Below are 144,179 nucleotides of genomic sequence, written 5' to 3'. Positions count from 1 at the left end.
TACATTTTTGGCTGTTTTATCGGCTTGTTTTCATGAAGGTCTTGTGGGTGAGGGCAGGTCTCATTTTAGAAGTATGAAAGAGGATTTTGGTGTGGAACAAATGATGGAGCATTATGGTTGTATGATTGATCTGCTCAGCCGTGCTGACTTAATTGATGAAGCCATGGAACTAATTAGGACCATGCCATTGACTCCAGACCAGACCATTTGGAGGGCATTGCTTCGTGCCTTTCAAGTTCGTGAAAATGTCCATATGGTTGAACTTGTGATTCAGAAACTCGTTGAACTAGAACCACAGCATGGAGATAACTTTTTCCTACTGTCAAATCTATATATCCAACAGCAAAGATGGTCAGAAGTTGAGGTAGTGAGGGAAATGATGAAGGATAGAGGTATCCGGAATCTTCCTGGCTACAGTTCAGTTGTTATCAACAGTGAAATTTATGAATTCATTGCATCATATGATATTAAACCTGGACTTGAGGAGATATACAAAGTTTTGGCATGTATGGCCGAGAATCTGAGACTATCAAGTTGTGTTACTGATAGTGACATGTTGTAGCATGATCTTGTTGAAGTGAACATCTTGTAAATCAGCTATTACCTAATATTAAACTTCAAAAGATATTGGCCAAAGTTAACATATTTCTGTTCTCTGGGATAGGCTGGAGCTTGGTAATTGGTATCTCACCTGAAAGCCGAAGCCAAGAAGACTTAAATGACTCAGGCTAACCTCTCATGAAAATTTTCAAATTTATTGTCAGAGTGCTCTGATAATGCGTGAAACCCTTCAATGAAAAATGCTAACTGAGGTAACAATGTCACTATGACTATGTCTTATTTATTTGTGGACTGCTGGTCCAAGTTTTCTTCTGAACAGGTAACTGTGTGTCACAAACTGATGACTTAAGTAATTTATATACTTGTTTAAGAGGCTATTTAAAACTTTCTATAATATACTATATACCAATTGCGTTAAATGGATGTAGGAAGCTGCTGCATAAAATTCAATGGAGCAGCACTTCAGATTAAATTCACATTTTACCGAGATGGATAACAAAAACTATCTGGAATATGATTTGACAAATTCAATGAACTCATATTGGAGTTCATCCTCTTCCAAAGCTTTTGCAGCAAGGTTAGTGGGATTTGTAATCCCTTGCTCCTTCTCTTTGATTACTGTTTTTGAAGTACTTTTTCCTTGGTGGAACTTTCAATTTTGTTGTAGTTTTTTTTTTTTACTATATATTCATATGTTTCCACATCTGTGGCAGACCTGCTGATTATTATGTGGGAAAATAGTGCTGTACAAAAAAGGAGAAAAAGAACTCTAAATGGTCATCTATGGTGACAAATTAGCTGTATTCTGACCAACTATGCCTAAAATTGTCAAAATAATAACCTTTTTATCTTTTTGGTAAAAGTAAGTCTATTCTTTTTTGCTCAATATAATTTCAGTTTTACTAACCAAAATGAAAAATATAAAACCTTGATTTCCCCACTATCCTTCCTACTAAAGTTATTACAATTATGACATCTGCTGGCATGTAGTTCAGTTCTTATTTTGGAAAGTGCTGTTGCTATGCATGATAGGTTTACAACCAAGTTGAGAATCGTTTTCAGCATGGTGACTGTTGCACCTATGGCTGAGACTGAGAGGACCCTTTTCAATTTCCGGGTGTTGGAATCATTTTTAAGTCATCATGAGGCTGTGTTTTGGGGAGCATATATGCTGAATCTGAACGAGTATGTACATTTCATGTCACTGCTTAAAGTAATTAAACAAATAATCTGAATATATCCCTGACAGTTAAGCAACTAATAGGGGCGAAATATGGAGAGCCTTAAGCCTTGATCCAAATCTGACTAAGATTTGCAAGGGTAAGGCTATTTCACCCCCTGTTAGTTACTTAACTAGCTAGGTAAATGTACTTTTTCATATTTAAAATGGAAAACACTCGTGTCTTGTTGGTACAGCCTTTTGAAGGCTATCCCGACATGGCATAATTTTGCCTATATCTCTACTAAAAAACATTCAAAAAACTGCATACAGGGCAGTACTTTGTGCGACCACTATCATTAATACACAAAAAGGAAAATATGTCAACCTCAAATCTTTCACTGGAACATTGGAATGTTGTTCTATGTAAATGTTACTGCATATTACTTTGACATTGATTTGTTGAGCTGGCTGAAGCAGAGTATTGCTTTATACTTCAAATGTATGTGCTCCAAGTTGAGTGAAATGAGGACTTTGACGAGCTACTTGAAGCAGGTCAAAATCATCATAAACATCACGATACACCTCCAAATTAGCCTCCGCATTCATCAGAGCTGATACACATAGCTCTTTCCTCCATTCTTCCAGGCGTGGAAATCCTACTTTATCCGCATACAGGTCACAGTACTGCAGGAAAAGGCATAATTAAAGGTTACTGACAGCAGAAAAACTAATGGACCAACTTCTTGTGGTACTTGCATTGAACACTGAAGAATCTGTAAAAGTGTTGCAATTTAATTTATTTGACGGTCCTGTAAAAGAAAAATTACTTCAATAACATGTTCATTTACCTCAAAGTTGGCAATATCATGAGTGTTGTGCTTTGGGATAGCAGCAGCTTCCCTGGACTGATAGAACTCTTGGATTTCCTTCATCATTTCTTCCCAAGATGGCAATGTTTTTTTCCCTGAGAGCAGCTGAGCAATCCATTTTGCTTGTGACTCGAAGAAAGGGAAGCCTATGATCTGTTAATTTAATCAATGAAAGCCATCATGATATAGAAATATGTTGTCACACTAGCCGATTATAATTATTTTCTACGACAGAGTGTGGTATGTATAAAGCCAAATGATTTGTTAATTTATGTCATTACAGGAGATCTGAAGATGTTATTATACCTTCCTAGGTATTCCAACGAACGAAAGAGAAGGAGCAAGCGAAGGAGGGAACGTATGCTCGTATAAAGGTCCAACACGATCATCATCCACCTTAATGATTCCTTTGGTGTCAAGAAATGGAAATGTATATGAATACCTACAGTAAACAGTAAGTCTCTTCATGGTTAATCTTAATCATCAATCATGTTTCTTTATTAGGAAAAGAAAAGTTGTAGTAGTTGCATGAAATTATGGGTAAACTTCTCTTTTGCTTACAACTGTGCATAACTTTCCTACTTTCTTAAGGCATCATTTTCATAACAACATTCTGAAATTTTGAAGAACTGTATATTATTATTTGCAATACTTCCTGCTTAAGAAACTTGCATGTCACCAACTCACCATGATCCAAAAAGGTTGGTCCCATTATGTTGTTATTATGATGATTTACAATACTATTGTTGGAATAACTTATAATACAAGATGCATGCTTACATAGAGTGCTCAATCTTTGACTTCCCGTACCAATTAGGTAATCATCAAGCCTTTGCACACTTTTGAGACAAGGATGGCACCTTGAGGAGCCTAAAGCTAGTAACACATACACTCGGGTGTTTGGTATACTCGGGTGACTATACTTAATCCAATTTTTTATTATCTTTGTTTGTGTTACTAGTAAGTTAAGTCTCTAAATTACTCGCCGTTGTCTAGCTTGACTAGCTGTATAATGATTGATGTACTATTACTCATTAAGAAATTTATTTAAAATTTTAAATTGATATCTTCTGGTCTATATGTTTAAAAATCTAAATTAATAGTGACTCAAAGCAAAAGCACTGTAGGGAGAAAAGGAAGAAATCAACAATATATTGCAAAAAAATAAAATATATTAATCCCTTGCTAATGTACTAAAAATAAAAATCATAATAATTCATGCCTTAAAAAAAGGATAACAAATTATGGAATAGATGTATTACCCGGTGCAATATATGATAGTATCGGCAGTGACACAAGAACCATCCACAAACAACACTCTTCCATCTTCTTCAAGACAGTCAATCTGCAGTATAATTTACCAAAAGTTTAAACGTTATGTTTTAATTTAGATTGGTGGTTGAGACTTGAGACTGGGTCGGAATCTGATCGTTTATATTTTAAGGTTATTAGTTCATTAACTATTAGATTTACCAAAAGTTTAAACGTTATGTTTTAATTTAGATTGATGGTTGAGACCTGAGACTAGGACGGAATATGGTCGTCTATATTTTAAGGTCATTAGTTCATTAATTATTAGATGTGTGAAACGTGGATGTAATTAAAATATGTAATTTGAATCAATATGTTGATATGTATTTTATTTTTCAATGGCGTGGCATGGAAAACAAATCAACTTATTATTTTTTGTGTCTGTGTGATATATTCTTTTTACAATTTTACCTTTGGGCAAAGATGCAGGTTTTTATGGTTTGCAAATACTTTGGAGAATCCTTCAGAGATTGGGGATTTGGCACTGAGATAGATTTCCTTTGCTACTCCAACCAACTCCATTGATAGTTCTTGTCCACTCATTGAACTTCCTACAATCACCACTACCTGCAACATGTGTAGATAATTAGTACTTAGTTTTGTGATTCGTAATTCGTATAAAATATTACGCATCAATTGACTTAGAATTGACTATCTTGAGGAAAATTAATAGTCAAAGTCTGCTTCAAAACTCTTAAATGTGATGTTTCGAGATCTACAATGCTGGAAATGGTATTAGTTTTGAGAGAAGACTATCCTAACTTTTTGTTTATGGTGTATCATTCCTTTTATTTAAAAAAATGATGGAACTGATATGGATGTAGTTACCTCATCGCGAAATGGATCTGGTACCCGATAAATATGACTATGCATTTGTCTTCCTTTCCAAGAGTTCATACCTTCAAAAGAATGCATGCAAAAGAGAAGCAACAAAAACATAATGAGTAATGAAAGTGAGTTATTTACTAGAATTGTCTTCCTGCATGCTTAACGTATACTTCTATTTGGTATGTACTTTTAACCCTTTTTTTTAAGCCATGTGTTATTATGGGAAACAAATGAATGAAGTGTATGATCAAAGTATACCTTTAATTATAGGCAACCTTGGATGAGAATAGTGACCACTAGCTACAACCACCGCGTCAAACACTTCTTCCACCAATTTTTCACTCTTTTTCTCCTTGGATTTCACCATCCATTTCAACTCCTTGGCAACCTCTGCGAACTCGGCCATACCGACATACTCAACCCTAGTGTTAAACCTTATCATGCCTCTCAACCCAAAATATTCACAAAAATCATTTAGGTACAACAAAACTTCCCTATGGCTAGGAAATCTCCTCATGTCCCTCCCTTTCTTCTCTACGAACGGGAAATCGGTATACCCCATGATCTCCCTAGGAGATGCTAACCTTAAGGATTCATACATACTACTATGAACCTTAAGGAACTTATTTGCTTTTCCTAAGGGATCTTCTCCCTCAATTTTAGGCTCATAGAGCCATTGCCCTCCTATGTCATGGTTTTGCTCAATGACTACCACATTGTGGCCTTCTTTCATGAGCTCCCGTGCTGCCACGAGGCCGGATGGCCCGGCTCCGATGACACATACACTCTTGGATTGGTAACTTTCTACAACCATTGTGGCTTAACTTGCTAGTTTTGGTTTGGTGAAGAAAGGATGTTTAATCTCAAAGTGATGGAAAATGAATTTGGTGAATATTGTTGTTGGAAATGGGTTTATATTAAGTTGCGGATCCACATTGACCGAAGTGGGTCCACATACACCCACTTAGCCCAAATAAATAATAATAATAATAATAATAATAATAATAATAATAATAATAATAAAAAAAAAAAAAAAAAAAAAAAAGAGTAAGAAAGAAAAAAAAAATACTTTGAAAAATAAAAAAAAATGTTTATAAATTATAATATTCTGACTAGTAGTAATAAAAAAAGAACAAGCCACTAATTATAAATTATAAGATCTTATGTTTGACACAAGATGCCAACAAAATTTAATGTTAATCCTAGGTAATTACATCTAACTGTGATAATAGAAAAAATTAATATCCAACTCCTTTCTCTCTTAAGTATACTGCAGTATATATGATTTTCTTTTTTATTTTTCTATTTTTATAATAATTTGATTTGTTTAGACTTTTAGACTTCTAAATTCTAAAATATCCCTATTCTAAACACAAGTTACTTATTGCCACAAGCCCACAATCATTTCAATTTCTCATTTTCTTTTAGGTATCCATGCAAGATTTGGTAATGTAGCTTCTAATTCTAACACTAATTGCTTTTCAAATAAGTTATGCCATACTTTATGTTTTATTCTCTCTCTATTCCTATTAAATATTTATTGTTTATGAGATGAACAAAATGTTTAAAAAAAAAAAAGAGTTGAACAAAAAAGAACAGAGAAAATAGTATGTCGTATAAAATAAAAAGGCGTACAAAAAATGTAACATGTGGTGTGCCCTGGTGGTAGATGTTGATCTAAAGCAATAACATTGTAACATAGTCAACTGTTGGAATTCTTTATATGTTGGTGGTGGTTTGAATTAGTTTTCCCAAGCCCTAAACAATACATTTTCCTTTTATTTACTCCGTACCATGGTTAACTAATAGAATTCTCATTAATGTTATCTTGTACAAAAACTACAAATAAAAAGTTGTTTACAGTACAAGATTTCTAAAATTTGTTTGCTACTCCGCACTAAATGTAAGTGGGGCAACTAACGAGTGCTTATTCGCCTTCAAATTTCATTCGAGAATGAAATTTATAGAGTTTAGAACTCCATGATGGACTCATAGACTATGTGTTGAATTTCTTATGATGAGTGAAATAAATTTTGTTAAACAAGGAAAGTGACAAGTAATTTAATTTGCAAAATGTGAAAAAGGATTGACAGTGGATAAATTAGGACTAGGGGCCTGTTCTCATTGACTGAACTCAGCTGAATTGAACTGAACTGAATATTTTATAAGGGAAGGAAATTAGGATGAGCTGAACTAAACTGAGCTGAACTGAACTAAACTGAAATTCAACGTAAGAGAACAGGGCCTAAGTTTAGGTTTTAGAAGAAGTTGAGGGTGATTAGAGAGGTTAGATAACCTTGAGAGATGTTTGAGATTATATTCCTTCTTGTTTCATTCAAATCATGAATATAATAAGTTGAATACCTTCTAGATGTATTCAAATCATAAGTATAATAAGTTGAATACCTCTCTATGGGTTTGTTTGGGCGTGTGGGTTCTGCAACAACACGCAAGGTTTTTCTTTTTGTCTTTGTGTGTTTAGCTAGGTGAGTTTGGTTGTTTTTAGTTACTTGTTTTAGTTTTCTTAGGTTGTAATTTGCTCTTTATTTATGAAGTTCTCATTGTCAAAAAGAAAAAAAAAATTTACACTTATGATGTGAACCATGCGATAACAATAATTGACTAATTAATTATTTTGAGTGCGTGTTTAATGCACATTATGAAATAGATAGCTCGTCATTATCTTGTATGAAATTGACAAATACATCTTCATTTATCACACGATATAATTGCTTTTGATGACAATAATGTTACAAAAGAAGAGGAAAAACAGTAGAGCTATTGGTTGATTTTCCCTGAATTTATGACTTTATGAAACTGCTATATATTTTTTCTCGAAAAATAATCTTTAATTCACTTGTCAATTTAAACATGTGTCGAAGTTGAGAAAGGGAAATTTTGATGACACATTAAAGTAATTTGAACTAAGGTAATTAATAGATATGATACATATTTAGAAAAATTATTGATTTTAATAATCCCATCTTTGGTCGATTCGCTGTTAATAATCCCACCTTTAGATTATTATTGAATAATTCCATCTTTATAGGGGATTTTCTTCTATAGTCCCTTATGAGTTATGACCGGATACATTGAGTAAACTTTTTTTTTTTAATTTGAGTGACACATGTCACTAAGTAATTGGTAAAAGAAAAAAAAAATTTCTTGTCCCTGAAAAGACTACTTGTATCATAACAATATTTAAATGGAAATAACCATGGAGACCATTTTGCACACACACAAAAACACCTCTAACTTGACAATCTATAGACAACTTTTACTACAAAAACACCTTTATATCACATTTAGAATCCATTTGACCTCATGTTTGAAGTCCATAAAATGGCCCAACAACAATGTTTGTAACATTTTCTAATTGCAATTAAATACTAATTATTGGCTTTATTGCCTCACATTGAAGAATGTATATCAAAAAGGCATCTATGGCTTAAGCCCAAGCACCATTGTGTCTTTGCTTTCACAAAAAAAAAAAAAAAAAAAAAAAAAAAAAAAAAAAAAAAAAAAAAAAAAAATTTGAGTCTCGCTATGTCATACTTACATGTTTAAGTCAAGCTTAACTTATTTAAGCAAATATTGTCGTGTAAGGACATATCATCCTTTATTTTATCATTTTTCCAAACACATGTTACTATTCCCAAATCTCAAGCCAAAAGAATACTAAATAACCATAGTCCATACCTGTTAGTATCATAACATATCTACATAACTCATATGGTATCGTGTCACCCCATACCGTATCTAACCTGTTGGATTAAAGAGAGTAAAAACCAAGTTTTTTGGAGGTTGATTAGTTTGCTTCACAAGGAGGTTGTGACCTACAATGTTTGCCCACAAGTGGGTTGTGGAGTAGACTTTTATGGCTATGACTACTTTATAAGAAAAAATCAGACTACTCCACAAATAGGTTGTGGCCAACAACGATTGCCTACAAGTGAGTTGTGGGGCAGACTTTTCATGTCTACATACATTCAGCTTTTGGCATTCTTCCTTTATCTCTTGGATTCTCTTGTAACCCCTCATTAAATTGGATGTTTATTGTGATTTAATCATCCTTTGATGTCTAGATTCATCCTCTTGTTCTTCATCTTTCATTATATATTTTCATGATGAAAATAATGAAAAAACACAATCATCAAACACATAATGCTAAACACATTCCTTTTTTGGGCATAAGTTTATGACTTCAACCTCTCATCCATAAGTGCCTTTGTATGAGAGTGGTGTGTTAACCTTAGGGAACGTGTCAGCGAATACAATTGAGCACTACGATTGCGCCAGAATTTCGTTTTCAAGTCAGTGAAATTGCTTCACCACGACACACCGTACTCTTTCCATTATTATAAGATCAACTTTTCGATCATATTGCTTATTTTTATTGTAGCCTTGAAAACACCTTATTTACAATATTACCTAGGAAAATTTCACATTTGCTACCAGGAAAAGCACCCTATTTCACATTTGCTACCCCTTTAATTTTTTATTTTATATTACTAACACCTAAATCAGATTTTTTTAAAAATCCACTTAACGGAATCCGTTAAGGTTCCGTTAAATGGGGCCCAATATTTAATTAAATAATAATTTAATTAATTTTTTTTTTTTTAAAAAAAAAACTTAAAAATAAAAAACCTCAGCCATCCCGAACCACCAAACAGCCACCTTCGCCGGCGCCCGAAAGATCCCCTGAGGCCGGCGAACTCCTAGACCACCACCACCGTGACCCCTAAACCCGGCAACTACCCATACCACCACCACGACACCACCCTAACCCCCAAACCCAGACCACCACCACTGAAATCCCTATACCCAGAACACCACCACCACAAACCACACCTCCTTTGTCTCACCACCACGCACAACACCACCGCGGTAGCAGTAAATTGCGGCAGTAGCAAATCGAGGCAGCAACAAATCGCGGCAGCAGCGGCCAAACGCGACCAACCACCGTCACCAAACGCGTCCATTCGCGGCAGCAGCAACGACAATTGCAGCTAATCGCAACTACCACCCTAAAACAGTGAGAAATCAGAGGAAAGAGAGAGTTGTGGGGTCGTCTACGGCGGTTTAAGGGTGGCAATTGCGGCCAATCGCAACCAACACCACCCTAAAAACGAAACCCTAAAATATGTCGCGGCGGAAAAGAGTTGCTGCTGGTGGAGTTCGTGGCGAAAAGGGGTTGCTGGTGGAAGGAGTTCGCGGCGGAAAGGAGCTGCTGGTGGAGTTCGCGGCGGAAAGGGGCTGCTGGTGGAGGGAGTTCGCGTCTGCCGTGGGCTGCTGGTGGGGTTTGAGGCTGCCGTGAGCTTCTTTGGGCGCCGGCGTTGAAGGGAAATGGAGGTTGGATGGTGGTCATGAGGGTGGTTGAAGATGGAGTGGTGGCGATGAGGTGGTTGGGCTCCTCTAACGGAAATAGTAACGGCGTCACACAAAAGGTAGTGATATTTAAAATTTTGGTGTTTGTGTGGTAGTAATATAAAATAAAAAATTAAAAGGGTAGCAAATGTGAAATAGGGTGCTTTTCCTGGTAGCAAATGTGAAATTTTCCTATTACCTATCACCTATTTAACGTTTATGTTGTATCGTATCGTGTCGTGCCGTGCCTGTTTCGGACCATGCCATCCTTACCCGATGTGTGATGAAAAGTGTGGTTTGAAAACTATAGCTAATTAAGAGCATGCGGCGATGACTACGACTGTTCATGTGATCAGCTGATCCTTACACTTGGACCCCCTTCTACCTCTACCAAAAGATCTTCTCTTCTTCTCACTATTACCCTCATTTCCATGATTCACAACAATCATCCAAGATTGCAATTCCAGATTTTATCCAGGTAATTTCATCCTCAATCTTATGTTTTTATCCCTTTTCCATGAATTTTCTTCATTATAGATCCCATTTTCCGCCATTTTTATCATCTTGGGTTGAATATAGGAGCTTATCTTTTCTGGGTTTTGTTTTTTTTGGGGGAAAATCTGATTAAGCAATGATGATGGTGTTGTTTTTGTTGACTTTATTGATGTTTGTTTCGATTTTGTTGGGTTTTTTACCCTAATTTTTTAGGTTATATTTTGATTGAATTGGTATTCCAATTGGCATGGAATCATTGATATTCAAATTAAATGTTGTTTATAGTGTTAAATCTTTTGAATTTCTGAATTTAGGGGTATTTGATTTCGACACTACTAAGGATTCAACTGCGGCATGTAGAAAATGCTTCAAATTTTCGTGTAAATTGAAATTTTCAGGAGTTATACTCGTCATTGAAGCTCTTCTTTGTCAACTAGGAAATATAACATCATGAATAATGTTCAAATTGTGATTGGAAAAGTAAATATGTATTGCATCTTGCTTGTCATGTTTGCTGCTTATGTTAAAATGATATCCTGCAATGTGAGTTATAGATGTTGAAGTTTTCATTTGTCCTAGACCGGGCAATTACTAATTTACTATCACGGTTTCGTGATTCTCCTACATTCTAGCAAATCGCATACAAGGTTCCTCACTCTAATTCTCAATATTTCAACATCCCAAAATTTTGGGGATGCAACTTTGAATACCAAATAACAAACCTGTTCAGCATCGCCGTGTTAGTAAATAGTATGGAATGAACCAAATTCCTTGTGAGAAATGTATTGAATATTGTACTACATTTACAATCCTGAATTAGGTAATTGTGGTTACTTTGCAACTTTGTCAAACAAACCCCAAGATTGAGTGTGTTCAGACTTGTACACACTAGTTAAAGCCTGGACTAAAAAGATAGGAGAAGCCCTTACTGGGGATCAATGAGCCTTTGCTGTTCTTGTTATTCTCAGTAAGTAAATCTACTATGGTTTCTAAGTCAGCTGCATTTCTTGTTCCCTGTGTTTCCCCGAAGAGACTACTTGTTCGAAACATGATCATATTACATGCGTAAAATTACTAAAAGTTCTTGAAGGCTGAATAGTGTTTAGTGTTGAACAAGCAAATCCCAGTGGAGCCTTGTAGGATGTACCTTATGTTACTACTAAATAATGTCAAATTTCTGTTTCTTTATTTATTAATGAGTGAAACACTCATCAGTCATCATACACATATCTACCTAAAAAAAATACTGGAATCTTGTGAATATGCGCATTATAGTAGATATGTATATAGCACCATTGTTTACCATTTCGCAAAGTTAGGGTTGGAGGAAAGGAAATTTACTTCTTTTCTTTAGTTGTTTTATCGATCCATGGGCTCCTGGGTCATGTGTTTTGCAAGCAATGATGAAGTTTTTCTATCGATGTGGCACCATCTAGTAACATTCTTCTTGCAGTAATGTGTCTGAAGTTGCAACTATTTCACCTCATCATCTTTATGACCTCAATTTTTCTTAACTACAATCGTGTATATTGTGTGAGCTTAGTCTCAATGGACATTATTGAAATTGAGATTGAGAGTGCAAGCTGTTCTAATGAACCAGCAATCCAAACCAAGTGAAGAGCACTTGAAGGATCCCTTTTCAAAGTTTGTTGATTTTGTAGGAACCTAGATACAAGTGGGGATTCTTTATACTTTATCACCCTCGTGAGGTGATCTTAGTTCTTTTTTTGAAGACAAGGTGATCTTAGTTCTTTGCTTTTCTTTATCCTTGAAGATTTTGCATACTTTACTAGAATAAATCAAGAGTTTTCTTGGTGCTTGATTTGTCACCTAAGTGCATCACTTGGAATGAATTTTTAATTATTTATTTTTCTTTATTTAAGTGGAAGTCAATGGTAATTTAGTTCACTTAGCCACTTGGGCCACGTTTACTAGCAACAATGAACTTTTGCTCTCGAAGTAGCAGCATCCTAATAATATTCTTCTTGCTTTGATGTGTTTGAAGTAGCAAGTATCTCTCATTACCATCTTTGTAAATGTTTCCACCTCAGTTTTCTTGACTACAACTGTGTATATATAGTTGGAAATCAATGGTACTTCAATTCACCTTCCAAAGGGCATATAATATATCAAAATGATTTAGCACAGTATAGGAAACAGAATTTTGTCCGGCCACGATTGGTCCAGGCCGCTAAATTGTGAAGAATTTGGATCTAGGATTTGTTTGAAAATATCTAACTGTACTTTGTCTATATTGCTTGACCTGGCATTCCCCATATTATTTTCCACACCTTTTTGCAACTTGATTTTGTTGTTAACATTGTGCTCTAAGTCCGTGCATCCAATAAAGACTTATATGTCACTTAGATTTGGAGGAATCCTGTAAGAATGTATCCAGAGCTGGGTGAGGATGAGACCCTTGCATATATTACTGCTTTCCATAAGAAATAGTCACTAGGCTCTCACTAGGGGGAGAGATAGGGAAGGAGAGTAGATATGACAAGCTGTAGCTTCTTAGAGTAAGCTGTGAGAGAATGATATGACCTGGAGTTTTTCAATATAAGAGAACATATTGGTCTTTTGATAGCTATGTTTCACGAGTCATGACACTTGATGAAATTGAAAGATAGGCTTGATATGTGATTTCCTGACTGTTTATTTCCTTCTACCCTTTCATGTCCCTTTGATCAGTTACGTACGCTCTACATTCAGAAAGGGGCTTATTTTTCTTGATTGATAGGAATTTATAGAGAATGGACTTGAGTGGGTCCAACGAGTGGGGGAAGGGTAAAAAGGGGAAAGAATTTACCTTATATAGTAAAGTAGGAAGACTAGGAAGTAGGAACAGATGAATACGAACTTAGGAGTGATGTTGCATGGTTGATATATATTTGCCCTGCACATCTGGCCTATGTAAAATCTTATGAATTATTAGAATATTTAAAGTTTTTAACTGATACTGTTGAAGTTTATCTTTTGTTTGTTAGATTCTGATTCTGTGGGTTTCATTGCGCTCACAATAATTTGCTAGTTCACTTTTAGATGTTTAAATTGTAAAGTTGATGACTTAATTGAATAATTCCATGAAGTACCTGAGCGTAATGCAGTTTGTATATTTAACCTGAACAAGAGTTGATATAGCTATTGCAACTTTTATTTAAAAGATTTCCATTCTTTTCAGAGTTTCAGATCAAGCTTTTGAATACTGATGCTGATGACTTGGTGATACCTTTTGGAATAGGAGTCAATGAAAATTTCTTATGGCCAATCAAAAAGAAAGATAAAGTCAGCTTAAACACTGTTGACTAAGTTACAATGTGGAGCTGTAATTCAAGCACCATTGCAGGCTGTGTCAAGTTGAAGGATGATCTTTCAAATTCAAATACAGAATGCTCAGATGACGATGCATCCTTTGATACCAACCGAGAAGAAGGCTTGGAGTGTCCGATATGCTGGGAGTCCTTCAATCTCGTTGAAAATGTCCCTTATGTGTTATGGTGTGGTCACACTCTGTGCAAGCACTGTGTCCTTGGACTCCCATGGGCTGCTCTGAAATTTCCCACTCTTCCTATCCAGCTTCCATTCTTCATCTCCTGTCCATGGTGCAATTTTCTCTCTCCTCGGATGATATACAAAGGTGCTCTTAGATATCCTCGGAAAAATTACTTCATCCTCTGGATGGTTGAGAGTATGAATGGGGATAGGACAAGGTCTAGTGCATCTGGCCATGGGGAATTTCGGCAACCAGGTTCTTTAAATGGAAGTGCTGGTTTGTCCACCCATTCCCATTCTAGATCCCATCGGGAAATTCAACAATCACCAGAGGGGGCAGAGCTTAATCACAACAGCATTAGCTTTTTACGTCAGTATTTCAACAGAGAGAGACTCAGCATGTCACTTCGTAAGTCCTTGGCATTTATAGTTCACTTGACCGCTAAATTTCCCCTTGTGGTACTATTCCTTCTTGTCACCCTTTATGCAATACCTGCAAGTGCCGCCATTTTGGCTTTGTATCTTCTCATCACTATTCTATTTGCCTTCCCATCTTTCCTTGTACTCTACTTTGCATACCCCAGTTTGGATTGGTTGGTCAGAGAAATTCTCACCTGAGAGTAAGTGCTCTCTTTTTCTTCGCATTCTATACCTGCGAACAATAGAACTTGCCTTTTCTGCAAGTCATAAATTTGCCGACCACCCCTTTTTTCAAAGTGTCCATGAAGTTTACCTGCCTTTCTGCTGTAGAATGTTAATGAAATGTTCTGCGCTGAAAACCTGTCTACTTGAATTTTGCGCTGTGGTTTGAGGTTTGGTAGCTGCAAACCAAAGTGAGCCGGCCTAGCACCGGTAGAACCTTTGTGTAGCATTATGATGTATAGGTATATGTTCAAGTTGCTACTAAATCAGCCAACATGTCCTGCTCTCATCTCTATCTCAACTGTATTGCTGTTGGCCTTGTCTATTTTGTAATATAAACTATGATGAATATTCAATTTTCAGTCAATTGATCAACTCATCTAAATTTAGCTCCTGTAGAACTGTCGTAACTCATAACCTAGCTAAATTTAGCTATATGCTTCTGTTTGAGGAACTGATCTCAGAGATTGGAGTGAACAATATCCAATCTCAGGATTTTATACTCTATTCTGTACTTATCAGAAATTGCTCTGAGATTGGACTGAATAAACCAATCACTGGGAGTGTTTATTCACTGCTTGCTTTTGTTTTTCGGTGATATACCCGTATTTAGAAGGTCTATAGGATTGGGTTTCAGATGCATACACTTGATGTCGAAGAGAATCTGTTGACTACCCTGTCATATGAACTGTTAATGTCAATGCATGCCTTTCATGAGCCAGGACAACTACTCTGGTATCCACAAATGTCCATGATCTGTTAACGTCATGGCTATTACAACCACCAAGTCATTGACTCGTTGGCCATCAATCTGCGAATACATTCAGATGCTTTATGCTGCAGAATAATGCAGAAGTGACCCAAAATAAAGGTAGGGAGGACATGGCGAGATGACATCAAAATTTGACCCTCCTGTTTGAGTGGGAGGGCTACTTATGTTTGTGTTACTGCGGTTGGGTTTTCTTTTCATTAAGGCTGGCTGTCTGCAGGTGGACTTGCTTTGGATGTCATTTATTAGCTGGGGTCTCAAACAAATTATGTCAATTTTCAATTAGGACTGTTCTTGAAATGAAATCCACAAGTAGGCTTTATGTAGACTAAGGGCCTGTTCTCTTACGTTAAAATTCAATTCAGTTCAGTTCAGTTCAGCTGAGTTCAGTTCAGCTCAGTTCAGTTCAACTGAGTTCAGTTCAGTTCAGCTCAGCTCAATTCAGTTCAGTTCAGTTCAGCTTCTAATTTCCTTCTCTTATAAAATATTCAATTCATTTCAGTTCAGTTCAGTGTAGCTGAGTTCAATTCAGTTCAGTTCAGTTCAGCTGAGTTCAGTCAATGAGAACAGGCCCTAGTATTTTTTTTCCGAACGTATTTTTTGTTATTTTTGCCATACCAATTACCAAAGGTTTATTTAAAAACAACATTAAAAAGTACAGTATCATTTTATGACGTTTTTATTTACGAAGTATTTACTTGGTATGGTGTAGAGGAAGCCCAACATTTTGGTAAATAAATCATTAACTTTATCCAGTTATCAGGACCCGCTTTTATGAAAAAAGTTATTAATTTATTTACCAAAATGTCATGTGATAAACAATAATTGTGTATGTTAGAGATAAAGTTGTATTTACCTACCTATGATTTTTGTTTGAAGCTCTTAGCTTCCACCTATCATCCATTCATCCATCTGATCACTATTCATTAGGCATGCGGTCCAATGGCCTATGCAGGCTCCCCATTTTAATTATGGCCAAGTTGTTTGCTAGCTTAGCCCAACATACTTTTTGAGGAGAACTTACCCTAATTAAGTCACATTTTTCTTCAAAGAATTACAAAGTAATAAAAGTATTTAATTATCTTGTTTCAAAAAAAAAAAAGTATTTAATTATATATGGGAAAAAAAAAAGAACTTGTTTACCATAAACTTAAGCACGAATCAAAATAACCATTTATTGAAGGTTGGGTTATCTTCATGGGTGGCAATTAAGTCAATTTGAATCAAGTTTAAATTAGATCACATCTAGTTTTGTGTTGGTTTAATTCCATTGTCTTATGACTATAATTAATTCATATAAGACACACTATGTGTCAAGTGGGTTGGAACTTTGAGTTAAATCAACATTATTTTATATCTAAATCAATAACTATAAATTTTCAAGCTGAGTTTGAGTTCAGATCTAATAATCGAATATTTTAAAATTGTTACATCATTTTTCCATCAATTAAAATTTCTTTTGACAGTTGAAAATTGTCATTCAAATATAAATACGTGATTCGCTATTACATATAAATATAGTGATCACTATTACATATGGTAAAAGAAAAACGCTTAAAAACTTATATAAAAAAAAAAAAAAAAAAAATCAAAATCAAAATCAAATGATGATCAACCATTGAAAATTTTATAGTTAATCATGAAAAGGTCATATCAAACTCAACCTCAACTCTTACCACATGAAAATCATGAGTGAATACACATTTCAACTAGACCATTCTAGATTTCCACCTTCTCTCATTTTCCCCCTCCAAAAAACACATCATTACTTCATTACCCTTTTTGCCAACCCCTTTTGCTTTAATTAGAGATTGTAATAAAGATAATTAACACCTATTAACAAAGCATTAATAGATTAGATAAGCTTTATTATTATTCAATAAAAGTTTAATTTTTTTTTTTAAAAAAAAACACAAAGAATGCCTTAAAACTAATTAAAAGGCACTAAATTGCACGGCCGTTACATTTGGCGCGGGACCCTTGAATTCTCTCTCCAACAAACGCGCTTTCTCCAAGTCATACCTGCTTTGCTTTGCTTTGCTGCTTCTCTTCTTCTCTTCATTCCTATTTTTCATTTCTTTTCATCATTTTACAACGCACCAAATTTGTAATTTCCTTTTCTTAAAATTGGTAAAACCCCTTAAAAATCCACTAATTAAATAAAAATTAATTAATTAATTATTAATCCTTGATTTTTCAGAAGAACATTCAAACCCTTTTGAATATTTCCTCCATTTTTCACCTTCTTCTGGGTTGGAGAAATTTTTTCTTCAAGGTACTTTTTTTAACCCTTTTATTTTCAGTAATTGTTTATTTTTTCTTGTACCCAATTCAGATTTTATTGTAATTTATTTTTAATTAAGTTTTTTTAATTGGGTTTGGTTGTTCATGTTTTGTTCATTTTGATTGTTGATCAAAAGTTGGTTTGTGTTTCCTGCTAATTATGGTTGTATCATAATGGGATTCATTTTTGTGATTAATTATATTTTCCTGAGATGGGTTCTTGTAATTTGTGATATTTTAGGCCACAATTGTATGCATAACTGGGTTTGATGTGGGTATTTTGTGTTGCGTAATCGGGTACGAGTCAGTTTTGCCGGGTCTACAAGTGATGTGTATCCTATCATCTAATTGGTGATTGAGCTATAATCGTATTTGAAATGGGTAATCTGGGTATTAATTTCGAATCCCAAACTACCCAATTTGGGGATATGCATTCTTGATTGGTATGAATTTTGATTATGATTCAGGAATAGCCAAATAGGGGTATTAGGATTTGATTTCTTATCCTATGTGTAATGTCTATCCCCTTTTTTATTGTTATTTAATAGTGATTTCATGTCAATAATAAAATTTCCCTCAATTGGTTGCATATAATTCTCTTATTACTGTAAGTACTACTGAATTGGATAACTACTTGGTAAAAGTAAAGTTTTATGCATTTTTTTGTTTAGTTTGTTTTTATAGTTTATCATTAAAAGTGCTTAAGTGATGAATGGTTGCTAATTGGAAGTCTTATATTCTTTTGTACTTAATAGATGATTGGTATGTATTAAAATGGCAGTCTTGTAGATTGTGTTAGATCAATTAGTTGCACTAGAGCCTGGTTTTACTCTCCATTGCTAAGTTATTAGACTTTTTCGTTTGTCAGAAAAATCAATGACATAGTGGAATTTTCTCTTGGAGTTCGGGGAAGAGGATACTGAAGGATTCTTTAGGAATAGTGCTCTTTTTTAATGTCCGGTACTTGAAAGGTCTTGTTTTATTTTGGGTGTATTGCTTGTTGAGGTTTTATCATTTTTTTTCAGTGTAGTGGGCATACTTGACACTTGTGTTTTATTGAGTCAATCCCTACCTTTTCCTAGTTTACATGTAAATCTCTTTCCTAATGATTGACTAATTGAGGGTGGCAACACTGGCAAGGTTCAATTTATGGATGAGTAGAAAATGCATTCAAGGCCTCATTAAGTTTTTTGAGGTCTTACTTGTATTGGAAAAGGCATTTAGAGGAAGTGACTTCATTGATACATTGTAGAATTAAGGTTGTCAGTGGTAGTTTGATATTGAAGAGAGGAATTTTTTTTTAATGAGATCAGAGTGTTTGGGATACAATTTTATCCTATTCAACTGACTTTATCGAACACAATTTCCTTTTTTAGGCTTCTTTTCATCCTCAGATACTCAATCACAGCATAATAGAAAAGAGAGTTACGGAGTACTATTTAATGCACACTAACTGCTTTATCCGCTCTTTGCATCTTAGCATACTGTGTTGTTGGTGTTAGTCTTAGCTTACATCCCTTTAGAGCAAGAATAGGATCAAGCCTAGTAAGAAAAAACCATTTCCTCAATATATTGTAGATTCACAGCAAAATGTTTTGCAGCTCCAATAATTCCTTAGGCTAAATTCATGCCATCCTACCCTAATATGCGCAACAAGCATAAAACACAGCTAAAAATGAGGAATACAACATGCAGTGAAACCAAACTGCACCGAAACATAGCATACAAGAAAGGGAGTTTCTTTATATGAGACTCGCTGCACTCTAGCCCAGGGAAACTGTTTGCACGTGACATCACACTCTGCTTCTCTTCTTTTTGCCCTCTTTAATAATTGGAGGTAGAAGGAGATTCTGTAAGAAAAACAGTTGTGTTTATTTCATCTTTTTCGTCCCAACATTGTTGAGAAAATAAGATGGTGATCTGCATTGAGATGTAGCGTAAAACATTCATCTTTCTTGAAACGTTAGTAGCAACAGACCAGACACATTGTTTTCAGAGGAGCTTATTTCAATACCACCTGTTGGGAACAATTTCTAATAAACTAGCCTGAGGGGGCACTAGGAATAGTCTAGTATTATTAGGTTAATAGTCTTTAGTTTTAGTATAAATAGAGGGAGACGAAAAGGCAAAAGGCAAGCAGAATTTTAGAGTAAATTCTTAGGAGAGTTGTAACCTCAAGTCACTATTTGGAGAGTTGTGACCTCAAGTCACTATTTGGAGAATTGTGAGCTAAACTCACTTTATTGGTTGTGTAAACCATTGTTCTGTTAACTGAAGCCTCAATCTTTCTTCTCTATTTTCCTGTTCTATTGCTTTTCTCTGTTATTGGTTGTGCTTGGCTTGAATCTGTTACACAAATATGGATAAGTTTTTTGAATTTATGAAGGCCAATTTCATTGTAGGTTTTAAGAAGGGTAAAATGTACCTACCCTTAACTCTTTTTCTGGAAATGAGTGAAGGGAGGTTTTTTTTACCTCCACCTAACTCTTTTTCTTATGATTGTCTTCTAAAATTGTAATTTTGGTTGCTAATGAAACTGTTATTATTAGCTTCTGCTTCTCTCTTAGCTTGATAGGTAGGAATTATATGAAGATTAAACTGTTATACTGGCTCATAACATTTTTTGCAACGAGTTGCCAATATTTTGATGTTAACTCTGTTCTCTAAAATGTGAACATAGAGGGAGGGGGGGGGGGGGGGGGGGGGGGGGGGGGTAGCCTTCGAGGCGACATGTTTTGAAGTTATAGGGTCAACTATTGTATTAAGTTCTTGTAGTAATGTATATAGTGCTGTGTTCTGTCACTAAACAGTCCAAATTGCTGAAACCAAAATTTTGAAATTTTCTCATGTATGTATTACTGTTGGGTGTAGGTGTGGATGTTAATTTTGACTACCTACTGCACACTTGATTGGTTAATATTTTTAGTCTTTTATGAGTTTAACCATTTGGATCCTAATAACTTTGTCAATGCTTCAGAGTCGTGACTTTCATCTCCTTCTTTTTCCAATAAAGAATGGAGGAAAATGATGATAAGGCTTCACATGAAGATATGGAGCTGGAATTTGGTGATATAATGACGAATATTGAATCATTGGCCAAGGAAGTCAACGATAACAGCATTGACCAGGGGGAAATGAAATCTGGCGCTTTTGATGAGGAAGGAATAGATAACTTGGCTGATAGAACTACTGATGCTTCAATCAAAGAAGAAGATGAAAATTTGAGAGGCAATATTACAGAGGGAGTGCTTTCAAAGAAATCCCCAAGCGAAGATACTGATGTTTCTGTAGGTCAACTGAGAAAAAAGCCTGACTTAGTTATTGTTGGTCCAAATCATAAATTTATTGTCCGTTCCCGCTATCGTAGTGCTTCAATTGGTTCCTGCCATGATATGTGCAAATATGGCCATAAACATGAGTCTGAGAAGAAGACTAGCAGACTTATACATCGAACAAATAGAGAAGCCCAGCCCTTAAAGAAGACAACTAGTGTAGACTTGGAAAATTGTGTGCTAGAGAAAGTGGCCAAGGTGAAAGAACGGAAACGACGCACGTCTCTTTCAGGTCCTATACCAGAGAAAGCTGTTCTGATGCGTATGGAGGACAATAATTCTCCTAAGAAAGACAAAGATCAGTCCACAATGAAGCGTGTACAGAATGAAATTAAGCCATCTATGGCTTCCAGTCCTGGAACTTCAAGCAGAAGTAAGACTAACACTCAAGCTGTTAAGAAACCAGTGACTCAAAGCCCAAATTTGCAGAAAAGCTTGACCCAAAAGGTCAAAGAAATCAAGACATGGAAGGAAGAGGGCGGCTATAGCAAGGGTGAAAAGGAGGTCAAGACAAAAGAGCCATTGTGTAGCCCTTTAGAGACATCACTGAAGAAGAAAACTGGGTATAGCAAGGGTGAAAAGGAGATCAAAGAGAAGGAGCCAATGAGTAATTCTCCGAAGACACCTTTGAAGAAATCTCCAAGCATCAAAGCAAGACTGTACAGAAATCGCAAGAGTTCTTCTCGCTTCAAAAATCAGGTTAACCCTGAAGAAGTCAAAATTGATGGACATGATGATATTTCTGAGAATACATTTTGTATGATTAAAACAAATTCAGATATATCTCCTGGTGAAAATTCACGATGTACTCCTCGGACCAGCAAAACTCTAGGATCTAAAGATAGCAAAAAAGGAACTGGGTTCAGTCTGCTGTCTTCTTCATCTCGAGATTCTTCTCGGCATCAGGGTAGGGATCAGCAAGGTTCAGAGACTACAAAGAACAAACTGATTGTTATTAAAACAGAAGATGGTGGATCAAAATCTGTAACACCAAGAGAAAAATCAACTGTGAGTCGCAGGACGAAAAATTTAGATCATAAAAATACCAAACAGACTGACACATTACGAGAAGATGGTTGGTCAAAATCTAGCACTTCAAGAGCTAAATCAACTGTGGAACCTAAAGTGAAACCAATCAGGAAAGCGAAAAGTTCTGTTGAAGAGAAGGATACTTCAGCTTGGAAAGTGAAATTCAAGAGAGGTACTGTGGTTGCCCTTCAGACTGCAAACAGTGCTCCCAGGAAACTTCGGTTCAAGCGAGGGAAAATTTTGGGTGAGGACCAAAATGCCAAGGGTGAGATTAAAAAATTGAAGAACGAGAATGATATGGGCAATGAAACACAGGATGCTGAACCTGGACCAGAAAAAGTTCGTTTGAGACACCAAGAAGCATCAGAGAAAAAAGACGATGTAGATTTGAACAATGTGATTGAAGAGACTGCAAGCAAGCTTGTCAAGACAAGGAAAAGTAAGGTCAAAGCTTTGGTGGGTGCTTTTGAAACTGTGATGTCTCTTCGTGATCGCAAACGTTTGGTACAACCTAGTGCCTCCTGACATGCAAAAAAAATTGGTATGTATCATATAGCTTTCTTGTGTATAGTACTCCCTCCGTCCCTAAATTACATTCCTCCTTTCTATTTTTGGTATTCCAAAATTACATTCCTCCTTTCTATTTTTGGTAAGTTTTTTTTAGTAAATCAACTCTCTTTTTCTGTTTTATATTTAATGCTTTCTCACTCATACTTACCTAATCTCACTCATAATCTTTGTGCCAAATTACAATGAATATGATTGGTTAAAAATTTTCAATTAGGAGCATGTGATTGGTCCTTTTTTTTTTGCAAAGGATTGATGACATGTCATGAGTAATAACTAATATATCTTTGTACTTCTCATTGCATTATCTAATCATTGTTATTTGTCTTATTCTTCCCTCCTTAATTCCCGTGTAAATTTCCAAAGAGGAATGTAATTTAGGGACGGAGGGAGTAATAGCTTTAAAGTCAAGTGACATGGTGTGAAGATAGCCATTTGTGTTTTCCCTTTTTCCCCTATGTTCATTCATGGAGATGTTTGTACTCCGTATTTGTTTTGACATACAATGTCACTGTAATTTGAGGGAAATTTGGAATTTGTTCCTTGATTGATTTATACCAGTGCTCATTTTGGAGGCTATTTTTTTTTTTCCTGATGTATATTTTTTGGGGATTTACAATTATTTTTTTCAATTGCTATACTAAGTCATGTTTTGATTTTTTTTTTATTTATTTTTTTTTCTTTTTTTCCCTGTGTATTGGATTTTCTGGTTTCAACTACTTAAAACTAGAGAAAGTCCTGAGTACTGAATGCCAAAAGTTGTTGCAATAGTTAAATTAGTTATATATGTATCACATATGTTTGAACACAAAGGTGGGATGGATTGGTAGACTGGTAGTATTCTCAGGTTCTCACCTTCCAGACATAAGGTCGCAGCGTCTCAGGTCCGAGTGGGAACAAGTGAGACATGGGGCCTGTACTTGTACTGGGCTCTGTACCTGAGATAGGTGAGCCAGGCCTAATGATAGTTGTTCATTCAACATCAACAAGAAAATAACCCTTAGGCCTGTTTCAAGAATCAAAAGTTGAATTTTTTTTTTTTTCCTTAACCAATAAATCTTAATATTTGATTACCCAGATTGTAAAATGGAGCTAAAAATTTAGAAGACACACTGATAGAATCCATAAAATCTGCTAATTCTGACTGATATGTGCAGTAAATCTAAACTAGGGTAAGAAATGATCTGTACAAAATTGATATTAATTCTGGTATTCATTCAGAATTCACACATAATAAAACAAGAACTGGAAGCCCATGAAACATTATGTGAAAATGTGGCTGTCACACTATGATTACTGACACTGCAACTTCACCAACCACAGAAAATACTAAAGAGGCTATATATCTTTCCAACCTGTCAGATGTCAGGGATTGGTTCCATAGAGAGAGTTCTGGTGATCCAGCACACAATCATAGCCCACAATTTACTCATATATATTCACAAATTAAAACCTCCACCCTACATGATATGAAGAGAGACTGCGAGAGAGAATTTCGAAGCCGTGGGGCCCACGTCACAGGGGTTGAGTGAGTTGGGTGGGTTAATTTGCCCGTATAAGAAAAATGGAAAATTGTTTTGGGATTGAACAGTATGGAATACAAGACGATTATTTAAGGACAAAGGGAGTAATTTTTAGTAATCCTTGGCATTTCAAGGCGAATAGGTTGATTGTCGACCACTTGCGATTGACATGCAGGAGAGTTGGGACTGCATTGCTGTATTAGCCACTGAAATGTAGTCAGACTTGTAGGGAATTAGGAATAAATGTCTTAAACTGTTGTCGAAATTGGAATTTATAATAATGTAATTAAATTCTTATTATGACAATCTAGAAGAACAGAGAGTTGAGAGAGGTAGTTTGCTGGCTTTGATGATAGTAAGTATACACATACAACTGTTGTATTGACTAGATTTATGTCGGAGGGCCTCTTTGTCTTTGTCATATGGACCCGAGTTTCGTTTCTTCATTCACTTCAGGATAACCAGAATACTCTAGTTTATCTGAGGACAGATTTTAGTTTTTAAAGGTGTTTTTTTTTTTCACAAATAAGTTTGATAAGAGACAAGACTTAGTTCAAACTTATTCATTGCATACAGACTAGTTCCAAGCTCGGTATAAGAACGTGTAAAAAAAGTTAAGAAACAACGACATGTTACCTATATTAAAACCCGACAAAAGACCGTACCTAGTTACCCAATCCTAATATGATTGATCTGTTAGAATAAGATCTTAACCGAATAGGCCTGCAAGTTGTAGTGTATGTCTTACAACGAAGAGTCTGCAGTTCTGTACTATAATATTTGCTTGGATGCTTATGAAGTCTGGGTTTAGTGATTGATTTTGACCTTGTTGTAAATTTTCCATGGACCAAAAAAATATTTTTTTGCTAGGAATTTGGATTTGTAACCTTCTGTACTGCATGGAAAAATGTTGTTGATTAAGTAAAGATGATTAATCTGAATAAGAAGAGGCCAAAATTGTTTAGATTTATGTAGCCGTTTGGCGGGTTGTTTTATTTGTCAACCATCATCTTATCATGTAGCTGTCAGTGGTCCTTGTGTTACAACTCAGATTATCGTCGACTTTGATGCTTAGAACAAGACATCATCTCCTTAACTCCGTACATAAATTTGCCTGCTGCCTATAATCTTGGATAGTCTGATTTATCACATTCATAGAATTAATTTTCTTATGTGAAGCTTCCTACCACTATGAATTTTTCGCAATGGTCCCACGTATCATTAGCATATCAAAATTGTGGTGTGCATCTGCTGAGCTTAAATGTAACTGGTCCTGTCAATGCAATGTTTTGAGATTGGATTCTGCAGGATAAAAGTTTGTTTCTCTTTTCACAAAAGTAGAGCTTCTGGTTAAGCAGCCAGTCCATTTTTACTATATCTTGATGCTCAAACCACCTCTATCATATTCCAAACGAAGTCGAAAATAAAGTACTTCCTATGCCTTGACATGTATTCCAAGCCACACAAACAAATGGCTAAAAGTCGAACGAAAGAAAGTAGTTATGCTTTTCTTGAGGCAGTTATGATTACAATGTGGGCATAGAATTGGATCTTAGAACTTCTTTGGTTTAGTTTAAAGAATAATTAGGATAGACCTTGGCGTCTTGGCGACTCGTCCTGTGGTCCTGACCTCAGAATCATCCTAGCTAATTCACATTTAGAAAGATAATGCTGCTGACTTGAGCAAACTCCCCACTACACCAAGAGCTCCAACCCCTCCACCCATCCCACTTTTATTTTTAATAAGTAAAAGGAAGAATTTTGTTACTGAGTAATCATTGCTAAATAACATCCAAATTTCTGATTTGATTTATAAAAATAAGATAAATCAGTTATCTGACTAATGAGTGATCTTTTGATTTGTTCTTTCTTTTATATTGTATCTTTTTCCTGTGGATTTGTACTTTTGTTGGCTGTTGGTTTCTTTTCTGTCAACAAATTACAACAGCTTCAGTGAAATTGCAAGGATAATATTGCAAGTATCTTAAAAATCAATAGTATTTTTGTTTTTCTGTTAGCTGTAACTGTTGTCCTTCCGGTTTTTTTCATGTTGTCATGACCAAAATAGGAAAACTCGTGACAAAAGAGATGGGAATATTTGCCTGTGTTGAGAGAGGCAAGAAAACATGTACCTGAAATTGTATGTTAATATTGCTGAATGACAAACAACGGAGGAAAGTGTTTAACATAAAAAAATAGAAGCATGACAACGCGTCATGCCCTGTAGTAGACCTTCGTTGATCAATTTAGCATAGTCCATACTTGAATGCATTTGTAAAGCTTAAACTTTCTGAGGAATGTGTGCTTAATAATATGAACATGTCACATGTTGCATCTACATATACATATTTAAGATGAAGAAGATGAAAAATCTCATTGTAGAAGTACAGGGAAGTTGTAAATTCGTCTCTGAACAATGTTCCTTAACTACTCTTTTTTCTTGTATTGTATATCGTTCTGAATTCTGATGGTTATTTTGTATAAATGATACAAATATATGTTCTAAGATAGCTTGATATATGACAATTATAACACAAAAAAGAAAAAAGAAATTAACTTATAATCAACAACTAATGATCTATGCATTTACACTTTGCCAAAACTGCACTAAAGGGAGCTAAATAAACCTCTAGATCATAAACAATCGCCTCAACTCCGATGAATGTGATGATTGGACTGTAACTGACTGCTTGTTTGTTGTGACGATGTCTGTTGTTGCCTCTGTAAAGCTGCCATCCTGTTGTAGAGATCTATGTTCATAGACTGCATGTAAATTGTGATGAGGTTAGTTGCTGTTAAACAGAAGATAATAACAGAAAGATGTATCTCTTTCTTAAACAGTTAATTAATCAACAAAAAATCATGTTAAACATAATATAACTAAATTTTATGTTAAATGAGTAAATTTCAAACTGTCCCGGTTTGTTTGGGTTTGATTTTGGCTTTCTCTCAGTAACTTCAGCCTTCAGTTTAGGTATGGGGTTGAAGAAAATTTAAAAATAATAATAAATAAAAAAAAAAAAAAAAAAGTCTGCAACACTATGGTGTACTTGCCTGTGCCAGAAGTGTGCTGTAGGGATCTTGTAAAGGAGCTGAACTGCTGGTTCCAGGATCAGCAGGGTTTGCCTGCTGGGAAGATGCAGGAATCATCTGAGGGACGACAAAGGCAGGTGGTACAAATGCAGAGGTAGCAGTGCCAACTTGTGTAGGATGGATCATTGAGGGGATTGACTGAGGTGCTGGGTGGGCGGCGCCCATGCTAGTTGTGTCGAGCATGCCCATACCCATCCCTAGGCTGGCTCCCATTCCCACTCTCGCCAAGAGGGACATCTGATGAAAGTGTTGCTGCATCCCTAAAGGCATCATGATCTGGGGCATAAATCTTGCATTAGTCATCATCTGAACTTGTGCTTGAAGCTGCTTTAGGTACTCTATCACCTCATCCAACATTGATGCTTTATCTGTCTGTTGTATTTTAGAACTGAATTAGTACAAAGCTAAGATAATAAGATTATTTAATGCTGTTTTTTTAAGGATCACAAATTTGCTAATATTCTTACCTTGCTTGCATTTGGAACTAGCTTCTGCAGAGCTTTCATCTTTTGGTTGATACGATCTCTTCTTCGCTGTAATATTATGTTTTTGAGCAATTAGAATCACAGTCATATCAGGTATGTTACTTCTGCATTCACTTCATAAAAGATAACTACTTTTGTGCATATTCTAGAAAAAATATCATCTTATGCAATTGTTACTAAAATTGTTAGTAGGAAATTAAGATTTGGTTATCAATAAATTTACCCTTTCAGACTGATTATGAACAGCAGCTGCCCTTCCTTTTCTTGTTGTGTATGATCGACCTGTTTCTCCCTTTGTGTCTCGCTCTTCCTCTTGGTTTTCCTGTTACAAGTGTTTAATAGATCAATCTTGTGGCCTAGCCAAAAACTCGAGGAATTCTACAGAATTTCAGACTTCAATCTTCTGTTTCTAAAAGGTATTTGCAAGGTTCAATCTTATACAAAGTCATGACTCTTATTTCAGAATAAACCTGGTTACTCATCTGGGATAAGAGCCGAGTACAACTTATATTCGAGCAAATAACGCTTGATTATTGCTTTGATTAGGATTGAACAACTCAATTATTGGAAACAGAAAACGCCGATAAAACATAATCAGATAGGCAGATACCAGACAAGGGAAATGGGTAAAATGAAGTACTAGCTCACATGTAGAAGAAAAACATATGAAAATCTAGTCTGACAATTAATTGATAAGGCATGACAGTTTAGGAATTAATGTGTACTTCAGTATCTGAGAAAAGTCTATCTTCAGGAACAATAATAGTAAATTGTTGCAACAAAACATATACTTAACATAGAAAATGGCCTCCCTTATCCCAATTAATATTGTTTGGTTTTTTTTATTTATTTTTTATTTTTATTATTGTTGTTTCCATCATTGGCATCGAGTAAAGCAAAAATTCAGATATAAAACGGGAAATAAGATCAACTTACCGAGCCATCATGGCAAGCAGAATCCTCGTCGGTGGTAGTCTTTGTTCTTGTACAACTCCTTGGAGACTCAAACGACGCCCATGTCATCATAGTCGTGTCATTATTAATATTACTATTATTATTATTGTTGTTGTTATTGTTGTTGCTGTTTATATTATTGTTGTTGTTGTTGTTGTTGTTGTTGTTACTGTTATCCTTGCAAAAAGCAGCGTTTGCACTAGCACATGCGCTCATCTCATGATCATTGGTATTATTCCTTGCTGCACAATTCTCAGACTCAGAGCGTGTCCGTTTCTTCATCAGTCCGGGAGGAGGGGGTGGCAGTGGGCCTACAGGTGTCTGTATGTGTCCAGAATTCTCGGCCCATTTTCCTCCAGAAGACGCCACAACTGATGACCCGACATTTTCCATGTTCTGAATACCTGATTGCTGATGAGATGCTGAGGCTGTCATTAAATTCGGGCTTTGTTTGCTGTTGCAGTAAGTCGCCTGGTGGACTATGGACTCTAGTGTGTCTGTTACCCGGCCTACGCCACCATTCCATGTGGCCTTTGATGGTGTTGTGGTCGGAGCCTGAAATATGCCCCCTAATTCGTGCATGGCTAGTTGTCCATTTTCCCATGTTAGCTCTGCTACCTCAAAATTTGCCCTGCAAATTTATTGCATAACAAATGTCAGATTAACACAATGCTAGCCATCAATTTATAACATAATCAATATAAGTTTCCTTAGATTTCTGTTGAATTTCATCATAAAAAAATTAGTGACTATGTATTCATAAAGCTGAAACATAAGATTCTGCTGTTAGTCTGTTATAGCAGGAAAAAAAATAAAACAGGGAAAAAAATATGAACATCAATAACTTCCTAAAGAAAACTAGTTCACACTGAACAAAACTCGATAAAATATGAGCACAAATTTGAACTAGCACAAAAGTGTAAAGAAAAACAACCCATTTGCCTAAGGCAAGATTATTACTGGGACTCAAATGTACGCAACTTTATCCTTAACAGAAAGACGAGAAATGCAAAAGGCAAAACGTCGAGCAAAAAGCATACATGGGAACAAGCTGAGAGAAGCTCTGGTGTTGTTGGTGTTGTTGTTGTTGTTGTTGTTGCTGAAAATGGTTGTGATAGTCCACGTGAGAGGATCTATTACCTTCACCTTGGTTAAGGTCTTGTCTTTGGTGACTTAGATTCCAATTGGGTACTATACACTGACTCATAATTTTCTCTCCTCCTTTCTTTTCTTTATTTTTAAAAAAAAAAATTAATTTTTTTTTCCTCTTTCTTTCTTATTTATCTATAAAAATAAAGGAAGTGTTTTGTGAATATATGAGAGCTGGAAATTTTTATTTGGCAGCTCACATGTATGTCTTTGTCTCATTGATATTGACCATTTTTGGTTTTGTTGATAAGGAGTTAACACAAAACATGTGGTAAGCAAAGAAGAGAATATTACCACTAGTTTCAAGGACTATGACTATCTCTAAAGAGGGAACTTTGAGGGGTCATAAGAATAATTATTATTGGTGCATATATGTTTTCCACGATCGTTTTTAATTTCGTATAATTTAATTTCGCATAATTAACATGATTAACAATTTCGAAAATGGTATACAGTACATTCAGGTTTTTCTTTATAATCATTCGTTATTCAATTTGTGTTTTCCACTTTCAGGTGCTTATCATAGTCCTGATCCCGCCTAAAGGCTATATCACTTAGGTCGCCCTACATATAAGAGCAATATGATCCAGTTGTTTAGGTTAAAACAAATGATTATGCATCACTTATCTACATCCAAATTGTGTGAAATATCTTTTATTTTTATTGTTTTTCGGTGTTTGTGGATTGGTGTAGATCAAAGTTTCATCACTGGGGGGTCAGGGTGGCCTATAATAATAATTGATTGGCTAAGGTCATTTGGTAGTATTGCTGCTTATCACCATCAAATTTTATGGTTGTATGGACCAGTTTTGTCCCCCCCTATTCTCTGCCTAAGAGCTTCTTTTATCTTAATTACATTTGGAGGTTTAGTTGAGTCACTTATTAATTGACCCTTTAATACACCTTTCTTCATTATAATGATTTTTGGCTTACCTAGTGGATTGTTTGTGTTTATGGGATCGGATTTTAACAAACTCAAGTAAGGCCCTGTTCTCTTACGTTGAAATTCAGTTCAGTTCATTTTAGGTCAGCTCAGCTCAGTTCAATTCAGTTCAACTCCTAATTTCCTTCTCTTATAAAATATTCATTTTAGTTCAGTTTCATCTCAATTCAGTTCAGCTGAGTTCAGTCAATGAGAACAGGCCCTAAGATTAGCAAAGAACAACGGGAACATATACAGATTTAGGAAGGTTTACTAATGATGTGTAAGCTATAACCACGAGTAGACAAAGAAGAATTAAATTGTTGTTGATGAAATCAAATACTCCCTCTGTCTCCTTTTGATAGTCCCTTATGAGCAAATTTTAGTCCCAAATTGTTCACCCCATTTGCTTTTTTCAGCAACCATTAATATTAATTTTTTACTAAAATTCCCTCCAATTTGCAACAATACTTGTGCAAATTTAAATTTCCCATGTAAATTTTGTTTTCCTATGTACTTTTATTACTTTCTCTCTCTACTTTTTTGCATACCCAATGTTAATTTACTTTATCAATGTACTTTTACTATTTTTGTTTGTGTTTATTGATTCCTGGGAAAAATGCTCATAAAGGACTATCAAAAGGGGACGGAGAGAGTAATAGCTTGAAACCTATGAAGTTTATATGATGATGCTTAAAAAACAAAAATGAAATTGAAGCACATATATCGATCAAGACACATTTTAATATCTTAATTGTTTTCACTAGTAATAAAGTTGAATGTTAACTTGGATAGTTTGAATTTATGAATAAGACCCCTTTTTCCTTACAATGTCACTTTTTTTTTTTTTTTGACAAGGTATTGTGTCAGTGTGGACTAACGAAATGTTTCGTCAATCAGGACTGACAAAATGCGGATTTTTGATATCTTCAATTGGCGAGATGATATCCTCTATTGGCTGGATGATATTCTCAATTGGTTGGATGATATCTTCTACTAACTAGACGATATCTTTTATTGACTATATGATATCCTTTACTGCCTGGATGATATCCTCTAATGGCTATAACATATCCAGGCCAGCCAATAGAGGATATCATCCAGCCATGATATTATAAACCAATTCAATAGAGGATTAAGGATTTCATCCAGCCAATAAAAGATATCATATACACAATAATAAATGATATCATTTAGCAAATAAAGGATATCATCTAACCATAATATCATATAGCGAATAGAGTATATCATTCAGCCAATAAAAGGATATGTATAACTTGTTTGAAGATATGTGTAGTTTGTTTGGTAATATGTATAACAATGGTGGAACATCCATTGAAGATCTCGTACTAAGGTCATGGGTATAACATAACTTGCTCATTTCTCAACCAAAATACATTCATATGTTATCAAAATGCTCACAGTTCAATATGCAATTATATGGGACAATCAATTTCAACAATTATACATCATATAAGAAAGCCTCAATTCGAACTTTTGGGCATTTTTCGAAAAATCCGAGAATTAAACTTTCTCTCTCTTCTGCCATGAATGACCTCACTTCTCTCCTTCGCCATTGATGTCGTCATTGTCACCTACAAGGGGAGAAGGAGATCCACCATTGTTGTTATCATCGTCATCGTTGTCTTTATCGTCATCGCCATCTTACTGCCGCACGAACTATTTAGTCAGGCTAGAGTGACTCAATAGTTTGTGTTTTTTTTTTTGGTATTTTTAAACGTTTCCCGTCTACTGGAGGACAGAGAAAAAAAAAACTTATTAAAATAAGTTATTTTGTTGGCCAGAACTACTGCACAAGACTGGTAGAAAAGTTTTAGTGAATTTTCCACCCTAAGGATTGAAATTGGTAAGAATCAAACATACTCCCTCAAAATTACAAGGTAAACTCATACTTCCTCCGTTTTTAAATATTTGTTCCATTTCTCTTTGACACGCATATCAATGCTAATCTTTAATCACTAATATCTTTAATTATCAATAAGTATAAATTATAACAATTGAAAATTAATAATCTATTCATTGAGATGATTCCAATAAGTATCCACAAGACTATATTTTTTCTTATGTATAAATCACAAACATTAGTCATAATAGGACAAATAAAAAGTGCAAAAAATGAAAATGAAACAAGTATTTAAAAACGGAGGGAGTACTACATGATTACATGGTTCACCTTTATAGGTAAATATAATTCAAACCTTTTATGATGTCTTTTGTGCATGTAATTTGAGGTAAATATAAACTAGTTTATTTTCACTTTATTTTATAAAACCTACAAATTACTACTCCGTATTTTTAATGAAAGCAAGACTACGAGTAAAAAAATTAAGATTGGGTTGGACACACTTTAACTTTGTTTTTAATTTGCTTACTACTGCATATAAAAATAATTAATCTTGTATTAACAAAAATTTTTGAAAATACACAAAAAAAAAAAAAAAAAAAAAAAAAAAAATTTCTTATAAATTCCCATTTCTACTACACGATCAGCATAAAACCAAGATGTCCGATCAAACTATATACTTATATCTTACTACAGTAGTAAATTATATAAAGTACAGAGTATTAAAAATCAAATACAAACTAAGGCCCTGTTCTCTTACGTTGAAATTCAGTTCAGTTCATTTCAGCTCAACTCCTGATTTCCTTCTCTTATAAAATATTCAATTCAGTTCAGTTCAGTTCAGTTCAGCTCAGCTCAGTTCAGCTGAGTTCAGTGAATGAGAACAGACCCTAAATCACGTGAAAGAGAACATAACTGTCTTTTGTACATAGATAAAGCAGGGGCACCCGTATTATCCAAAACCTACTTTTAAAAAGTGAAACACTGGACTGAATGGAATGACTGAGCTAGTACAACGGTTAAAAAAGGAAATAATTACCATCTTTTTGGAACTTCGGAATGTAAAAAACATGAAAGATTTTCCTTGTTTGTTTCTATTATCATAGTTAAAGGCCACATAATTTAATGTCTTCTTAATTCCAGATTTGGTTGGTTGAGAGGATTCGTCGTCTATTGATGATGTTTGGTGGAAGGGACCCAACTCACCCAAGAAACAAATGATTAGGACAATTATTATATTAATTTATTTATTTTGGCAAATCTAGTAAGTTTCATCTAATTAGTACTCAACTACTCATTAATTTATATTTTTATGGAAGTACTCTATTTGGTGCTAAGTTAAGGTACTTTTTGTTGCACGTTCTAAGACAATGTTTAAAAGGCAATGTTTGATTATACACAAATTTTTATATGTGGTCCGGGTTACTCGAGTTACTATGTCAGAAGTTACTTGAGTTACTTGGTCAGGGGTTAAAAGGGTTCGGTCAAAGGTTATTTAAGGGATTTGGTTAGGGTCGGGGTTATTCGGTCAAGGGTTACTCAATCAGGGGTTATTCGAGGGGTTACTCGGTCAAGGGTTACTTGAGAGGTTTGGTCAGGGTTACTCGAGGCATTACTCGGTCAGGGTTTAATGATTGAGGGGTTACTAATCAGGTGTAATTCGAGTAACCCCGGCCACACAAAAAAAATCCCCCTTGATACATAGTTCTTTTTTGTTATGTGTGTATGTTGCCCAATGAGTTAACATTATCTCAATCCCTCACACCGTTTTATATGAATGTTAATCCTCATAAAGTACAAAAAATTATTTAAATAGTAATATTCTCGGTTCATGAGTTTTTTTTTTTTTTTTTTTTTTTTTTTGGTGACATATGCTTAATCAATAACCAATCAGTCTAGCTCTAAGATTACAAACATTACAAACTCTAAAAAAAAAAACAACATTATCCCTGCAAGAAACTGCCGATATGATATTTGATTAATAGCCTTTAAACATGCGCTACAAGATACCCATTGTTACCTTTAATTAGTTTGTATCCCTTAAAACGGTCTAAAAAGGGAAAGAAAAATAAAGCGACCTAGGCTTGTCAACACAACCTAAGTCACTTTTACAAGTGAATCAACATCCTTGATTGTAGATATCTTTTACCTCTTCTCAAGGGAATAGAGTATTACCATACTAATAATCCCCACAAATAAATTTCTGTATAATTACCCTGAACCCAATGTATACTATCACAAATGGTGTAGCTTATATTGCTTATCGCGGCTACTTTACACATATACATTGAATGAGGTTGATAGGCCATCCAATGCAATTTCAATTCTTTCAAATTTGGATTATTGATTTAAGATTATGAGAGTGACTCCATTGGACATGAAATACTACTAATTGCTAAATGGATTGTTTTAAGAGTAATGACATATGTAGTCTTAGCCTCTTAGGTTTACAAATAAGCATTTATTATATAGCTTACGTTATTATTAATTTAAATTACTTTAAGAATGCATGTCAAAATCACACATCGATCCGTATAATTAATGTTTAGTTTAATTTAATATTTTTACTTTTAGTTATCTTATTATCCAAAGCCTCAGGTGTTCATTAGCTTTTTTCATTGAATACTACACAACGCTTCAACCGATATAATGTACTACCTCCGTTTCTTATTATTCGCAACAAAGGGGTATTATTTGTGAGATATAAAATATTCATTTGTTGCAAGTAATAAGAAACGGAGGTAGTATGTTTAATTTAAATTATTATTTTCAGCTTTAGCTCAACCCTTTTGCATTTATATAGGAGTTTTATTTCCGTTTTTATTCAGTTTGTGTAATACAAAAATAGGAGTACTCTTTTTTTTTTTTTATTATTTGTTTTACACTTTTTTTGCAACCGTTTTTTTAAAAGCGTTACACGTCCTTTTTGGCAACCTAACCATTTAAATATTAATATCCCTCCTCTCATGGTTCCCACTTAAGTCCACTATTATTTTTTATATTATTTTATTTTCTCTTACATCCATTACTTTTCGATAAAATACTAAACTCATTATTTTTTTTTTATAATTTTCTAATACCCATTCAAGTCAATTAATTTACCTAAAAATAAATACGACCAATCAAATTGTACTCCATAATAATACTTAAAATAAATGGAGAGAGTAATACTTTTCGGCTAATATTATACTAGTAAGTATTGAAAAGTCAACAATGGCTGGCTTACTATTTGCATAGTGGGAAAACATCAGAAAGTCATTTATCGCACCATACATAAAATTAAGTTTTTTGTAATTTATTTTCTTGTGTCAACAATGCTATGTGTCCTTAGTACCACATGTTATGTTTTGACCCCGGTTTTTCCTCATTTTAAAATTACAATGGTCCTCTTATATGGCCACCACGTGTCACTACCAATCATTTTCAACCAGTAAGATGAGAGATTGAGATCCTCAACCAACTAACCTGTGGCTTCAATTTTGCTCCTTGCTAACTGCTAAGTACCTTAGGGTTTTGTTTAGGTAAGGAGAACGGCCCTATTAAGTCGAAATATTTCATAAATCAAACTGATAAGGGATTGCATGTTATGTTATAAAGATGGTATAACAGGAAAGAGCGGAAACAACGGATGCTAATATTGAAATGACATTGAATTATGTTGTGTTATTTTTGTTACATTCCATACTAATAGCAAATTGGTGTCAAAATTATTATGGCTTTTAAAGTGTTAAAGCGTCTCATATTTCGTGTTATATTGTATATACATGGACAATTCAAATTTGGAGCCAATTATAATGATAATACAAAGGATTTTGTTTGTCATGACACAATTGATCTTGAGTGTGTTATATACTGTATTTAACATTCAACCAATAATTAAAATAAACACACATTCCAAGATTTTATGGATAAAAACCTACTCACTTGCTTTTTTATCCAAAACTTGATTGAAAGCCAACTTAAAACATGGATGAGGATTGGACACTAATTATTAAATGTCATGATGTGCCATTGTCAACAAGATTGGATGCTTGTTATATTACCTTTCTCTTTCCATCAATCTAGGACTTTGAGACCATCCCTAACCTAAAGTCATTTGCATTTCGGACTTATCCCTTTTTGTTCTAGCTCTTATATGAACTATTACTAATGTGACATTATTGCCGACTTTGTACCTTTAGATTTTTCTTTTGAAATTTTTTTTAAAAATTTGCACCACAATCTAATAACTCATCATTGAGTGGCAGTTGCAAATTTCTTACATATATATTAGATCATCATCTGGTATGTTAATGCATTGTCGACGCTCTCTCAAATTTTATTTATATCTAAAATAATACATAACGGTGTTACTAATTTGTTGTAGGCATCAGCGGATCTATGAAGGGGCCTGGGTGGCACCGGCCCCCCCCCCCCAAATTTTTTTATTTTTTATTTTTTTATTTAAGTAAATATATAAATTTATTGGTTAAATACAATTTTTATGCAATAAATAACATCAAATTAGCTTTGTCATAGTGGTAATGCATTGAGTTTGGACTAAAAGTCTTAGGTTTAAGCCCTTATACAAGCATTCATTATTATATCCACCTATTATACATTAATAGACATGTTTTCCACAACATATGTTGATGAACTAGTAACAATAACAATAATAATAGATAATACCAACCATATTCTCACTAATCATTATATAATCATTAACTTAAGTTTCTAGTTAAGGTACACATGTAAATTTGTCATTTCTTGTTAGAATGATTATAATAAATTAGTAATTGACAAAGTAACATCAACATAAAGTGTCGGCTCTATTGTTTAATAAAATTCCGAGTAAATAATTGAATAACATTAATTATATGATAAATATCATCCGCGGTGGGTTAGTGTTATAAATGAATAGATGAGGCTATGAAAAGATTTGAGAATGACTTACAATTACAATAATTATAATTTCATGGTGATACATGCATCAAACATAATACTTGGCTTCTAATTTCCAACCCACTTTTGGGCCATTTCTAGAAAAAACATAGCAAATAATGGGGTCCTCGATGCCCATTTTCTTCGCAGCTTTGTGCCCTTCCATGTACTCCAATCTTGTTGCAAATAACATGCTGTCAAGTGACTAACTGTCAGTTTACAACCCCTCTTTCCAGTCACCCCGGCCCATTTTTTTCCTTAAGAGGATAATGATGCAAACGAAATTTGATATCTGATCTTCCAGTATGGGCAAATGGCTAGTCATTGATTATAAAGAAAGACAATAACAACAAACAATAAATATAATGAAAGAGCTTGATAACCAACTTATAGAGATGATCGAATTTGCGATTTAGACATGTGGCATGGTATCATGTGAATGTTAACCAAATAACGTTGGGTAGCTAAGTGGATATTACGGATTAGTTATATCGTGCTTATATTTTATCAATTTTTTTATAAGAGCAATTATAATAATATAAATTAAAGTACTTGTAAGTTGTAACATTGAAATCTTATTATAATGTAAAAAATGTCAAAAAGTATCCTCTAATTAAGTACTACCTCCGTTACATATTAGTTGCAACTTTAGAATATTTTATCTCTCACAAATATTGTCCAAAGTTGCAACTAATATGTAACGGAGGTAGTAATTATAATACGTGATCTACTTTTATATATATGACCAACTCGATCCCTTCTGCTATGTCATACAATGATGCCTACACACGTTTTTTCATTTGTAATGGTAGATTTAAGATAAAATGTCAGATCAAGTCTATCTTGTCTCAACAATGGAAGCATCAAAGATATCTAAGCATATGGAGTACTTTAAATGATTAAAAAAGTGTGAAATTTATTTGCTAATTATATAAATTTGATATATGAAGAATAATACAAACATAGTTTCAAAAAAAAAAAAAAATACAAACATGGTGATTGTTTTTGTTTTGTTAGTTATTTATTTTAGATGTACAAAGAGTCACAAAGGGTTATAATGTAGACATAATTCGATCTCAAATCTTGATTATTACTCTTCAAAACATTAACCAATTAATCTAATTATTTTATTTCGTGAATGATGGCAGTATTGTACTTCGTATGGAATAGTGCACGGGAATCATATATTATGGCAATTCAAGTCATAAAATATGAACTTTAGTTCCTGTTATGATATCCTAAGTCAAGAATTCTAATTTTAAAATAAAATACGGTCTATCATCATTTTGAAACGAAAAGAATAGTATTTACCAAATTAGCATTAAAGCTTCTTGTCCGATAAATTCCTATGTGAGGCGGCCAGCAAACTAAAACTAACTTCTTTCTATGTCACATGCTAGAATTATATAAGGTGTGAAAACTGAAAATATAATGTAAATTGCAAATGTAACCAACTCATAATGGCAGCAAGCATAGATTGACTATGATCATGTACAAAGAATCAATGAATCGAGGTCTTAAGTTCTTTACCACATATTAAGGCTAATGTTATTATCACAAGCCTTTATTGCATACCAACCTTTCTTTTGTACGAACCCCTATTCTTTGTAAATAACCTGAATTTGAGTGGCTGTTTTGGAGTAAGTGGGCTTGAGAAATTAATACCCATTTTAGGTTTGTTTAGGAATTCATTCAATTCCTATTCATTATTTGGTCGTCTTTTGGCTTTTAGCTTGTTATTAATATGATCATCAAACAACTTAAATTATAGACTGATAAGCTCAACAAGCTAATTTTTTTTTTACAAATATAAAAATGAAGATTAAAGGGGATGTTTTTTTGGTCGGTTTTTGGCTTTTCCATAATCATGTGGGGGATAAGGCTTTTGGGGGTTAGCTTTGGGTAGGTGGTGGTGACCCTGGTGGCTATGGCGGTGGGTGGGAGTTTAGGGTTTGGGTCGTGGTTAGTTTCGTTTAGTGGTGGTGGTGGCGGTGGTGATGGTAGTTGGAGATATATTTTAGTTGGGAGGGAATAATTAAAAAGGGGTAGATAGAGTCTTTTAATTAAATAAGGTTTGCTAACTAACCATTTACGCTATGGTTAGCCGAGTTAATGACAATTAGGTCACTTTAATCAATTTCTACATTTAAGCTATGGTTAGCCGAGTACCAGTGAAACCACAGCACAAAAATAATTTTTCAAGATCGTTTGCAAACATAAGAAGATGCATGAGACTATGGAAGTTAAAGCTAGTATATCGTACGTCATGAGACAAATGTAGATCCACAATTAGTATTCCAAACTCCAAAGCCCACTACAACCTTAATCCAGGCCTTTTACTCCACAGCCAGATTTTTAGCCTGGTTAGCTACGTACATACTTCATACGTTTTATAAAATGAGAAGGTTTTGCGTGAGATCGTTTCACGTGAGTCCGGATTTAAATGCACATACCCATCCCCCACCTATTTCATCGTTGTCTCCGCCGATCTCCGCTGTCTCGGCCACCACCACCACCTTCGCCCCCGTCATCAACAAAACCCAGCAACCCGAATTCAAACCCGAACAACCCATCAATGAAAGACCCGAATTCCAATCTATAAGGATATTTTGTTGTGTTGCTTCTCTTCGGTGCTGCTTTTGGTGCTCTTACTGCAGGAATTATGTACTTGATTTGGTCCTTGTTCAATCACTGACATAGATCTTACTTGATGGGTAATCAGACATTTCTTTGTTTCGTGGGTAATCAGGCATTCTGAGTGATTAGTAAAAAAATATTAAGTAATTTTTTATATATTTTTTTTTATTAAATCAGAAATAAGATTTTGTTAGTCAGGAATACGTTAATTTTCGTCAGGAATTAGATATTTTTAGTCAAGAATAAAATCATTCTAGTCAGGAATAAGTTAATTTTTATCAGGAATTAGATGTTTTTAGTCAGGAAAAAAATCATTCTAGTCAGGAATAAGTTAATTTTCATCAGGAATTGGATATTTTTAGTCAGGAATAACTTAATTTTTATCAGGAATTAGATATTTTTCTGTTTTATGATTGGACTCACGTGAGTTCGTTCTACCTAATACTTTTACTTATAGAATTTGTAACACTTTGACCAAAAAGTTTTCACACAAGTCATCAAAGTGTTGCAATTTTTTTTGAAGCAGAGAGAGTAATTCTGAAATATGCTACAAGTATAAGCTATGTCATTTTCTCATAATCATTACTCGAATAGTACGGTGTACTAATTAATTTACGGCGTAATAGTTAATTAGTACTCCGTACTCGGTACATACATGTTAACAATCAAAACATAGACATTGAACAGGAACCCTTCCTGTTGATCTAATCTTGTTAGCCTGTTGTTTTGCATAAGCTTCTTCGTTTCGCTTCTTCTCTTCTAGATGCTTCCTTGCTCCCCCAGCTACATCTTCAATTTTATCAAACTTGTTTTGGTAATGGTGCAAATTTATCCTCTTTAACCTCTCTATTTCAGCCTATAACATTTTTCATGTATTATATTGATGATATATTATCAACATATATTATAACAAATAATTAATCATACAATAATTTATTTTTTCGAATGTATAGAGGAGTTTACCTTTCTTCTTTCCATGGAAATGTTAGCATTTTTCTTCTTCTCATTCTCCCATTCTATGATCTTCGTACTCATCTTCACATACCTAATAATATGTACGTAGCACCCTTAGTTATGTGGTTTAACATATTAATTATCGATTGTTATGTATGTGTACAATTGTTAGGAAAGATATTATCATATCTTTAGGATATATTATTTGATTATGCAAGATATATTTCTAGTTTATCTTAGGAAAGGTTTGTTAGTTTCCTAAGCTTGATAGGATTTGATATGATCTCTTGCTTGGAGCCCAAGGGGCAAGACTTGTATAAATATCTATGTTGGTCGAATGTTTTGATCAAGAAATACAATTCTAAATTCTTTTAATTCTCACAATATTATCATGGTATCGGAGCTAAGGTTCCTTCAATAACAAAATTAAAATTTTCTATTTTTTTTTAGACCACCATGGGGAACACCCAACCCCCACCCCATCGTGTGAATGGTAAGTGGATAATCGACACTGGATGTTCCCATCATGTCACCGGAAATCTTTCATGCTTGACCGATGTGCGTGAAGTGTCTCCTTGTAATGTTGGTCTCCTGGATGGACAGACTGTTATTGCCATGAAGGAGGGAGTTGTCAAACTCACTGACAAAATCATTCTTTATAATGTTCTTTTTGTGCCTAAATTAAATTGTAACTTAATTTCGGTTTCACAATTGTGCTCTACTAGCTCTTGTGAAGTCATAACTAACTCTCTCACATGTACTATACAGGACCAACGCACGAGGGAGGTGATTGGCACGGGTGATCTAAGGGATGGACTATACTATTTTCGGGAGGAGGCATCCATAGCGGTCGTTTCTATCGAAGACTCGTCCAAATTGAAGCTTTGGCATAGAAGATTGGGACACCCTTCCAAGAAAGTTGTAAAGCTCCTTCCTTTTCTTAGCAACTCTAGGGGTCATTTAAATAAAGATTGTGAAGTGTGTCATAGATCTAAACACACTAGGGACAAATTTCCTTTAAGTGAAAATAAAGCTTCTCGTATTTTTGAAATTGTTCATTGTGATTTATGGGGGCCGTACAACGAACCCTCTTCTTGTGGTGCACACTATTTTTTGACTTTGGTTGATGATTATTCTCGTGCCGTATGGATATATTTATTGAATGATAAAACGGAGGTGTTTAAGATGTTTATGTCCTTTATAGCCATGATTGATAGACAATTTTCTCAGAAAATAAAAATAGTCCGTAGTGATAATGGCACTGAATTCTTTTGCTTGAAAAATTATTTTTTGGCTCAAGGCATTATTTTTCAAACATCTTGTGTGGGAACCCCTCAACAAAACGGGAGAGTAGAGAGAAAACACCAACACATTCTCAATGTTGCTCGTGCCCTTAGATTTCAGGGGGGGTTACCAATTTATTTTTGGGGAGAATGTGCCCTTGCGGCGGCTCATCTAATTAATAGAACACCATCTGTCCTCCTAAACAATAAAACTCCATATGAAATTTTATTTGGCACCCCACCATTGTTTAGTGAGTTGCGTGTTTTTGGGTCCTTGTGTTTTGCTCATAATCAAAGGGCAAAAAGTGACAAATTTGCGAGTCGTAGTCGAAAGTGTGTATTTGTTGGGTACCCTTTTGGTAAAAAGGGATGGTATTTATATGACTTGGATAAAAAGGAGTTCTTTGTCTCAAGGGATGTTCGTTTTTTTGAGGATGTGCATCCATACTTGGATGTCGAAGCTACAAACATTGATGTTTCAACACCTAACATTGATACTAGTATTGACTTGGGAGGGGACTTGGATATTACATATGTGCTCGATGAAGACCAAGCCACCCTCGAAGACCAAAGGCAGCAGCAGCCGCCTGTGGTTACTGTGCCACCACAGCCGGCTGTAGTTACTATTCCGACACCTGAAGCTACGGTCCAAGAGGACCCGACTGCAGCAGCCACGACCCCCGATGACATGGGGCGTGGTCATCGACAAAAATTTGTGTCGACAAGACTCAAAGGATTTGTGACTCATGCTCAGGTTACCCGAAATAGTCCATCTTCTTCACCTGCTCCAGTTGCTCCACCTCCCTCAGGTATGCCGTATCCTATAGCACATTATGTTAGTTGTGATAAGTTTTCTGCCAAACATCGAAATTTTGTTGCAGCTATAACAGCAGGTAAAGAGCCTCGTTCCTTCAAAGAGGCAATGTGTGATGAAGATTGGAAGCAAGCAATGAGAGAAGAAATGAGTGCTCTAGAAAGCAATGGCACGTGGACTTTGGAAAAATTGCCTCCCGGGAAGAAGGCCCTTGGTAGTCAATGGTTGTACAAAATTAAGTACAAATCTGATGGAAGCATTGAGCGTTTAAAAGCTCGATTGGTTGTCTTCGGTAATCATCAACCCGAAGGTATTGATTATGATGAAACATTTGCTCCCGTGGTCAAGATGACAACCGTTCGTGCTTTCCTTGCTATAACTGCTTCGAAAAATTGGGAACTACATCAAATGGATGTGCATAATGCTTTCCTTCATGGTGATTTGACTGAGGAAGTTTATATGAAACTTCCACCAGGATTTACTACAGATGAACCGGGTCTTGTTTGTCGCCTTCGCAAGTCTCTATATGGTCTCAAACAAGCTCCGCGGTGTTGGTTTGCCAAGCTCACTACCGCTTTGAAAAAATATGGTTTTGTACAATCATACCCGGATTACTCTCTTTTTACATACACCAAGGGGTCTATTCAACTCAACGTTCTTGTTTATGTTGATGATTTAATTGTGTCCGGCAATAATTCAAATGCTATAAAATTGTTCAAGCATTATTTGAGCACTTGTTTTCACATGAAGGATTTGGGTGTACTAAAATATTTCCTTGGCATTGAAGTGGCTAGGAGTAGTAAAGGGCTATTTTTATGTCAACGCAAGTATGCCCATGACATCATATCAGAGACGGGTCTTCTTGGGGCCAAGCCTGCTCACACGCCAATGGAGCAAAATCATAGATTGGCGCATGCTACAAGGCCTCTCCTAACGGATTCGGGTGCCTATAGACGCCTTGTTGGGCGCTTGGTTTATTTGGGTGTCACTCGACCCGACTTGACTTACTCGGTCCATGTATTATCTCAATTCATGAAGGCTCCTCAACAAGAGCATTGGGATGCCGCTTTAAGGGTGGTTCGATACCTTAAGTGTACTCCAAGTCAAGGTATTTTGCTTAGCTCGGATAGTGAGCTCTTGTTACAAGGTTGGTGCGACTCCGATTGGGCAGCGTGCCCTCTCACTCGACGCTCTCTGTCTGTGTGGTTGGTGTTCTTAGGCAAGTCACCGATTGCGTGGAAAACAAAGAAGCAGGCCACGGTTGCAACTTCTTCTGCCGAGGCTGAGTACCGTTCTATGTATGGCATTACGTGTGAAATTAAATGGTTGATAGGCTTACTACTAAGCTTGGGGATCGAACATTCTCGAGCAGTCCCTATTTATTGTGACAGTCAAGCAGCAATACACATTGCTCAAAATCCCGTGTTCCACGAACGCACAAAACATATTGAAGTGGATTGCCACTTTGTTAGAGATGCCGTGCAAGAAGGACTTATTGCTACTACTCATGTTCGCACCAATGAACAATTGGCTGACATATTTACGAAAGCCTTGGGTCGTCCTCAATTTGACTACCTTCTTAGCAAGTTGGGCACATTCGATCCTAGTGCTCCAACTTGAGGGGGGGTGTTAGGAAAGATATTATCATATCTTTAGGATATATTATTTGATTATGCAAGATATATTTCTAGTTTATCTTAGGAAAGGTTTGTTAGTTTCCTAAGCTTGATAGGATTTGATATGATCTCTTGCTTGGAGCCCAAGGGGCAAGACTTGTATAAATATCTATGTTGGTCGAATGTTTTGATCAAGAAATACAATTCTAAATTCTTCTAATTCTCACAATATTATCAACAATCGATTATATAAATATGATTCGTGTAACATATTACGTACCAATTATTAATCTTGGCTAATCGCGCTTGCTCCCATTCATCTGCTTTATTGGTCACCCTTCTACTTCCCCTTTGATCTAATCCTGATATTTCAATAGCTCTTGTAGAAGTCCTTGGCATAGAATTAGAACGTTGATCACCTGCACATGTTATCTTACATTCTTACCATACTTAAACAATGTCATAAAACATATTAACACACGTATTAATTAAATAGACAAAAGTAGGAGGTCCAATAATGTGTAAATTAAATCTTATTTTTATTTGTATAAAACTAAGGCCAGGGTTACTATTTATTCTAAACCAATACGTATAATGAACTAATGACTAATGATAGACATTTTCTTAAAGATGGTGTGACAAATAGTTTGGATTTAATTTGATTTGAGTCAACTTGGTTAGGTCATATTCGAGTCTAAAGCAAATAATGTTACACATAAAAGTTTTTGGCTAGCTGATTAGCTAGGTTGGTTTATACATTGGTACGGTCAAAATTGACCATATACAAGTCAGTTTTACTAGGTCTGATTAATCTTGGTTAAATCGTGCCTCAAATTCAGAAATCTTACCAGCATCTCTCCTTTCTACATGCGAAGATTGCCCCATCAAATTTCCTAAACTCGACCGTTCAAAAGAAATATCATCTCGACTATTTATCCTGCTCTTGCTCTTGGCTGAATTAGGATCCTCTCTAAAGCTCTCCACCATCCTTTTCTCGAACTCGGCCCTCGTTTCTTCTAGGGAGTATATTGCATATGCTGCTGCTGCAATGCATGGTTGCCGCGAATTGATCGCTTTCCTTGCTGTTCATTATTGAGCTCCCTTCAACAACCACCAAGAGTACGTTTCATAGATAAAACTTTATAATAAGACGATAGTTATTATTTAATTATGTGAACAAAAAATGCAAAGTTTTTAATTTAAGTAAAGTACCTCGTCTAAAAGATTCTGATTTCATAATGTCTCTTGTATTTACGTAATCTTCAGGTTTGTCTTGTTGTACATCTGAAAAACTCACTCTAATGTGTGCTATATGTCAATAATAATGTTTGCTCAAGATGATTAACAAACCATAGTTTACATGGAAAAGATAATTTAACGACCTCATATATTTCATAATCAATTTCTTTTATCATGGGACGAAGGGATCGGAGCATATATTTATTCTTATTTATTTGTGTACAACATTGTTAATTATATGACGACCACTAAATGCTTTTAAAATCTCCCAAAAACAAAAGACATGTTGATGTATGATAAATCTTTTTCATTTTTTCATATAGCTCTTGAATCATGATAAATATATTGGTTCATTTATCCGACTACTATACGTAATTTATGTTTTTCCCTTCTATGGATACGAAAAAATGGATGATAATATGTTGTTTTATTAGTTGTATATATAAAGAATTTTATGATTTTTTAATATCTTATGTTTTAGGTATCACCTTTAAAAATTTGTTTGTGTGTCTTACTATGTATCTATTTCTTTGATTAATTAAGGAGTCTAACTTAAATGTTTTTCGACAACATCGTTTTTTTTCCTCTATCTTTTTCTTCTACCTAATTAATTCTTAAACACCTTTAGTAAGATCTGCTTAGAATATGGGAGAGGCTAATAATAAGGTCATCACATACATCACATTTTGGTGCAATCACGGTATATAATTTCAAATGTACTGTGTTAAGATGATGGTTTAAAGTAAATGTACCAATATACACATAGGTTTTATGACATAATGGTAAAATTCAAATAAAGCATGATATACCTTCGGCGATGCTTCTTTTGCTGGTCCATTATCCTTTACTATGTGCATACAACGCGTAGAGCAATAAAATGTCAATCTTCTATGTAAACTGATCTTATTCGTTACAATGGAGCAATACGCAGCTTCCGATCCCTAGCTTGATATATATGCAAACTAGCTAGATCATTGAAAAAATCTAAGCAGATTATTATGCATTTAGGTATTTGCATTGTGGTATGAATAATATACAGTAGAGCTATATATGAGAGAACAAGAGACTGTTAGGGAAGTAATATGTAACGTGTAAATAATATACTTTGCATACGTACTAAGACTGGTTTTGGGTTTTGGCAATCTTATACTTAATCCTCCAACTGATGGTTAGGCATAATTACTAATGAAGCAAGGAATCTTTTTGTGCATCAATGAAATGTTTTCATTGTTAATCAAAAACTTCAACATTAGAGAAATGTTTTAATTTGTTTAAGGTGATACACTTGCTACACATACAGCTACGTGTTAACAGTTATTTTTATCTTTGTTTTGGTTTAAGAAATCTTTAATTTAAGGTAAAGTTACCCAAAAAAAAAAATGATTTTATTGTAAAGAATTGAAAAATGAAAATTGTGGCTTATCAACTTTATCTAATTTTGTTGTAACCTTGATTTGTTGTAAAATTTGAAATCAAAGCATCAATGAGCTCAAAATAAGCAAATGATCAATGAGAAAAATGAGTGAGGTTGTATTATGTGCATAGATGTTCACAATGGAGGTTTTGTACCCTTGGCTTTTGTTGATTAGCCGATGAGTTATAGATTAGCTTTTTAATGTATGATGATGCAACCATATTGAAAATTTAAATGTATTTGGACCAGGACATTGCCCAGAGCCGTTACATAGAATTAATTATGTGATTAGGGTAATGTCCCAAGTCATTACATAGAATTAACATTTATATATGTAATTCATTACTCAATTGATTAGTTCGGTAGGTTAGTTCAAAACTTGACTGCAAAGCCGAGGCCTGACTCTTGTGGCTCAACTCCTAGCCCCTTTACTTTTTAAAAAAAGACACTCATAAAAAATGTAGAGTATTATATAGATATAAAACTTGTAGGCAAATACCGTACCCCTCCTCTTTGCACTACTAGTATGGAGTACAGAGTACAAGTAGGGGTTCAACTTTTGTCATTTCCAAGCCTTGGGTAGTCAACCTTAAAAGGTTATTTTATTTATTTTTTTTATGCTGTCAAACCACCAACACGATTCAATGTCATCTTTATATCATGAGAGCGAAATCATTTTAAATCAAAATCCAAAACCGGCAATTTTAGTTTCAAGCCTTAGGTAGGCCTCAATAGGTGTTTTTTTTATTAATGTTGCCAAGCCACCAACACGATCCAATGCCATCTTTACATTGTGAAAGCGAAACCTTTTAAATCAAACTCGAATACCGGCAATTTCTTCAAACCTTCATTTGGCCATTTGCCCGCGTTAGCACTCTCCTTTCCTCATTTTCCCCCTCAAAACTCAAAAACAGAAAGCACAGCAGTAAGCAGTGTACTAACCAACCTTCTTCAATCAACAATGGCGGATGCCCCATCTCCGCCATCACCAGAACTCACCGAAGAGTTAAAGCAAAGGATCGAAACTAAGCGTTTAAATGCCTTGGCGCTTTTAGCCAAGCGCCAAGCATCCCTAATATCAAACCCTCAACACCCAATTGATTACTGGAAATCATTCAAATCAAGGAAAGTAATCGACCCATCAACCAATTTACCCGTTCCCTCCAAAATTGAACCCGTTTCTCCGCTTTCGAGGTTTAGGGTTCGACTCGAAATCTGTTCTCCTGATTCTTTCTCCATTAATCCGGACAGAATTCAAGGGTTTCGCTTTCCGGGTCAAGATGATTGCTTTCAAATTATAGAGGCTTGTCTTTCAAATGTAAGCATTTGGGTTTTTGTTTGGGATTTTTATTTCATTGTTGGGTTTTAGTTGAATTGGGGTTTTAGTTGAATTGGGGTTTTACTTGGTTTAAGCTTCATGTTTTATTTTTCATGGGTTTTGCATTTGTTTGGGAATTGTGGCATATTAAGCTTGATTTTTGCTGGATGTATTATCCAATTGTGTTTGAATGAACAAAGATTGTTGTATATTTTTCACGGTGTGAGCTATGTTGTGAAATTAATAAGTAATGGCAAGTTTGATTTATTATGAAGTTGTGTTTTGCTTAACATTTTACATTTGTGCCTTCTTTTTTGATAGTCAATGTGGCATCCTGCAACCCCAGTTAGTTGCGAGATTGCAGTGGTTGTGAGAAATCTGTGAATGCAGTTCATACTAAGCTTGATTTGTTCTAAAATTGTGTTTTGCTTGACCTGTATGCTTTTATGTTTGATAATTGTTGCTGCATTTGATTCTATTTATGCTAAGTTGTTTGAGATTTCATTTCTAGAGTTTATCATGAACAGGAACAGAACAAACTTGGATGTTTGATTTTTAAATTTGTAGTGAAAGGGTTTGTGTTGGTCCCCAACAATGCACAATTATCTGTACAAAGTTTCTTTGAAAATTTCATTTATTTGGTGGTTGCTGAGCTTCTGTATGATGAACAACAATGCGAAGCTATGAGTTGTTTTCTCTTTGTGTGGTCACTATGCTGGAGCAATGTGTGTTGAATCTCTTCTAGTTTCTGCATAAACTTCCCTGACTTGTTTTGTTTCGTGCTCTCTTCTTTGACTAGGTTATGTCTACACATTATACACAAATCCATGGTGGTGGGAAGGCGTCTGTTTATAAGCTTACATATTACGATGCAGTTCTTAAAAGCTTAAAGAACTGCACTGACATTGAAGAAGTTGAAGAAATACCATGGACAACTTATAATGTGATGATGAAACTTTCTCATTCCGACATGCCTGGAAAATGGACACCGTGTAGGCCTGGGCATTTGTCTGATGAGAAGGTTGATGAACTGATAAAGAAGCTGCCAAGAAAATTGTTGGATACTCTCTTGCCTTTTCAGCTTGATGGACTAAAATTTGGATTGCAAAGGGGGGGTCGGTGTCTTATTGCTGATGAAATGGGGCTTGGCAAGACCCTTCAGGTAGCATGAGCTTTGATATATGAACTTACTTTCTTGCTTGGTTTGGAGTCGTATGCTTTGTTCCTTTCTTATTGTCTTGAGTTTTGGTTCCTTCTTTTATACGAGTATTATGCTGTAACCTGAACCTGTGATGATCTTAATATTTAATTGTGGCCTAAAGAATTTGCTTGTGCTCATGAAGTTTAATTTGATGATATGGAATATACATTGTTTAGGAGCCCTTGTGTAGAGGAGAGAGATAAATATGGATAAAAAGAGGGATCCTTGTGCTAAGGAGAGAGATAGAGAGAGAACCCATAGGCAAGTTTATTGATGTTGCATTTTATAAGCAACTTCCAAATAAGGAAAATGTTTTGATCATTAAAATCCGAGGAAGGATTTATAAATTGAATGAGTATATATTACATTTGTTATTTTGCTTGTTTCCTGCTGGGATGTAATCCACTCTATTTACATGATGTTTTCTTGGTTTCAGGCCATTGCCATTGCAAGCTGCTTTGCCAATGAAGGCTCAATACTTGTTGTTTGCCCTGCTATCTTGCGCTATGCATGGGCTGAAGAATTGGAGCATTGGCTTCCTTCTTATTTGCCAGCTGATATACATCTTGGTACTGTCCTGGATGACCTTTACTATTAATTTCTTAGCTAATAGCTTTTTTCTCTTTCATCCTTTTCAGAAGCCTGTATTGGTGGGGTTAAATGCACCTTAAGATCTTTCCTGTCCTCTTAGGAATGGCAATCATTTTCATTGGATGAACTATGGTTAGAGCATAGCATTGTGATTGGATTAGAGAGTTTGGCCTGGGACTCATCATTGTGCTCTCAAATAATATCTTTGTAAATGAATGATAACTATTTAGATTGGCTGTTTGCCTAGGAAGTTTAAAGACCATTTTTTTTTTTTTGCTTATGGCCAACTAGCTTCTGATTCATGATTGACCCGTTGTTCATTTTACCAGTTTTTATCTTGTTTCCATAATAATATCTAATGATGAGCTTAACTGTTCTAGTTTTTTCTTATTATCTTTTTGTTAACATGTTGCTGAACAATTTTTGGCATTTTGATACATAAGTATACCACTTTCTAGCTAGAAGATTTATCGCTCTTAGGGTCCTTCTTACTTCATTATAATCACAAATAAGAGTTTACATGCTTGCTTTTGTTTTCATTCATGGATTTTAGGGGTGAGCACTGATCGGAGATCCGATCCGAAATCCTTTTTTTAATCGGATATCTGTATCCGAAAATGCTGATATTTGATATCCGTATCCGATCCGAAAAAATTTTGGATTGGATAGTTCGGATATCCAATACCCGACCCTTTTAATAATATATATTTTGTTACTAATATGGTTAAAATGCTATTTTAATAGCAAAAATTGTATTTGTTGTAAAAGGCAAATTGATATTTTATATTTTATGGCAAAACTAAAAAAAAAAATTGTCAAGAAAAACGAAAGTAGGATAAATTTCATAATTTTCTTTTCTATTGACATTTATGACTGCAATTTTCATAATTACAACATTTACAAGCTACAATTATACATATATATTTTGTATTTAAAATCTAATAATCGAAAAAAAAACCCAACTAACAAAAACCAAAGATTAATTTGGTAATTGGTATAAGATCAGAATCTATAACAAAAACCCAGAAAATTGTAACACTTTTCTGTAAAACAAATCAATTGAAACTAAAGTAAATGAGTAAGAAAAATCAAGGAAAAGTGTAGGGACGTTCGTTAGCAGGGATGCGAAAGAGAGGCGGGGTGAGAGTGAGACAGAGGTGCCGCTGAGAAGTCGTTGGTGTAGCATTTGTGAGGAATGAAGTCGTTGTTGCTGGAGAAGGAGATGATTACTGTTATCAAAACTTTAGTGTGGGATTTGATGATTTCTAGAGTGGGATTGGGTTTGAGATCTGATAGGAAAAAGAGGAGGGAGGAGGGAGGAGAGAGAAGAGAGAGCGGCGAGGGGTTTGTTTGACGGAATGAAATAAGGGTTTGGGTTTGGGCCTGGGAGTGTGGGGAGTGTTTGGGTCTTGGAGTGATATAATCTACGTATGAAATAAAATGGAAATTGTCAGTGGCTTTTTTTTTTTTTTTTCCCCCGGATCTCTGAAATCCAATATTTGGATATACGTATCCGATCCGATATCAAATCAATTTCGGATTGGTTATCCATAATTTTCGGATCGGATGCGGATCGAATTTTCGGATTTTCCTTAATGGTTTACGCGTGTGTAGGGTGTGTTGTAAGTAGCCCTATTAGCTACTGCCTGCAAATTTTGGGAGTTGCTTCTGGCTTTTATTTATTATTTTTTTTTTTAAAGAAAAGACTGGTTGATATCATCCACCTTAGAAAGAAATTGCTGATATACTTCCTTCACCCTCTAAGGGTGTGTTTTATTCACCTGATTTTCTTATCAGACCTTATTAAAACGTATTTTTGTAATGAACTTGGGTTACCCTTATACTTATTTTTCCTGAACTTATTTCATATGAACTTATTTAAAATGAGTGAAAATAAAGGTGAACAGAAGATGGCCTAAGTGTATTACAAATATGGGAGCATTGTGATGTTTTTTTCACCACTTTATCCCATATATAACTACATATATTTTTGGCATATTGTATGTTGAAAGAATTTCTATATTATGTAAAAAAATAAAGTTGTCACAAATGCAAAAGTAGTCCTTTGATTGAATGAAGTGTAACTCATAGGTATTGGAAAATTGATAAGTATTGCTTGCTTGAGTTTCTTCTTACTAGATCAAATTGTAAAATGTCTTGTTTTGTTTTTAACACTTGCGCATATCTTTTCTTCAGTATTTGGTTATAAAGACAATCCTGTGCATTTGAAGAGACGTCCAAAAGTTGTTGTCATTTCTTATACTATGCTTAAACGCTTGCGAGATAGTATACTGAAATGGGAATGGAGTGTCATGATAGTCGATGAATCACATCATATACGATGTTCAAAGAAGAAATCAGAGCCTGGAGAGGTAGATTATTTCATTTCCCTTGTTTTATCAGAATATTGTTGGCGAGCACATGACTTGGCTGTAATTTTGTATGTTTGCTTTAAACAATCCTAGATTTTGTTTCTAGTTGCATTATTTTGCTACAGTTGGTTATCTAAGTCGTAATAACATGATTTCGTAAGCTCTGAACACTTGTTATGAGAAGAATGGATCATTTTAAGAGTAGAAGATGAAGATTAGATTTTTTTTTCCCAGATCATGTTATTATATAAAGAGGCTACTATGGGATTTTTTGTTTGTTTGTTTGTTTGTTTTTTTTTTCTTTACCTAACATGGCTACTCAGCTGTCTTAGCTGGTTTGTTTTGGGGGCCTTTGTTTTGTACATTCATTTTCCAAACAGGAAAATCCCTGCACAACTTTTGCAAGTACTCTATAGATAATTAATAGGTATGGGAGTTTAAATTAGTATCGTGGTCGTAAGACTTCAGAAGCTTTTCTTTTCTTTATATTTTCAATTTAAGGATTTCTTGTCTTGTGGTTGTATTGGATCGTAAGGGATGGAGGAGAAAGATTTATGTTGATGACTACACGGAATAATCAAATTTGGTTCATGTTAGCCGACCCCACTTTTGGGATTAAGGCTTTGATTGATTGATTGATTGATTGATTGTCTTGTGGTTGTATGCTATTCTTTTTAGTTTCCAATAATTATCTTACAACTAAAAAAGACTTCCTACTTTTTTTTTTCTTTTTTAAAAGAATTGACATGGAAAAATGAGTGTTGATAGAAGCTTCTTACTCTTCCATGATCCATCCATATTTTTGCCCTCTAAACAAGGAGGCGATATGCTAGCAAAAAATTTAGCCTTTTAACGTTGAACACCATTTCAAAATGCTTTGTCATGTGTTAATACTCTATTGTGTTTAATGGAACATTAGAATTGAGGTTATTCGCAAGAAAGTGGTTGTGGCAGGCATTGCATACAAATTAAGGAATAATCGCCTACATTGGTTTGGGCAAGTTAGACAGAGATCCGAGGGAGCACTGGTACGAAGTGTGTAAAAGTGGGAACATGGAGGGGTTAAACGAGGGAGAGGAAGACTGAAAATGACTTGGTTGGAAGGAGTTAGGAAGGATATGAAGTATATAGATTAGCATGAGGATGAAACATTTGATCGTAAGGGATGGAGGAGGAAGATTTTTGTCGATGACTATACGGAATAATCACTTTTGGTTCATGTAGCCAACCCAGCTTACGAGATTAAGGCTTTGATTGATTGATTGGGTTTAATGGTACCTTCAAGGGTTATAACATTCTCCTAAAATTTGTTGAAAGTAATTTTTTTATCCGAAAATTTGGTGAACAATTCCCTTAAGGTTAAGATATTCACCCTAAAGGATATATCTCTAATTTAGAGCTGACATTAGTTGGATAAAATTCCTTTTGTGCTTTTAAAAATAATAGTAATGCTATGTTGCACAATTGTGTGTATAGTGTAATGAAACTTGTTCTGTTCAAGCAAATGGTTGATAATTGAAGTAATTAGCAAAAAACAATTAAGAAATTTGATAGTAAAAGAGACAAGAAATTGAAAGGTGGGAAAATCCTTTAAGCAAATTTATTGAAGACTATAAAACCCTCCCAAGAACAAGGGAAATGTTTGTATTGATTTAAATTATTGTTTACAAGAGTAATCTCTCACTTATTTCCACTCTAAAGCACAAGAGTTACAAAACAAGAACTCTAGCTCTCAAATGTGTTTCTCTTAATATGTAATTGAATAATTAAGTATCCCCAAATGGGTATTTATACCCTCGACTAAGTGGGTCAGAGTATCAGGTCTGGTTAAATGATTCCAGGAGCTACTGATCGTCTGGAACTGCAGCTGCACGGACGTGCCAAATTCGGCACAGATGTGCAGCCCCTGTTCGGGTCAGCACAGACAGCTCACAATAAGATATCCATAACTTCCTCGTTTCTTATGAGAATTAAGCATATGACCTATCATTGGAAAGTTCTTGAAACAAGCTTTCACCTCAAATCTGAATCACCTCAAAACTCCAAGTAGTTTGAGAGATATGCCCAGTTGAAGTTGATCCATCCAATGCTTCGTTGCTTAACATAAGTAATTCATCCCCTTAGCTTATATGCCAAGCCTCGATTGTTTCTCTACTCTCGAGTCATATTCCAACATGTTCTATTTATCTTATTTCAAAAGCTCATTACTAATTCTTTTTTATAATCATGCAAGGTCGGATCAAACTGAACCCAAAAGATTTAAACCTAATCTTCTTATTTCTGATTACATTTTTTTTTTTTTTTTTTTCATATATATGATTGTGTGACTAAATATTGTAAAAAAAAAAAAGATTTATGAAAAAACAGATTGAGACAAATTTTACAAGATACTGTTTTTTCTTATACATTACGGTCAAAATCTAGTCCGACCTAGAAACCGGATCAGACCAGACCTTAACTAAAACAGATTAGAACGCCTTAATCAATTCAAAATATATTTCAATTGGAGGAGAACATGTTCTGAGCTGAGGGTTGTTGAATATGAAATCCATTGGTATCCCTTGTTTTAGTAAATTGTAGGCGAACCCTTTTGTCTAATAAAAATATAAATATCTTGCTATCTCTTATTTATAATCATCTCTACTTTAATGGGGAAAAGTGGCTCCCCATTTGTAGTTCCAGGAAGGCCATGAAAATTAGAAATTAATAAAAAATTGGATCCTATGAAGAAGATTTACTACCTCTGATCACATCATGTCAGATTTCTGGAATGATCTTGAACATGCAATGGTGTGAAGTCATTTAAAAAGAATTTGCAATGACAAGAATATTTTGACTGTAGATAAATTTTTGCATTATTTTACTATTTTGGTACGAGTAATGGAGGGAGAGGATCTTGGTTGGTGACTACAAAAGATATATTATTGGTTCATGTAGCCAAACCATCATTGGGGTTTGGTTCTGATATTGCAGTTGATGTAGGAGCAGTTTTAGGGTGTTTTTTTTTTTTTTTTTTTTTTTTTTTTAACTCAATTAGACTCTATATCATGCTTCCTTTTATTCAAAATTTCTTTGCTCATTAAATTTTAGTGGAAACATTTTGCCTGAGTTAGACAATTGTAATCATGTGTGTTGGATTATTTCAGTTTTTAGATGTTTTTCCCCCTTTCACTGTTGATTATAATGCTAATTTGCTAAAGCTATGGCGATTGCTCATACCAAACAGAGGCTACAGAGCCATTAATATCTAAATACCCTTCAATTCAATTAGCTTCAGTATGGTATAGACTTTCTGCTTTCATTGATATCTTTGGAAGGAGCTTCTTTTGTGCAATTTTTTTGGCTTTATGTTTGTTGAAAAGAAGTATGAAACTGTAATGTTGAGGAACGAAATAGGCAGTTTACAAGGGGCTTGATGAGCTAGAATAAATTAGTGTTATTTAGAGGTTGAGACGTATAACCATATACAATGAATTTGTTGAGACTTGAGTTCCTTCTTAAGGGTTTATTTTGCTTTCATTATTGAGAACTGAATCCTTTTCTTTTAGAGGCTGAAAGGACGAGTGCAGTGCATCAAGAAGCCATCATATGCCTATTATTTTCAGAATGAGGCCGGGTATTTGGTTCCGTCAATGTAGGTTCCACTGTATTCAACATAAGAGATATCTTGTTCCTTATTTCTTCCTTCTGAAAAATAGGCGAATAAGATTATTGATCACTATTTTTTTTAGGTTTTGTTTCAAAAGAATATTATTGAGGCCATGTTAGAGTCTTGAAGGGTGGGAAATTTATTGCTACGTTTGAGGAGGGGGCTGATGTGCTTGGACCCTATTCTTGAAGTGGAGCTTCTTCATGTATGACATGCTTTGGGTTTTTGTGGAGTCTTATTATTGGGAAGCTTCACCAAGTCTTTATTAGAATTATTGTGCTAGAGATCAACTTCTAATGGCATTATATAGATTATACACAATGGCTTGTTGATAATGTGCAATATTTGTATTATTTATAGTATAATCAAAAGGAAGAGAATGAAGATTGAGCGGTAGGGTTTGAAGTGACAACATCATTGTAGTGGGTGTGGTTTATTCTGAGTATCATCTTGTTTATGCTCAAGCGTTTTTAACGTAATGGAGCTCAAGTTTAAGCTTTCTATCAAAATTAAAAATATGTTCATTCTTGGCATGTATGTATGAATTAAAGATTCAAATATATTGACCGATTATTCACGGTGCATTAGTTATGAAACCAAAATTAGACATTTGTAAAGAATTTAAAATGAACAAAAAAACCTCCAAATTATCTTTTGGTAGTCTTGAAATGAGCATAAGTCATATTTTATTTCGTTTGCTGTTATTAATGAGTAACAAATCTATCTGCGGTCAGTCTCATATTTTTATGTAAATGAGCTTTTAAACTTTTTTGAAATTGGTATATTTATATATTTAAACAAACACAAACAAGTTTTAGCTAAGCCAGGCTCAAGCTGCTCATTGTCAGTTTGGTTCTTATATACCACTAGGTGTGGCTGGAAGTTGGATAAGATCATGTAATATCATATTTGTTGAACCTTGGAAGGGCTTTTGAGAATAGAAAAGAGTTCATCTTTGGCATTGATGAGGTTGTGATGACAATGGAAAGAATGGAAGGTAGGTGCATGAATGCATGATCATGCTCTTGAGCTCACAAACAAACAAACAACCATAAATGCCTATCCACCCAATATTAAACTTCTTCAAAAGGCATCTGATAAGGGTGTGCTAAGAAAAGCGCAGTGTAGTCATCCAGTGTTATTTATACTTATAGTGAAGCTAACTTTGTATCACAAGTATTGACGACTATAAATTTTGAGTCCCAAATGTAAACTTTGTAACTTGACATGTTTATTCGACTTAAAAGTCTTGTGTTTTTGTGAGCGGTCTGCTTATTATGAGCTAAACTTTCTTGCAGAGCAGCAGAGGTGAAAATTGTATCATCAATTTTCCTATGCTACTAGAATTTGATAAGTCCTAAACTAGTAAACTACTAGAATTTGATAAGTCGTAAACTACTAGAATTTGATAATTGCAATAGGGTATCATTAAATCATTCCCTGTCGCCTATGGCAAAGGTCCCTTTGCTAGTTGCTACAGAAGGTAAAGCAGTATGTCCATAAGGTTAAGTCATTTTTATTGATTTTTGTGCAACATTACGAGGAGGAAAATTGATTGAGCATGAGCAATCTATTTATGCAGACCCAAGAAGTTTAGGGTCATTAAGGGGTTTGGTGGATAAATTAGAGTTATATTCAGTTTGCTGTGGAAAAAAAAAATCATTCAACCCTCTTTCTTAAGTAATCCTTATCATAGTTTATGAAATGCCTATGAATTCGGAAATGCTTATGTTGTTGTTGTTTTTTTTTTTTTTTTTTTTTTTTTTCTGTGTGTGTGTGTGTGTGTGTCTGTGTGTGTGTGTTGAGCCTCATGATTGGGTTTTGAAGTAGAGGAGGGATTACCTTGTCAGAACATTTGTTAAAGCTCAAATTACATATCTTAAATGGGAGTGGATCTGGCATTTTCTCTTAGAAGCTAGCAATAACGAGTGATGATCAATGAATCTTATTGGCTTACAAACAACAATAAAAATGTGTAAAATAAGTTCTATGATATGATCTATTGTATTTTATTTTATTATTTTATTTTTTTCCAGTTCATTTCTGATAAGAACTTGTTTAGAGTGGTTTGATCTGATTTGAAGTAAGGTGAACTGAACTGAGTCTTACTGTTTTACTTTAGAATGTAGAGTAGTCATTGATGGGTATGAGGTATCTATGCATCCAAGTTATCACAAATATAGTGTGCCACAGCAATTTTGTTTTTTCATTATTAATGTACCATTTTGGCTGCCAGTGCTCTAGTCTAAATTAGTCAATGCGATGAATTTTTAAATCTGATCAGAGTTGGACATGAAGAACAGAATATGTACAAGGCCCATTCGCTACCCTTCTTTTGCCTGGGACTAAATACTACGTATCATGGTTATTAAAATTTTGGGTTTTGTCATTTGCAAATGATCCAACTGCAGATCATTTATTATGTAGTATCAATAATTGCTTTTTGCCCAATAACACACCTTAACTTGATGTTTTTTTTTTCTTGTTAATAGATACAAGCTGTTCTCGATGTGGCATCTGAGGCTAAACGCATAATTCTGCTGTCAGGAACACCATCTTTGTCAAGGTTACACATACAGCCAAAGCTTCAATAGTGCAATTAATGGCATTATCTTCATGAAGTCTTGGCATTCTATTTTTAAGCTTGTCATGCTGTGGATATTTTTCTTTCAATTTCTGTAAATGTCTAAACAGTGAAATTCTTGCTAGGTGATCATAGGCCATTTGATATTTATCATCAGATAAATATGTTATGGTGAGCCTCTTTATCTTATGTTGCATAAACCTAACTTTCCTTGCCTTGTGAAATTCTAAGGTGATTTTCTCTTTTAGGCCTGGCCTGCTGGGTAAGGACAAGTATGCGTATGCAAATACTTACTGTTCTGCAAAACTTGTCAACAATCATAAAGGAAAGGCATACATGGTAAAGTTTGTATCCTTCATTGAATTTGGATTACCTCATCCTTATCTAAGGAAAAGAATCACGTCAAATTTTTAAAATGAAGCATTTGTTCAAACTATTTTCTATCTTTTGTTTATATTGACTAAGACACATTTCAAAATGCTTGAAGTGTGTATTATATGTACAATGTCATGCATTCAGTGGCAAGTCTTTACTGGAGTTGTATGGAAGAAATGTCTATGTGTAATCAACCTACATAATTGGAGAAGTACTTGGTTTGGTTAAGATATCCACTATCCAGAGTATTCCTTTCTTCTTAGAATATTAGCTTGTACTTGGTGTTAAATTCAATCCAAACTAGATTGAACTCCTTTGGAACCTTTTTGTTTCGTCTCTAAAGAACTAGTGCCATTCTCAAAGCAAAATTGGGCTTGACACATGAAATCTATATTCGGCTATAAATAATAATTCACCCATGATATTGTTCGTGAAAGAGCTCATTGCCTTGTTGCAGAGAACAAGTGGTCCTCTGTTTTTTTCACAAATGTAATTATTATTAAGTTTTGGCTGTGTAGAAGTAATTTAATTTAGAATTTATTACAAGTCTCTGAAATTATTGCAAGTCAATTAACCCAATCTTCCTGCATCTGTTGTAGGATTTCTCAAGGGGCACCCGTTTGGAGGAGCTGAATGTTTTACTTAGACAAACTGTCATGGTCTTCCTCTCTTCTCTGCTTGATCATGGATCTATTTAGCTTTTTTTTATCTTATATACTCTATTCATATGCATGTAACTAATATAGAATTTATTGGTTGATAAACTTTTGAGTTTCTACTGTTGCAATTTCTTTTCTGCCAATATTTGAAATTTGGATATTTCTTACATATATCCAACTTACCTATATTCGCTTCTGCTTTATAGATACGGCGTTTGAAGGAGCATTTGCTAGTGCAGTTACCGCCTAAACGTAGACAAATTATAAGCTTATCTTTAAAAAAATCAGACATCGTTATTGCAAAGAATGTTGTGGCAAATCTGGGAGAGTCACATACTAATCATGCTGGTAAAGATGATGATAACGGTACGATATAACTCTAAGATTTAAATTTATTTGCAATGTCTTGATTTTGTCTTATTGTATTGTCCTTTTCCTATTTACTTATGGTTTGGAGTGATCATGCTCTAGTTCAGCTTTGCCTAAATTACACTGCAGCTCATAAGGATAAATAAATGTGTACTCTTTTGAGCTTTGTATATGTACATGTTCCATTTACCTATGGTCTTATAGGCATGTAAAAGCTTGGGAAATCAAGCCATGTGAGAATAATACATCTAATACTCTTTTTGAGCTTTTAGATGTACATGTTCCATTTACCTATGGTCTTAGTTTTAAAAGGCGCAAGGCGCACCAAGGCGCAAATGGTCCTTGTAGCCTAGGCGTGAGGCGCAAGGCGAAGGCGCGCGCCTTTTGTATGCAAGGCACATGTATTTATATATATTTATTTCAAATAATTTTATTTTCTTTGATTGTACTTAATACCACTGAAATAGATTCATAATAAATTAAATAATGATATATTTAAAGCTAAGGTAGTCTGAATTTGAAAAAATGTCCACCATTCCTCAATTTATAACTTGAATCTTAGTTATTTTCCTTGAGGCGCAAAGGCACACCTTACAAAAGGCGCTTTGAGGCGCGCGCCTTTCGTAGGTGACCGAGCCTCGCCTAGCTAAAGCCCATTTCCTAGAGCCTGGGAGAGGCGCGCTTTTTAAAACCAAGCCTATGGTCTTATGGGCATGTAAGAGCTTGGGAAATCAAGTTATGTGAGAATAATACCTCAAACTGCCATCAAGGCTTTAATGAGTAAGGACGTGTGTCTTCTTTGTCGGTTCATAATAAAAGAAACTAGAGATATGTGAAAGCCTTCCGAAGGCTTCACTGAGACTTTGCTCGTTCTTGTGTAGGGTTTGGTTATTGAAACCTAATGATTATTTACATTAATCTTTGCTTGGTTGGTTGTCATAATCACTACAATCCAAAGATGCTTAATTGCTTTCCCTCTACTCTATTTACACTTGTAGGCATTTTTTTGGGGTTCGGTTGCTCTTGTGATTTTTTTACCTTGTTCCCGTGTTTTTTTCCCAATGGATGCTATCAGTTTCTAATATAGTATAGTAGTATTAAGCTTAAAAATATCCATTGCAAATTGAATGACATATTATAAGGGTTTTTTTTTTTTTTTTTTTTTTTTTTTTTAATTTTTTTTTTTTTTTTTTAATTTTTTTTTTAATTTTTATGATTATTATAATGTATATACAACCAGATTAAAGTTAATTTTGGACTGATTCTTGCTTGTTTCCACTAGTATGTGCTGGTATGGTAGATGTGATAAGTTAGTGAAGTAAATAGATTGATCATTTATGTCTACATTGGTGGTTTTTAGGTTTCTAAGTGAGTTATGATCCCTCATGATGGCACCATATAGATGGTTCTCACTTTGAAGAGATTATTTTTGTCTGCAGACACTGGAGGGCTTGACCGAGAGCTCTCTGATCAAGTGCTTGGTATTTCTAAGGTGTTTGGATTTCTTGAGTGGCTTTCCCTTCACCCTATTGTTACCGAATCTGATGACTCAAATAATACCGAGCTGGATGCGAGTTCTCACAAAATGATAATATTTGCTCACCATCTTAAGGTCCTAGATAAATTACAGGTGAGGAGCTCTTCGATTTTCTCTTGCCTCAGGTGTTGCCAATGTTGGCTCACCAAGTTAAATAATGATGGAATTGTTATATCATTATTAAAGCTGCAAATATACTGTGATAGTTGTGTTCTCTGGCTGTATAATATTACTTTCAGCAACTGCAAAATGATGAAATTGAATCCATTCATTCATAAGAGGACCGCCTTTCCATGGACCACTGTACATTATAGTTGAGAGAAGTTAGGTCGTTCCCTTTACCTCACCTCCCTGTTAAGAAACTACCCTTTAGTAGCAAGCTACATAGGGAATTTCCATTTCCATGGTAATTGATCAATCTGTGGGGCATGGCGATTTCCATGAAACAGAAAGCCCCAATTAAACCTAAGATAAGGCTTATAATCTTATATCTTTTTTTTTGTAAATTGAGCAGGAAGTTAACAAACCTAAGATTAAATGGAAAAGATTAGCTATTTGGAAGTCTTATGTGTCTACACTTCTTGTGTTTATTCTTATGAATGGTTACCCATTTTCAGGCGTTCCTTTGTAACAAAGGCATTGGTTTTGTACGCATTGATGGTAATATACTTGATTGCGACAGGCAAAATGCTGTGAGGTCGTTTCAGTCATCAAAAGAGGTTACTTATGCTCTATACCCTCACTTGTGCTCTTTATATTGTCATCATATGATGCTTTGCAATTTTCACCGTATTTGAATTTGCCTCTAGAATTTAGTTGATTGTCCCTTCCAACTTACCATGAGTTCATTCTCAGCGAGCTCAATGTGTGTGATTTTGCATGTAGAATTCAGTTGATTATCCCTTCCATCTTACTATGAGTTCATTCTCAGTATGCAAGCTCAACGTGTTCCTATCTATGTGCTGACCACAGTGACCAGTGTGTATGTCTTCCTATCCATGTGCTGACCACAGTGCCAGTGTTCCCTCTAATTTTTTTGTCTAGCAAAGGTCTAAAAATATCTTAGAATGCTTTTTTATTTAAAGACATGCTTTTACAATTACTCTAGTTTCTACTACAGAAACACGTCATTATCCTGTCTTGTTTTGAAGAATTAAAAAAAAAAAAAAGAATGATTTAAGCTGTAATACTTGTAGATGGATACATTTGGTTGAAACGATGAATGGATCAACCCAGATAATGTGCATTATTATCAAAATTGAATGAGTTTATTATATTGATCTTAAAGGCGACAATAATTTTTTTGACTGGCATAATGATTTGATATCTTGTATTTATATTCAGAAATTATGTGATGTAGGTCAAGATTGCAATCATCGGGATCTCAGTTGGCTATGCAGGACTGGATCTTTCAGTGGCTCGTAATGTGGTCTTCCTGGAGCTACCCAAAGACCCAACTTCCTTGCAGCAGGTATAGTTGGGCTGGTAATTGATAATGTGCTGAAGTCTATAATCTTAAATAATTATTGAAAATAAAATTTGAAACTACCGATGTATACCTTTTTTTTAAAAAACTGTCTCCAATGCACACCTTTACTATCACAAATGACTCTGTGTGCTATACTCTCAAAATTTCTAAATAAGTGTGCATGTTTGCTTTCTAATCGTGCTTAGCTTTTTAGGACTTGGTTGAAATAATAGATCCTTTTTCAAGAGGATTATGCTCCTTTAAGAGCTTTTGAGTTCTATCCTCATTTCAAAAGTGAGGGCTTGGAACAAAGTTGTCTATGTTGCATGACTTTGGGTATCTGTCTTATGAGAGGGAGAGAAGGATGAGATCGTATAGGGAAAGTAGGAAACAATGACGCGTCAGGACTCTCCCTCTTAACTTGTGATATGTTGGACCTGAAGCATAAAGGGTATGCAGGAAAACATATGTGCTTTGATTTCTATAGAAATAAACCAACACCTTCAATTTTGAGCATGGAATGGACCAATGTGTAACATGTCTACTGTAGGATGTGTAAATTCTTGTGGTTGGTTTCATGAGTTGAAGATACGGTATCGTTGCGATTGCGGGAACAAATATGATGCGTTGATCACAGACCATGTCATGATTGTCACAATGCAAATTTGATTTCAAAGGATTTTAGGACTTTATAGTAGTTGTACGTTATTAGAATATTTAGAATAGATTAGTGGAGGGTTACAGCCTTTAGTAGGGAGACATGGGGAACTATTCCCTATATCTCGGAATAGGAAGTAACTTTTGTGTGATACATGGGATGTAATCTTAAACAGGTTTAAAACACCCCCTGTTGATACAGACAAGATCACAGGTGGTTGAAACACCCCCTTGTTGATACGGACGAGAACACAGGTTTTGAAACACTCCCTATTGATACCGACGAATTTGGTTTGGTCAATTATGAAGGATTTTCATAGAGTGGAGAGAATTAGAAATCATAAATAGGATAGGAAAGAAACGAGAAAGGAAAAAAAAAAAAAACCAACAGATCTCATCCTGGGATTTGAACTCAGGACTTTCAGTTTACGACACTTGCACTTCACCACTGTGCCACTGCTCTTTAGTCATTATTGTCTCATGATTTATTTCTATCCAATTTTGAGGGCCTTGTTTGGTTGCATTGCCCCTGTTTGAAACCTCTCTTCTAAGTTCTAACAACACTTCTTCCTTCTGTTAGCTGTTGAGTCATCTTAGCAACAGCTCTTTTTCAATGTCTTTTACTAAGCACATTTGCTATCTGTATTATGATTGCTTTTGAGTAGAACTTTGATTAACCTTTGCAGTTGCTTGTTTAGGCTGAGGATAGAGCGCATAGAAGAGGACAAACCAATGCAGTCAACATTTACATATTTTGTGCAAAGGTTTTTCCCCTCCCTTTTGGCTACCATACCCTTATATTAGATTATGTGATCTTCATGTTTAATTTTGTCATGGAACTCTAGGATACATCTGATGAATCACGCTGGCGAAAGTTGAACAGGAGCATTCAACGTGTTTCATCTGCAATTGATGGGAAGTATGATGCAATAAGAGAGATTGCGGTACTCTTTCTTTTCTTCTCCCAGTGGATTGTATGATCTTCATTGTACAGAAATAGGATCCACCAATACAGATAGAGGGTGGAGGATATCATATTGAATGTTTATCTAGATTTTAAATATTGTATAAAAAGAAGGGATTAGGGAACATAGAGGAGTGACACTGGAATTAAATTGACATATAAAATCAGACTGCTATTTATTGTCAAGGAAGATAACAGCTCAGTTCTTAGGTGGTAGTAACAGGTAGTATTGAGGAATGAATATAAATCATATTTTGTGAGAAGAATTCATGCTAATGTCTATGGTTATGCTACTCAGGGGCTGTTTGGTATAGTAATTAGATGTAGGAAACGGATTCAAATAAGTGTTTCCATTTCTAGTTGTTTGGTATGTGTTAAAAGTAACAAATACAGTTTCCTAAGGGTAACAAAATCCCCCAATTTGTTACCCTTGACAAACTAGTGGAAACAAAATGCGTTTCCTTACTCAATCACAATCTACTCAAATTCTTTCCATTCCATTAGGATACCAAACATATAGTAAAGGTAACGTTTATCATTACCCTTTCCCCCACTAATTTGAATCTGTTCCGTTTCATTTACAATATTTATACCAAACACCCCCTCAATGTGCTGATACTTTTGGTTGTAAAAGACTAAAGAGATACGTTTGGGTAAACTAGCATTACCATGGGCATTGGAACATGACTTCTCTTACAAATTTTCATACAAACCTATCACCACAGATATTATCACCTAACAAGCAGTTGATAAAAGCTATAAGATGAATTATAACTTGGACTTGGTGGACAGCGCTTTAAAGATTAAAAGTTGCATTAAAAATGGTTCAAAACTTTAGTATCCAAGAATGACTATGTTAGAAAATTATTGGGAAATTGGTTTCCTCGATGCTTGATGTCTATTTCTTATGTAGACTTTTGAAGTGAAATTCGTTTTAATTACAAACAGGTTGATAATGTATCATGTATCAGAAACATGAATTTATTTCAAAGTGTGAATTCAAGTTATGCTGCTCCATCTATTGAGAAGTGTCCAACAGATGAAAACGTACAGCAGAATGGAGCAGATTATGATGATGATGTTAAGGTAGGCAAATGAGAACTCGAGACATTGGTCAATAATTGTAACATGCTGATTCATGATGCTTTAATACTAAAATTTTATAATTTTAGGCTTGTTCATTTCAAGATTGTCTTGGTATAACATGCTCTGAAAACACTTGGAATTTGAATTTAACTTTCTCTTGCTTACTTCCCCCCTTGTTTGAATATTTTAATCATCATTTAGAAAACCCTGTAAATAAAAAGGAGAAATGAAGTATACTGCTACAAAGATACACAACCCATGGACATTGGTAAAAGTCATATTTTATTTATGGACACTAGATATCAAAGGAAGTCAAGTGAACTGATTACAGATGAACATGATCTGTTCCCCTAATACCTCCAAATTGCTGACATTAAACTCTCAGTCCTATATGACATAGTTCAACTGGGTTTTTTTTTTTTATTATACATTGCATATGGTTTAAACCTAGATACTGGGTTCTCTCCCACATCGTCATGAAAATTACCTTTATGTATGACATTTACCTAATCCAAAACATCTTGGACAGTGACAATTTCACAGGGTTAGATATATATTGTAGCCCAAGTCAGTTGAATCTAGAGTCTAACAGTCTCCTACTCCACATGTTTCCAGTTCTAGGTGATTATGACCTGTATCTGGATTACAATCTGTTCAGTAATATATTGTTGGTATTGCACTGCATAAACCTAGGTAGTAAGAAGCATATCATATTATAGTGTATTGTTATGAAATTAAGGATACTGAACTTCTCAATATTATAAAGGTCAGGGGGCAGCTCATCAAATTATCTGAACATCTTGAACAAGGGTGCTGATATATAATTTACTAGATTCTATGTATAGATTTCTTGTCTGTCCTCTTTGGTAGTTGGAGTAAGAAAAAGGTTATCACATTTATAATTTGTGGTCCTAGTTGAATAGAGAATTTCATATACTACGTATATATTATTCTTATACATGCTACAGATAGGAGTTTGTGTTTCATCAATCCTGTATTTGTAGGTGATGACTCTTATGTTCAATATGTTATGCAGACAGATGAAACGGTTGAAGTGACACAGGAGTTAACTAAAGGGAATGATTGTTTGACCATAGGTCAGAGCTTTGTCCAAGTAAATATGGATTCACTGCGCTTTGCGGTGAGCATTTACACCTACCTTTTCACTTCATTTTAGTATTATACTCCTTGCTTTCAAATAAACTTGTTTTGTCCTCTTTCTAACGTGCCACTAAACTCGGTGCATGAAGTCGTACGAGTTTGTATATGTTGTTATACATAAGCAATTTAACTGTTATGTATATGATTGATACACTTCATGCACAAATCTACTTTTGCAGCTTAACAAGAACAAGTTTATCCCATTTGCCACATTAGCTGCTGAAGCTTGTAGGGGGGGGGGGGGGGGGAAAGAAAAAAAAAAGAATTCAAATCTATGTGGAGAGTTTTAACACCCAATTCAATACTTTTATGAATGTCTTAGCATTAACTTGCTAGTTATGGAATGGTCTGGTAGAAGGTCATTAAGCTTGGATTTATTTAACAATGCGGACTACCACCAATTATTTCAGGATGAGATATTTGAATTGCTTCTTTCAATCTTTCCAGGGGTATCTATGCGGATATTTCTTTCCCTTTAATTCTGATATCTTTTGCACTTTGGTAAATGCAATAGCTGTTGTCTGTGTGTGTTTTTAAACGCGGACTACACTGAAGTTGTCTGTCTGAAAATCTATCCTAGGCATGCTACAAGTTGTGTGGAAGCAAATACTTGTGCACTTCATTAGGAGACTCATGCCCCTTGGAAGAATTGTGGTTTCTCTTTTCTTTGCTGTTTCAAGATAGATTTTTCAGTAATTGAAGTACAACTGTAGAAGAAACCCTAATATATCTATAAAATATATATTATGTATTTTATATATTGTGTCTGACACTGATAATTAACATGGATTATCATAATGGTAATTATTGTTTGATTATATCTTGATGAATACTAAATTCGATATTTCCAGTTTTGTTTCCACGTTGCTGGAATATATGTTTTGATATGAGTCCATTTTTGCGATCTGTTTGCCCAATGCATAATGATTATAATCATTACTTGAGTTGTAGGTGAGTCAGTATACTGGAAGAGTCCACTTGTGCATTTGTGATCTTGCAGAAGATTCAGCACCTAGATCATTATCTGAAAATTTCCGGCTAGAGGAAATCTCTGCTGATCCCAGTAAGTGGACTTCTGTCTTCATCAAGGAGAATCCTACTTGCCAGCTTGCTATTGTGAGCTTCATAAATGAGTGGAAGAACCTGAAACACATTGAAAAGAAGAAGTTGTTTGGAAAGCCTTTGCAGTTACCTTTAGCCATTGAATTATTGCGTCTCAGTGAAAGCAACAACCACGATAGAAATGTACATTCAATGGCCATGAATTTCTATATTTTTATTGTATTATCAGAAATTCAGAATTATGCTCTTCTAAAACATATTGAGTGCATCTTAACAGGGACTTCTGAAAGGAGGAAGCAAGAGAAGGCATACTCCATTATTTGAAATAAGTTACCCGCTTCAATCTAATGTAGCATTGAAGCAAGTTTATCTCCGTGATGGTAGAAAGAAGAAGACATTGCACCTACAGTTTTGGACACTAATGGATGAACCCTTATGCAAATTCTGCAAAAAAAATCATTGCCAGTGAGTATGTTTTTGCAGTATCTTAGATCTCTACTGTTGTTCATGATTGAAATTAACTCTCTGCTTTCAGAGGTATCAACGCCAAGAAGCCCAAGGGTTTTTTTGATCTTTTCTGTTCAAATGTCTGTTATGACGAGTATCGCTCAAGAACTAGTGGCAGATACCTTCGTCAGGTTTGCATCTTACACTTGTGTCAGTATCAATGTGACACTTGAACACTGCTAAATTTTTTATGTCCTGAACACTGATGTTTGGTTTTCAGGAGCTTTTCCAAATTGAACGTGGTATCTGTACAAATTGTCAGCTCGACTGCCACAAGCTTGTGCAGCACTTGTTACCTTTAGAAGTGGAAGATCGAGAGAAGTATATCGAGCGTGAGGCACCACAATTGACTAAGCACAGAAAAATGTACGAGGCCATATCATACTATGCTATCAATCTGTATTATAGTTTAGTTGTGGCTTGTGATGTCTTATGTCATGGTTAAAACAAGTACTTAATGGTTTTGCATGTATGGTAATGGTGACATTTTCTGTAAGATTAGACTGATTTGTCATATGTTATGCCTTTCAGGACATGTTAAATCTACAAAGTATTTCTAAATTATCAGGAAAAATTTAAGTATTTCTAGATGATCAGTAAAATTCAAATGCCATATGCTCCATTGTTTATTGCATTTGTGAATTGTGAGTACCACTTACACTGGTTTTTTTTTTTTTTTTTTTCCTGAAATGCCATAATTTGAGATTTTTCCTTCTTAGGCTTGACAAACTTGTTCGTGAACCAACTGAAGGTAATGCCTGGCATGCAGATCACATAATTGCTGTGTTCATGGGAGGAGGTATGGCACATTTCTTTCAATCTGCATGTTTTTTTCTTCATTCGCTGTTAAATTTCTCTCCTGAATGGTCTAGTTCTGTGATGGGTGCTTTGTTTATTTGACTAAAGAATGCAACCATTAGTGAACTGCAATTTTATAGGGTTGGAGTTCATTTATAGACAGTACCTCCTTTTATTGCTAGTCATACTTCCGCCTCAGTATAAATGTTTATATATTGAAGGAAATTCCAAAACAATATGCACTCTTTGCTACTAGTAAATTTTTAACCCTTTGGTTTTATGTAAATACTACGTGATTTGTTTAATTTGATATTCATAGTACTTATTTAAAATAATTTAATGAATGACGATTAGCAATTTTTTATTGTCATGTCTGAGCTGCCCTTCACTATGTTCAACTTTGCAGGTGAGTGCAAATTAGAAAACATGAGAACACTGTGTGTGGCATGTCATGCCGATGTTACTGCAGCCCAGCGTACCCAACGATGTATGGAAAATAAGCTATATAGGAAGGCTTTGGCCAGTTTCAGAAGAATTAATAAAAAGAAGCCACTGCGTAAGGTATATTTTACTTCATAATTATTCTTCAAATTCCAGAATTGTTTCAGAGCATTATAGTAGCATTTTACACCTATATCCAGAAAGATATGTCGACAACTAAATTATATTACAATGCAGTGTTGATGAACAAACATAAGCTAAGGCAACCATTTTTTCTTAGAGTGGAAAAACATATGAGGAAAAAAAAATAAAAAATTCTTCTCTATCAGTTTTAACTTGAGGTTTTGTATTATTTTTTTTATTATACTTGATGGTGCACTTGCTATAGATAAAAATGTTTACTCTACTCTTTAATTGCAATATTCATGCAGTTTAAATTTTATTTCACTAATCCTTTTGTACAGAACCGAAGTTCTGCAATGAAAGAGAAGTTAGATGATGACAGTGAGTTACTGATAGATGTACCTGGCAGCAATTATTCTAAAGAATCTGTAGAGAAGAAAGATATACCTAGTGGTAATTATTCTGAAGAATCTGAAGAGAAGAAAGATATACCTGGCAGCAATTATTCTGAAGAATCTGAAGAGAAGAAAGACGATAGCAGCTTGAAACAACCATTGGTTGCCGACTTCTCCAAATTTAGCTTCACTGGCACCTGTTGAGTCTAATTTAGCATGCAGCAGTGAAATTCAAGGCACTAAGTTTGAGCGTACTGATGCTTCTTGGAACAACTTTTTGAGGGAGCTTTTTAGGGGATTGTATGCAGTAGGTCTTGTGTGTATTACGATTTTGCTGTAATATTGTGTAGTCTAGGATACATGTTGTAATCAATTATCAGGTAGTACAGGAAATATGTTGTATGAATGAAGTTCTTATTGCATTAAAATTTCATTATATTAATATAAATTTCAGTTCTAAAATGTTTTTTATATAAATATAAATGTCAATTCTAAAATGCTTTGGACACAAACAATCAAACATTTCCGACTGATGAACTGCAATGCCATTTTCCATGCAAGAAAAAGGCTCAACAGAAAAGGGAGGGGATGATTGGAACGATGGTGTAAATTGAAATTATTTTATATTTCCTCCGTTCTTTTATACTCCGTACTTGACCCATTTTGACTTTTACACAATTCACTACCCCTCCTTTGACCGTCTTTTGTGAATAATATGTAAAATTCGTCTCAATAAATACTGTAATAATATATAACTATTATATGTTTTACTTGGAGAATTAAAAGTTATTGATTGTTAAAGATTTACATTGACAAGCGTGAAAAAAGAAACAAGTCAAGTAAATGAGAACAGAGGAAATAAGACTTTCAGAGATAAATTTAACTATAAAGTGTAATCTTCAATTCTCTCAAGCTGAAAATACTTCTGCTGTAACTTTATTGCATTTGTGCAAGGTTTCAGAATGAGTACCTGTGTATCTAAAGCTTTGTATTTTTTTATGTACTGTTTTTCTACATTTATAGCACCCAGCTTTAATGGGTTATCAATATTATTCACATATTACATTTTGGAAAGCTCTAGATATAAAAATGCAAAATGGGGAAGCTGGTCATACAAAAGCTTCAATCCAATGAGTTATTGAGATTGTAAATGATCTTGTATATCAGATTTTCTCTTGAATTCTGAGGTGAGAATCCATGATGGTACTCAAACTGTAAGCATGCAGAATGCCTCTTGATCATCATGTTACACTATCAAAGAGTATAAGATCCATGCATTCAGAATAGCAGAATAACCTGAAGATTATCTTAAGCAGGTGCTTCATTGTTATGTTCCTCAGAAAAAAATTGCTCTGCTCGATCAACAAAGCTTGGTGGAAACCTACAATACAAAGGCAGAACAGTGGGAGCTACTGAAGCCGGACTTTTAATCTTTGAAGTTGTGTCTTCATTATTTTTACTTGTTCTGCTATCCCTAGGATTTCGGATCTTGCCATTTCTACCATTACTACTCCCAGCATTTCCCTTGGGGAGAGAGAGACGAGAGCCTCTTGTAGTAAATCGGGTTGATTTTACAGACGCATCACTTTGCAGTTTCTTACGCTCAAGAGTTACCAAAGAACTCTCAGTTGAATCTTCCACAAAAGTATTTCCTGTCGGGGACTTGGACCTAACTGAAGGCAAGCTACTTTTCCAAAACTTCACCAGGGAAAGAATCATTTCTGTACTGAGCTCCTGTTGGACAACGCCTTTGTTCTGTTCGCAACCAAAACAGACCGCAACAAGAGTTCCAGCAAGGATTGGCATCAATTCTGGATCGCTAAAGAATGCAATTGGTAAATCACACACCTGGTATTTAAGAGGCCCAATGTCAATACTTGTTTCCGTAGAATCAAGAGAGAGATCAACAGAGATTCACTTACCTTGTGAAGAATTGTTGGAGTGTTTCCCCATCGAAGGACTGCTTGATTTCCAGGGTGAAATAAAGAAAAGTACCCAAGAAGCATCAATGATTCAAGTAGCAGCATACCCACCTGACATAGGCAAATGAGCGTCATATAAATTCACATATACTTCGTATATTGTGCAAATAATTACACTGAAAGTTTTGTTCAAAGCTACCTTATGCAGATGATTAGGTCAATTTTATTATGCACTTGACAAATTATGGAATAAATAAGTCATTAAAGGTATTGTTTCAAAAAAAAAAAAGATACTTCGTATTTTCAAAAGGGATAATCTAGTACATAGCCTCCTTATTACCACAAAGATATTGAAATAAATTCTTAATACAGTATGCAGTAATGACGGTGATATATATAGTAAGCAATACAGTACACAACATCCACTAAGTGGCCAGCCGGGCCATGGCATGAACAACTCCATCAAATAGAAAAGTTTTATAATGCATTACAATTGCAAACGGTAGTCAGCTAAGTTTTGGGTGATTGTTGCACGCAGACAATGCAATACAAAACCTTAATAACCATGATTGAATCCTGTAGATTTTACAAGTCTTTGTTCATTTATTTATTTCCTCTTAATTTTCGTGTCTTTGGATTTTATCACTCTTTTCCCTTATAAATCTATATAGGTGAGTCTAATTATTAGCTGAGGAGTACTCCCTCTGTTCCCTAAAGTTAAGTGAGTTAACAAGAAATATAAAGCGAAAGTGGGAAGAGCATTATGGAATAACATGAAACGAAAGAGGGTATATTCTTATAACTTTAAGGAATGGAGCTAGTGGTTGGAATTATTCACCTTTCATTATCTATTGTAGCAGAGTGACCTTAGCTAATGCATGTATTAAACTATTAATTATAATAAAACCCAAGTACGAAGTATTATTTGTATTTTATAAATACTTTACCCAACCCATATGAAAATCTCACATTCAGCCACAAACAACAATGAGAATGAAAACAACTCCAAAAACAAATAATATTCACAAATAAATTTTTAACAAGATAGACCACGTACAAATGGCAGAAAACATATCGAGCCCACAAGCTATGAGGTACCATCTTATCCACAAGAAGGTTTTCCCTTAAAGATCTATGGGTTTGTGTCCTTAAGCATGACACTAGATTGTTGGAATTCTCTATGTATTTGTAGTCTTTAAAAAACAGCCATGGCCTTTTATTGTCATACGCCAGCATTGCAGCTTGAAAGTTGAAACCACTTGATATAAGACCTTAGTTTCAAAAGGCACATGGCGCACCAAGGCGCAAATGGTCCTTGCAGCCTAGGCGCGAGGCACAAAGCGAAGGCGCTCGCCTTTTGTATGCAAGGCGCATGTATTTATATATCTATTTCAAATTATTTTTTACTTTGATTGTACTTAATACCAATTAAAAAGATTCATAATAAATTAAATAATGATATATTTAAAACTAAGGTAGTCTAAATTTGAAAAAATTTCATCCATTCTTCAATTTATAACTTAAGTCTTAGTTATTTTCCTCGAGGCGCAAAGGCGCTTTGAGGCGCACGAGGCGCGGGCCTTCTGTAGGTGACTGAGCCTCGCCTAGCTAAAGCCCATTTCCCAGAGCCTGGGAGCGAGGCACGCCCAAGGCACGCTATTTAAAAACAAGTATAAGACTATAGATGTCTAATATTTTAAGATATTGTACTCACCTATCTGACATTGGTAGTTAAATACTGGCAGTTTCCACTAGGGGTGAAACATTTTCCACATCAGTGTATATACAATTGAGGTGGGGATATTGGGATGAGAAAGACAAACAAGAAATTAGTACAAAAGATAATCAAAAAGTATTCGTAAATTACCTGATCACTTGCAACTTTCCAGTTATTGGTACAGTGAGTAAGTAGGAAACCCATGATATGGAAAAATTCCATTTTCAGGTCTGGCATGGCCTACAAAATTACAGTAATATTATTAACAATGGATAATAGATCACAAGCATTATTCAGAAACTTAAATACAAAAAAACGCAGATATATCATGGGGTTCCCAGATGGTGCAACTGTGCAAGTATCAGGACAAAGGAGAAAGGGATGAAAGTGACTTACTAGCATTTGCTGCATAAAAGTGATGTCTGTGAGAGCCAGATTGTTCAAAACCTTCAAGACACAGGTGGCTACTTCCTCAAAATTTGTGGGGAGAACATATGAGCCCTAAAATTGAAGAAAATAGCTTTTAGTATGGTACCAGTCTATCAGATGCAAAGTATAAGGCATATAACTTCTTTTGTATGATCAAACATTAACAAACAGATTAACAAACAAAACCAAACAAAAATACCAAAAGTAACACTAGATTTGATGTTTCCAAACGACTACCTAGTGAGGATGTACATGCTTAAATTCAGACTTAATTGATTGATAATACAGTTAGTTACTTAGCTTAAGGGCTTAATAAATGGCTGGTAATGCATGGTTCTTCCCTTATAAGCAGATAAGTAATGGCCTTAAATACCAGATACCAACAAAAGAAAGTGATCGTACAGAAAAATAATAAAACATAATTCGGTGCAAGAAATTTCAGAATTTTTTTATCAAATTACCTGTTCAGAAGATAACCTATTGTTTGCCTGCAATAGCACAGCTGTTAACAATGATGGAAGACAGACTAAGCCGGTTTCAGATATGGCAGAAAGAAGAAATGTGTGTGGTTGTTTCATATTCATCTGCTCCCCGTCCTTTTTTCCAAAATTAGTACATGCAGCATTTTTCTCATCCTTCTGAGAAAAATTAGACTTAGAAACATGCATGTCTGGATCTTTCTGTGAGTCAAGATGTTCAAAATCTGATCCTGTATTGCTGCTGGTCAACTCAATAAGATTATTCCCTAGCTCTTTTTCATCAACCGTTCCAGAAAACAAGGAGTCATTAGAAAGCTTTTCTTTCTGTGATTCACCACATTGCCCATTCTTGTGTACACAAGAAATTTTCGACAAGTCACAATTTGCAGCTGATGAGGACAAATTCAGTCCATTCTGAAAATCAGGAGCAACCAGGCAACCAGAGTTACTGTTCTTCATAATGTTTGATACTTCTACTTCATTTTCAGGCATCAACACCACTGGATAACATTCCCAATCAATGGGAAAAACAGTGCATGGTCTAGATGTCAAAACCACCAAGAGTTTTATACTCAGCAGAATGGATTCTGGAAATGGAGACCCTTCCACAGGGGGTCTGTCATATAGTGCAAAAAGATCTCGTAGTCGGTGGATAATTTGGTAGGAAACAATGAGCTCTAGGAGGCCATCCTGCATTTGACATTGGCGTTCCTCAAAGGTAGGATGACCGATAATTATCGTTGCCGTCCACAAGAAACCATCTAGTACTTCAGAGATTGAATCAAAATTGACAGAGGAAGTTTTACCCTGCTGTGAGCTAGTGCTACCAGGACTATTTAATGATGCTGTGATTTTAATGTAACTCTCAAGAGCAGCAGACAACATTGGAATAAGAGGGGGTAAGAGGTTCTGGGATAGAAAATAACTTCTATTTGTAGGCAAGAAAAGCACTACTTTCAGAAGTCTCAGAAGGTATATTGTAACTTGGCAAGCTTCGGGTTTTGATATGTGAGATGCAGGCAAGGCAGAAGAGATGAAATCAAGCAGACCGGCCTGGCGAGAAGCTTGTAGTTCGAGTTCCTTTCCTTCCAAATACTGATGCCATGACAAATGACATATTAATACATTAGTTAGATAACATATTACCATTTCCTGGTAGAGAAAACTAAGATAGAAAGGCCTTTAACACCAATCAAATTTTAAATTTCCAGCAAACAAGAGAAAACAAGTACATGACTGCTAGGACAGTAGGACAGAATTGTGATATAAGATTTTATGTTGATCAACATAATCGACAGTTTTGATATATGGTAAAAAAAAAGAAGCAAAGGATGCTATGAAGACATGGCAACTGTATCTTACAGAAATCTAACTAGACAAACAACAGAATTGCAATTAAAAGAATCTAAGATCATTAAAGGCCAAACATATATGCAGGCACACCCTTTAGGAAAAAAGACAATCAGACCAGGACCAAAAAAAAAAAAAAAAAAAAAAAAAAAAGTTTATACAGAATAATTCGTAATTATCTCTAATATAAGTTACCTTTATCATTTCAGCAGTTATTAGACCTATACTTGCTGCTCCCTCCTTCCTTTCTTGCCGAAGTTTTTGCAAATCTTGGACCCATCTCCCGATTTTGGCCCTGGCAGTTGCCACTGATGTTCTATAGCCAATACCAATATTTTCAGCAGCAGAAGTTTCAGGAAGATCATGCTTCAAAGCCATAAGTTTCTGCCTAATTTTCTTTATCCTTCGCTTTAAAGGCTGCTGCATCCCCATGCCATTATTCACAAGATTAGACAGTCCATCAGCTGAAGGATTATTTGTCTGACTATTATCACTGTTACTGGGTGGTGTAGACCTCCCTTGACCCTCCTTAATTACCGAACGACGCATCAGGGGCGACGATTGATCTCGAAAATCCATTGATGCTCTCTCTCGTATCTGCTCAAGGTATACCTTGCGACGCTGGTCGCTTTCACTGAGTCTTTCAGCCAATCGCTGTGCAAGTAGTTCAGCTTCTTCTTGTTGTGCTTTGGCCCTCTCTTCCTTCCGTCGAATTTGTTCCATGGTCCTTGCCTCCCTGGCAGCGCTTGATGCTTTCCTTTCCTCTTCTCTTCTCAGTTGAGCCTCTTCTTTTCTTCGTTGTGTTTCAGCAAGGCGCTGTAACTTTTCTGCTTCAATGAGTTTTCTACGTTCAATGACAGCCTCTTCTCTAGCCATATCTTCTTTCTGCTTAGTTTTCATTACCTGGAACTTTTCAGCCCTCCTCATCTCTGAATCCTGAAGTTTCTGGCGTAAGAGAAACTTTTTGTTTTCCTCATTCAATGAAGTTATAAAGCGCACCTCATTTACTTTGATACTCTCATCACCAGCTCTCTTCACAACTTGGGCTATATGAGCTTCATGCCGAGATTCACTACGCTGATGACGAGCATACATGCCCTCCCGTAATTTCATGCTGCGAACAGCATGCCACTCACTCACACGATTCAGCTTTTCAGATGTACGCTGAAGTTTTTGGACTCTCTCATTCTCCAACTCGCCTCTAATTCTCATAGCACGTGCATGCTTCTCTTCTGCCTCTTTTTTCAAGTCCACAGCAGTCTTCTTTTTCTTTTCAGGGGACATTAGCTTGTCATGTAAAACTCGTGTACGTTCAGCACTTCTCCTATTCATGCAAGGTGAATGTGAAACACGGGAAGAAAGACGGCGTGAAGGAGCCAATATTTCCTCCCAATTCCTTTTCTCTTTCCAAGCATCAACTGGCTTCCATGGTTGTGAACTACTCTTATCCTTCTCCTTCTCTTTATCACCAGTATTATGTCGTTTAAGAACTTCACCTTCAGAAAGCTTCTCCACTTCAGCCAAAGGTCCTAGTTGTTCTTTCTTGCCTTTTCCACCTAGAAAGGAGGCAGATCTGCCTCTAACGGGTAACTTAGTAGATATAGGATCAGAAGCAGAAGTCACAGAAGCAACACGATTATTTTGTACAGTGGCTTTGCTAGACCTGCTTGCTTCTGTGCTTCTCCTTTCCCTGCTAACATTTACACGGGCAACATCGGAAATTACACTCTTCCTCCTTGATTTGGTATCCAATTCAGAAGTATTGGGGGCATTTTCCTTTTTATGCTCATCCATAGTAGGAAGACGACTATGGCCTTTACTAACTTCACCAGAAACTCGCTCTTTTGCTCTCTCCTCTTGGATTTTCTTGAAGGCCTCAAGGGATGAGGATAATATTTCTGCTCTATGAGGCGAAGTAGTCATTCTACGAACCTGTATCATACAATTGAGTAAAAGACAATTTAATGTAAGGTCATTTGAGATACCATAAAGTGTCGATAATCTACAAAGATCTACTCCAAAACCTCTTCCCACTCAATTTAATAGTCTATCATTTTATATGATTATATCAAGATATCAAAGAAGACAGTAGTTTCATAACAATTGCATAGTTTTTATCCATACCAAATAATCGATCACATAATGCTAAAGGCCATACATACACACAATCATCTAACAAAAAAGTGACATATTGGTTAAAGATCAGATGTTAACAAGCTACCTCCCACGAAAGTGCATGAGGCCTTCTGTGGTCGCCTTTGATACTCATCACTGCACCACTTGATGATAGGCATGAATTCTTCATAGTTTCAAACTCCTCTACCCTAATGTTAAGATCTCTGAAATCGGACTCAGCTTCTTGGAGAACAAGAATTGCCTCTTTCACCTGCCCCAAATCACATTCTAGCTCACATAGAAGGTACAACTCATCTATAGCCCTATTAAGATTCTCAAACAGGAAACACCAAAGCCGCTCTCTAAACCTTTCTTTGCTTTCACTGCCTTCAGGTTGTCTGATGGTACTCATTGCAGGTGTATTCAATGAACTATCTGTTGATAAATCATTAGGTAACTCACTACTGCAACCAGTAGGAACGGCTACTGCATTGCAATTCCCAGTAGCTTCTGGTAGACTCTGAACAGATGAATCAAGCTCTATACCTTGAGCAATAATCATTCCATTAGCATTCCCATCGTCAGTATCTTTCAAAGCAGATAAATCAATCTCACATACACCAGGAGTGAAAATGGGTGCTGACGAATCAACTATTTCTGCAGGCTTCTCTGTAGATGAACACTGAAACACATCTTTTGGTCCACATGCATGTACAGAGTCTTCACCAAGATCATCATTTTCTGGTTCTACAGAGTCCAAACCACTACATTTAGCATGACCAGTGTTTTCAGTTGCTGAAAGCATTCCCACATCAGTTGAAGCTACTTCATTCACCTCTTTACAGTTTTCCTCAAGGGGTCCATCATTTGGAAGAGATTGCACACTATGACATACATCACTAATGACCTCTTTACAGTCCTCCACTAGGGGCCCATCATTCGGAAGTGATGGTATACTATGACATACATCACTAGTTGCCTCTGAAACTTCAACAGTATTGTTATTAACTAAAGGGCAGTCCTTTGATAAATTGCAAGCACTCAAATCACAAATATTCCTGGATGTACCACACATTGCTAGATCATCATCTCCAATTTCGCCAAATCTGAGTTCAGAAACAGTAGCAGTTCCACATTCTGGGGAAATTGCATCATCCTCTAGGTCACCCCACTTGATTTTATGAACCATGTCAGGCTTCTTCTCAGAGACATTTTCATTTGCAGTGGAGGAACTTTGAGAGCTTGTAGTCGTTATGATCTTCAAAGGTGGTGTCTTTGGACGCCCATTATCATCACCAACAACGCACTTATCAAGGCAGCACACATCTTTTTCGTGCTCCTTGGAGGAGGAAGGTTGACTTGATACACCCCTCTGAACAGAATCTTTCCCTGGTCTTGATACATTGGAGCGATGCTTACTGCTAGAACTCCGACCTTTTCCATTTACTTGCTGCCTTGAAAAATTCCCAACCCAATTTTGAATAGAGAACTTTGAGCTGCTTCTGTGCTTCTGAAAGAGAAGAAAAAATCCATTTCAATTTGACGAAATATAATATTTGAGAAGCTCCATCAATCAACAGGTAAACCAAAAAACCAAAAATAACAAAGGTCTTCAGCAATTAAGCATCTGCTCATCCTACAATTAATAACTGATTGAACAAGTAAGCAACAAAGTATGAAAGGATCAACAGGCCTGCAGCATTCAATGAAATTTCAATCATGCTCTTAACTTAGCTAAGGCACTATAATTTCAGAAGTCTCGAATAAGTTCATAATCAAAGCATAGACATAAGCATAAAAATAAATTATTTTTGCTGCAAACAGTCTCTATAAGGCCATACCACCATATACAATATTGTCTACTTGATTCTTAAGAACCCTATCCCTAGCTAAAACCTGACAAAGGGGCAATCAGCAAAAGAAGTGCAGTCCATCAACACAATATAATACCTCCATTTCAAATTATTTGCAACGATTAGACATTATCATTTCAGCAATACTCAAGTACTATCATTTCAAGCATACATGTAATCCAACTAGAAATAGCAACAATATTAGCTACATTGAATTGGACCCTCCTTAACAACAAATCATCAAACACATAATACCAACCCGAGCATTCAACCGCGATTCATGAAATCGTATACAGTATAACCTTTTTTACACTATACAGAACCTCAAATTAGACTGATCATACAAATATTCAACATGAACAACAAAATTCAATCAAAAAGAAAGGACAGAAGTAAAACCTTTTTCACTTCAAACCATCCTGAGCCCTGATCGTCCGCAGAAGCTGCAACAGAATCATCCATCTCAATATGATCGAAACCCAGAAATTAATTCCCTGGAAATGCATATAAAATTACCCAGAAAAAGCATACAAATTAACCCAAAAAAAAAATCTCAACTTTCAATTACACTTAGGTACAAATAAACCCTTTTATTATTATAATTACTCGATAAAATGCCAATACAGAAAAATCAAATATATGTTACAGATTACAGACGAAAATAATTACAATTCTAGTGGTTCAAGGTGAAATCTTTGATGCCCTTAATTTCAGAGCTCGTCAAAAAGAGATACAAAGAACTAAAAAAGGAGTGATTTTTATGTGAAGATTATAAATACAGGGTTTAAATTAAGATTTACAGAAATGTTGGTTCGAACAATAGTTCCAAAAATAGAAAGATTTGAGACAAGTATGTCAGATAAATAGGGTTTTTTCTGGTAAAGGAGCAGTTTTGAGAGATGAAGGTGAAAGGGTTAGACTTTGGAGGGAGAAAATGAAACTTTTGTACTGGTGAAATAATTATGGTAGTGCCTAGAAAATGATGTTATAAAAAGGAAATTTTGACTTTTGCTACCTCACATTCTCATAAATACCGCAATTTTAATTTTGCTACCTATCAAAACTTTTATTTTATTTTGCTACCTAACACTTGCCCTTTTTTTAAATTTTGCTATCACAGAACGGAATCCGTTAAGGAATCCGTTAAGTGGGTCTATAACGACACGTGTCGTGTTATTATTGGCCCAAAAAAATAAAAAAAATTAAAAAAAAGGAAAAACCTAAACTACCCAGCCACCACCCCCGCGCCACCACCCCCTTCCCCCCACCTCACCGCACCCCTCCCCGAAACCACCAGCCGCGTCGCACCACCACCCCCTACCCACCGGAACCCTTCCCCTCCCTTTCCCACAACCGCCTCGCCCCCAAAAACCACCAAACCCAATTAGAAAGCAATTTAATTGCGTAGCATAAAAAAAAAAAAAAAAAAAAAAAAAAAAAAGCAATGTCACTTTTTCTTCTTTTATTTCAAAAATTTTTCATTTTCTCTCCATTCATTTTTGTTTAAGGTTACAAATGAGTTGAATGGAGTCAAAGTTTAAGAAAGATGAGCATGTTTATTGGATTTTTTCATTTTATTTTATTTTATTGGAGTAACTCTCTAAAAATGAGAGAAAATTTTGAGCCAATTATACCCGAATGTATGGACAACCATTTGAGGTTGGATTATGGCCAAGAGCCAATAAATAGTTTTTTGAAAAATTAGCTTTATCTTGTTATGTAGCATGTGTTAATGAGGGACCGTAACCATTTATTATTTGCCCGCACATAATTAAATTCCATGGAGACTGGAGAGACGATGTACTACTCAGCAGTGTTGATTAATTATTTTTTTATATGTATTTTGAAATTATGTCAAAGAGAGAGGAGAAAGCATTTGAAGAGTCATCTCGTACAATAAGTTTATAGGTTTTCGAGTATGGCTTGAATTTTTTTGTTAGGAGATGGGGGGGGGGCAAATCTTATATATATACTCATGTCCCATACACAAAAAAAATCGATATATACTTTCTTATTATTTAATAATATAAAATATAATAATTTCATATATTAGAACAATATAAATTTAATGAGTAAACCCAATTATTTTTATCAAAGTAAAACTTTGAGTTGAGTACATTTTGGAAATAGCAAGGAGACAAGTACCCAAAGACTACACACTAGATACAACTCTTATGTACTGTACTAAAGCAAAATTGACAAAAAAAAAAAAAAACAAAAAAAAAGCACAGGATTCGAACCGAAGGTGAAGAAGACAAAATGAATGTTCTAACCTAACTAAACCATTGGCACTACAACTTAGCATGTTCAACTTATTGCTACTATTAATAAATAGTTACGGCTAGGGGGGGGGGGGGGGGGGGGGGAGGCCATGACCCATGCCAAGCCCCCTTGGCTCCGCCATTGTCCTATATAGTAATGATATCTTAGTAGAAAAAAATGTCACTTTTAAGGATTTTGATTAGATCTTAACCTATTATTTCCCATAAATGTTAAGTATTTTAGAGACTGAGCCTTTGTTATCTTATAATAATTATATATTTGAAAAATACACATTGAGATGTATTTAACGAGATCCTACTAGATACAGAGTAATAATTTTTTCTTATATAATGATTTAAAATTTTGGTCAAAGTAGAGGTAATCGTGGGCAGGATTGGGTTGAGCTTCGCCCTAAATAACTGGCCCAAGCCTTCGAACCAAAAAGTTATGCCCTAGGAAAACTTTTGTATACACCCGGTTTTCAGTAATTTACTGAACAACGGGTTCACTTTTGTCAAATTTAGTGTCACTTTTGTCAAATTTATTGTCACTTTTGTCAAATTTATCAATTAAGCATAAATAACTCTTATATATGTCTGTAGGCGTCGCTTGAAGTGCGCCTACGTTAAAAGCATGTTGTGAATATGCTTGGCACTCATAGGAAGTGGGAATTGACATATACGATTAGGGACAACGATTAGGGACAAGGAAAGTAGGGAGCCGCCAACAAGTTTTTAAGGAACTTGTAAACCGTTCACGGATCATTTAAGGCAACCACGATTAAGGGACAACGATAGGCAACAACGATTGACCCGTGAAGGTTACACCCCATTCATAATCCATGAGATTACTAACTCCATATGGTTCGGAACCACGAAAGGAGGATCGGGGATGATGGTACGAAGTGAGTCATGGAGTCACATTCGCCCGTATTGGCCTCTACTCGATTCTTATAGTAAAAAGTATTCCTGTGACCTCAAAGGCATGCAAACAAAGATTCAATTTGCTCCAAAATATTATTATGCTAAATTGGTTGAATATTAATGCAACATATAATTCTAATTATTGGTGATTACTTGATTAAATAACAAGATTAAAGGAACCTAAACCGGTTGTCCAAATTATCTTATTAGGCGTGATACTCAATTACATATTCCCTTTAAACATGCAATATGGTGATCATAAATAATAATAAAAACCAACATTAATATTGGAAGCAATTGAACAATAAAGTGTTAGTCAAATCAAATAATAATAATAATCATGATATTAGCAATAAGAAAATAAAAATAAAAGTAATTAAGTGATTAATTACTCACTTTCCGCGTTTCCTTGAATTGCTACATCATGAATAAACTGTTAATAACTTCAATAAAAATATAAATCAAATGTAAATTAAATTAAATAAAAGGTAGAGTTGATTTGGTCCAAACCCTCAGTTAATTCTACCTTTCACGCCTTGGTTTAAGTATAGAACTTTGGGTATTGTATGGACTCCTTAGAGTGCTTAAGGGATATAAAATGAGAGAATAGGGTAGCTAGAGTTTAGGCTAGAGCAAGAGAGAGAGGAAAGAATATTTTTGGTGTAGGGAGAGAGAATGATTTTTGGTGTAGAAGAGAGAATGATTTGATGATCAAGCTTGTTGATGATTGAAAAAGGGGAGATATGACCTCTATTTATAGGGAAAAAAGAGGGTTCGAATCAAGAAAAGATAAGAATTCGAATCGGATAAAACTCTTGCGATAGACATCAGTTTTTGCGGTTTTTGTTTTTATCATATCTTTTGATCCAGAAATCGGAATAAGATGAATAAGATATCGTTGGAAAGCCTTTGAAGTCTAATTTCTAAACCAATTGAAATCAGATTAAAATGTTTTGTAGAATAAAAGATATGGCCGAAATAGTGGGACGGTGTCAGTTTTGGATAGAGTTTCGTATTTCAATCATATCTTTTTCGTTATAGCTCGGAATTAATATTATAATATGTCATTGGAAAGATAATTTCAAGAGCTATCAAACCATCTAAGAATCAGATAAAAACAGTGAGGCACGAAAATAATATCTGACTTTCTTTGAACGTCTTTCAATTCGAATCGAATTAGGATTTTCAAAAAGAAAAGTTTTATTCAATTTCAAACTCTTTAATCTTATCTTTACAAAAAGGATAATTAAGATCTTTTAGAATCTTATAGAAGCTTCTAATTAATCCTAATTGGATTAGGAGTGGGATTTAAGCCTTTGGACCCTCCACATGATCATTGGGTCGTAGGTAAGGTGGGCTTAGGTTCGGTTTGGACTCAGTTTAGTATTTTAGCCATAACTTATTCGTTATAACTCGGATTTGGGCTTATAATATATCGTTGGAAATCTCTTTTCAAACCCCATCCAACCATTTAACAATTGGACCCAGATTATGGACCAAAATAAACTGATCTAAACGTATTTATAAAATGGACACGAAATGAATGATTTTAATGGACACGAAATGAATTATTTTGGGTTTAAAGGCACGAAAAGAGAAAATAAAGTTATGGTTTGGAGAAATGGGCTAGAAATTGGGTTGGTTTATGAAATGTATTGAATGGAACATGGATTTAAGCACTTTAAAGATTACATACTCAACCCGACCAATAATGGCGGTGAAAGGTTGTTCATCATCGGGTTTGGTTTTGGGGAGACATTTTTAGGTGTCTACAATGTCTGAACAACTTTTGTGCATTTTTGTGTAACTTTTGCGCATTTTATTGTCACTTTATTACGGATGGTCAGTATTTTACTGAACATTTGTTTTATTTAAAAGTTTGTCTATGCCCTAACACGCTATTTTGGGCCAAAATAAAAGGCCTTTCCAATCGAGTTAGCAAAAAAATTTAGTTAAAAAGGCGCAAATATTGGTCGCGCCCAGTAAATGAACACTTACTAGATAACAAATGAACATTTGTTTCTGAACATTGCATAAAATAAAAATGAACATTTATAATTTAAGAGTAAAATAAAGAGACTATGAAATTGAAAAAAAAATGTACATTTAATATTATATAACTGAACATTTAAGTTGTAAATAACAATAAACCTATGATGTTATTGTTTATTCATCAACATTTTTTAAAGTTTCAAGTTAAATACATTGGTTTGTTCATTTTCTTGAATGGATATTATGCAATTGAGCTATATGATTTAATACCAACTAAATCAATAATATGTTTTTTAATAACGAACATGTAACACCCCAATAATTCTCTCCTTAAACTTGTGAATACCCTGAACAAAATTCATGAGAATTACTGGCGTGCTACCGCCACGTGTTCAAACGTTAAGGCTATATCAGAAATTAGCAGCGGAAATACTAAATCAGTTATAAATAAATTTCAAAACCAACGAATAAAACCAAATTAAGTGCTACAAGTTGGAACCGTAAAGGCCCTTATTCAAAATCCAAACTAGTAGAAGTAGAACAAAATAAAACCGAGTTTAATTAAAATAAATTCAAACCTATAAAGAGAAATAAACTGCGAACAACAAACAACTCTCCACTCAAAAATCCCACAACCCTGATGCGGATGCTGCATGTGTAAGAACCTGTGGTTAATCTGCTCCCCAATATTACAAGTGTAAAAATTGGATCGTCACAGGGTCATTGAAAGGCGAAGGCCATGACCAAGGAAAACACACACAAAAGCACGCAATCAGCAAAGCTGAGTACATACAAGCTGCGAAAATAAATTAAGAAATACCTAACATGCTACTAATAATCAATCATCATGCATCATTAAATTATAGACTCAACACACGACTTAACTATCAATTTACTAGACTTCACTAATTAATAGTAGTTAACTCGTTTTATATCATTCATTGGATTAAGCAATAGACAAGGTTGTCCAACCCATGCTCCATTTGGAACATCAATAAAGAAAACCCCATGCCTCCTTTCGGAAACATCAATAAACATCCAACGACCACGGGCGCGACTCCGTGACCGTAGTTAGTATGAGATCTCACCTAACTCCTAGTTTTAAGAAAAATATTTGAAATAAGAGACTCGTAGATCAGACGGCCTCGAGAAAAGTACACGGCTAATACCCCATGTACCCCAACCCCTGATTGTCATTACTCCAGATGTGCACCAATCCAGAGTTTTATTGCTCATCCATCTTGCACTTTTACGTAATTTACAGGTTTAGACTTAGTGATGACTCATACGCAAACAATACAATCAATCCAATATCAATTCAATCAAGTAAACAAGTTTCCAATTTCCTTTCTTGATTTATGAGTGACAAGCAACATTTATTATTTATTCCTTTAACTACCTCGGTGTATAAGCACCTTGAGTGCATAGGGCACCCCAAATCCTTAACCTCGTCTTATAAGACTTGAATTCTTCCTTTACTCATTTTATTTCAATAATCATGAATGAGTAATAAATAAATCATTCCACATACTTACATACCTTTGCCTCTAATTGCACCTTGCAAAGTTAATACATGAATAATATTTGCCACGTAAAATAGTGCACATCATTCGGAAATCACAATGTATAACCAAACAATTATTCCCAGTCTTCTCTATACATGATACTAAGTTCTTGTTTCGTTCCTAAACATGCTTCTAAAGGCAAGGTTTCGTAACTCGTACGTACCTTAAGTAAACGAATTGTTTGGCCACTTTACCAACTAGAAATCACCTTCTATAAAGTCCTCTCCTAAACCAAACAACAACAATTCAATCAATACCCAAGTGATTAAATTTACAGCAATACCGAACTACTTTGAAATCCCTTAAACCATTGAAATAATACCTTTAAATTGTTCATAATAGTCAAAGTTAATAATTTAATAGTTCAACTATAAGTTTATATGTTAAAATCATGAAAATATAGCTTATAACATGAATTTCCAGCAACTTTAAAGTAAGGAATATAATCTGAAAATTAAGTTTAAGATAATAAAACAACCTCATAAACATCTCTACTTAAAATAATTATTATTTAGTAGATTAGTATGTTAAAACCCTATAATTCCATCATAAAACCATAATTTAAAACCTTTAAAATCAAGACTAAAAATCTGAAAATTTAATTCAATAATAGAATGTATAAATACAACAATCTAAACTTGAAATATATAATTAGAATTCAATTAGTTTCATAAAACCTCAATCAAACCTTCAAATTTCACAACTTAAACCCTAAAATATACATAATTCAAATCTGAAAATTTATTTATAATCAAAATAATTGAACTTAAACATAATTTACACATAATATAATTCGATAACTTAATTAGCACGTTTTAAACCCTAAAACCATGAAAAATCAACATTTAAACCCTTAATTTTTAATTAAACCAAATCTGAAATTTTATTCAATATATTAAACATGATAAAACTCATAAATTTATAATCTTTTATAACCCAAGTATAATATCAAACCATCATAATAATAATTTAGAATCAAAAAATCAAGCAAAGATTAGAACTTTAAACCAATTGAATAAAATAAAAAGAAGTAAAGAAAAGGGGAGAAGAAGAGGGGCAAACTGCAGCTCGGGGTGGTGGCCGGAGGTCGGCGGCACGACTGGGCAGCGGTGGTCTGTGGTGGCAGCGGTGGTTCGAAGGTTTTTTTTTTTTGTTTCTTGCTGAATGTCGTGAAGAGGGAGGAAGCAAGGAGTGAGTTTTTTTTTTTTTTTTTTTTTTTTCCTTACGTGAGAAGGAGGAGAAGTGTGGGGAAAATAAGGTGGGTATGATTAATAAGAATTGGGTTTGAGGGTATCCTAATCCAAATATAATTAGGATAACTTGTTTAGGCCCAAATATATACCAAAGCTTAAAAAAAACATGTGGTGTAAGGTTGGGCTTTGAGGTAACTTGGACTAGGCTCTTAGTTTGTATGGGTAAAAGGATTATTGTCAATGGTTAGTAGTGGCTAAATAGCTTAAAACTAATTTATTATTTTTGAAATATATATAAAATTATACAATTATCGTAAAATAATCATATAATTAATAATAAAATATAATTATTATAATTACAAAATCATGGGGGATTACGAACAAAATGCTAATATCTAACATTATAAATGTTAATGTTTATTGAACATCCTTTATTATAAAACGAACATTTTATACAACTGATGAACAAACACTTAAGTTGTACTTCGTATTAATTAAAAAGTAAAATGAACATTTATTTTTATAAGAATGAACATCATACGACATGAAAATGAACATTTATAAGAATGAACATCATACAACATGAAAATGAACATTTGTTTTATAAGAATGAACATCATAGTGTATGAAAATGAACATTTGATTATTGAAAAATACAAAACTATTATAAAATTGGTTCAGTTAGAGAATGTTCAATTTGGCGGTGACCTCAGCTAGTGTTGGCTGAGTTCGACCTCAGCCGTTAACTATTGCTAAAAAGGGTTATTTTGGGCTTTCCAAATATTTTGTTTTCTTAAGAAAAAAATTTGGGCCAAGCTGGGCCCAATATTGCTCCCCAAATCGAGGCAAGATTTATGCCAAACCACTTTTAATTAGGTTTAGGTCAAAGTTGAATCAAAGTAAAAAAAAAAAAAAAAACAGATCAGAAGAATTCAGGCCATATGAGGCTAGACTTTAGAAAATTCAGACCAGAACATCTTATTTCTGGTGAATAGATCAAAGCCTAAATCGTTTAATCAAGCACAAAGTCTTATATGTGGCTGATCACACGATGTGGTAATTTATCATGAGGGTTACTTCATTAGTTTTATGTATAGGGGTTACTCATTTAGTTTTACAGGGGTTACTTTGTCAATGTTATAGGGGATACTTTGGAATTACTATGTCAGTATTACAGGAGTTACCGAGTTAGTATTATAGGGTTTAATTTTGTTCTTTTACAAGTAGCCACATGACGTGCCCAACCGCACATAAGACGCACTATTATCAAGTTATGAAAGAACATACAAAGTACACATATACGAAGGGATATTTTATAACTGAACTGAATATTTTATAAGAGAAGAAAATTAGGAGCTGAACTGAACTGAAATAAACATAACTGTATGAGAACATGCCCTAAATAGGTGCCATGTAGTTAAGCTTTCCAACTTTTCGCTACCAAGGTTTCTCTCTTAATTAAGAAGCAATATGATTGCATTAAGGTACAAGGCCGTAAAGGGTGAAGTCCAATTAATTTTATTAAGGAAAAGAAATCCATTTAATTGGGCATTAATCAGCACGATTGTATTGAAAAGCATAATTTGGTTACCTAATTTCTTTTGCTGAAAATAATTTGGTAAACTAACTCCCTACTTAAAGTTTCCTAAAATAACACAAATTTAGTACTCCTATATCAACTAGCTAACAAAGTACAAATCATAACCGCGATTCTCAAATTTTATGTCTATATATACACGGAGTATGTTTTTCTATCAAATCAAGTGAATCCACAATTTAAGTTGATGGATTTTAACTCAAATTAAGAAAATAAAGCAAACAATTTAAGATGCCGAAATAATACACTACACACCTGATACAATCCCCGAGTATTAAGCAAATGTAACGATTATTAACATTAATTTTTCCCGTGACGAGCATATTAGTACATCACTAACATCCTCATTAATATAAAAAGAAATCAGTGTGTACTTAATCTTACTTTACAGTGAAAGGAATATAGACAAGATTTGCCCAAAACACAAGAATAAAATCCTGATCATTGATTAATATTTAAGAATTGTACCTCCAAAAAAAGATAAAAACCCATGAAAAAAGCAAAGAACATAACAAATACACGAATCATCTTCCCCTCTAACTCTAACTTAACAGCTACGCCTACACACAACAACAACCATTTCTACCAAAAACACTTGACTGTCACAGGACCCAGCTGACACTTTCAGATCTAAATTAAAGCTTATCTTCCATTAATTTAACTCCATTTTTATTAATTAACTCCAAAATCCCAGTACAAAGCTGCCATTTTTTTGATGGGTTTTACAGGATAATGATACAGAGTATTGAGAAAGTGGTATGATTTTTAGTTTTTTGATTGATTTTTTCATTTGGGTATTTTTTGATTGTGTTTTACTCAATTGGGTATTGCTTCATTTTTCGTTTTGTTGATTGTAATAATGCAATTTGCCGTGTTTGATTGTCATAATGTGAAGTTGTCGGCAAAGTTTTGTTTTTGTACTGATATTTGATTGAAATGATCTTTGTTTATTTTTGAGATTGTTGAGCTTATGAATGTAAATTTGTACCTGTTACATGTTAAACGTGAAGTTTATTTTGACTGCATTTGTTGGATTTTGGTTATTTGATATGTGTGAGAATATTTTTAAAAGTTCTCAATTCTTTCATTGATCATTGGAGCTATAATGGTTTGAATGATTGTTTAGAAACTAGGCTAAAATCATTAGTAGTTTCGTTTCGTGTTGGTGATTGAAACTTGGACTTTCCAACGGCTTGTTTGGTAGGCGGTAATAAATGGTAAAATGGTAACAATGATTTATCTGTTAATACTAGATTTATAAAATTATTGAATTTAGATTTTTAGATCATTTTTTGGTATGTGGGTGTGTTCAAAGTAGAGGACAGAAAGAGAAATGTCTTTGTAATGTGATACAATACTGCATGGAATTGGAATGTTTATGCTACATTAATGTGTGTATGCTGAAATTTATAGGTGTTTTTTTTTTCTTTTCTAATATTGGCTTCTATATATGTTGCAGAAATCCTAATTGTTTGTAGTGTAAGTGGTGAAGTGGATCTGTAATTAAATCATGGGAAGCCAGCATCTGGTGTTATGTTTTTTGCTGGCTTGTTTCCCATCAATTTTGGCTCAAGAAATTGCGGGTGCAAATTTAGGTGTCAATGGAGGTCATGTTATAGCTGAGACAGATGAAAATTATGTCTGTGCTACTATTGATTGGTGGCCTCATAATAAGTGTAACTATGATCAATGTCCGTGGGGGTACTCTTCGATCATGAACCTGGTATAGCATCATTGTGATACTTATCTTTTAGTTGGATAGTTTTTGATTTTGTTGTTTTATTGTTAAAATTCTGTGGTTTTGTTTATGCAGAACTTATCCCATCCGCTTCTGGCAAAAGCTGTGCAAGGTTTGTAATTAGAACTTGTTTCAGTGTTTTCTTTTGTACATTTCTCTTTTCTCTATGTATTTGATTTAAAGGATTTTGACGTGAAGTTAGTAACATGGTTCTTAATTGCTGATGACTTGATAGCTTTCACCCATTTAAGGGTGAGACTTGGAGGTTCTTTAGAAGATCAAGTAGTCTATGATGTTCCGAGCTTGAAACTTCCTTGTCATCCATTTTGGAAACAACATGATGGGTTATTTGGCTTTTCGAGGGGATGCTTGCACATTGGTCGTTGGGATGCACTAAATGACTTCTTTAGTAAGACAGGGTAAGTTATTTACTTTTGTACAGCAGATTTCTTTTGGGAATTTATGTACTCCAATATGAAATCTCTTAACTTATCTTCCTGGTTGAAACATATATCACAGTGCAGTTATTACCTTTGGCATTAATGCACTCTACGGAAGAAAAAAGTCCAAAAATGGTGTTTGGGTTGGACCTTGGGACAGTAGCAATGCATATGATTTTATAAAGTACACTGTCTCAAAGGGTTACCACATTGATTCATGGGAATTTGGTAAACCTCTTGTAACAACTTTCTCTTTGATTCTATCGCTGTAGTACTTCAATTAAGCTGACCCTTGGCCTTTCAGGTAATGAGCTTAGTGGAAGTGGGGTTGGTGCAAGTGTTGAAGCCACTCGGTATGGAAAAGACTTGATCAAACTTAATGGAATCATTAATGATCTGTACAAAAAGTCGCCCTCAAAACCTTTACTTCTAGCACCAGGAGGATTTTTTAGTGAGAAATGGTTTACTGAGCTTCTTAAGGTTACAGGGCCAGGAGTACTTAATGGTTTAACACATCATATCTACAATCTGGGTGCAGGTGGGTGGTGGCAAAGTTTGTTCTATCTATCGACAGTTATTTTATGCTGTCGCATTAGCACGTGATCTGAATATCTTTTAGTAAGAGTATTCACCATCAAAATAGTTGTTTGTAGATCATACAATTAAATTTTCTCTAAATGGAATATAATCATAGTGTGCAAATACACACCTGACTTCATCTGTTTCACCTGACATCCACTCATGCACATGCTGTAGGCACATCTTCCACTCTTCCTACTGTAATATGGTATCTGCATTATGAAGCATTTTCTTGGTAAATTTCTTCTGCTAATGGTATTTTCTTTTGGAAATTCAGGTAATGATCCAAATCTTAAGAAAAAGATTATGGATCCTCATTACTTAAGCAAGATATCAGAAACATTCAGTGCTCTCAATAAAACAATCCATGAGTGCGGTCCTTGGGCTCATGCTTGGGTTGGTGAAGCTGGTGGTGCTTATAACAGCGGAGGTCATCTTATTTCTGATGCCTTCATTGATAGCTTTTGGTAATTTGACTATTTTCGCCTTCCCCATATATTTTTCATGCATCTGACGAAAAACAAAGAAATAATCTCCTTGTTCTGTTCCACTTTTATTTATAGGTACTTAGATCAGCTTGGACTAGCTGCCACTTACAACACCAAAGTTTATTGCCGGCAGACATTGATTGGTGGAAATTATGGCCTCCTGGATAAATCCTCCTTTGTCCCTAACCCAGATTACTATAGGCAAGAGATTCTTCATACTTCCTCTTTGTTAAAATTGATCATGGCACTATATATAAATTGCTCATCCATGTTGAATGTTGCATTTATTCAGTGCACTTTTGTGGAACCGTTTGATGGGAAAGAAGGTCCTTTCTGTCGATAAAGCTACTTCACCTTACTTGCGCTCGTATGCCCATTGTACAAAAGGAAGGGTAAGCTTTGGTTTTTGCATTGTTCTGTATTGTGTTTCTACATCTTGTGCTACATTATTGCTCCAGGTTGAGTTTGTTAATTAAAGGTTTAATGACCAAAACATTCAAAAGCTTTTAACCTAATTTGCAGAAACTTAAAAGTAGTTTTCCTGTGTCTTTTTCTATTTAACAAGAAAATGCTATGTATCGGTGTACTTTTCATGCAATCGTCTACCTTTTAGACTATTGGCTCATATGCCCAACTTTCTGCAAGAAATGGCCTGGGAACCATGCTGCCTATTTCTGATATCAAGCTCCTACTGTTACTGTGAACTTAGTTGCAAACCAATTTGAATACATGAATATATTTAATCAATTGAAGCATGTTGAATAGCATATTATGAGCCATGGAATTTTTATGGCACTGAATCAACGATCCTTGTTACACTTTGCTGAAGCATAAAAGGCATCTGCCATTTTTTTGAGATGCGTGTTTCTGCTTGTAGTATCTATGGGATTATATTCTATGCATGATCCATTGTATTGCTTCTAAAATATTTTAATCCTGTCAAATAAATTAATGTTGAAGTTGTTATTATTTCTGATTTCAACGAGCAAGTTTTTTCTTTTTACTACTCAGATCTAGATTCTTCTTTATCCCCCGGCCAGTTCTCTTTCCTTGCTTCTGCTAATATCTTCAATAAAATAAAATCTTTGTCTCTTATCGTATTAAATTATGAAAGATTTTTCCTACCAAACAAAGCTTGATGCCTTGCATATTCTCGTTTACTCTCTCATTCATGCTATAACCATAACTGTTTGTGTGTTGGAATGTATAGAATAGGTTTAACATTCCTTTCTTCTTGTTTGTTTTCTTTCTCAACTTTTTCAGTTCTTTCTATCCCTCTTGTCTTGCATGCAAATTGTGTTGTTATGGTTATAGTAAAATCAAGGGAGTAATTTTATTTTATATAGTCTCTGATATAACTTGTTCTGTTCTGGATTAAGTCAGTTTATAGCCAACACTCTCAGCTTTTCCTCTCTTAACAGGCAGGCATAACACTACTCTTGATCAATCTAAGCAAGAAGACCAGTTTCATCGTGAAACTGCAAAACACAATGAACAAAGACTTGCATTTATCCGATGACATTACCTTCAAAGAAGGTTCTTTCACACGTGGCCTTAAGAGGACGGTTTCTTGGGTTGGAAGTAAAGCTTCATCAAATGGACAATTGCATCGAGAGGAATACCATTTGTCACCCAAAGATGGGCGCCTGCAGAGCCAAACTATGGTACTGAATGGGAAACCTTTGCAGATATCAGAACACGGTGACATTCCTAGACTTGAACCTACACTTGTTAATGTATATTCTCCTCTATATATCTCCCCCTCGTCTATTTCCTTCATAGTCTTTCCCAACTTTGATGCTCCAGCATGCAAGTGATGATTCTTTTTTATTTTTGATTTGGTCACTTAAAGAAGTGACCTGCCTTTAATTAGTTGCATGATTAAGATTAGATTCTCTCTGATCTGAGCTGCTGTAATTATTGACAATCAAAATTTTTATGGAATAATTAAAGTTGAAATTTACGAATTTTATCTTCGTTCTTTGGTTTATTACAATGCTAGTTTTTCAAGGATTGTGTCTAGGATTCTAATTTGCATTGTTACTTAATATGATGATTTCGTAATGCCTCATTCTTATAGTACTTCTCATACTATATCTTGATTCCCTGCATCACCGGGAATTCCTTCATTCCTTGGTTAATGAAGTCAGGTTTCTCAACTTGAGATCAAACCAGTTGCTTACTTCTCATCGTAGGAATACGATCGAGAAGCAATATAGATAATGTAAATCTATCCAACCAATGCAACCAGGTAGCATGAAAATGAGAACAACCAGTTTATTACAAGAAAGTTTTCATGTCAATGGTTCAAAACATAAAACTATAAATGTCTGATGACAAACAGATGAAACGATTAGAGAAACCTTGTACACTGCTAAGCGAAGCAAACATTGATTAGTCTTTGATGATAGATTCCACAATACGGAGGAGTTTTTCTCGAACCATAAAAATCTGTTCTATGATCCATGAGATGGTTATTTTGTGAGGATTTCCTTCTTGTATTTCACTGTCTAGAGGCTTATACCATCCCTTTAGAAACCAAGCCAATGGCACATAAATTGTGTTTTGAGGATTCTCCTCTGTTTCGTACCCTGGAAGTGCCACTTCTATGCTTCCTTCCTTGATAAAGTCGTCAAAGGATAAGTAATACTCGAACCAATGCACAGATTTGCAACGAAGCGTTAGCAACATCACAGAGAGATCCAAATCGAGATTATGAGCAAGGTGTTGATCTGAACTCAACATCTTATGGTTTATCGCCTTAACTGCGTTGTCATATGCCCGTTCTAACCCTCTTTCGAATAATTCATCTGATAGTTCTAACATAACACGAAGCCTAGCAGGGTCAACTTCGACTACAGGATCACGAAAATATTTCACATAATCCTCTATGTAGGTCTTCATCTCTTGCACTTCCTCGAGCTTTGCTGCAAACAAGTATTCTTTCACTAGTTCAGAGTGCAATAATTCTCCTGCAGTATTAGCACCAGCATTTTCAGCAGTGAAATATGCAAGTACAGACGACGCTTTTACACATATGCTCGGTCTGCCATTCCCTTCACCTTGAGGTGGCACTGCAGTACTTGATGATGCTTCATTTCTTTCCCGGAACAACACTGAAGTGCACAGAACGATTAGCTGCACAAATATCAGTGTTTCAGTAAGACAGTATCAGAATATAAACAGGGCAAGATAAACTTTGTGGATACTTACTTTTCCTAAGTTTCGTCGAGCACTCAGATTTCCAGCTTTTGCAGCCCTCTGAATGAATCCACCCATGCATCGGAATGCTTGAAAATATGTGGATAGATTTGGAGCATTACTGCAAAGATTGGACAGAATCAATGAAAATATAAGCAATAGCGCGACTTCAGGGTTAAACTAACACGACTTTAACTCAAATAGTTATAATGTATATATGCAGAACTATATATGAATGCAGATTTTTTGTGTGAAACGATGGAGTTGCATATGTACCACTTTTGCCATTGAATCATCAAGGATTGATCACATGATCGTAAGCTGTAATCTTTCAAGTCTTCGAATTCCAGTTCCTTAAGGATACTTTCGTCGTAAGAAAGTTCCTTAAATGCCTTGCACCTTGACAGGATTTCACACAGAAGATATGGATTAAGTTAAATTGACAGCATCACCAAGAAAAATCAGTGAGTATTCAAAATCTGCTAGACTGCTATAAATTGATTCGAGTTCTGCACTGCTATAAAATATGATCAAGCTAATTGCAATAGGTTTACACAGGTAAAAAATTTTATAATATATATTTCAGACAAAGAAATGAGCCTAAGCAAAGCGAACATGACTACGTGGATATATTTTTTTTAAAATTATGCATTTAGGTTATTTTATACTGCATTTAGTACTTGTGATTTTATTAGACTCGTCTTGTTAGTTCTTATACATGAATATGTTGTATATGTATATATGTATATGTACTTGATGTATTCTCAAGTATATGATTTTACAAAGAAAGTAATCCAAAATTAGCAAGATTTCTTACATATTTATGATCTAAATTTGCTATTTAATTTTCGAGATGGATGGACTTGCTTCATTAAACCTTTAGATGCACGTATTAACTCGGCAATAAGAGTCTGTTCTGATTTAATGAACTGAGCTGAACTGAACTAAACTAAACTGGTTGGAGCTGAACTGAACTGAATAGAGCTGAAATGAATTGTTTATGAGAGAAGGAAATAAAGAACTGAACTGAACTGATTGGAGCTGAATTAAACTGAAATTAAGCTAAAGAGAACAGGCCCTAAGCTGCAAATAATTTAATCAGTTTGCACAATATGTGACTACTACAAAGTTATTAGAAAACAAAAAAAAGTGTTCTTACATCAAGAGTGTATTGAACATTTCAAATCCTGAGCTTGGAGTTTCCGGAATAACTCGCATCATAATATATTTCAAAGAATCGAATGACAAGTCCTGAATCGATGTCATCTCAGTTTCATCCAAGTCCTGAATCGATAAGTCCTGAATCAATGACATCTCGGTTTCATCCATGGTTCGAGCTGCTATAATGGGTTTTGAAAGTAATAGTATTAGCATTAATGCAATAGTATAGAATAATTGTAGAAATAAATACATGGATCGGAAGAACTAGCTCAAAATTTACACATGCAACAACTTTTAGATTAGTTCGTGCATCATATCTTGCCAGTTTATTACAGATCGATATTTATTTGTCTATCCATGATTACCATAGATATGATCAAGAAATCTATAACACATATAGAGTGTTATTTTTTGCTAAAGTTGATTAAGCAATAATTAATTGTTTGTTAACATCACTGGCTATAGATGTTTGAATGTTTCAATGTATTTAATTATGTTATAGTGAAGAGTGAGGAATGACTCAAGTAGTTAGAGCTCCCCTCCTGGTTCTAGGTTTCCTAGGATCGATTCCCATCACTCACCCTTGTGGCTCTCTAAACACCTAAATAAAATGTTTTTGTGAAAGGTTTTAAGATGTTCTATTATTCTGTCAAAAAAAAAAAAAAAAAGATGTTCAATTAGAAATACAAGTTAAATTATAAACCTTAGCTGACTATCAAGGTTAGCATGCATGGAGTTTACTATTATGGTACGTAATTAGTTAATAATTTATTATTGCTTATATATTAAAGCTAATATGTGGCTCATGAGTTAGTTTGAAATAGATTCATAATACATGTATCATTTGAAAAAAAAAAGTTATATTGCATTATATATAATATAATCATCAACTAAATTATTAATAATAAATGCCAAATTATTTGTTTTATAAATGTGTAATAAAATCTCTCATGGCGCATTTTTTTAGCTAGGTTTCCTTTAGTTTCTTGAGGGCTACGTTAGCCTTTATCTTCTTTGGTCAATTAGGTCATATTTGAAAACTGAAGAGAAAGAAATACAAAGACAAATTTGAGGAATTTCAGTTATCAAATATAACTTATTAGTGTCACTAGATATTATTGAAATTGTTTGGATAATGAATTTCGAAGTAAATTTACTTATCTTCTTCTCTTAACAAAAATAGAAAAAAGTAACCTCGATCCCTTTTGAGCCCTTTTACTTTAATATACAGGTCACGTGTGCACGAACATGTATAGATAAAATTTGTAATCTGATAGATGCAATAGGTTAGGTGATGCTGGATTGATTCAAATTCAATTTGAATTGCATAAAAATTAGCAAAATTTATGTAACTTAAATCAAAATTTTGGCTTTAAATCTATAGAAATTAAATAGGAGTAATGATTGTTACTTAGGTGAACATCATATCCCTAAAAAAAAAGGTGAACATCATGAAGGGAGGAGAATAAACTTATTGAAGAAAAAGAATAAGTGCACATTCTTAAAAGTTAATAATGAACAAACCTTTTTTTTTTTTTTTTTTTTTAAACAGGTACCATATGAAACTTGGATAGCCAAATAATCAAGATCTTGGTACATATCCTTTAAGAAAACACATACTAACATAGGGTTTATTTTTTTATTTTTTTTTCACAACATACATGTTATAAAGGAAATAATATAGAATTGTGCCTTTGACCATATCAATCAATTAGGGCCTGTTCACATTTACTTAATTTCAGTTCAGTTCAGTTCAGTTCAGCTCCAATCAGTTCAGTTCAGTTCAGTTCAGTTCCAATCAGTTCAGTTCAGTTCAGCTCTTAATTTCCCTCTCACATAAAATATTCATTTCAGCTCAATTCAGTTCAGTTCAGTTCAGTTCAGTTCCAATCAGTTCAGTTCAGCTCCAATCAGTTCAGTTCAGTTCAATTCAGCTCAATTCAGTAAATATGAACAGACCCTTAATCAATCAATAACTTAGTACTAAATTTTTTTTGCGATGACACGTAAATTACTTTGTGTTATAAGTTTCAAATAAAAATCATAAACACAAAATTTTGCCAAATGTCTCATATAGTAGTTTCAAATGCAAAGAAAGTCAAATCAAAGTTTGAATTAGTTCAAATAAAATTCAAACACCAAAATGATAAAATATTTAATTGTTTTTGGGATCTAAATATCAAATTGTCAATTGATTTTATTTTTTCTTCTTTGGATTATATTCATTATAGTATTGTAACAGCCTTAACACTTTTTAACCCCTCCCCACCCCCCCCCCCCCTCCCAAAAAAAAAAAAAAAAATCCAATTTGCTATCCATAACAATATAATTTGAATCTTCTATCTAAACACCAATCAAACAAATAAAATTACCATCTTTAATTTATTAACAATTTTTGACAACTCTCTTGAATCATCCATTAACTTTATATTTATATATGTGCAAAGATAAGAGATTCACACACACACACACATATATATATATATATATACACATTATTACAAATTGTTAGAAAATTTACAATCAATCTATTGAACAAAAAGGCCTAAAATTTCATCAAAATTTAGGCAAAAAATTTTATCATATGAAATTCAAATAATAAAATTTAAAAGTAAAACAATTGAATCCTTTGAAGAAATCAATTATTCCCAAAAAATCTATATAACAAACTGATGGAACTAGGAGGAAGGACTTACCACGGGTTGGAAGCTCACAAACTTAAACGTTGAACTCAAAACACTTCAATTCCTAGAATTGAGAGAACTTCTTATCTTTTCCATTTTCACTTATTCTTCGAAAATTGAACTCAACTTATAGTCACTTTCATTTAGAAAGAATACATATTCTATTAATTTTTTGGGTAGGTGGGTGGAAAACATCCAGTTCATAACGGTTATAAACTTTTTATTTCTCTTAATTGTTACGGGAAAAAGGGTTGCAAATGCTATGAATGTGGCATGTAGGATGTATCTCACTTTGGCATAAAATGCAACATATCATGTGTGATTTGTTATTACCATATGAGGTGATTCTCTAGATGTACCATTATATAAATAAATACATTAGTATTAAATTTTTCAATAATTATAATACTTATTACTATCTACTCTAATCATCCTATATATTGTATAATACAATGTATTTCCACTTTCATGGTCAAACTTTTAAGACTTTGACCATAATGTATTTCATCAATATGTACAATATATAAAACATAATTAAGTGCAATATCGTTAGATTCAATTTAATGTGTTGTTTTATATTATGTTTCTTTAGAAAATAACACCACAAAAAAGACCAAAAGATAGATTATAACACCAAAAAAAAAAAAAAAAAAAAAAAAACCTTTAACACCACAAAAAAAAAACTCACAAATTTGATTTCACCACCACCTAACAGATTCGTTAGTCTGGTGGCTTGGTGGGTGTTGGTGTGGGCAGTTTGGTGATATTTGTGGGATGAGTTAATTAATCATCCATTTTCTCTTTCTCTTTACTTTAACCACATGCCCCTACATTGTTAATTATGCTGTTCAATTTTTTCTTGGGAAATGTGCACACTTGTTTGTTGCACAAAACATGTAACGGAGGTAGTAATTGATAGTCATACATCTTGAAAACAGTGCAAATAAAAATGGATATATATTACGAGTACTAGTTCTATAAATTTTTTTTAATTTTTTTTTACTTTGACCATATTTATTACTTTTTTTTTAAAGGGACCATATCTATTACTTATATGTAAAATAAAAAATGCTACAGAGTATGTACTAGGCTTAATTAATATCAATTTAATATTAACCTACATGTTAAGTTCCACATAAACGAGGATATTATTTCGATTAATGAAAAAAGAGAATTACATGTTAATTTGGAATCAAAAAAATACAAATACCACATAAGCAGAATTAATGACAAAGATTTAAATAAATTCAACTGTCGTGTAGGTAACAAAACAATAGAAAGTTTAGATTTAAATTATTGAAAAAAAGTATTTTGTTGGAATTAAAAAAATACAAATACCACATAAGCAGAATTAATGACAAAGATTTAAATAAATTCAGTTGTTGTGTAGTAAAACCCAAGAAATATTAATTTTGGATTTAAATTATTGAGGAAAAAAAAAAGTATTTTGATATTAAGGATTTATAATATCCAAATACTATCCAATGCATTAAGAAAAAAAGTGCTTATGATTTATTCAATTTATAATTAACTCATGTGCGACATATAAAACAAGAGTTATATATACTACTAGTATAAATGAAATCATATTAAATCAAATATGCTTATACCTATTAATATTAAATTCAAAACATATATTAAAACAAAAGCAAACCCATTGCTCATTAAACATGCTAACAGCTAGTTCAATACAATGAATGTTTCCATATCAAATATGGGTCTAATCATAAAAAAACAACCATCTTAACTCTTAATCAAAATAAAAATAGTTCATCAACCTTAAATAAGAAAATCTTAAGAAATTTGACTAGACTAGCTAGTATAATTTAGCTAGGGAAAAGCATATCAAACTCTGAAATCAAATCATTTCTGATTTTGGACATTTGCACTATAAGTCGCAGATGATTGGACAAACATTCTTGAACCACCAAAAACCTCTCAACCATCATTGTAATCGGGACTACTTGAGGATTATCTTCATCTTGAAAAATTATTATGTGCCCTAGATAATATGCCTCTGTATACCCTTCAATGAGTAAGTCATTCACATCATTGAAACAATCAATCAAAGTTTTAGAACAATGTTCATCCTTCTTAACCTTCATCGAAGCGAGCCTTATCTTATGAGGTATCATTGGACTCACCCCCAGCCTTTGCATTGTTGATCTTGCCACGGAACACAAGTCGTGAAATGCCTTGCAAGATGTCCTCGCTGATTCTCTTAGTAAGTATGTGTCTTGGCTATCTGTCAATGCCTCTAGCTTGATATGAAACATAAGGTAGTGCGTGCTTACCATTGTAATATTAATCAAATGTTTCAGCACATAATCGTCTAAGTAGGGTTTCATCTGTTGTAACTCCTCGATTGATGCTTTCTTCAAGAATGTCTTCACCAGGTTTGAGTGAAGTAAATCAACTTCATTGCTAGCATTAGTCTGATCTTCGAAATAAGAAATAAAAGATGATGCTATAGCACGTTTCCTCGACTTTTCAATATCAACACTCTCAGATCTTAATGCTTCATTTGTAGCTTCAAACACCTCTGAAAAGCTCCTAATAATCAGCTGCACGAAATGAAAAACCAAGAACTTCAGTTGAAGAGTTGATCATAATACTAGACTAGATCAAATAAGGCGTTGAAAATTATAAGGTAGTTTTTCACAAAATGTCCTTAAAAAAGATATATATAGAGTTACACTTAGAAGTTTCTTACTTTAGCAAGGAGTAGCTGAGCACTCAAATTTCCTGCTTTCGCGGCTTTGAATATATATCCACCCATTCGATTGACCACTTGGAGTTGAAGTATAAGTTGGTCTAAATCACCACTGTAAGAGATTTGACAAGAGTAGTGAAATTATAAGTACTAGTTCTAATAACCTAGTTTAGGCTCCAAATAAAACAAAACAAAAGTCACAAATTAGAGATAAAAATAAGAATGCAATTAATGTAGAATGGAATGAATTGCATATATACATACCTTCCCCAAGAAACCACCGGGTTTGGTTCAAGAGAATCGGGTAAATTAGATCTTGGCATGTCTCCAAAAACAGCTGATTTTAGAACGCATTCTTCTTGAGAAAGTTTCAGAAATTCCTTGCAACTGATCAAAGATTTCATATAGGTGTGTAATTCTAACTAAAAATTCATTACAAATATCATAAAGTGTTGTACGTACTATCAAGAACAAAACGAGACATTCACAACAAATTAAAGAAAGAAATTGAAACCAAGAGAACGAATTAGCTTATTTATTCATGTTGTGCTTGCAAATAAACCTAGTGAAAACAAAATGTACTAGCACTAACTCGACAATAATAAATTAAAGATAAACAGTTAGTAAAATTTGTGCCAAGAATAAGAAAAAAAGTTCATTATATATATTGCTCTTACGTGAAAGATGAATTATGTACTTCAAATCCACCGTTTGTTGGTGTTGCAGCCACACGAACCATGATCATTTTCAAAATATCATGAGGCAACTTCAAAATTGCTGTCATTAAGGGCAAGTAGTGTTACTATATATAATCAAAATTATAGCATATTATTTAGTATGTATATATGATGATTGAGCTTGACAATGCCTAAAATATGTATAAAAAAAAAAACAAAAACAAAAAGTGATGATAAAATTGATAAGGTGATCACTCTATACTTCTATAGTTAGTTTATTCAATGACCAAGAAAAAAAAAAAAAGCACGAACTAACAAAAATCTTCAAATAATGAAATTTGGAATAAATAAGCATGCACATAATAGTTGGAAAATTGTAAGTAATTAAGTAACTAGTAAATCCATTTCCTATATTGAAAATTTGATGAAATATTGAAAATAAAATATTTGAACAAAATGAAGCAAATATTATTTATAAACAAAATTTGGGTTAATTATTACCATGACAATTAATCTCTATATTTCTATGCATGTCATGTACTAATAAGGTTACTTAAATTACTTTAAAAGATATTATTGGGGGTAAAGACTAGCTAATTATCAATCTCAACTCATTGAGAGCTTTCAAATTTCGTATTATTTTACTTCTTTTTAAAAAGGGTTTTCTACATAAAAAACAACTTTTCTAACTTGTCTTCACTAGACTTTTATATTATACATGGTATGTACTCCTCTAGAACAATTAAGTGATCCACCTTGTCCTATTTTTGGTTGGAAATTTCTTTCCGAAATTATCACAGTTTATTTCACATTTCATTTCTTTTTAGTGATCAATATATAGAGTCATGGAGGGTATTTGAGATGAAATAAATTACTAGTAAAATATAAAATGAGTGAAATATATATTCGTAGTATATAAAAAAAGTATACTTAAGACAATAACCCTAAAAATGATGATTTCATTTACTCTCTCCTTTTAGTTTTTGTATATATATCTTTCAACTTAATGCAACAATGAAATGAAGGAGTTAAGTGTGTCTCTTATTTACTTTTTGGGTAAGAGAGAAAGTTGTATGTTTAGAGACGTTGGTATTAATATACATAGTATAACATGTGTGTGGATCCTGTAGTGGGGGTAAAGTTGGCTAAAAGTTAGAATTTCTTTATCATACTAACAAGATAGAAAAAAGAAAATATTAAAATAGAAAGTAGGAAGATGAAGAAAAAGTAGAGAGAGTAAAAAAAACAACAAACCCTAATTTGAAAAGAGGAATCCGTTTAGTAGCATTACCTAATAATTAAATCTACTCTGTATAAACTAATATGATCTATGATCGATTGATCTTTATTCGAATTAATTAACCAACTGATGCACGGATTTAACATGTGTATTTTAGGAAATAAATTAATAGAAGATTCTACGAGTATTAATGATTAATTACTTCTATTTGTAATTATACAGGGTAATGCAAATTATTATATATAATGCATATATACTTGAATGTTATGTTTTTATTAATTATATTTATGGAGGTGCAATATATTTCCTTTACCTTTTACACTTTTTGGCGAATTTCTAATTCCCCCTTTCTTATCCCTCCATTTCTTAATTCGACTTAAGCTACATTTGAGAAGAGGAGATAGAAGATGTAGGGTAGCTAGGGATAAAGAGTATCAAAGTGCAATAAAAGAGGGGATATAATAACTAATAGTTCATGTTTATATAGATCTTCTCTAAAATTTTATGATAAATATTGGGTATGGATTGCGTCACAAAGCTAGAAGGTATCGGCATGGAAAGAAATGAGCTAGTAAAATTTAAGAGGGAAAACAAACATTAGTATCGATCTTTAATTTATTTTATGTTCGTCTTTATTAATTAATCCCTCTTTGACTCATTATTTCTTTGCATGCCCAATAATTATTATAGCTACTTTACATAAATTATTGCCCTTAATAGGGGCCAATTAAATTAAGAATCATCTTTAACTTATATATTGGCCACAAGAAATTAGAAGAAAATACATCAAAATAACATGGAAAAAAGAGATTTTTGAATTGCAAGATCGATGCCAAGATACCATAACTAGCTCAGCTAAGCTAATACTAGTGTTGTTCCCAAGTTTGAAAATCATGAAATTATTATTTGTTATTTAGCCTAATTACTTAATTAGAAACACTATTTTAACCAAAGAGGCTTTAATTAAAGCAATGCATGATTAAATTTGATTATTTATTCTCTTATCCAGATTATAACCTCCCCTTGAAGGACTTTTTTTATGTGTGCATGGAGGTGAGTAACAAATCCTAAAATAGTTGTCTCTTGAATTTGATTATTTTGGACATTCTAAACAACCATTATTTGATAATAACAATAACCTACCCTTTCCTTGAAAAAAAAAAGTTTAAGAAACTTATTAATCTAGCCAGTTTTTGTTTTGACCGACTCTTGTGATTAAGATAAGTGGTTATTGCTTAGATACTTCATTCAGTAAGTTGTGTCCAAATTTTTTTTTTTTAATTTTTTTTTTTTTTTTTTTTTTTTTTTGACAAGTATGAATGAATTTAGATAGCCAAATTCTGATCTTATGGCATACACATGTAATGTTATATGATAAACAATATGCCTAACATTTTCAACCCCGACCTTTAACTTTTTAAATGTTAACATTGGTCTTTTATTATTTAGAGGAGGGAATGAAATTCGAAATCGTGTTGTTAATAATGATAGTGCTTTATATAACCTATATGACAAAAATTTTAAAAAATAAAATAATAATTGAGTTATAATAAAATAATAACTTTTTTTTTGACAAAAAAAAAAACAGTTATTATTTTATAGGATTATTTTTATTTTTTCAGTTGACATATTGAGAACTAATCCTCAATATATCGACTATAAAGAATATATACTTCAATTCATTCCTTTTGTTTTTTAACCTATATTTTGTAGGGGTGTCCATTATTCGGAGAAAAACAAAAATCCTATCCAAGCTGAATTATATATTAATTCGGATCAGATTCAAACTTCAAATTGAATCAAATTGGATTGAAATTATTTAATAATTCAAATTTTAGGATCGGGTCGGATTTACCTTTTTTGAATCGAAAAGACCGAATTAATCTATATATGAAACCAAGCTTCTACAAATAAGGATTGTTTATATATTGATCATGTAAAATTAGGTTAATAATTACATTAATATAAATTATTTAAAACTATATTTTCAATAATTGTATTAATCGTGTACAACTATGTTTAAGATTATATATCGTCAAAAAAAAATGTTTAAGATTAAATTTTTTTATCCGCATATTACTTTTATAATCATTTTAGGCCCTAAAAATTTGCAATGTTTTTAAGTTATATTTTCGGATCATATTCAAATAACTAAATTCTAATTCAGATTGGATTGATGAGAAATTCGGATCAGATTGAATTTGAAAATCAAAAATTGAATTGAATTTCGGATTAGATTGAATTTGACCTTAATCCAAATCGAAAACCAAATAGACACCACTACTATTCCAGGCGCTTCCAATTGATTTTTACAGTTCCTTTCATACCTATATGCTCATCATGAAATAATTTTTTTTCAAATATTTAATTTATCAAATATTATTGTTACATTTTTCAAGACTTGTATTTAATTAAACTAATTAGTATGTGGCCTGGTCGTTGCACTGGATTGCTACTTTGATTATATCTTGTGATTATATGTATTTAAATTTTATAAAACATTGTAAGATTTGTAACTCATCAACTAAAATTTACAAAAATAAATAAACCATTTATATGTCTTTTTTTTTTCCCTCTCTCTCTCTCTCTCTCTCTCTCTCTAATTTCGCACCATCAATATTAGACCTTTATGGATTACAATATATATAGTAGGTTTAACTAACGTATAAAATCTTATTAATCCGGCGATCTAAACAAATAGAATTCACAAATGAAAGCCCTTTTTAAATTTGAAATCTAGTCACAAGCGAACAAAACAATTAGGAGTAAACAAGTGTCAATTTTTATTTATTTTTTCTTAAAGTGTGCACCTCTAAGATGAGCGCTAACCAAATTAAAACATTATTAGCACGCGTATTCAAAATCACCCTTACAATTTCATTAGAAAAAATAATAAAATAAAATAAAATTTGAGGATTTACCACAAGTTGGAACATCAACAACTTCATGAGCAGAGAGATCAGCAACTTCATGAGTAGGGAGATCAGCAACTTCACGATTAAAGAGTTTATCAAAAAAGTTCTTCATTTTTTCTATGTTTCTTGATGTTGAGAATGTTGTTATTCAACAATAATTGATTTCTTCTTTTCAGCTTTGAGTGATGGGCTGCAAAAATTTGTAACAGCAAAAATCTTTAATTTGGCTCATAAATGTTATGACCCTAATTTTGTTTTATATTAGTGACTGTTTGAGAATATTATATTATTGGAAAATATTATTGTACATCCCTTTGGATGTAGTATCTGTAAGGTTCTTATACAACTTTAGATTTAGTAAAAATTCAGTAAAAATAATTTTAGATTAGCAAAAATAATTTCAGATCAATTCCGTAAAATTAATTTATTTCAGTAAAAATTAATAATCTTATAAAGAAAAAATATAATAGAGAATCAGTAAAAATAGTTTTAGTTCAACAAAAATAATTTCATTCCAGCAAAATTAATTTCAGTCCAGTAAAATATAAATTAATTTAAGAAAAAAAAATTTTCAGTTAAATACAAATAATTTCAATTTAGCAAAATTAAGGTGAAGTGAACCGGACCTAACACAAGTATAATATAAGTTGAAAAAAATAATTAAAGAGATTTTTTTTACAAAATTGTTATGATCCCACCACATATTTCTAGAGGATATATGTGTGAGTTGGATGTTATCCCATTGTATCAAATATAATTACTTTTATTTATGTAATCTTTTTTTTCCATCTAATATAACATGCCAGATCATTTACAAATTATTGATCATGAGATATTATGTTTTTGATATTTTCCAAAACTAGTGATCATGAAATATTATAATCATGACTGGTTACCAAATTTGTTGATATCAAGATATTACATTTTACATTCTTAATCTTTTTTTACCATATTGGTTGATACTTTGAATATTACATTTTAAACCATATGTTTGTATCAGATATCCTTTATACTTTCTCTCTTTCTTAATGGATGTATTACTTTGACTTTTTACACTATTTATATTCTAACTTTGATAACTTTTATATACTAATATACTGATATATATTATGGAGTATTATTTTAATTGTTATTTGATTAATCTCAAAGTATAAAATCAAATTATCAAACTTTTGAAATATAAATTTATGATTTTTACTAATATAATGGTCAAAATATGTTTATAAATTTAACGAGTAAAAACTCAAAGTGATGCATCTATTAAGAAACAAAGGAAAATTGAATGTATGATGCATCTAATCATGAGTTTCAAATGATATATCTTTACGACTTTTTGTGGATTAAAGTCTTAAATTTCGATGGTCAAGTAAGAAGCACATTATAATACTCACCCACTATCTATCCCATAATATATTGTTTGTATTCCTTTTTGAGTGTCTCAATATATGTTGTCTATTTGAAATTTTTTCGCTTTAATCATAATATATATATATATATATATATATATATATATATATATATATATATATATATATATATATATATATATATATATATATATATATATATATATATATAATCAAAATACCATCATTACACATTAAAATTTGTGCCCATATTTTTTATTTTTTTTAATAAGACTAACATTATTTTTGAAAACAAATTTCTTTATTGAAAATAGATTTGTTAAATGAAAAGTCACAAAAAAAAAAAAAAAAAAAAATTCAACACATTAATCCAAACTTCATTAATTATTAATTTATTTATTTACTCTTAAAAGATTAAAAATACCCCTATTGGTTTCTCAGCGGATGTCAAGATTCTTCCAAGTTATTTTAACAAAATCACACATCCATCCTAAAATGTGTTGCTCATCTTGTTCAACTTCTTCACAAAACTTACAAAGCTCCAAGACTGAAATAAGCCCTTTGGAAGGGCCAACAACTCATTGGTGAAGGTTTTCCATTTGGAAGTTGCTCAGATAACGGGGTTGGGGTGGGTTTGAGCCTTAGAGGTGGGTATGGATATCAGATTGGGTGGTGGGGCAGAGATGGAAATTAGCTTGTATCCAGCGAAGCGGGTATGGATGTAGGTATTGTACCTGCCATGGTCTATGAAGCGAGGATAGGTATAAGATTTTTCAGCGGGGATGAGGGTAGAGGTAGCATCCTCCTCATCCGCCCCGCCCCGCCCTATTGCCATCCCTAAGGGCCTATTCACTTCAGCTTAATTTCAGTTCAGTTCAGTGCAGCTTCAATCAGTTCAGTTCAGTTCAGTTCAATTCAGTTCAGTTCAGTTTAGTTTAGTTTAGTTTAGTTTAGTTTAGTTTAGTTCAGTTCAACTCCAATCAGTTCATTTCAGTTTAGTTTAGTTTAGCTCCAATCAGTTCATTTCAGATCAGTAAATGTGAACAGGCCCTAAGTCACGTTGGTACGCAATTTTCAGAATTGTGTCAATGCATAGTATGTTAATCTCAAGTTTTTATAATTTACAACAAATTACTAATTAATTATATAGTCAAAGTTAGACATTAACAATGCTCTTCGATGAAGCGATCTCTTTATCAAAGAGACCGCATAGGAGAAGACCGCCCTAAGGAGGTCTATTTGGCCTATTTCAACGGGGTTTATTTGACCATTTTTTGTAGAAGTGGTTACCTTTTTTTAAAAGTTTTGTTCTCTATCTTTATCTGAGTGTCCCAATTTGACTTGCATAGAGATACTTTTGATGGACAAAACCTACTCATTTTGAAACAATGACACTGATAAAAGAAAGAATTTCTAAAAACAACAAAAGTCTCAAAGACTAAACTTACAAAATTCTTGCAAGCTACTTCTGTTGATATCAAAATTAGAGAAAAGCTATTCTTCAGGAAGTTTCCTGTTTCTCATATTGAGAAATGAAGTTTGTTTTTCATGGAGGCATTTTCGTGAATATATCAACAACTTTTTCATTATTTTGATTTCCACAATTAAATATAATTGTTGGTTTATTTACGAAAATGACATGTAAAAAACGAATTCACTATAAAAAAAAACTGGGGCATCCCCTCTTTTTTTTTTGAGGGGACTGGGGCATCCCCTCTTCTTCTAACCAAAGTCGGAAAAATAAAAAAAAATAAAAAAATGGTCAGTAATCCATTAATTCTCTGTCTAGAAGACTAGAAGTTACTGTATTGAATATTGATTCTACAATATACGAGTATCTCTTTTATAAGTCAACTTCTCCTTGAAGTCGGGCACACGACAACAATTATAAGCGGACTGCATTAGCATCTCTAGCTTTAACTTGTTAACTCATTACTTGCAATTGACTTATGCTATATAATTAAGACTTTTAACAGATGATAATGCTATTTTATAATAAGCTTAATTTTTTTTAGCTTAATTTGACTCAGTTTCTGTTTTTTTTTTTTTTTTTTTTTTTTTTTTTTTTTTTTTTTTTTGAATTAAGTTTTTGATTTATCTTAATTAAGTGAGATTATGGAGTAGCATTATCATCCGTTAAAAGTCTTCAAAATAGCAAAAGTCTCCCATAATTCACTCTATATAATACACATATTACATCAATGCAATATAGCTTACACAAATATTAAATATTTTGCTCCCAAGGAATAAAGTTATGACCAATTTTATTCTTCCCACTCTATTAAAATTTTTTTTGCTGATAATGATCTTAGCAATTTTCGTTTCAAGCATTGCTGCTCAAGGTAAATACTAAATTTAAGGGTTTTATTCAATTTTTTTTTTAAAGCAATGAGAATGTTATATGTTGAAGGTTTGAAACTTTGAATCATATATCAATCTTAAGGTGCAATTCTTACCACTAGGTTAGCGTGATAAAAACATAAATACTACCACCCGTTTTTTTTTTTTTTCTTAGTAATTATGATTCGTATATAAACTAGGAGTTTATGGGAGAGAGTATGTGGTACATACTAATATATTATACATTATTATTCATATGTTTGAAAAAAAAAACATTATCTTTCATTCATTTTGGAGTTTAATTGTGCCTCTATAACACATGTTTATACCATTTATTTTTGGTGCTAGATTAATTTCATAATATGTACATTGTAGAACTAGTTAATGCCTGATTAATGCGTACGTGCTTGAAAAAAAATCCAGTTTAGAGAATACTTTATTTGTATGCCCGTTTAACACAATAGTAATTTTTTTTTAGAAAAACAATGTAATAAATAGATGGAGCCACTCATTGGGGGGGGGGGGGGATTTGGAAATCCTAATACACAAATTATATGTTATTTTCAGTATAAATTACAAATAATTAATTTACTACAGAGAGTATATTTGTTTTAACATTTTCCTTTCTCTTTTTTTTTTATTTACTTTCTTTGTTTTATTGATTACACTATTTGGGTTGAGTATAAAGTTTATGAAAAGAATAAAATAACAAAATTGCCCATATGACTATTAGAGGTGTATGTATGAGGTCTGATTTATTGCAGTTTGGGGGTATAATCTCAACCAAACCGTCAAAATACAATTTGATATATTTTCCAAACTGAATCAAACCATATTATATGTCAAACCAAACCAAACCAAACCAAAAAACAGTATTAAAACGATTTAGTACAATTCAGTTTGTGGTTTAACAATATTATTCAATTTTTTGTCATCTATCTTTCTTCTTTTTTTTTTTTTTTTTTTTTTTGAAGAATTGTAAAAGTTAGTTTGTAGTATCAAAGTTTAACTTTACTAATAACAAATATTTACAAAACTAATATATGAAACCAATCACACATTGGCATACATCTATATTAACTCTTTCTATATTATTATATTAGATATTTGTATTAGTTTTTAAATTTAAGAAAATAAGAATTAAAAATTTTGTAGTATGCATAAAACATTTTGTTACGGTTTGAGAGCACCAAAAAAAAAAAAAAACATTTTGTTACGGTTTGTGGTTTGAAAAACTCTCGAACCAAACCACGTTAGAGATATGATATCAGAAAATATATGTGGTGTGATATATTTTCTGTATATATTGATCTTTTATGAAAATAATATAATTAGGTTTGTTAGTGTTAAGGATATTAGTTAGAAAATATAGGTTTTATATAAATACTCTACCTATTGATAAATAATAATGGAGCAATAAATTCATTCAATTATAGTTTCTCTCTAAATTACCATGGTATCAAGAGCCAGGTTAGATTTTGCAAGTGTTCACAGAAATTTTTCCCTACCGATGAGCAACCTTAACCATGAAAAAATAAAATTGTTTGGGTTACTATTTGAGTTAAATAATGTAAAAAATATTAGGTGATGGTGAATAGTGGGATGAACAAGTATGAATAGTTTGGTTTTCCAAACCATTCATGGAAATTATTTGTCCATCCATGAGATTATAATAGTATTATTTATGTATGTATTTTAATTTTTAATAAAAGATAAATTGAGGTGGGGTAGGTGAATAGTAACAGGAACACACTTTTTTTTATTCATGGTTAAGAGGAGGATTTTGGAAATTATTTATTTGATTTATGTATATGAGAGAGAAAATATTTTTTAATGAATAGTAACATGAACAAAAAAAAAATTTGTTCATGAATAAGGATGCTCTTAGAAAATTAAACCCATCGGTGGGATTTATGAACCTTTAACATAAAAAATTACAATTTTTTTCATGATTTACTTCCGTTGTGCAAGTTGTTGATGAAGTGTTTGAGTTTGATGATTTGATAGATGTTATTCAATTGTATTTTCTCTCTAATTTATCAAACCGTTATTCTAAAATAGTAAACCAACGAAGGGCCTGTTCATATTTACTTAATTTCAGTTCATCAGTTCTGCTCCAATCTGTTCAGTTCAGTTCAATTCAGCTCCAATCAGTTCAGTTCAGTTCAGCTCAGTTCAGTAAATGTGAACAGGCCCGAAACCGCTAAAATATGATTTGGTCTGCGGTTTGCGGTATAGACCAAGCTCTGTACACTCCTAGTGACTACAACCAAAAGAGAGTGATTAGTGAAAGTTAGAGTTGGCCATGGGATGGGGGCTTTACCTATAAAAGTTTACCTATTTTGGGGCGAAAAATTCATGTCCAACCCCGCTATTTTGGGTAAAAAAAAAGACCTTTTCTGGCCAAAATTTTAACTAGAATGAATAATTCAGGTTACACAAACCCATATTTTAAATCAAGTTGATCATGCCTAAAAATTATGCCCAAACCCAAATATTTTATTGAACTTAATTAAATTTATCGAACTTAAATTATTTTTATTAATTTTTTATTATATTTCTTCTTTAAAAATATTGATTTTTGCTGAACTGAAATTATTTTTAATGTATTGAAATTATTTTTGCTGAACTGAACATATTAATATTGAATTGAAATTAGTTTTTACAGATCAGATATTATTTATAATAAATCTTATTCTTTTTAAGGTGAAGTGAACATGGCCTGTATTCATAGATTGGATTATTAACTCATTCATTCTGATCCAACAATTTTAACAGTTATTGTTCCCTAGGGTGTTAGTGCTCATATAAAGACTTTAAGGCCCCGTTCTCTTCACCTTAATTTTGCTGAACTGAAATTATTTTTATTGGACTGAAATTATTTTTGCTGAACTTAAATTATTTTTACTGAAATTAAATTAATTTTACTAAACTGGAATTATTTTTGCTCAATTGAAATTATTTTTTTTACTAATTTTCTATTATAATTCTTCTTTAAAAAAACTGAATTTTACTGAACTGAAATTAATTTTACTGAACTGAACTTATTTTTACTGAACTGAACTTATTTTTACTTAATATTTTTTTTTATTTAAGGTGAAAAGAACAGGGCTTGAGAGTAAACGGAAGAACTACCCTTTTTTTTTTTTTTTTTTTTTTTATTTCATCCTTTAATCTTGCATACCGCAAACAAATCCTGAAAGCCATGATGATTTATTACAAGGAAAAAAAAAAAGTAGAGGGCATATTTTTTTTTTTTCTTGTACAATGTACTAAAATTGGCTTGTAATGAAAGTTGCTTAATTTAATACAGGAGGTCTATGCAATGGTTGTGCAGAATGGTGCGTTAATGAAGGTTATCCATTTGGAAGTTGCTCCGACAACGATGGATCGTGCTTATGCACACCTTTCTAAGAATAGAGAGTGAGACTTAGCTGAAGTGGTTATATCTTCTCTTCCATTTTCAGAAGATCCTATGATCAATTCTTATCACTGCCTGCCTTTATGACTCTCTAAAAAGAAGTATAAAAAAAAAACTTTGGATTTGTAATTTCATCTACTAACTAGATATTGTTGTTTGATCGAACATAAAAAATACTCTCTCTATTTTTAATTGTTACATTTTGACTTTTACATACTCCCTCAAATTTTATTTTTTAATGCATGATTTGTATTTATGCGGATTATAAGGAGAAGTATTTACTTTAATATTTTCTGTAAGTTAGGTAAGTAAATGATTAATATATTTTGATAAAAGTACAATGTGAATTAGGGATGTTAGTGGACTGTGGGGCGGGTCAAGTAGGAGACCCGCCTCATCCCCACCGGGGATAAAAATCATACCTGCCATGAGTGATGGGGCAGGGGTGGTTTTTAAGTTGTACCCGCCCTGTACCCGCCCCGCCTCGCCCCATCTGCCCTACTTCGTACCCACCTCATCTCCACAAATAAAAACATGGGAAGTTGAAATTTCTAGGAATTGAAATTGTTTGGACTTGTTTGCTTGACAAATTCATGGGAAGTAGAAATCCCCATAAATTCCCACTTCCGACAAAATGGAGGTAAATTACCTAGGGGGGCTAGGTAAGTGGAACTTCCCATGGGAATTCCACTCCCCTTGGTTAACCAAACACTTTTTAGAATTTCCTAAGAAGTTCACTCTCATGGGAAATCAATTTTCCAAGGAATTTGCAATTCCTACATTCAACCAAACAAGCCCATAGTTTTTGACAGTTTAATTAACATAAATAACATAGGAGGTACTTCCTCCGTTTCTTTTTAGTTGACCCGTTTCTTTAGTCACGTTTGCCAATGTACTTATTCAATCATTAATATCTTTAATTATCAATAAGCAAAAGTTATGAAAAGTTAATATTTAGAAAGTATGTAACGTGACGAATTTAACAAGATCCTACATGACTATATTTTTTTTATTACGTATAAAGCACAAAACACGGTCAAAGGGAGGTGTAGTGTGATTGAACATTAATGAATGTAAGAGAAAAAATAATTAAAAAAAGTAGTATCCGGTTTGGGTGAGAACCATGAAAGAAGAAAGATATACGAGTAATATTAAAAGAAAATTTTGACTTTTACCACCATGAAAAAACCACTTTTTGGTTTTTACTACATTCATTAAAAAAAGTTGTATTTTACCACCAACAAAATTTCCAAAAATTGGGTTTTACCACCAACTAATGAATCCCGTCCTTGAATCCGTTAGTAGGGCCCACCTTTTTGACATTTCCTCTTCATCTCCCCCGATCTTCCATGCCAATTAGTCAAGAACGAAATCAACCCCACCTCGCTAGGTCAGAATTTCGTGTGGGGCTATGGAGGGGTCGGAATTTGGTGGTGGCTAGGGAGGGGGTCGGGATCAGGTGGTGGCTAGGGAGGAGGTCGAAGTTTGGCGATGGCTAGGGTTTTAGGAGTGTTCGGAATTCGGTAGGTGGAAAAGGGGTTGGAATCCGGTGCTGGGGCTAGGGCGAGCTAGGGACGGAATTCTGTAGGAGGGGGTCGGAAGGGGTAGGCGGTAGGGGATCGAAGTTTGAGGTCGGAAAAAGGAGGGGAAGGGGGAGGCGAGGTCAGTGGTCATAAAAAGGAAGGGGAAGGGAAAGGGGAGGAGGAGAGGCCACCAGAAATAGAGGGGAAGAGGGGCTGAAGAAAATTAAAGGAGGGGGAAGGGGATTGCCGAAAACAAATCGGCTGCACTTGGGAGCCAGTCCGGCGATGGGGGATGCGGAAGAGCCAGTCCGGCGATGGGGGATGCGGAAGGGGTACCGGTGACGCTGGCTGGCTTGGATGGTTTTGATTTTATTAATTTTTTATTTTTATTTATTTTTCTTTTTTTACACCCAATAATATGGTGACACGTGTACATGGTAAGCCTCATTAACAGATTTATGAACGGAATCCGTTAGTTGGGGGTGATTGGTGGTAAAAATCAACTTGATTTTTTTTATGTGGTGGTAAACTAAAACTTTTTTTTTTTTTATGGAGTTGGTAAAAACCAATAAGTGGTTATTTGGAGATGGTAAAAGCCAAAATTTCCTGTAAAGTTTTGCCAAATAATGGGAACGTTTAACACTTATATTAAATACGGCCGTATTTGATAAGTGTAATATCTATAAAAGCACGGAGGGAGTAGAAGTTATTGATTCTAGACATAGGGAATACACAGATATTTTGCTGTAAAGAGAAGAACAATTGATGCAATCATCTGAATTATAGATTGAATTCAATACGTATTAATAAAAATTGGAGTAAATCGTAAATGTCCATGGTAAGCTTAAATTCAAAGAATCACAAGCTGCAGCTTAAATCCATTATCAGCATGCTACAGTATGTGCTGTGTGTCATAGACTAAAAATCATTAAGCATTATTATCAGAGATAAATAAACAAATAGAAATTAAATAAACAAATACGTAGTAATACAGTTCGAAATACTTTTGATTGATATCTATTGTTTGAGCTCATGATAGTGTGCAGGTAGGCAAAAGAAGAATTTCTAACAGCGACTCAATAGGTCTCAAAGACTAAACTTACAAAATCTTACTGGTTAGTTTATCTCAAAACCAGAGAGAAGCTATTCCTTTAAGCAAAATTGGAAATAACGGGATAGTAGTACATCCAGACAATAGTAATAAGTTATGCTTGCTGATAATGATGCAACTTATACAGCAGGACCTTTCCCGCCGCATTCCCTGCAGCCATGAAACCACCAGCAGGGCTAAAATCCAAACATCTTGGATAGTGTAGCGTTTTGTTTGCAGGAGGCCAGTTAGAAAAGACAGTAAATGAAGGGATGTGAACCAGCTTTAGGCTACTCTTCTGCATAGTTGAACACATGGCTAATATCTGGGCATCATGGTTGAACTTCATGAAACTGGCTTCGGTTCTGAGATGCTCAAGTGTTTTAACTGGTTTTCTCTTACCACCCAAAAATTCCTCCCTGTTATAGACATTAACTATTCCACTTGATGATCCAGATGCAAAAAGATTACCTACTGGTGCAGTACAAAGGGCAGTGCCATTAATGGATCCCTCATCCACACCCTTATGGAGACAAGTTCTTGTTCTTAAATCCCAGTGGTAGACATGTCCATCACCACCGGAACTCAATAACTGCTGCCCATCATCAGTAAAGGCTAGTGAGCGAGCTGTACCATTCATCTTAAGGGTGCCAATCAGTTCCTTTGTTTTAGCTGACACCAACAAGATGTAACCTTCATTTCCCAAAAAGGCTATAGTACGAGAATCAGGTGAAACTGCAAAAACTTCTAAGCTTTTTTCCTCTCTACCAGTCAGTGGCCCAATCTTATCCACATTTCCCTTGGATATGTCGACGCTATAAAAGAACTTTCTTCTCCCAGAAACAATAACTTGAGAGCCATCAGGTAAGAAGGATGCATTTCTAATAGGGCAATCTTCAATGAAGATAGAATCCATCATTTTATTCCTCTTGCCATCAATCTGAAAAAACCTCAGCTTCCGGTCCAATCCAGCAGCAAGGAGTAACTGATGATTTCTGTGAAACTGGACTGAGTTAATTGGGCCATTAGAAGGGTCTTCTGCATTTGCATCTACCAATCTTGAGTACTCGAGGATTCCAGGCAAAAGCCTCCCTCCTCTCTTCACCACAAGCTCTTCATTAGTTTTAAGAATATCGTCAACATTTTTATACCCTGAAGCAACCACCGCCCCATTTTCTACCTCAGATTCCTCGTCAGAATCATATGTTCTGACCTTCGCATCAAGATTGGCCCAATCTGTGCCAGGGTTCAGCTTTGCATGGTGAGCCCTCAACCTTGACACATACACAGAACCAGATATAACGGTCTCATCTTCTTCCTTCCTCAGCTTCCTCAGCCTATTAACCTTCGAAATATTAACAACAGTCTCCTCCTCATCATCCATCCAGGCAGGCTTCCTTTGCTTATCACCATCTTCGTCAACAATTCCAGCTTGATAATCCACATCTTCTCCATCAACTAATACATCTTTATTACCAGAGCGGTCCAAGACAAACAATGCAGAGTCGTCCACATCCAACCCACCTTTTTCACCTTCATCTTCATCTTCCTTTCCAAATTCAACAGGGGAATGAAGAGAACCAAACAAAAAATTCCCCAATTTCTGCATTTCCAATTCTTCCTCAGCAAGCATTTTCTTTTCCTCAGCGTCATTCCTCTTCTTTCTCTTCTTATGACTTACAGCAGCTTCAACATCAGAAACCTCTTTCTCCAAACTTTCTTCGCTGCCTTTCAACAAGGAAGGCTCCTCACCCTCATCACCGATCCGCTTACTCTTCTTCACTTTGTTCTTAATAACAGCATTTTGAGAAATCAAACTCATCTCTACTACACTTAAACGTGAAATTCCAGCTGCATATCAAACCAAATCAAAAACACATCAACAACTTACAAAAATCAATCAATCAATTAATCAAAGCCTTGATCCCATAAGTGGGGTCGGCTACATGAACCAAAAGCAATTATTCCATATAGTCATCCACAAAAATCTTCCCCCTCCATCCTTTACGATCAAATACCTCATTCTCATGCAAGCAACTTACAAATATATATATATATATATATATATATATATATATATATATATATATATATATATATATATATATATATATAAACAAACACACCTCCAGAAAAGCTTGCAAAAATCCAACCAGTAATCTAAAGCAAAGAACCATACATTCAACATAAAACCTCATATAAATTCATGCTAATAATACCATTATTTAGAAAATAAAACCCTTCTCCACTATACAAAATTTGCAACTTCCTCACTAGAATTCAGCCTAAAAGAACATAAATTTATATAGCAAAACCCTATTCTTATCCAATTCAAGCATATGAACATATAGTAACTGAATACCAATCCAATAAAAATACAATAACAAATCAACCCCAATTAAACAGATGATAATTGACAACTTTACAAACAGAATCCTAATTCAGAATTCAATATAACGAGATAAACCCATCAAACCATCTTCATAAATTATTTTATCAAACTATTGACATACATTTCAGCTAAAACTGAGAAAAAGTTTGCACTTTCACAAAACCCAGAAAATTTAATTGATAAAAAACCAAGACAATAACATACTTAATTCAAAACTATAGGAGAATTAGTATAGAGATACCTGAAAGGTCACGACGAAAACGGTGTCGCTTTGGTGGTAGCCTGAAACTACAATACTGAAGAAGGGAGATCAATTAGTCGGTGGTGGGAAAGAGGCGAAACGACGCCGTCGAAGGGAGAGAGACAGAGAAGAGCGGCGGAGAGAGAAAGTGAAGAACAGGAAGGTTTTCGCAGGTTAGCCACCTGGTGGCTGGTGCACTTTATTGATTGGACTTGGAAAGATTAACTAATTTGGTTCGAGTTGGTTCGGGTTATATTTGTGCGATGAGTCATTTTATTTAAGGAATAGTTTCAATTAATTTGTAGGATGTGTCGGATTTGCACAAGTTCTTATATATGGGGACGTGGAAATTCTTATATGTGGGGATGTGATGTTACTTCTTGAGTGATATAGGGTTACTTAATCACTATTAAAGGGGTTACTTAGTTAGGGATTACTCTATGTTAAAGGGTTATTTGTTTAGTATTACAGAGGATACTCGATCTATGTTAAAGAGGTTACTTTGTTTTTTTACAAGTGGCCACACGGTATGGCCAGTTGCACATAAGACGTGTAGTCAATTTGGATTTAGAGATGTGTTCTCTTAACCTAAATTAAGGTGTACAAACTTGATTTCAATTGCTAATGTCCTAACTCTGTTTTTGAAGTTCTTAACACTTTGGAGTGTGTTGCGCAATTAAAGATAATTAGTAGTAATGAGTAGAAGGAAATTAAAAGTTAAAATCTAAATATTTTGCTTTGATCTATCTTTGACAAAAACAGTAACAAATTTCTAAAAACTAGATGAAGCCCGTGCAATGCACGGTTTGTTTGAATTTTTTTTTTTTAAAATTTATGTGCTAAAATTAGTTATATATTTAGATAAAATTCCTAATATCTAAAGATAATATTTTATATTTAATTAATTTAAATTTAAAAATCTCATTTGTCAATTTTGCTTACGTGGCATTTGAATTATTTGATTATAAAAGATTATGATAATCTCTTATTTAATTGGCTAATACTAAAATTTATAATCCTACGTGACGCATTAATAAAATTAGATCCTACGTGGCTCTCTAAAAACTCGGGAAAAAACTCCCCTTTATATATATATATTAGATTAGTTAAAGAGAACAAGTACTAAACCATGTCATGTATTTTTGAATTTGAGTTGAGTAATCATAAATTCATAAGTCAATTTTATAAGTCTATGGATTCTTAGAAGATACATACTCTGTACTTTATAATTTCATGAAGTAGTTGTTCACGAACAAGCAAATTACTTGTAATTTTTTTTATCAAAACTATAGGTGTCAAAAATTAACCTGACCTAACTAAACCCAACTAAACCGAAAGTGACCTGATTCAAAATTTGATTTGCATGGGCACAATAATTTAGCATGACTCCAACCCGAATTAAACCTGACCTAACTAAACCCAACCGAACCTGACCCAATGACCTGAATTACCACCTCTATAAAACAGCATAAGCAAACAGAGGATAAAACACATTTACAAATTACAACTGGTTCTAGGAATTCTTAAAACCATTACGATTCATGTTATAAAAGCATTACGGTTTAGCATTGTTAGTTTTACAAAGGAGGGCAAGATCCGATGAGCTTTTATCAAAACAGACTGCATATGCCTGTTTAGTAACTGTCATGAATTAGGAAATAACAATCTATTTGCGACCTCAGAATAACAGCCATATCTGATAAACTGAACAATAATGCAGTCAAACCATTTGTGCTAATAGTAATATGGAAAACCAAATTCAAATGACTAAAAGATTTAAGATTGGCAACTATAAGCATGAGAATGAGTTGGGTCGTAGCACAAGCTACAAAATCGACATCATTTCTAAAAATGATCATAGGCAAATGCCAATAGATTTGTCTATAATCATTTACAGTCAATGTAATCAACAGATAATCAATCAAAAATAATTTGAAACGAATGACTATCACAACAATGCTGCCAAAGAAGCAGCTTCTGCTAGGACCCAACTTAATAATAAGCCATATTTCTTAAGCACAAGTGCAGCAACAGTATTAGTTTACGGAGCTGCAACCAAATCAGCGATGAACAATGGTGTGATAACAAGAAAGGACAAACTTATTATACCAACATCAAAATTATGAATCTCACAACGATTGAGTTACTCAATTCTGCCCAATCCAATGAATAATGAAGCTACAGAAATGATATTAAAACATCAAAAGCTTTGGTAATCAACCACATGCCCATACCCAAGTTCTGTATAAAACTTTAATCATTGTAGTTCTAAAGGGCAGGAGAATTCCAATTACAATATATCGAATATGATAAACTACAAAATGTACGCCAAAATCCCCAAAGCTACACAACAAAGATGATATGCCATTGAATCAACTTTAGCATATCATCAGAATCAAAAGATCTTTCATGATACAAGCTCAATGCAAATTGAAACATCAAGTAACTATTTCATTACAGAGTGTAAAAACCGACATCACCTTCCAAGGACAATGATTACGGAAAATGACTTGCTCCAGTATCAAAATTATAACAAGAGGGCAATGAAGTAATCAGATCAGTACCTAAACTAGCTCAATGTAGGCCATTGGAGCATTGTCCCCTCTCCTTGGTAGGGTCCTGATGATTCGTGTGTATCCTCCATTTCTATCTCCATACCTTTCTGGCACTTCAGCAAACAAGGCATGAACAATCTGCTTCTCATATATAAACCCAAGCGCTTGTCTTCTTTTGTGAAGTGAGCCCTCTTTAGCCAAGGTAATCATTTTGTCTACATACTTCCTCACAGCACTTGCTCTTGCTCTTGTAGTCTTGATACGTCCATGCTTTAGAAGTTGAGTTGTAAGGCCTCGAAGAAGTGCACGACGCTGATCTGGGGGCCTGCTAAGTTTAGGCACTTTTCTTCCATGTCTCATGGCAAAAAACCGACCTCCATTATCAACGATTCTTAAAAGACTGTCAAAGCCTGTGTTCTCTGACAAAGAAGATAGCTATAGTAAGCATGCAACTCAAATGGAAAAATAGAGCAACAAAAATGACATCTTATTCAAGTAATGGCCTGTGGCCTGATTAAAGTTAATCCAACACATAGTTATTTTGTCAAACCCTTGTCCCTTTTACAGATCAAGAGCACAATATACTCTAGGTTCAAAGTCCACGATACATAATCAGCATGGGCTAACATAGGTATGACAAGTCACAATTCACAATTCATCTGCCTATAAGCCTCCTTTTCATCAAAGAAACTAACGGTGTGTTTGGATAATGAAATAGGAAGGAGAAGAAGGGGAAGGAGGTGAAGGGGAGGGAAGAGAAAGGGAGGGGAGGGAAGAAAGACGAGTTTTCCTTCCAAATCTCTTCATTGTTGGAGAGATCAATTTCTCACAATTTCATCCCTCCATTTCTCTTCTCTCCAATTCCCTTCCTCCCTCATTTGTTATCCAAATGAAAGATAGTTCATCCCTCTATTCCTCTTCTCTCCAATTCCCTTCCTTTCCCTCCATTTCCTTCAATCCAAACAAAGTGTAAAACAGTCTCTTAGAACCAATTGCTACTGTTAATGTTCCTTAACCAGAAATTCACAGTTACAAATTTACAGCACATTATTGCACTTTGAAGACTACATCGAGAATTCCAGATTTCTATAAGCTTTGCAAAATAGGGGAGCCATACACAACCCTGGTCTGTAGTCCAATCCAATTATTTATTTGAAACCATCCTAGGGATTCCTATCCAAAAACTAGCTACCTTGAAGGAAGCTTCCCAAATCATTAAGAGTAAAAGGAAACTGCAAGTACCATATTGATTCACCCTTGATTACTAGTTCCAGTCATAGGCAACAAAATTCTTTTCTCAGCTGAATTGAGATTATATATGAGCAGTACAGTTACATAAATGTAAGGAAAAACGGGGAGTCTGAAACATTAAAGAATGTACTGTTGTGGAGAACTGGTCATTCTTTTGATATTTTTAGTACCAACTACGGTGTAATCATATCAACAACCCTGTCACCTATTTATCTAATTTGCTTCAAGTGACTATGAATCAATAAGAAATGATATTTAACAATTAAGACCACAACTTCAAATTGAAAGATTTTTATCACAAAAAACCAAGACATTTATTAAGTCATGCAACTCAATGTGCATAAAATAGAAGCTTTTTTATGTTTCATAGTCATAAAAGATTCCATAGGTACCTAAGCATGTGTTTCATAGTTTCACATCAATTAAAAGAAAATTGGAAAAGCCACCAAACTAAAAACTAATTGTCCAAAGGAATAGAGATTATACCTGATCCAGAGGGGAATGATGAGAGAAGAGGGCAGAGTGCAGTGAGGCCACTGTATTGTGGTAGTAGAGGCTTAGAACTGCGTAGTGATAATCCCACTCTACGTGGTTTCGAGGACGAAGTATTACAGGCAGCCGAAATGGGGAGCTTGCCGAACATGGGAGCCGAAGGAACCGAAGGCAAGGCTGACTTAAGAGTAGCCATACTCCATGTTGTTGACGATGAACAAGCCATCTACCTACAATATTATATAAGGAACACCCAATTTACTAATCATACAATGCTAACACAACAAACACACATATCAATCACAAGATTCACAACTCAAATTCCAACACCCAATTTACCAATTACATAAACAAATGCAGAAAAAACAGCAGCTACATGTCACAAGTACATGTAAATTCATTACCATTACCGTGCTAATTACCACCTACCAAACAGGCCGTAATTGATTGAATGAACAAAATCATTACAAGTTCAACATTTACATTAGAAAATTTCACACACCCAATTTCCAACAATCATGTAAGTTCAACATATACACTAATGCAATAATGGGCATACAATCTAACGACCCAAAAACAGAAATTTAACCATTCAATTCAAATTCGGCACCAAAATTCTAGCAAAAAAACCCACTTTTGACAAAAACACAAAACAAAACTTCACTTAAGCATTTCATCAAACAGATAACAAGCACACAAAAAGAACAATTCTTTAAGTAATGACTACAACGTAATTTCAAAATGGGCATTAAATTTTAACAAGAAACCATAATTCTGTGCACAAATTCATGTAAAAAGCACATAAATTAGCAAATTTGAATGAGTAAGTAGAAGAATAAGAGGGAATTTTACCAAGTAGAATGGTACACTGGAGAAGATAGCTGAAGCCAAAATGAAATAGGATAAGGAAGGAGAGAGAAAATGTGAAAGTTTCGCCAAAATTAAGGGATAGAAATTTGCAATAAACCCAACAGATATCCTGTGTTCAACTCCACCTTTAAACTATGGGGCGGTCCACACATCACTCATTCTCATCATTGATTTCATAAAATTTGCAAATTACACCATTTAAAATTAATATTTTGTAAATTATAGCCACTTGAAAAAAGAAGAAATTGTATATTGTAGTTCAAAAGTTGTTATAAATTGTAAATTACAACCCAATTTAATTTTTCCTCGACTTGCGTGTCGAAAAATGTTCGGTTAAGGTTTTAGCGGCCGTTTTAGTTCTTAAGGTTACAAAATGAGCTCGGAATTGACAAAAAACTAACGTAAATGTCTCGTTTTTACAGCAAAAAATAGGTGTGCACAAATAGATACAATTTTATTATGCAAAACGAGATACTTATGTTTTTTTTTCTAATTCCGAGCTCAATTCGGGCCCTTAAGGGCTAAAATGGCCATTAAAATCTTAACATAATATTTTTTTTGACACGTAAACCGATGAAAAATTTGAATCGGGTTGCAATTTACAATTTATACGAACTTTTTGGCTGCAACTTGCAATTTTTTGTTTTAAATGGTTGCAATTTTCAAAATACAAACTTTAAATGGCTGCAATTGACAAATGATGAATATAATATAATAAAAAAATAAAAAAAATAAAAAAAAATTATATTTCTGTTTGCCCTAAGGCTAAGAGCAACTCCAATGGTTGTAGTTAGGGATTTGTTTGATTTCAAAAATAAAAAGCTAGGAAATTGCTTATAATAAGGTAGTATGAGCATTTTACTAAGTTCAATCAGTTTTCGCCAAAGCAATAATGCTCCAGTATAAACATATTCATCACAAAAATTGGTATCCCATCTACTGGCGGATCTGGGAATTCTAACTAGGATAGCATAGAATATAAAAAAATTAAATTAAATTAAAAAAAATTATATTATATACTAGTATTATCGTTTGATAATTATCCTTTAAATTTTAAAAATTCATTTTGGTAGATAAATTCTACTACTCTTTAAATTTTTATAATCAAAAACAAAAAATTATGTACAAATATAAGTAAAATTAATTTGTTTCAATAAAAAAAAATAAAAAAAAAACAATAAACAAAAAATTAGAAGCTAAGGAATTGTTTGGCACCAGTTTTGGTTTTATATTTCTTGTTTTTAATTTGAAAACTAAAAACCAAAAACAGGAAACAAGAAAAAGGTGTTTCCACTTTTCTGTTGTCAGTTTTCAAAATTATTATGAGTTTAATAAGTTTAAATAATTTTTTATTCATTATGTGACATATATCATATACTTTTAATAAACGAAAAACCAGAAAACAGAAAACCACTGCAATGCCAAACGAGCCCAAAGACACCTATTTGATATATAATTGGTCTCTTTTCTTTTAAAATGGAACACAGTTCAATAATTAAAAAAAAAAAGGCAGAATCTAAGAGACTTGTTTTATATATACAGGTCTCTTTTGTTTTAAAATGGAAAACAGGCAAGTTTGTTGGCACTTGTTATAACAGCCTCAAAGAGACCCATTATGTAAGATAACAGACTCCTTATGCCTTAGTGGATCCGCCACTGATCCCATCTAGCAATACAATGGGCAATCATATTACATGTCGTTCGTTTTTTTTTTCTTTAAAGAAGTAGGTTCTACATAATAATAATAATAATAATAATAATAATAAAATTTAAATGTTATAGAGTACAATCTGGGTGATCATCAAATTATACTGCATATTACTGAAACTTTTTCACATGATCTTTACACACAATATATTGACAAGAATGTTTTGCCTTATAATATAACTCAACTTTAGTTTCATTTTCATCCTCATTTCGTCATTCCCCATTATTTAACTTAGGGTCAATATAAAATAAAAAAGTTGTTTATCTTAATATAGTTTTGACCATCTTTCTTCAAATAAAAAACGGTTATTTTACCAAATGCCATCAAGGTTTTCAAAATTCACCAAATGCCACCGAGTTTCTAAAAAATTCACCCGATGCCATCGAGTTTTTAAAAAATTCACTGAATGCCATTAATGACTAATGGCCATTAACTCCGTTGGTAATTAGGGTTTAATCAGATCATGACACATGTCATGATATGATTGGTTCTTTTCTAAGAAAATAACATTGTTTCTCGATTTTCGTGATGAAAATTTTTATGGGAAAGTTTTGGGGGTCATTTTGATCCTTTATGGTTTCAAATTAAGGTCGGAATGTCAAAAAAATAATAAAAATACCCCGTTTAGTATGTCAACAAATATCTCGATTAGCGTATCATAATTTTTTAACCATGCAAAATGATCGGGTAAGATTTAGGAGGTTATTTTGACCCATAAGGAATTAGCAAAAAAAAAAAAAACGTAAAGGACCAAAATAAGCATTTATATATTTTTTTTGCCAATTACGCGATCATTTTTTACAGTTAAAAAAATAATAATACGCTAATCGAGATATTTATTGACATACTAAACAGGGAATTTTTATTATTTTTTTGCCAATTTCGAGCTTAATTTGAATCATAAAGAATCAAAATAGCTCCCAAAAGTTTACCCGAACAGTTTTTATCACGAAAATCGAGAAACAATGTTATTTTTTAAAAAGAATCAATCATATCATGACGGTCATGATTAAATCCTAATGACTAACGGAGTTAACGGTCATTATGAAGGAATTGTGTCTTCGATAAGTGCAATTACTAGATATATCAAGGATCACTATTATGGAGATAATAAGTTCATTCTATTGGGGCGTCATCCTCTGTTGCTAGACTATGAGAGATGATCGTTGGACTAGTCAAATAGTCCAAAGCCCTTTAGAATGGATCATATATTGGTCACACACAAGGGTATTGGGTTAAGCAAGTAAGAGGCCCATTAATGGGCCTCATGAGCAATTAACTAATCATGAATTGGATTGGGCTAGCATAGTTGGATTGGAATTAGGTTTTGGGCTTTTGACATGGGCTCTTATTTAGAGATGAGATTTATAAATAAGATCCATGCCTAGGGTTTGGTGTAAGTAGTCATAATTCACACACAGTGAATTTTGACATCAAGGCAACCAATCCCAAAACCCTAATCCTCTCTCCAACTCACGGCCCTCATCCTCCCCTCACGTCCGTACGGTCGGCCACCCCTTGGTGGCGCGTGTGGTGGTTATCGTGGTGGTTCTTGGTTAGTATGTCTCTCCTCTCCGTAGAAGGTCAATTGAAGGTTCAATTGCAACTAACTAGCATTAGTGGAGGTCTTAACTTGTGCCCGTGGACCAAGTAGAGGAATCACGCTTGAGGTTCTTTATCTCCCCATGTTCTTGCTCGATCGCACGTGGAATCACGTTTCAAAGGTACAATTATGTGTTCTTTATGTGTTATGCAATGATCCTTGGTTTAGGTGCTTTATGAATATGATTCATGTTTATTTCCGCTGCGTAGTACCTATAAACCCCTACAGTGGTATCAGTTAGCCTATTGCATTTACGCATATTGCCAATAATTCTTTGATAATCCACAATTTTAATTCAATTAGGAGGGAGAATAATTAATTATGGTTCAATCCTTATATTAAATGGAGATTTAATTTTTGGAATATGATTAAATATGATTTAATTGCTCAATTGTTCTAGCAAAATCCGAAATAAGCCCTAGTATTTTCGAAAATTTTAATTGAAATAAAGCCCTAAAATTTTGATTTTTGTGCTTAATTTTGATGATTTTCGAATATTTATGCTTCATAAATTTAATTAATTTGATTTGATACATAAAATATGATTTTTTGTATAATCAATAATTTATTTTAAAAGTTAAATTAAATTTGAATTAATTTTGTGAAGAACCCTAAAATTGAAATTGAATTGTGAATTTGATTTCAAAAATTGGATTAGGCATAAATGTTATGTTTTAATTCAAAAGACCCAAATTAATTTAATTTTACAAAAGTTGTGTAATTAAATTAAAACTCTCAAAAAAAAAGGAAAGATTGAAATTTGGGAGGGGCAGCCGTGGCTGGGTGGTTGAACCACCGTAAGGTGGCCACGGCGGCTGCCCAGGAGGTCGAAGAGAAGGGGAAGGAGGGTGCAGGCTGGAGGACAGGTGGCAGCGGCGAGTCACAGCAACGAGCGGCAGCAGCAAGTGCAACAGTTGCACTGCCGCTAGCTGTTGCCAGCGACTTGCTGCAGCCAACAAGCGCAAGTGGCTGGGCTCCGGCCTAGCTGCGGCGACGCGCGGCAGTCCTCAGATAGCAGCACCAGCGTTTGGCTGGAACTTCCAGCTAGAGTGCTGGTGGCGCCGTGGCTGGGCTCTGCCTCTGGCTACGGCTGTGCGTTGGTTGGGGTTCTCCCTAGCTGACGCACTCTGCTGTTCTGTTGCTGCGTTGGCAAGGTCTTCCTGGCTGACGTGGCAGCAGACCTTAATTTTTTTTTTAAAAAAATTATTTTATTTAAATTACTTTGTTTTTAAATATATTTCAAGATAAAATCTGATTTTATTTTGGATAAAATCAAATTTCAAAAGTTGGTTTTTGATAATTATCCTTAATTAAGGTTGTTAATTTTGGATAGGATTTGTTAGAATATTCTGAGCATATTCCAAAAAGATAAAGATTGATTTAAATAATATGATTATCCCATAATTATTTTTGGATATAATTGATTTAAAATATTGTGATTGGCTAGTAATTAGGATAGAATTTCCTAACTTTGTTAGGATAATCTTTGAGGATAAATATGATTTATCTTTTAAGATTAAAATAAGATTTGATTCTATCTCATGACTAATTTAGAATATATGATATTTTATTGATGATCATGAATAATATATGATATTATCTAATTACATTAATTAAAATATGAGACATTTAGATGCCATGTTTCCTTAATTATGATCATTTGATGTTATAGTTTAGGAAAGCATGATGAGTGATTTATTATGTGGCAATTTTATAATATATGATGTTGTTTATTGCTATATAATGACTAGTATGGCCCAGTAGATTGCTAAATACGATCTGCGCATCGTGATATATTTTTGTAATCTTAGTACGGTCTTAGTACCGATAAAGTATTTTGTAATTTTATTTTATTTTATTTAAGTAGTAGATAGAATAGAGTAGAATTACAGGTTGCAGTTAATCCAAGAAGCCCATGAAGTGAAGGACCAAAGGAGCAAGGTGGATGCGATCCATGATGATTCAAGTGGGAGCATTTACTTTATTAGTTTTCTTAGGATTAGGGGCCATGCTATGTCTTTTTTATTGCATTAGTAGATTATGCATGTTTAGGTTTATTTATGTTGCTTGATGAAAGCGCTAGAGTTCACTATTTAATCACAACATAATAAATCTAGATCCCAGTAATATTGATGCAGCTTTTCCAATTAAAAACCCGACGAAAACCTTGATCGTTTATGATGGGTCGGCCCTCAGCAGAGCATCATAATATATCTTGGGGAAGTGGGGGTAGGACCGCATATCTACACTTTTAATTGGTTATATTCAACAAGGTTACCTAAATCGTTTAGAACCTTACTTGAAGCTAAGAGTAATAATTAAACATGCGATGGTTAATTATTCAACCAAGAATTACAAGAGTTGTAATCAGTAAAGAGTTTACTCACCTTGAAAATGTAATGGTTGATTGCAGGGCCTCACTCTGGTTAATTATTGCACGAATAAAGGATCTTGGAAATCACTTAATTCAAGTTGGGATCACTTAAATTGAATAGAGTGTTTAAAGTTACCAATTTAATTCGCTTTTGGTACTTTAAATTTATTAAACATAATTGAATTTTGCGTTTACTTATAAGTAACATGTCGTTCTAATTTTATTATTATATATAATCTCCTCGATTGAAAATAAAGTTGAGAAACGTTCTCAAAAAGTTTAAAAGATAATCCATAAACCAATATTCCAATTTTGCTAAGATTGTTCTAAAAGGCAAGTTTTAGAAACCCATGTCATATGTCTAAGGTTAGTTTTATTCAAAATGTTTGAGTAAAATACCAACATATCTTCATTTTGAAAAGTGTTTCAAGGGATATAATGAGATGAAGAGATACAAAACCTCTAAAAGACAAGTATAGAAGTCCAATAAAATCTCTTATCTTCAATATGATTGAATATAAGAAAGTGATTGGAAATCTCTATGATCAAAAGTTGATGAAATGACAGTATTCTTCATCTACTTTATATAGAGTTTAATACTTGATTAAACTCAAATATAAATAATGATAGAATAGACTTAGCAGAATCATGAAAAGTGCTTAAAGTAGTTGAGCAAGGTATCATTTTGAACCTAAGAGAAATGTTCTAGGTGGCTCAAACGGGAAAGGTTTAGGAATATATGAGGATTGTATTAAGAAGTTATAGACCAAGAATTGGAAACAAGTTGCTACTTCTCAAACCTAGAACTACTTACATGCTAAAAGTTGTTATGAACAACAAATGTTTCAAATTAAATGGACTAATTCCAATTGATTAGATACTACCTCATATAGTTGGAAGGTAAAAAAATGGAAATGTTCCAATTTAAGAATTATATTATAGAAATTGATTTAGCATATTGCTACTTCTTGGACATATGATGTCTTGTTTAGTTCACTCATTGCACAATGTGATTGAACTAAAGGAAGAAGTTATGGCTAAAGGAGAAATAAATCTACAAGTTTAGAAGCAAATGTTGCTACTTCACAAGTATAATCTACAAGTTTGGAAGCAAAAGTTGCAACTTTACAAGTAGAACCAGCATTTCACCACTAATAATTGGCTAGAATTTAATAAAAGTTATTCATTCTTGCCATTATCAAAACACCATTCGATGTTAGTAATGACTAAACATCGAAGATTCAAAAACGTGGAATAAATGTTATTCTATGCTTCATTGAGTCATAATGTGTTTTGAATTGCTAAATAGGTTTAAAATTCTATATGATAGAAATAATTAAACCATTTCTATATATATATAAATTGTCTCTAAAATATCAATTAATTCGAATGAAAATGAAAATTGCATGCGGAAGATCCAAAGGGATGGACTTTCAATATCATTGGATTATGAATTCATTGATATATGTAATTATCATTCTAATTTGAAATTTTAACTAAGTCACCATTTAGAGAAATGATGATGAGAACTCAAGGTCGAATACATATCGATGTAAGAAAACCAAAGGTTCAAAGGCTAGAGACAGACAATGAAACTTCATTTGTGATACGATCACTACTTGTGCTTAGTTGAAACATAAGAATGAATATTTTGAAAAGTTCAAAATTTTCAGTATGAAGTTCAGTATCAACTTGACAAGATAATGATTACATTACAATATGATTGAAATTGTGAAAATTTAAGTCAAGACATATACTTGGCTACACATTCAAAGTATTGCGATATGATCGTAATAATGTGAATTTAAGCCAAAACCTTGATAAACATCCAAGAGTTATAAAATCGTTTTACAACAAACTCCGAAAGCAAACCTTGTGAAGTGTTTATGAAGGGAACTATCAATCTATATGAGATATATTTTGATAATGGATGTAAATTACCTATCTTCCAACCATTGTTCAAGGGATATATTTTTAAGATAAGCTACAAAACTAAACAAAAAATTACATAGGTCAAATCAAAATGTAGCAAAGGCTTCATATGTGATATGGATAAGAAAAGTTCTTATATAGACTTTCTACAAAGTAAGGAATAAAAGTTGTATTAAAACGTTTAATGCACACTCGATTCCTATATACAGCAAGGGGTACTACTACACAAATCATACTTAGCACAAAATGTTTGTTGCTCAAGTAGGTGCCCTTATGGAAATTGTTCCAAAAGATCAAGTGGGAGTAGTGTAAATCTCGAAAGAGTTCGAGAAAAGCAACAAACAAACATGGTTCAAAACCTTGGTTGGTTCACCCTATGCTAAATATGCCTCCTCAAAAGGCAAGTGGGAGTATAAGAATCTTGAAAAGTTCGAGAGCCTTGAAAGAGTTCAAGAAAAGTGATTTCGAAAATCTTGAAGAAATTCGAGAAGTAATCGAATAAAACCAACAATATGAGCATGATTCACCTCATGTTACAAATGACAACGCGTGGTCTCATTATGTGTAATGAGATTAATAACCATGTGTCGAAGGTAGTACATTCCAAGTGCAAATCCTCTATTGTCGTTTCTCATTGAAAATCAAACAAAGTTGTTGTATGAGTTTCAATTGTTGCATAAAAACCCACAATGATGACTAGCATACATAAAACTTAGCCAAAGAAATATGATTTCATATTGACTAAGAGTTCTAAAATATTTATTTTGGAACATTATGATTATGCAAGTAATAAAGATGATTTGACAAGTTATGACTCCATATGGTTTAAAACCAGGAAATCTGAAATAGATTCTAAGTCTGTAAGCAAGTGTATGACACTTGAATAATTTGCCTAAATTGGGTGAAACCCATTGTAAGCAAAGCAGACAAGAAAGAAAAATGTTTTCTAACTAAAGCAAAGACTTGTTAAAGGATTCAACTAATTCATAGTATGACTATGATTACGATGAAACCTTTACATGTTGCAAAGATCTATTAAAGATATTTAGTGATTTCTACCTTATAAGATTTGGTAGATGGGATTTCAAAACACTTTCTTGAAATTGTTCATGAAATAAGATTTGTATATGATACAATCAAAAGTTAGGAGATCCAATAATCCTAGGGATGCATAAAAGATCCATAATGGATTGAAGTTAGCATCAGGGAGTTAATGTTCTTAATTTTGTGAGTTAATCAAATCGTTTGATGTTCTCGTAAAATGAAGAAAAGATCTTGTATGTACAAGATGTTTAGTGGGAGCTATGAAGTCTTCTTGGTCTAGTACAGAATGCAATTATTGAAGGATCAAGTAATGGCTAATGCATTTTATATGAAAACCTTGAAGAAGAAGATGAGTACATTTGGGATTCAAGATCTATAGAGATAAGTCTCGAACGATTTTGAGTTTTGGTTAAGAAGCTTATATTGATAAGATTCTTATAAGGTTCAACATTATATTGAAAAGAGTTTCAATCCCATGTGACATGGCACGTTGCTTAATGATTCAATACCTTGAGAAAGGTTGATGAAATTAAGACTTTGAGTGATGATCCTTATGCAATTCGCAAAGGATGCATCATGCATGCCATGGACTGTACTCGTCTATTTGATTCACGTGTTTTAAAGAACAAGTGATGATAGATTTCAATCGAAATCCAATGTAACGTTGGAATACAAAATAGAAATTCCAAAGTTCCTTGCAAAAGGGCGAACGAAAATTCCTTAGTGTATGGAGATGAAAATGATTATAAAATTTAGAAATTGCAAAATTCATGTTTATGAGAATGTCTCATGAACTCTACTTTCTAAACCCCTTCCATGACCAAGGTATGAGAGTCATACTAAGGTTCTTGGATTGAAGCAAGTTATGTAATTTTAGCTGTGTATGTTTTGAGAAAGCATATTACAAAAGTAAATACATTAGCTTGCAGAATTATATTTATCAATTGAAACAAAGTTTCAATCTTATTTAATCGTGGTTTCAAGATTAAATAAAATGTCCAAAATAATTATGAATTGATGGGCTCACTAGGTTAATGACCTTTTGAATGAAACCCCACAGGTGAACTAAATTCATATATTATTTAAGTTCCTAGTTCGGAATCATTAAACTGGACATAAATGATTTCCAATAATGGACTAGCATGTTAAGATTGATTGGATAGCGCAGTTTCATGGGCTATAGGAGCGTAGTGATACTCGGTCAATCACATGGATATGCATGATCGAACTATAGACCTACTTTGAAGTTCAAGTATAGAGCTTCCGGATATATTAGTGGATTCCTTTGACATGAGTGGAACATTGATCTCATTCAATGGATGTTATAACTGTGGTACATTCAGACGTCTTCCCGTAACTGGAGATTATAAAGGGTGTTTCCTGGTTATTTCAGAAGTTGAGTGGGAGCTTTGGTTGCCATAAGATTGGATTGAGTCTACCTATTTAATTAGGAATGTGTCTTGGCCCCTTGAAGAGGGAGAATTCAGAAAATGCATGGCCGTGCTCAAGTGTGTTACATAGTAACCATTTGTTTTGTAATTCTAACTCAGATTTCAGGAAATGATTTGTAGATTAATAATGATTACATAAGATGTAATCATATTATCAAATCGACACAGAAATGACTTAAGGAATTTGAATATTGCGCACTTGTCTCAGACAAGTGGGAGATTGAAGGAATTGTGTCTTCGATAAGTGCAATTACTAGATATATCAAGGATCACTATTATGGAGATAATAAGTTCATTCTATTGGGGCGTCATCCTCTGTTGCTAGACTATGAGAGATGATCTTTGGACTAGTCAAATAGTCCAAAACCCTTTAGAATGGATCCTATATTGGTCACACACAAGGGTATTGGGTTAAGCAAGTAAGAGGCCCATTAATGGGCCTCATGAGCAATTAACTAATCATGAATTGGATTGGGCTAGCATAGTTGGATTGGAATTAGGTTTTGGGCTTTTGACATGGGCTCTTATTTAGAGATGAGATCTATAAATAAGATCCATGCCTAGGGTTTGGTGTAAGTAGTCATAATTCACACACAGTGAATTTTGACATCAAGGCAACCAATCCCAAAACCCTAATCCTCTCTCCAACTCACGGCCCTCATCCTCCCCTCACGTCCGTACGGTCGGCCACCCCTTGGTGGCGCGTGTGGTGGTTATCGTGGTGGTTCTTGGTTAGTATGTCTCTCCTCTCCGTAGAAGGTCAATTGAAGGTTCAATTGCAACTAACTAGCATTAGTGGAGGTCTTAACTTGTGCCCGTGGACCAAGTAGAGGAATCACGCTTGAGGTTCTTTATCTCCCCATGTTCTTGCTCGATCGCACGTGGAATCACGTTTCAAAGGTACAATTATGTGTTCTTTATGTGTTATGCAATGATCCTTGGTTTAGGTGCTTTATGAATATGATTCATGTTTATTTCCGCTGCGTAGTACCTATAAACCCCTACACATTAGTCATTAATGGTACTCGGTGAATTTTTTAAAAACTCGGTGGCATTTAGTGAACTTTGAAAACCTTGATGGCATTTGGTGAATTATTAAAGTTTTCAATGGCATTTGGTGAAATAGCCGAATAAAAAAAGACCTTTTTTCCATTATTTTTTTTTAAAAAAAAACATAATTTTTATAATACAATGGAAACTAAAAATAATTTTTTTTTTTTTTTGTTTTTTTTTAAAAAAAAAAACAGTGTATATTAGTAACATAAATTATTACTGAGAACTATTTGGTACGGAGTATATATATTAACTTAGAAATAGAATAACAGTTTACCAAAAAAAGAAATTGACTCACTAAAATAAATACATTTTCTTAAAAAATTGTTCCTCAAAATTGACAACTTTAAGAGATAAAACTAGGAAGAGTTGTACCAAAATAAAGCTACATTGTTAGCCGTATTTAAAACTTACTAATTCAAGCACAACTTTTTACGTACCCTCTAAATTTGATTGTATCGATAAATGTGAAAAGTAACACAAGGAGTAAAATCCAAAGGAAATATTACAGTTTAAGGAAACCTAGGGATGTTTATTACACTGTTAAAGTGTTATTTACCTAAGTTAAATATTATTAAATTTGATTATTAAAATTATAGAGTACAATTTGGGTCATCATCAAATTATACTGCTCAACTTTCTCACATAATTATTTTTTGCCCTATATTAAAATTTAGATCTTAACTTTCATTTGGTTTTTCACTTTAATCCTCATTTCGTCATTGTCTATTGCATGTGCCCACTAAACTTAAGATAAATAAAAAAAATTAATCAAAAAATAACTTTTATCTTAATATAATTCTAGTAAAGCTATCAATGTATGGTAGTAAGTAAAAAAAAAAGTCAATGTACAGTGGTAACAAAAAGACATGAATTATGGTGACATGCAATTTGTTAATCAGTGACTTGATTAGTTTAACTTGTTATACATTTAAAGATATATATAATGATAAAGAAGAAAATTAAATTTACTGTAATTCTTTCTGAGAGATACAACTTTCGACGTAAGTTTTTTTCGCAAAGATTTTGCGCCAATCTCACAACGGAAATGTTGTCTTTGTTGTGGAAATCCATGTCAACATTTGTGAGCTGAACGATCCTATTGATAAAGTTTTTAAATTGATGCAAATCGAACTTGATTCCTTCAATCGGGTCATTACCTACAAATCTGTATAAAATTTCTTAGTTAAAAAAAAATACCATATTATACGTACTTCATAACCTCTTAAAAGTATGAAAACAAATTAAATGATAATACACACTTACGGCAACATTTTTTCTTACCCATCGTCATACAATAACTTTCCTTGCTTTACAAATTTAGAGGGGAGAGAAATTCCAAAAAATAATCATTCACATGATGTTATACATTTATGTTCCCACTAACCTACCCATTTTCCTTATTTTGAGAACAAATCCTTAAATCTTTTTAATCAAGGTCTGTTTTCAATACTGTGTATTTCTATTCTTTTGGCCAACTACAACACAAGAGGTATACTAGATTCCCCAACCCCCACACTTCATCTTCTAGATTTTTATGATTATTTCTTTTGGACAAGCACAACGAAAACGATACATCTCAAAAAATGTTAGACTCGAACATGATGACACGTAATCAACATTTCCATCAGCATTTTCAGACATAAGAAGAGAGAACTTGTGTAATGTATGAAAAATTAAAAAATTATTTAATAAAGTATGAAAAATTAAATTGATAAATAATATTAAAAAATTATGTATTTACAAATTACCTAAATTTATTTATCAATTAATAAATACATTTAACTACATAAAAATTATATTGCACATAATTAATACATATAATATTGTGTATTGAATGATTTGTCGTTTACATATTATTAAATAAATCATGATTTCTTCATATTCATATATTATAACATTAAGGTGTTAAAAAATACACTTATTCAAGTATACATCGAATTCATGTGTCCAACATAAACTAATATAATAAACTATAAATTAAAAGTGCAATAAAACTAGATAGTATAAATAGTAGTTACTAGTTACTAGAGTAGTTAGGATACAATCAACAAATAAATATGAAACTCCATCAATATTATTATAATTCAATTTTCTTGGTTGACAACTTTAATACTCGATCAAGCTTGATTCAATAAATAAACCATAGCGGTAAAATGCATACCAAGTTTTTGGTATGATGCCAGGATGCAATTCTAGAAGATCTTCGTCGATTTTCTCTAGCTCGATAAAATTTGATCCTTCTTACAATTTTAATGCGGTTAGTTATTATTATTACTAGGTTAGGTCCCGTGCCATGCAGTTGTTTTTTTTTTTAACAATTATTATTCTTAAATTAAATTATATCTAATTATATAAAACATTAATTTGTCTAAATTACTATAATGAATTTATTATGAAAGATAATATTAGCCAGATAGGTATTTTAGTGTTGATTAATAATAACCTCTAAAATTTAAACTATATTTTGTTAATATTTTTATTAAAAAATAATTTAATAACTTTATCTGATTTAATGGACAAAGAGTGAAATTTTTTGATAAAACTACTATTAAATGAATTAAAAAATTTAAACATGTTCAACAAACTTACATAGTGTTTGAGATGAATGTGACAATGTCAGTGGAATTATTGAATGAATACTTGTCCAACAAACTTACATATATAATCTTTCAAACTTACATAGTTATTGAATGATCCTAATTGGTCAGATGATTTTCCATTACTACTTTTACACCAATAAAATGAAGTTCATCTTACTGTTTACCGTAAAGATTTCGAAGGCTAGACAGTCATTCAATATTAAAATTGCTCTAATGTTCTTTCACCGAAATTGTCACATTTATCTCAAAGACTATATAAGTTTTTTTACATTTTTTTTCTAACTTGTTGGATATAAGCTTATTTTTTATTCAATAACTTTATCTTGGTAAATAGTTATTTACCGAGACAAGAAATGAAAAAAATGTTCAACAAAATTACATAGTCTTTGAGATGAATGTGACAATCTCGGTGAAAAAACACTAGAGCGATTTTAGTATTGATTGACTGCCTATTGATACGTGTCGTTTACCGTATAAACTTAATTAATAAATTACCTAACTAAACCTTAAAAAAAATATATTAACAACTAGTAGAAAGGGTAAGTAAGGGTCTAACCCACGAGGAGATTAATTAACTCTCTAAACCCAAAATCAACTCAGAACGTAATTATATACATAAAAGAGTACTATGTACATGAGATTTGGGAGGGGGGGGGGTTAATCGAACGAGTAACTAAGCCAAACAAGATAAAAATAATATACTAATCTTTTGTTTAAAATAGACGACAAGCAAACCACCAATGTGATAACAAATCGATCATCGATTAATACGATATAACTTAATTCCCAACTTCCTTCATATAGTCTCCTTCAATATTCAACTCAATACTTAGGTAGTCAAATTACCGCCGCGGTCGATTTGACATGTATAGCTCACTAGAAATCAGAATCTTACTAATACACTTTCTACCCCAATAACTTGATTTATTAGATCAACCCACAAACTCAACAAGACTACGATTGAGCCGCTCAAACTAGTATTATCAAGTCATTCACTCTAAATTATCAATTAATGCCGCATCAAGTAATAATTTAGCATAGTCTAATTACTTCATACTAGCAATTGAATACTATTACAAGTAAATAAACGTTCATATAAAACAAGGAAGAATATGTGAATCAATCAAATACCAACTTGAATATTGAAATATGATTATACTCATCGTTTAAACGACGAAACATAAATCAGGAAATTAAAGATCTAATTACATCCAATTCACCAAGTAGAAGCAAACAAATTAATCACAAAATTAAAAGATGAGGAGTAAATTAAGGAGAACTTATGAACTGAGCCAATGCTCGAATCCACCGTCAAGTTCGTCCCTTCGCCTTCCAATACCACTCAATCGATCAACCTTGGACCAATTCGTGCTCTACTCAGCCTCACGAACTCTCTGTATGTTTGTGGTAATACTTGTGTAATTTCTAGGAGGGACAATTGGGGATTTTATAACCGAAAACAACCTAGGTTTTCTGGGTTTGAAGAGATAAATTTGTGAACAAAGATAGAGATTCATCTTCTCTTATCTTGCCTTGAATTTCGGATATTATTAGTTTTGATGAAGAATGATAATGGTAATTGGTATACACTAGACCCTAGTGTAGGTACCCCAACCTACACCCCCTCTAACCCACTATTTCTACCCACTAACTGTAGTAAAATAACCCTACCCCACATATATATCTACATAAATAAAAAAAAATCTATTTTAAATCATTTTCTCTCTCTAAAACCTTCTTTTTCATTTCTCTAGACTTTCTCTCTCATCAAACCCAACAAATTGGAATGAAAACTGCTTCAAACTACAGCAAAATTGCTTCAAAAACTCCGAAATTGCTTCAAAATAGTAGAAATGTCTGACATTCGAGAAGAAATCTTACAATTGCAACAACCTTTACGAAAAGAGTAAGTAGTTTGTTCATTTTAGTAAAATTGTTTGTGTAAACCTTAGATTTTATAATTTGTTGATGAAATTGCAAGTTCGAAAACATTATATCTAACTTCATTATAATTACTATTATGCATAATTGTGCATTTCTAATTATTTTTCTAGAACCAAAAAAGATGTTTTAGAGAAGAGTACTACAGGAAAAAAATACTTTGGAGAAAATCATGTTGAAGAAGAAGTGTAAGTTTTATTTCAAATTAATGTAAAATTTCAACTTTATTACTGTATTTATTTGCAAAAACATTAACAAATTGTGAAAAAACAGAGAGCAAGATGTACAAAAACTAAAAAAAAAAAAAAAAAAAAAAAACCGTGAACAAAAGTCTCAAGTTATAGATCCAGAACTTTAAAAGATATTAAACAATTTTATGGTACAGATGTTAATATTTTCCCTATACCGAGGTAATATATGAACATATACCGATTTATAAATGTTCATTAGTTCATTTGAATTTAAATTGGACTTTATATGCCAAAATAAAACATGTTCATTTGTATGATACGTTATGCACATTTATAAAATTTATAATATTCATTCATTTGAGTAAGCAGATATGTTTATATGCCTAAATTTTACTTTGAAATATATGATCATATTTGATGCTCATAATGTTCATTTATATATATAGTTATGATCATATGTTTATATTTGTTCATTTGAGTATTCATTGAAGCTTAAATAACAAATGTACATTTCATTGAAACATAATGCACATATATAAATATGATAATAACTATTGAAGACTACACAGTTATTTTGGAGAAGATGAAATGGCATAGCAACGATGATTATACAAATTGCGGAGTATACATCATGAAGCATATGGAAACCTTCATTGCTGATCCTAATGAGAGTTGGATTTGTGATTTAAAACCAAACAATGTAAGTGTGATAAATGTTCAATAATATTAGATATAATGTTCATTTATAAAATTGTGCATAATAATTAACATTTGTTAATTCATTTTGTTCAACAGGTGGACCAAATTAGGAAGTTAAGGATCCAATACATAACAAAACTGTTGTTATTTGAAGAAAACACTGAATCAAGGATAAATAGAAGAAAATCAAGAAAGTTTGCAAAAGAGTAGTGTCACATGTTCATTTACAAATATGTATATGTTCATATCTTATATATAGACTTATAGATGTTTTTTTTTCTTTTGAGAAGCAGACTTATGGATTTTATTTGTTAAAAAATTATTGTAATTGATATTTCATTTTAATCTTTGAATGAATTTATTTTTTTATAAATTTTATAAATTGGTTGTTGATTATTTAATTTTATTCTTTTTCAAATTACTAAATAAACATATATAAAGTTATACAGACATTTATAAAAACAATTTACTAAAAAATGTATTATATAGGAACAAATTTTTGTCCTTTACATACCTGGAAAAAAAAATTCAACATAAAAAAATAGTAGTTATATCAACATTTATAAAGTTCTAATATGCTAACTTATTAATTTTAATTACCCAAACTTTTAGCTACATTTGTATCAAAAAAGGCTAACAACTTGTCATATTTAGAAGAAATATTTCCAAAATCAAATTGAACATTTCTTGATTGAACATTTCTAACATGAGCACCTTGATCATTTCTTTGAAGTGTGGGAGGAGTAACTTGAACATTTGTTGATTGATCATTCATGGAATGAGGCCTGAACATTTCTTAATTGAAGTTTGAACAATCTTGAGTTGAAGTTTGAACAATGCCGGAAACCATAGGTTGAACTTTTGGATTAACTTGAGCATTATTTTTAACACCAGCACCACCTTTATTTATAGGAACATTACATTGAGCTTGAACAGCAGAAACACCAGCAACGCTTTTATTTGTAGGAACATTTAAATCCTTCGACTGCAAAAAAAAAATTAAATGATCATATTGAAATATATAAATGTTCAATTACAAACACTTAAATAAACAGATAAGAAAAACAAAACTTTAGCAAGATATGAAATATCAGCTTTTTTTCCCACTGCATGAAGTTTTAATATACAATTATAAATGAACATAACAAGTTTAAAAAATGATCATATTAAATCCTTTAAACACTAAATCCTTCGCCTACAAAAAAAAAGTTAAATGATCATATTAAAATATATAAATGTTCAATTACAAACACTTAAATAAACGGATAAGATAAAAACCTTAGCAAGATATGAAATATCAACTTTTTTTCCCACTGCACAAAGTTTTAATATACAATTATAAATGAACATAACAAGTTTCAAAAATGAACAATAATTAACAAATAAAATGTTCAATAACAAAACTGCACATGATCAATATGGAAATTTTTGACACATAATATTATCAAGAAAAAAATGGTAAAAACAAATAATCATATATGACATAAAAAATATTAGTAAGTACAAATGATAAAACATATTGATTAATTTAAAATATATAAATGATCCAAAAAAATAAAAAAAATTAAAAGCATACAAACAAAATCACGTAATTCTCAAACATAGAGCAATGAAATAAATTGAAGCAACAAAATATTCATAACAAAGTATGAACAATCCAAAAACTTTCATCATAATCATAATCAAAATTTGAAAATTGACAACGAAAAGAATAATAATACATAAATTAAGTTGAAATAAACAGAGCATTATAACACAACAAAGTATTGATGATTAAAATTAAAAAATTATGATTGTAATTACTCACATTGTTGATGAACAAACGAATCAATCAATCGAACTCTATATAGAAACACACTTTCGTAATCACAATCGAAATTAGCAGAGGAAGAATCAGCCATTGATGATGAA

The 144,179-nt window shown here is 33.6% G+C and overlaps 11 protein-coding genes and 1 pseudogene across 15 annotated transcripts in view; 6 read left to right on the top strand and 6 right to left on the bottom strand.

Annotated features, from left to right (window-relative positions):
* Positions 1 to 641, top strand: part of LOC145597826 (pentatricopeptide repeat-containing protein At2g02980, chloroplastic-like) — a 1,703-nt gene extending 1,062 nt beyond the window's left edge. The window contains exon 1 of the mRNA XM_081654072.1: positions 1 to 641. This exon is cut by the window's left edge and continues 1,062 nt beyond it. Within this exon, the coding sequence (XP_081510198.1) occupies positions 1 to 562 (562 nt within the window). The 3' untranslated portion in view covers positions 563 to 641.
* On the top strand, positions 628 to 4,768 carry LOC145597828 (uncharacterized). Its single transcript, XM_081654075.1, has 4 exons — positions 628 to 1,138; positions 1,594 to 1,746; positions 2,876 to 3,046; positions 4,327 to 4,768. The coding sequence occupies exons 1-3, from the start codon at positions 1,011 to 1,013 to the stop codon at positions 2,904 to 2,906; spliced, it is 312 nt and encodes a 103-aa protein (XP_081510201.1). The 5' UTR covers positions 628 to 1,010; the 3' UTR covers positions 2,907 to 3,046; positions 4,327 to 4,768.
* Positions 1,964 to 5,598, bottom strand: LOC145597827 (flavin-containing monooxygenase FMO GS-OX-like 9). The gene is made up of 7 exons (XM_081654073.1): positions 4,990 to 5,598; positions 4,732 to 4,802; positions 4,315 to 4,470; positions 3,855 to 3,937; positions 2,899 to 3,034; positions 2,572 to 2,745; positions 1,964 to 2,407 (listed from the first exon to the last, which is right to left on the bottom strand). The coding sequence occupies exons 1-7, from the start codon at positions 5,543 to 5,545 to the stop codon at positions 2,210 to 2,212; spliced, it is 1,374 nt and encodes a 457-aa protein (XP_081510199.1). The 5' UTR covers positions 5,546 to 5,598; the 3' UTR covers positions 1,964 to 2,209.
* A 4,816-nt stretch (positions 5,599 to 10,414) lies between these two features.
* Positions 10,415 to 15,097, top strand: LOC145598591 (uncharacterized). 4 transcript variants are annotated; one of them, XM_081654966.1, is made up of 3 exons: positions 10,415 to 10,579; positions 12,258 to 12,334; positions 13,838 to 15,097. In XM_081654966.1, the coding sequence occupies exon 3, from the start codon at positions 13,912 to 13,914 to the stop codon at positions 14,704 to 14,706; it is 795 nt and encodes a 264-aa protein (XP_081511092.1). In that variant the 5' UTR covers positions 10,415 to 10,579; positions 12,258 to 12,334; positions 13,838 to 13,911; the 3' UTR covers positions 14,707 to 15,097. The 4 variants fall into 4 exon arrangements, with proteins under 4 accessions (XP_081511092.1, XP_081511091.1, XP_081511090.1 ...); XM_081654965.1 differs by lacking the exon at positions 12,258 to 12,334; XM_081654964.1 differs by lacking the exon at positions 12,258 to 12,334 and having other exon boundaries at positions 10,416 to 10,579; positions 13,786 to 15,097.
* A 2,312-nt stretch (positions 15,098 to 17,409) lies between these two features.
* LOC145597989 (uncharacterized) lies at positions 17,410 to 22,870 on the top strand. Its single transcript, XM_081654273.1, has 2 exons — positions 17,410 to 17,774; positions 20,760 to 22,870. The coding sequence occupies exon 2, from the start codon at positions 20,797 to 20,799 to the stop codon at positions 22,666 to 22,668; it is 1,872 nt and encodes a 623-aa protein (XP_081510399.1). The 5' UTR covers positions 17,410 to 17,774; positions 20,760 to 20,796; the 3' UTR covers positions 22,669 to 22,870.
* A 3,727-nt stretch (positions 22,871 to 26,597) lies between these two features.
* On the bottom strand, positions 26,598 to 30,056 carry LOC145598554 (transcription factor PIF7-like). The gene is made up of 6 exons (XM_081654928.1): positions 29,806 to 30,056; positions 28,748 to 29,396; positions 28,035 to 28,133; positions 27,794 to 27,859; positions 27,288 to 27,698; positions 26,598 to 26,996 (listed from the first exon to the last, which is right to left on the bottom strand). The coding sequence occupies exons 1-6, from the start codon at positions 29,970 to 29,972 to the stop codon at positions 26,883 to 26,885; spliced, it is 1,506 nt and encodes a 501-aa protein (XP_081511054.1). The 5' UTR covers positions 29,973 to 30,056; the 3' UTR covers positions 26,598 to 26,882.
* A 10,859-nt stretch (positions 30,057 to 40,915) lies between these two features.
* LOC145597085 (uncharacterized) lies at positions 40,916 to 47,163 on the bottom strand. The gene is made up of 6 exons (XM_081653261.1): positions 46,973 to 47,163; positions 46,137 to 46,222; positions 45,773 to 46,025; positions 45,205 to 45,343; positions 41,221 to 41,302; positions 40,916 to 41,113 (listed from the first exon to the last, which is right to left on the bottom strand). The coding sequence occupies exons 3-6, from the start codon at positions 45,909 to 45,911 to the stop codon at positions 40,916 to 40,918; spliced, it is 558 nt and encodes a 185-aa protein (XP_081509387.1). The 5' UTR covers positions 45,912 to 46,025; positions 46,137 to 46,222; positions 46,973 to 47,163.
* A 1,277-nt stretch (positions 47,164 to 48,440) lies between these two features.
* LOC145597785 (uncharacterized) lies at positions 48,441 to 71,278 on the top strand. Its single transcript, XM_081654031.1, has 23 exons — positions 48,441 to 48,895; positions 49,695 to 50,057; positions 50,533 to 50,665; positions 52,884 to 53,059; positions 59,201 to 59,274; positions 59,428 to 59,463; positions 59,541 to 59,631; positions 60,267 to 60,326; positions 60,533 to 60,692; positions 62,135 to 62,325; positions 62,850 to 62,951; positions 63,593 to 63,703; positions 65,056 to 65,121; positions 65,203 to 65,301; positions 66,270 to 66,407; positions 67,444 to 67,548; positions 68,520 to 68,813; positions 68,908 to 69,095; positions 69,166 to 69,268; positions 69,358 to 69,503; positions 69,857 to 69,936; positions 70,342 to 70,496; positions 70,841 to 71,278. Exons 1-23 carry the CDS (start codon positions 48,539 to 48,541, stop codon positions 71,096 to 71,098), a joined length of 3,486 nt encoding a protein of 1,161 aa, XP_081510157.1. The 5' UTR covers positions 48,441 to 48,538; the 3' UTR covers positions 71,099 to 71,278.
* A 534-nt stretch (positions 71,279 to 71,812) lies between these two features.
* Positions 71,813 to 81,699, bottom strand: LOC145598448 (uncharacterized). Its single transcript, XM_081654802.1, has 8 exons — positions 81,159 to 81,699; positions 79,013 to 80,416; positions 76,987 to 78,723; positions 75,424 to 76,536; positions 74,930 to 75,034; positions 74,684 to 74,773; positions 72,817 to 72,927; positions 71,813 to 72,742 (listed from the first exon to the last, which is right to left on the bottom strand). The coding sequence occupies exons 1-8, from the start codon at positions 81,219 to 81,221 to the stop codon at positions 72,203 to 72,205; spliced, it is 5,163 nt and encodes a 1,720-aa protein (XP_081510928.1). The 5' UTR covers positions 81,222 to 81,699; the 3' UTR covers positions 71,813 to 72,202.
* Positions 81,700 to 90,801: 9,102 nt separating this feature from the next.
* Positions 90,802 to 95,479, top strand: LOC145598658 (heparanase-like protein 2). The gene is made up of 10 exons (XM_081655038.1): positions 90,802 to 91,047; positions 91,751 to 92,014; positions 92,105 to 92,141; positions 92,265 to 92,448; positions 92,549 to 92,697; positions 92,774 to 93,007; positions 93,326 to 93,515; positions 93,612 to 93,737; positions 93,829 to 93,928; positions 94,958 to 95,479. The coding sequence occupies exons 2-10, from the start codon at positions 91,802 to 91,804 to the stop codon at positions 95,351 to 95,353; spliced, it is 1,629 nt and encodes a 542-aa protein (XP_081511164.1). The 5' UTR covers positions 90,802 to 91,047; positions 91,751 to 91,801; the 3' UTR covers positions 95,354 to 95,479.
* A 22,251-nt stretch (positions 95,480 to 117,730) lies between these two features.
* On the bottom strand, positions 117,731 to 120,703 carry LOC145597978 (U3 small nucleolar RNA-associated protein 18 homolog pseudogene; annotated as a pseudogene). Its single transcript, XR_014103467.1, has 2 exons — positions 120,502 to 120,703; positions 117,731 to 119,719 (listed from the first exon to the last, which is right to left on the bottom strand). The product of XR_014103467.1 is annotated as a U3 small nucleolar RNA-associated protein 18 homolog pseudogene (transcript).
* Positions 120,704 to 122,667: 1,964 nt separating this feature from the next.
* Positions 122,668 to 125,766, bottom strand: LOC145598408 (large ribosomal subunit protein bL17c-like). The gene is made up of 3 exons (XM_081654754.1): positions 125,652 to 125,766; positions 124,794 to 125,029; positions 122,668 to 123,475 (listed from the first exon to the last, which is right to left on the bottom strand). Exons 2-3 carry the CDS (start codon positions 125,023 to 125,025, stop codon positions 123,066 to 123,068), a joined length of 642 nt encoding a protein of 213 aa, XP_081510880.1. The 5' UTR covers positions 125,026 to 125,029; positions 125,652 to 125,766; the 3' UTR covers positions 122,668 to 123,065.
* Positions 125,767 to 144,179: the final 18,413 nt, after the last annotated feature.

This window comes from Chenopodium album, chromosome 20 (genome assembly GCF_948465745.1).
Source record: "Chenopodium album chromosome 20, dcCheAlbu1.1, whole genome shotgun sequence".
Taxonomy (NCBI): domain Eukaryota; kingdom Viridiplantae; phylum Streptophyta; class Magnoliopsida; order Caryophyllales; family Amaranthaceae; genus Chenopodium; species Chenopodium album.
This window is presented reverse-complemented; position numbering and strand designations above follow the sequence as displayed.

What these genes read in the sequence shown, in the direction of transcription:
- LOC145598448 (XM_081654802.1), bottom strand. Translation starts at nt 81,221, where the DNA reads ATGGATGATTCTGTTGCAGCTTCTGCGGACGATCAGGGCTCAGGATGG. An exon ending in CTCATGCACTTTCGTGGGAG is followed by an intron (nt 78,724 to 79,012) that starts GTAGCTTGTTAA and finishes TGTATGATACAG; the next exon opens with GTTCGTAGAATGACTACTTC. An exon ending in TAACTGCTGAAATGATAAAG is followed by an intron (nt 76,537 to 76,986) that starts GTAACTTATATT and finishes TCATGGCATCAG; the next exon opens with TATTTGGAAGGAAAGGAACT.
- LOC145597989 (XM_081654273.1), top strand. Translation starts at nt 20,797, where the DNA reads ATGGAGGAAAATGATGATAAGGCTTCACATGAAGATATGGAGCTGGAA.
- LOC145597085 (XM_081653261.1), bottom strand. Translation starts at nt 45,911, where the DNA reads ATGGTGGAGAGCTTTAGAGAGGATCCTAATTCAGCCAAGAGCAAGAGC. An exon ending in TTAGCCAAGATTAATAATTG is followed by an intron (nt 41,303 to 45,204) that starts GTACGTAATATG and finishes ACATATTATTAG; the next exon opens with GTATGTGAAGATGAGTACGA. An exon ending in TTTCCATGGAAAGAAGAAAG is followed by an intron (nt 41,114 to 41,220) that starts GTAAACTCCTCT and finishes AAAATGTTATAG; the next exon opens with GCTGAAATAGAGAGGTTAAA.
- LOC145598554 (XM_081654928.1), bottom strand. Translation starts at nt 29,972, where the DNA reads ATGAGTCAGTGTATAGTACCCAATTGGAATCTAAGTCACCAAAGACAA. An exon ending in TTCATAATCAGTCTGAAAGG is followed by an intron (nt 27,860 to 28,034) that starts GTAAATTTATTG and finishes ATAATATTACAG; the next exon opens with CGAAGAAGAGATCGTATCAA. An exon ending in ACAGCACACTTCTGGCACAG is followed by an intron (nt 26,997 to 27,287) that starts GCAAGTACACCA and finishes ATTTACATGCAG; the next exon opens with TCTATGAACATAGATCTCTA.
- LOC145597785 (XM_081654031.1), top strand. Translation starts at nt 48,539, where the DNA reads ATGGCGGATGCCCCATCTCCGCCATCACCAGAACTCACCGAAGAGTTA. An exon ending in ATAAAGGAAAGGCATACATG is followed by an intron (nt 59,632 to 60,266) that starts GTAAAGTTTGTA and finishes CATCTGTTGTAG; the next exon opens with GATTTCTCAAGGGGCACCCG. An exon ending in ATGCAATAAGAGAGATTGCG is followed by an intron (nt 65,302 to 66,269) that starts GTACTCTTTCTT and finishes AATTACAAACAG; the next exon opens with GTTGATAATGTATCATGTAT.
- LOC145597828 (XM_081654075.1), top strand. Translation starts at nt 1,011, where the DNA reads ATGGAGCAGCACTTCAGATTAAATTCACATTTTACCGAGATGGATAAC. An exon ending in TCCAAAGCTTTTGCAGCAAG is followed by an intron (nt 1,139 to 1,593) that starts GTTAGTGGGATT and finishes TATGCATGATAG; the next exon opens with GTTTACAACCAAGTTGAGAA. An exon ending in TATATGCTGAATCTGAACGA is followed by an intron (nt 1,747 to 2,875) that starts GTATGTACATTT and finishes ATGTCATTACAG; the next exon opens with GAGATCTGAAGATGTTATTA.
- LOC145598591 (XM_081654965.1), top strand. Translation starts at nt 13,912, where the DNA reads ATGTGGAGCTGTAATTCAAGCACCATTGCAGGCTGTGTCAAGTTGAAG.
- LOC145598658 (XM_081655038.1), top strand. Translation starts at nt 91,802, where the DNA reads ATGGGAAGCCAGCATCTGGTGTTATGTTTTTTGCTGGCTTGTTTCCCA. An exon ending in TCTGGCAAAAGCTGTGCAAG is followed by an intron (nt 92,142 to 92,264) that starts GTTTGTAATTAG and finishes ATGACTTGATAG; the next exon opens with CTTTCACCCATTTAAGGGTG. An exon ending in CCCATTGTACAAAAGGAAGG is followed by an intron (nt 93,929 to 94,957) that starts GTAAGCTTTGGT and finishes CTCTCTTAACAG; the next exon opens with GCAGGCATAACACTACTCTT.
- LOC145597827 (XM_081654073.1), bottom strand. Translation starts at nt 5,545, where the DNA reads ATGGTTGTAGAAAGTTACCAATCCAAGAGTGTATGTGTCATCGGAGCC. An exon ending in ACCTGCATCTTTGCCCAAAG is followed by an intron (nt 3,938 to 4,314) that starts GTAAAATTGTAA and finishes ATTATACTGCAG; the next exon opens with ATTGACTGTCTTGAAGAAGA. An exon ending in ATGATATTGCCAACTTTGAG is followed by an intron (nt 2,408 to 2,571) that starts GTAAATGAACAT and finishes CTTTTCCTGCAG; the next exon opens with TACTGTGACCTGTATGCGGA.
- LOC145598408 (XM_081654754.1), bottom strand. Translation starts at nt 125,025, where the DNA reads ATGGCTTGTTCATCGTCAACAACATGGAGTATGGCTACTCTTAAGTCA. An exon ending in ATCATTCCCCTCTGGATCAG is followed by an intron (nt 123,476 to 124,793) that starts GTATAATCTCTA and finishes CTTCTTTGTCAG; the next exon opens with AGAACACAGGCTTTGACAGT.